At 48.0% G+C, this 119,930-nt stretch overlaps 1 protein-coding gene and 1 pseudogene across 6 annotated transcripts; both read right to left on the bottom strand.

The window, feature by feature from the left end:
• Positions 1-9,687: 9,687 nt before the first annotated feature.
• aak1b (AP2 associated kinase 1b) lies at positions 9,688-118,275 on the bottom strand. 6 transcript variants are annotated; one of them, XM_038785563.1, is made up of 20 exons: positions 117,866-118,272; positions 90,085-90,203; positions 88,468-88,576; positions 83,483-83,625; positions 81,636-81,757; positions 73,616-73,697; positions 72,089-72,221; positions 71,027-71,130; positions 69,760-69,839; positions 67,527-67,681; positions 62,899-63,161; positions 53,468-53,706; positions 52,814-52,971; positions 47,452-47,565; positions 45,662-45,754; positions 41,653-41,754; positions 40,302-40,418; positions 36,627-36,737; positions 31,751-31,852; positions 24,509-25,654 (listed from the first exon to the last, which is right to left on the bottom strand). In XM_038785563.1, exons 1-20 carry the CDS (start codon positions 118,044-118,046, stop codon positions 25,560-25,562), a joined length of 2,622 nt encoding a protein of 873 aa, XP_038641491.1. In that variant the 5' UTR covers positions 118,047-118,272; the 3' UTR covers positions 24,509-25,559. The 6 variants fall into 6 exon arrangements, with proteins under 6 accessions (XP_038641485.1, XP_038641486.1, XP_038641488.1 ...); XM_038785557.1 differs by lacking the exons at positions 24,509-25,654; positions 31,751-31,852 and adding an exon at positions 9,688-12,160 and having other exon boundaries at positions 117,866-118,275; XM_038785558.1 differs by lacking the exons at positions 24,509-25,654; positions 31,751-31,852; positions 41,653-41,754 and adding an exon at positions 9,688-12,160 and having other exon boundaries at positions 117,866-118,275.
• Positions 60,264-60,960, bottom strand: LOC119957474 (annotated as a pseudogene).
• Positions 118,276-119,930: the final 1,655 nt, after the last annotated feature.

Below are 119,930 nucleotides of genomic sequence, written 5' to 3'. Positions count from 1 at the left end.
GGCACAAGTGTGATGGAACACTGTCCACTTGCCTGGATGAAAGCAGCTCCAACAACACTCAAGAAGCTCAACAGCATCAGGGACAAAGCAGCCCTTTAGTGGCATCCCTTCCACAAACATTCACTTCCTCCAACATTGCACACAGTGGCAGCAGTGTGTACCATCTACAAGATGTACTGCAGGATGGCATTTTGCGCCCCCCCCCCCCCCCCCCAGGTACAAGGGTCAAGGATGTCTTGGAGTGGCTGTTTCTGAAGGGGTAGGATGAACTGTCAGCTGTCATGGTGCATATGGGCATTAACGATATAGGTTAAACAAAACATGATGAGGTCCTACAAGCTGAATTTACAGAGTTAGGAGTTAGACTAAAAAGTAGGACCTGAAAGATAGTCATCTTAGGATTACTATCAGTGCCACGAGCTAGTCAGAGTAGGAATGTCAGGATAGGATGAATGTGTGGCTTGCGAGATGGTGCAAGAGGGAGGGATTCAAATTCTTGAGGCATTGGAACCGGTTCTGGGGGAGGGGGCCAGTACAAACTGGACGGTCTGCACCTGGGCAGAACAGGAACCGATGTCCAAGGTGGGGGGGGGTTGTTTGAGAGTGCTGTTGGGGAGAGTTTTACTAATGTGGCAGGGGGAAGGGAACCAATGCAGGAAGTCAGACAGGAGTAAATTGGGGACAGAAACAAAAGGCAGTGAGGGGAAAAGTGAAAGGCAGAGAAACCAGAGTAAAAAAACATAAAGGGCCATAGTACAGACCGTTGAGAACTCAGTGAATGGGTCCAGGAAGGCTTAGAGAAATAAAAATGGAGATTGTACAAAACATGACCGGTCAGATGGTCTGAGAAAGCAGGGCGGAGAGCAAAAGAAGTCTAGCTTAAACTGCATTTATTTCAATGCAAGAGGTCTGACAGGCAAGGCAGATGAACTCAGGGCATGAATTGGTACTTGGGGCTGGGATATCATAGCTATTACTGAAAAATGGGCAAGGGAGGGGCAGCACTGGGAGATCAATGTTCCAGGGTACAGATACTAAAGGAAAGATAAAACAAGAGGTAAGAGAGATGGGGGAGTTGCGTTATGATTAGAGAGAATATCACAGCAGTACTGAGAGGGGCATATCCATGGGTTCGTCCACTGTCTATATGGGTTGAACTGATAAATAGGTAGAGATCACTTGGATAGGCTTGTACTAGAGGCACCCAAATCGTCAGTGGGAAATTGAGCAAATATGTGACGAGATTACAAATAGCTGCAAGAAATAAATAGGATGGTAATAGCTGGAACTTTAACCATTCATAGAATTTAGTGCAGGAGGCCATTCGGCCCATCGAGTCTGCACCAGCCCTTGGAAAGAGCACCCCACACCTCCACCCCACCCAACCTGTTGGACACTAAGGGCAATTTATCATGGCCATTCTACCTAATCTGCACATCTTTGGACTGTGGGAGGAAAGCCACACAGACACGGGGAGAACGTGCAGGCTCCACACAGTTACCCAAGCCGTGAATTGAACCTGGGACCCTGGAGCTGTGAAGTGACAGTGCTAACCACTGTGCTGCCCCATGGTGGAGATTTGTGTGTGAAGTTGGATCAAAGAAATTAAGGTGTTTGTGGGGCAGAACTCCTGACTCCTTTACACGAACCCGGAAGCTTAAACACAAGTGAACCCTTCCTCCGACCCCCGCAAAACGAACTTGACCTTCTCCAAGCACAGGAATTCTGCCAGGTCACTTACCTATAGCCCCTCCTTCAGCAGCTCCGAGTCCCGCCAACGCAACAAAATCTGTCTGCAGGCTATCAGGCAGGCAAAGGCCAACACATGGGCCTCTCTTCCCACTTGGACTCCCGGATCTTCCGACATAACGAATATTGACACCTCTGTACTCGGGGCCACCCCCACACCCAGAATCTTTCCAACATTCCAACTGGGGCAGCAGGGTAGCATGGTGGTTAGCATAAATGCTTCACAGCTCCAGGGTCCCAGGTTCGATTCCCGGCTGGGTCACTGTCTGTGTGGAGTCTGCACGTTCTCCCCCTGTGTGCGTGGGTTTCCTCCGGGTGCTCCGGTTTCCTCCCACAGTCCAAAGATGTGCGGGTTAGGTGGATTGGCCATGCTAAATTGCCCGTAGTGTCCTAATAAAAGTAAGGTTAAGGGGGAGGTTGTTGGGTTACGGGTATAGGGTGGATACGTGGGTTTGAGTAGGGTGATCATGGCTCGGCACAACATTGAGGGCCGAAGGGCCTGTTCTGTGCTGTACTGTTCTATGTTCTATGTATTCAGGAGGAATTTCTCAGTCTGTGGATAGCCCAACTAGAGAGGGGGCAACATTTGACCTCCTCTTGAGAAATAAGGAAGGGCAGGTGACAGAAGAGTTAGTGAGGGATCACTTTGGGACCAGTGACCATAATTCCATTAGTTTTAAGGTGGCTGTGGGGAATGCTAAATTCTAAATTGGGGCAAGGCAAATTTTGATGGTATTAGGACAGGAACTTTCAAAAGTTGTTTGGGGGAATCTGTTGCCAGGCAAAGGGACAGCTGATAAGTGGGAGGCTTTCAAAATTGTGTTAACCAGGGTCCTCTCGGGTCCAGGGTGAGCACATTCCTTTTCGAGTGAAGGGCAAGGTTGGTAGGAGTAGGGAACCCGGGCTGACTCGGAATATTGAGGTCCTGGTCAAAAAGAAAAAGGAGGCATATGAAATGCATAGGCAGCCGTGATCAATTGGATCCCTTGAAGCGTGTAGAGGTTGTTGGAGTAGAGTTGAGAAAAATTCAGAGGGCAAAAAGAGGACATGAGATTGCTTTGGTAGATAAGGCAAAGGAGAATCCAAAGAGCTTCAACAAATTACATAAAGGACAAAAGAGTAACTAGAGAGTAGGGCCTCTTCAGGATCTACAAATTCACCTACATGCGGATCCACGAGATTTGGGTGAAGTCCTAAATGAATAATTCTCTTCGGTGTTTACGATTGAGAAAGGCATGGATGTCAGGGAACTGGGAGAAATAAACAATGATGTCTTCAGGAGTGTACATGTTACTGAGAAGGAGGTGCTGGAAGTCTGAAAGCTCATCAAGGTAGGTAAATCCCCAGGACCTGATAAAAATGTATCCCAGCGGTGGGATGCCAGGGAGGAAATTGCAGGTCCCCTAGCAGAGGTATTTGAATCATCGACAGCCACAGGTGAGGTGCCTGAAGATTAGAGGGTGGCAAATGCTCCCTTGTTTAAGAAGGGCTGCAGGTAAAAGCCTGGGAACTGCAGACCGGTGAGGCCAACGTCTGTAGTGGGTAAGTTGTTGTCAGGTATTCTGAGAGACAGGATCGACAGGCATTTTGAGAGGCAAGGACTGATTAGAGGGGGCAGTCAGCGTGGCTTTGTGAGGGGAAAATCACGTCTCATGAATTTGACTGAGGTTTTTGAAGGGGCGACCAAGAAGATAGATGAGGGCAGGACAGTTGAAGTTGTCGACATGGACTTTCGCAAGGCCTTTGACAAGGTACCGCATGGTATGTTGTTGCTAAGGTGAAATCTCAGGGGATTCAGGGTGAGGTGTCAAATTGGATACAAAATTGGCTTGGCGACTGAAGCCAAAGGGTGGTTGTTGAGGGTTGTTTTTCAAACTGGAGGCCTGTGACCAGTGGTGTGCCTCAGGGATCAGTGCTGGCCCCAACGTTATTTATATTAAGGATTTGGATGAGAATTTAGGCGGCATGGTTAGTAAGTTTACAGATGACAAAAAGATTGGTGGCACAATGGATAGTGAAGGTTATCTGGGATTGCAACACGATCTAGATCAATTGGGCCAGTGAATGGCAGATGGAGTCTAATTTAGATAAATGTAAGGTGATGCATTTTGGTAGATCGAACTGGGGCACAACCTACTCAGTTAATGGTGTAAGGGTGTTGGGGAGAGTTACAGAACAAAGATCTCAGAGTACAGGTTCGTAGCTCCTTGAAAGTGCAGTGACAGGTGGACAGGGTGCTGAAGGAGGCATTCGGCATGCTTGTTTCATTGGTCAGAACATTGAATACAGGAGTTGGGACGTCTTGCTGAAATTGTTCAAGACATTAGTTTGGCCACACTTGGAATACTGTGTATAGTTCTGGTCACCCCATTACAGAAAGGATATTATTAAATTGGAAAGAGTGCAGAAACGATTTACTAGGATGCTAACGGGACTTGATAGTTTGAGTTATAAGGAGATGCTGGACAGACGCTGACACTTAGGGTTGGTCTTATTGAGGTATATAAAATAATGAGGGGCATAGATAAGGTAGATAGTCAACATCTTTTCCCAAAGGTAGGGAAGTCGAGGTTTAAGTTGAAAGGGGAGAGATACAAAAGGGTCCAGAGGGGCAATTTCTTCACACAGAGGGTGGTGAGTGTCTGGTACGAGCTGCCAGAGGCAGTGGTAGAGGCGGGTACAATTGTAGTCGTTTAAAAAGCATTTAGACAGTTACATGGGCAGAGTGGTTATAGAGGGGTATGAGCCAAATGTGGGCAATTGGACTAGCCTAGTGGCAGAAACCAGGCGGCATGGACAAGCTGGGACAAAGGACCTGTTTGTATGCTGTAAACATTTGACTCCAGTAACTCACCAAGGCTCCTTGGGCAACACCTTCCAAGCCCACAACCACTGCCATTTAGAAGGACAAGGGCAGCAGGTACCTGAAGGGTAACTAGGGATGGGGAATGCTGGCCGAGCCAGCCAAGTCCACATCCGGAAAAATGAATTAAAAAACCTCTGATTTTGAGGCCACATTGATATCAAACGAGCCAAACTACCAACCATCAAAATAAGCAAATATATTTACACAAGAATGATTGACGGACTGAGTGTTCTCTGACCATGCAAACGTTAGGTTATAGTAGATACTGAAAGGGAACAATTTTCCACTTCATTGATAAGTAAAGCACCACACATTTTATTTTCAACAAGACCATTTTAATACAGATACTTTAAAGTGTGTATAATTTCTTCATAAAACTAGAGGTATACAGTACTATTGAACACCAGAATACAATAAAAATTGGCTACAGTGGGGGAAAAAAAATCAATAATCTCTGAAGAGAGACACACTAACAACCACGGGGGACGGGTGGGGGGTAAAAAGTCTACATTTAAAACCCAGTTCAGGTCCAGAAACACAAGAATGATAATCAGCTTTTAGATTCCAACAGGTTTATCTTTGGGTAATCTCTCCAATGCATGATTGCTGTGTATTATATTAATGGAATCAATAGCAGAACATGAGGGTCAGTAAAACAGGAACACTGAAAAGGAAAATTGCTTCACCCTCTGATCAAGGATACAAAAATCTCCATCGATTTATCACTCCACATTTTTGTGTATTGATTAGTTCCTTCAACTCAGCCACCCCATATCTTCAGTTGTGTACTACTCTCATTATTGCTTATTTGTCTTGCTTTCGTAACTTGGTTGATTTTCCCCAAAGTGGCCTAAGGTCACTGCTTGGCATCGCGTGGAAGTCGAATCAGTCTAACGGTCACCTCGCTCAGCCTGCGCTGAATTTGCTCACCTGGGGCTTGGTCAGGCAGTGGGCCTGGAGCGAAGGTTGACCTCGAATGTCCATGGGCCGGAGCTGGGAGAAGCCAGGGTTCCTGCTCTTGCTTCGCCCCTCCCCAATGATTCTCGGAGTAAAGTCTGGGGTTCAGCTGTGCTGACAAAGGCCCTCAGCTCCTATACCATCACGAAAGAGGCTGCCAATACTCACCCAATGGTACCCGAGCAACAGGCACAGTCAGATTGGGAAGATGGGTGTAAATAAGAAGTGCAAACACCACGCTGATCCGATGCTGACGGCATTGCAAATTTATTTTGCTACAACACCGAGTCTCGGCCATACAGGTGCAGGGTCAGTAAACAATGCACTGAGATTGCGGATGGAGATACCCTGCTGCCAGTCATGGGCTTTAAGGAAGATGAATCCACACATGGAAGAAACAATAAGCCACCTTGTGAAAGCAGAACAGTAAACAGCTTCTTTAACTGCTATCACAAGGCCACGTCATCCACATACAGATCAATTTGAGGTGTTGCTCACAACATTTAGTTACTCACCCTGCCATTTCGCACTCATCAACCACATGCTTAACTTGTCCCCCCTTGAAATTATCTGGTCCAAAATTTGCACAAATCTTTAATCCATCCACATTAAATTCACCTGTCTAATTTACTGGGTGATTGTTCCCAAATAAAATGAAACATCTCCATAAAAATAGCAAAAGATTATCATGCAAATGTCTGAGGTCCTGTACGATAATATTCCAATGTAATCTGAGTGACAGGGTGGTGATCGATGTAGGGAGGAAATCTGGAGCCATAGAAAAGGTTCCGGGGGGGGGGGCGCGCGCGAAGAACACAATCTCACTGTAAACATGGAAAAGATTTGGGCAACGTCGGGAATTTGGGTGCGTGGCTCCGGATGTGGGAACATCGATCCAAGGGTGCATCGACTGGTTTAAACGGGCAGATGAAGCATGAGCAAGTCTTGATCACATTTTCAAATCATAGCTGACACAGTCGAGGGTATTCCAATAAGAATGTGGATCTAAACAGTCCACGGTTCATTACCTTGGTTCAACATTTGGGTTTAACATTTGGCTTCCAGTGCTTTTGGTGGTGGATTTAATGAAATTGACACTGGCCGCCTTCTTGTAGAGCTGGGTTTCTGTTGCTTGTCCAAGGTAAAGAGACCTTGCACTAACTTTCCTGCCTCTCCAATGTCCCCTCCCTCCCTTCCCAATCCCACGCCCCCCCCCCCCCCCCCCCCCCCCCTTCAGTCCCAGCATCAGCACAGGCAGATCAACAACAATTCCCCATGATGTCAATTAATCTGCAGAGAGAGGGGAATGCAGTTAGGAGGGCCAATCTGCCCTCAGGGTTTCGATGGCAGTACATAATTTGGAAACTGAGGGTTGTAGCAGCAACTGATGCGTGATGTTGGGGGGTGGGGGGGTCAAACTAACTTCAGAAACACCCAAAGACCAATTTTACAGCTGCTCTCAAGCCTCCCCCTTCCTTGCGGCTTGTGGGCCTGCTCCCATCCCTTCTCAATTGTCATAATGCCACAAAAAGCCAATTCCAATACCCCGCCAAACAATGCCTGCTGTACCAAAGAGTTTACAAAAAGTTAGACATCGCCAACGCGACAAGCACCCATCCAGTGCCTTCTCTCTGCTCGGAAACTGAGCTTCAAACGAGCATTTGACGAGGGCTCCTTTCTATCCCATCAGCAAACACGGCTCAGAATGTACAGAATGCACCTTTAATCTCAATTCGGGGCAATGCATATACTGGATTCCTCCCAATGACTTATCGCCAGAACAGATCAGTGCTCTTCGATACAATCATTCAGGTATCAACACATTCATAGAACTGTCCACTGAAAATGCAGCAGCTTTGTAATTGAGAGAGCAATAACATACAATTCGACAAATATCGACTCAACTTCACAATTTTTGATCTTTGTTTTGGGAGTGTTTCCAAGAATCTGTGAATATTTTTTTTTGCAGGAAGGATGCTTAAAAGACTTCTCAAGCAATCGAAAATGTGATTGGGGGGGGGGGGGGAGAAGTGCATGAACAGGAGACACAGAATTGTTCAATGGAAATTGTCTTCGTGCAACGTTTGCTCAGATCTCTTGTCGTCTTGGACCTTCGGGAAACATAATTCAAGGTTCAGATGACTCGAGTCTTTTCAGTTTCATTAAAAAGGCAAGAAGCAAAACGGGGAAATGGGGGGGGAAAGCTCATTCTCAGAACAAAGGGGGGGGGGGGAAGACAGCGTGCTGGATTGTTGGGAGGATGGCCTGCATTGTAAAAAATACAAATTCCTGACTGCAACCCCCCCCCCCCCCCCCCCCTCTCCCCCCGCAGCTGGCTCTGCTTCAAGACTGCTGCTCACAGCGGTTTGAGACTTCTCTCAAGGATGCTGGCGGCAGAGGATCTTAACGGACTGGCAATCGCTCACTGGTGTAGAGGAAAATGAAAACAAAACGGAAGCTGTCAATGCTGGGAACACGCACACATCAGAGCAGTCAGCAGGCTGCAGAGTGAAGAGGTTGCCACACTCTGAAGAGGCGGCCTCTCTCAGAACCAAGGGGGGGACACACAACTCTCAACATCAGAACCCGGATCACTGTAAGCCAGTGATGAAAAACATGTAGTGTGGCAGGGAAACCATGAATCTGGCCCGTCTGCAGCACTGGGCTGCCGGCAGGGTTCAATTGTGCCAACAGATTGTGTAGAGGAGGAGTTATATACTGCATGGTGCACAGGAGCTTAAATGGAGTGATGGAAAGGAGCTGTTGGAAGGAGTTATTAAGGCGGCTAAGATGGAAACTCATTCTGTGCTCTGCATCGTCTCGAGAGTAGAGTCAAGTCATTCGAAGGTGGCATTGGATACCACTTCCCCACACACAGGGGAGCGGAAATCTGGTTCCCTCTTGCCCCCCATTAAGGCATCGAGGCTTGGGGCGAATTAAAAATTCAAAACGGAGCTGCCGAGATTCGTTAGCTGAGGGTTATATAATCAAAGCGGAAAATCAAGACAAGACATAGATTAGCCACGAGTGAACTGAAGGGCAAGGTCAAGGGGCTGAGTGGACTGTTTGTGTTCCTTCTGGACGCTGACTGGCAATGACCGACATGTTCTGTTTGCATCGCTGCGTTTCCAGCTGACTAGTGCTCCGGGATCACATTGGTGACAGTCCAGGTTTTCTTTCTTCATTAAACATTGCCGATCAAGTCAGAAAAAACGGGCCAAAGAGGCGGAGATTCTCTCGGGGTAAGTCAAAGACCATTATATTTAACTTCAAAAAACACAGAAAAGGCATTATTCAGCACACAATAGAGCATCAGTAAGGTGCAGTTTGGGGAGTGTGAACACAAGACACTGGGGCAAAGGGAGACACTGACCTCTCATCATTAGAGCTGAGAGACCATTTCATGGGAACGATTAGGGCTACAATCCATAGGATTTAGTACAGATGCCAAGTCCAAGATATCTAGCGTCACTAGGGAACGCGTGGAATACACCCCCCCCCCCCTTCCCCCCCCCCCCCCCCCCCCCCCCCCACCAAAGAACCAACTCTCTGGCTTACCGCTGCAATCGCCGGTGTCCAGTGAACTGAAGCCGCAGAGAAAAACAGTAAACTTTTCCTTTCGAAATTAGGCATCTTAAGAGTTTGGGACATGAAGAATTGATTGACTACCCAATGACTGTGATTTTAAACACTAAGGAAGAGGAGTGTCAGGTACGAATGTGCCACCACCTTATTTGGAAAACACTTTTAGCAGCATTTCAACAATTATTGCCAATTCACTCTTCGCCCCTTCTTCCCCCGTCAGTCACAACATAATTCAAGACCCAGCTTGGTGAGGCATCAACTACCCCCCCCAGAACTGGCACCAAGCTTAAAGGGCAGGAGGGCATGACTGGCACAAGATTTAGAATAGAACCATAGAATCCCTACAGTGCAGAAGGGGGCCACCTGGCCCATGAGGTCTACACCGACCCTCTGAAACAGCACCCGACCTAGGCCCACTCCCTCGCACTATCCCTGTAACCCCACGGAACCTTTGGGCACACTTAAGGGACAATTTATCACGGCCAATCCACCTAACCTGCACATCTTTGAACTGTGGGAGGAAACCGGAGCACCCGGAGGAAACCCACGCACACACGGGGAGAACGTGCAGACTCCGCACAGACAGTCGCCCAAATTCGAAACTGAACCCGAGTCCCTGGCCCTGTGAGGCAGCACTGCTAACCACTGTTGCCACAGCGACGCCCCGTTTCATGAACACTTGCAGAACAACTTGGAATACCAATTTCAAATGTGGTTTGATGGCTGTGTTTGGTGACGCCTGTTGACGTTTCGGACACCGAAAGGTGAACGGAGAGGTCGCGTGTTTTATCTGCCACGATATTTCCCCATCTCAGCCTGTTTCGGTGAATCTCAAGAATCGATGAAAACCCACCGGTGGAAAATAATTAAATTCAAATCTCCTCAGTGGAGTTTTCTGCTCAGTGCGAGGTTGAGAGAGCTCTCGCAGAGTCACTCAAACAAAGACATTCGCTAACTTTTGGTCACCTGCTTTTGTTAGCCTGAGCTTCACGGTCTGAAACCCCAGGGCAAGCGTGGAAAGGTATCGATGATTGTGTTGCTTGCGTCTTGTGTTCACTGTGCGACAAGACAGGGTTAACACTGCACACAGTGTCACTCTAAACCACACTCCACACTTTGGGGGGACAGCGCTATCAGGGCAGCAAGTGGATTGTGTCACTATGAACGTCCGGAGGTTTGCAATATCCTAATTCACACACACGCACTCGACCTCTGGGAATAAACTACTCTCGTTTCAAAAGGCACTATTAAATTGCTTTTTCCGTTCAATTTACAATTAGGCAGTTGACTCAAATTTGGTTGCGTGGTAGTGTTTAATATTTACACCTTCGATGGGGTGTATGAAAGATAAACCTCATCTGCAATGAGGCTAGAATTATCGAACACTGTGCAATGTGAAACACTTGTCTGGTGCGTTTTTTGTTTAGTCACCCCAGTATTTAAAGTGAAGTCCGAGGTTCGATCCAGCACGTTAAAAACTTAAATAAAGCTGGGCTCTGCTCACAGCCAGCGAAAGCATCAATGCGACTCCCCAAGGCGAAACACCTCATAGTCTACTTCCCTTCTCCTGGAACGGTGGACCCCACTGTGAGCCAGGCGGCCTGGGGTCCGGGAGACAGACGGCCTGGAACCGTCAACCCTTCGCCGCCTTGGCCAGGATGACGGAGGTGGTCATTCTGTCAGACTGGGCCTCGTTCAAACGTGAAGGCACGAGAGAGAGAGAGAGAGAGAGAAAAAAGAATATTATTTGCACAATACCATGGCCTGAGATTTGACAAACTAACAAGTTTGATACAGCACCCCCCCTCCCCCCTTGTTCAGGTGGTGAGGGGAAAAAGGGTGCATTGTTTCCTCAGCCCAGCTAAGTGTTCTAAGTGAGATACCGCGATCTGAACCAATGCCCCCCCCCTCCCCCGGCCGAACCTCGGGTCGCACGTTAAGGTTTCTGATTTCGGGATCTGGTGGAAAAGGGAGCTGCTGCAAACGGGTCCGCCCCGGGCACTTGTGAAGTCCTTGGGTGCAGAGAGGCAGGGCTTTCGTCGGCTCCTCGCGTTTTGTCGGCCGCGTACTCAGCGGAGGGTGGCCGATTCTGCCACTCCTCCCCCTCCTCCTCTTTGCAGTGGCGCGAGTATTTGGCCAGTGCCCTAGGGCGGAAGGGCTTCGGGCTCACTGCCGCCAGCAACACCTCCTGACCCAGCAAGGTGCCGGCAGGGTGCTTTTGGTGGTTCGCAAAGTCGGAGGAATTTTTCAACGGATCCACTTCCCTGGACTGTCGCTGGGTGGGGGCTTTGAAAGCTGCGGCCGGATGCTGAACACCCCCCCCAGGCAAGCCGACACATGGGTCTTGGAAAGCTGCAAACATGCTTTGGCCCAACTGATGGGTAGCCTGGCCACTGCTCGCAAACCGTGACTGCTCAGGCACAAACTCTTCACTGGCCGTGGAGGCGGCTGGGTACGAAACCGCCTCTTCCAGAGTTGCCAGCGGTTTCTTTTTGGAGAACGGCGCCCTTGTGAAGACGTCGATTTCCTCGGTTTGATTGGGGGCAGCACTGATTTTCGTCTTGAAGGGGGCCTTGGCGAAAACGTCGAGAGCACCCTGCACCGTTTCGGTGCCCCTGGGGTTCCTGAAAGGAGCGGCGGAAAACACGTCCACCTCCTTGGTGGGTTCAGCAAGCGTTCCCTTGGCTGGCGGCCCCAGCAGGTCTGCCACACCTGGGAGGGAAATCTCAGGCTCCCCTTCCACCGGGTTCTGGGCTTTCCCAGCCTCCTCATCCTCTTCCGAGTCCATCAGGAGGGGTCTATGGCCGCTGCTGTCCAACAGGTCACCCCCATCTTCGATACACTCTTGGTCACTGCTGTGCGTGGAGCTGCTGGATAGTCGGGCTTGGCCGGGCCAGTCCACGTCCAAGCCATGAGCCCCCTCAGAGTTGCCAACCTCGGGAGTGTTTTTAGCAATCGACAGGAACTGATCCTCGGGATAGCCAGCTGGATCCGTTGGGAAACCTGGAACAGAACAAGAGATGGTTAGTTCACTGTGACTACAGCACTATTGCTCCCTGAACATCGTGGGATCGACATTGATTCATTAGAGGAATTAATTTGCAGTGAGTCACTTACTGCATAATTACTTCATAACATTTACTGCATAACTCCCACTTATCCTCCAACAACTGTAAGCAGAAATCTAGCCGCTGCCACTACATCACCAGTACATAGTTACCCAAGGGCTTGAGACATCCTTTTCACAACCCAGTTGAAAGGCCATTCTCAGGTTGTAAAACAGAAACTCCTGTCGCAGCACAGATCCCTTTTCAATTGGAGAGCTTTGGCTGGACATTGTTCATGGCATTTAAATGACCATGAAAGCAATGGGCTGCCGCAGCCAGAGTCAGCTCACTGTGAAGCCTCGAAACCTCTGCACAAACAAAATAGTTGTGTGCATGTAATACCCCCACATTTACAGAGAGGGAGAGACAGACAGGCAAAGGGGGTGTATGAGCGAGACGGAAGCTGGATTGTGTTTGAAGGAAGTAACACATACAGTGGTTCTGAAATCCGTGATACTACACTGTGCCCTGGTAGTTTAGGATTACTCCTTATCCCCCTGCTGCTTCATCAGCTGCTCTGAACTTGCAACAAAAATCAGTTTTCATAAGAGTCTGGACTCTTGTTAACGTTATGTTAATTGTCCTGTTCACATTAAGGGTAAGTGATGGGTGCTGCTTGATCAAGGAGGACATCGACAAAGGGACTGCTGCGGGGGCTGGGGTACATCATCACCCACAGAAATAATATTTTGGTTGAGTTTGTTAAATTTCCTTTGACGTTTTGTTTTGGGTACAGTGCCCCACACGGGGCTGTTACCTCTGCTATCCTTGTTCAATTCATTGATTATTGGTTTTATTACAACTCTTTAAAAAGGGGGACTAGTCCTCGGTGCCTCCGAGGAGGGAGCGCGTGGCGTCCACCGGTACTTTTGAGGCCCTCCGTGACCGGTGGGCCCCATGGGGGCTGCAGTGCATCATCGGCCACCAAAACAAGGTTTTAATTTAACTCGCTTCGTTTCCTTTGGCAGTTTTGTCTTTTTTTGTTCGAGTGGCCCCTTCAAGGGTCTGCCACTGGATTAATTGGGTTATGTGTTTATTTTTGCATCGGCATTCGGGAAGGGAACAAAAAAAAAATCCTTAAGTTCTTGTGATACGGTCGTTCCTTTGTACCAAAGGTTCTGGGTTCGAGTCCCAGGCCTGGACCTGTTCGACATGGAAGACGTGCTCACGATGTTCAATCGGATGATCACCAGGCAGGGGTTACTTCCATCACCTCTCCGCTATTACCCAAAGGGAACAAAGTTCGTCCTACGATAATGTGACAGAGCATAGAACACACACTGCAGAAGGAGGCCATTCGGCCCATCGAGTCTGCAACGACCCACTTCCACCCTATCCCCGTGACCCAATAACCCCTCCTAATCTTTTTGATCACTAAGGGCAATTGATCATGGCCAATCCACCTAACCTGCACGTCTTTGGACTGTGGGAGGAAACCGGAGCACCCGGAGGAAACCCACGCAGACACGGGGAGAACGTGCAGACTCTGCACAGACAGTGACCCAAGCCGGGAATCGAACCTGGCGCTGTGAAGCCACAGTGCTATCCACTTGTGCTACCGTGCTGATGAATGTAGGAAATTGTTATATTTTATATTTGTTGCAGTAATGCTATTAAGAAACGGGTTTAAGATGCACACAACCAGTAGCTTTGCAAAAGCTGTAATTGAGGGTTGTAAAAGTGAGGTTTGATTGATTTTAACTTGTTTCTTGATAGCGAATGGGATATTGTCTCGAGTTTGGGAGGACTTCTTGTGGGAGGAGACAGTAGAATGTCTTCTGCTTAGGGTCGAGATGTCATTGAAAATAAAAATTCCAATGAAGGGGCAATTTAGCGTAGCCAGTCGACCTATCCTGCATATCTTTGGGATGTGGGGAGTGAGATCCAAGCAGACACAGGAGAATGTGAAAACTCCACACGAACCATGACCCAGGGCCGGGATCGAACCCAGGTCCTCGGCGCCGTGAGGCAGCAGTGCTGTCCAGCCCACAGAGCTAACCCAGCCCCCACTTAACCACGCTGGACACATTTGTAAAACGTCCAGTCGTAATATTGCGTGTGGTACCAGGTTAACTGATCGGCCGGTTGCTGTTTAGTGCAACGTGATTCCCAAAGGAGTGCCAAACATTCTCCTCCAATACTTTTTAATAAAGGCTACATCTGAATATTGTCACCATTCAGTCACAATAATGGTAGCACAGTGGTAAGCACTGTTGTTTCACAGCTCCAGGATCCCAGGTTCGATTCCTGGTTTGGGTCACTGTCTGTGCGGAGTCTGCACGTTCTCCCTGTGTCTGCGTGGGTTTCCTCCCACAAGTCCCGAAAGGCGCGCTGTTAGGTGAATTGGACATTCTGAATTCTCCCTCTGAGCAGGTGCCCGAATGTGGCGACTCGGGGCTTTTCACAGTAACTTCTTTGCGGCGTTAATGTAAGCCTACTTCTGACAATATAAAGATTATTAAATTAAATCAGCATCAAGTCAATCGGGGGGGGGTTCAGAATTTCAGTAAACAAGCCAAGTTAAAGGTGGTCCCTACAGTCACATGCTCGAGAAAGGGTGAACCTGCCGGGGGAATAGGCAATTCTCCAGCCACGGTTGTGTTCCGCCCTCTCTGTCACCCACACCCAACCCCCCACAAAAAAGAGATAGCTGCTTTCCTACTTCACACAGTTGGAACAGAAGGACCTCTTGCGACTCCCCCCCCCCCCCCCCCCCACCAAATGTCGCTTTCTAAAAAAACAAACAGCATCTGTTAGGGAACTGAGTGGGAATGGGTTTGGAATTGGAACCGAGAACCATCAATTCAATTCGAAACCATTCGCGGACGGGAATTGTCCATGGCTGGGCAGATTTTCTGCAGGGCATGTGGCCAACTGTGGCAGTCCAGCATTGAACGTTTTCAACTGCATCTGGTCAGCGCGAGCAGGTGCTGAAAACCACGGTTTCCTTTTTCTTTTTTCACCACGGAATGATGACGGTGAATCTCACCAATCTCGGAATTTTTATCCTGTGTTCTCCTTTCAAAAAAACACGCAAAAGCATTTGGTCTCCTCAGCTCTGCACCTCTCCCCCTCAGTTTACACCCAGAATATGTAAACCAGAACAGAAATTCATGACCCATTTGGACACAATTTTATTCCTTCTGCAGTTAAGTTCTGAAAACACGCGAGCAACTTGATGAGAGTACATAAATGGAAATGGTTTCAACATCGTCACACACACACACACACACACACACACACACACACACACACACACACACACACACACACACAGAGAGCCAGTTGACAAAACATGCAGTTCGATGCTGCAAAGACATGAAAGAGGTTTCGGGGCAATATACATGGAGTCCGTTGCTCCGTGAAGTGACATTCTGCTCATGAATAACACATTTGAAAATATGCATACAGAGCTTTTAATCCTCGGTGCAAAACCCTTCATTTTATGGGATTTAAATCGAGAGCCTAGATTGTAGACTTAAATCCGCGAGATGACTTTGAAAACTAAATCTCACCAAACGCAGGCGCATTCTGCTTCAACTGCACCAGATAAAAACGGCTGGGATTCTCTCGAAAAGCTCATTATCCAGGGCACAAAAAAAATGACGGGTTTTACAGGATTCGGAATCGTCAAACTATCCTTCTGCGAGTGGCATCAATCTTTGACTTTCAGGAACGCATCTGTAAAAACTTCTTACCTGAACAGGAGCAGCTTTCAAACGCCACTTCTGCCAACTTCTGGCTGCTTTTACAGGAAAGCTCAGCGAGAGTTTAGTGCCCTTCAGCAACAGATTAATTCGTCCTCAATTTTATTCCTCTCCCCCCCCCTCCCCCATCCAGTCACATACTTCTTTTCCCCTGGCATTTTCCCTTCCATAGCCTCCGCTGCGCTCCGAATTCCCTCATCGGTCTGTGACGGCACGATTCAGAAACGCAGCTCCTTTCATTTGCAACCCTACCAGGTTCCAGGGCCGAGGGAGCAAGCACTCTTTTCACCCTTCCTCTGCCCGTGTCTCCCACCCCCCCCCCCCCCCCCCCGCGCCCAGTCAGCATCAACAACTCCTCGTCAACACTGGTAGGATTTGACAAAGCTGCCTCTTCTGTGTCCAGGTAATCTTCCGCCCGCACCTCAAGGAGGGCACGTGTAACTGTACCAGTGCCACATTTCTACCTACCCAATGCCAAGGTGGACCCACAAATTAACGCTAAGAGGTTCCCCCGTTTAAGACAGCGGGGACGAGAACTATTTTCTCTCAGTTGGTCGTTAGTCTGGGGGACTCTCGTCACTAGAAAGCGGTGTAGGCTGGATGGTTGTATATATTGAAGACCGAGTTAGATAGATTCTTCATTGTCAAGGGGTCAGGAAAGAAAGCAGATATGAGACCACAATCAGATCTTATTGGATGGCAGAGACAGCTGAGGGGCCGAATGGCCTTCATCTGATCCTAATTTCTATCACTGCATTAGGAACCAGGCTTTGATGCCCAATTCCTTCTTTTTGTGACACAATTGTAAATGGATGGATGAAGTGTTTAATCAATCTGCCCGGGCTGGCTTTAAGGACTGGTCTGAGAGGACTGTGAACCGGGCTGCCCCAGTCTTTCTCTGCTCACTCTATCTTCAGGGTGGGAGCAATAGTTCCAAGTGATTTAATTTCCTGCTGAATTCGTACTTCTGGAAACCTTTAATGGCACAGTGTCAGCTGGAGGTGGTGCTGTCTGTGTTAAACTGGAGGTGCTGTTCGGGACTCTGTCAGGGAGGGAGCTTTGTGCTGGAGGTCTGGGCCAAATTTCAAACAAAACCTCTCGCACGATACCTTTCTCATCTGGAGGAGAAGGGCTAGGCGATTTTGAGGGGGGGGGGGGGGGAGGCTGTGAACTGTCGACCGACAACCCCCAAGGGTGGGAAGAAGGGGAGCTGCAGAGCCGATAGCCACATGCCCACTTTCTCTGCATTCATTCCCCAGATGTCCAGTAGGTTGAAGGTGTGGACACAGGATTGGGGGGCAGGAGGGTGGAGATAGTCAGCAAAGGAGACTAAGACACGATACAAATCTCATTTTAAGATATATGCATCAAAACATTATTTATTGGGGAAATGATCACTTGGATACATTACAATCTAAAGTATAGATACAACGTCGTCATCGGCAAGACCCCCTTTCGACACTAGAATCTGTACAAAAATACTCTGCTTTGATTTGATTCGCAGCTTCACTCTCTGCTCAGCAATGCTTTAAACGTTCACTCTTCTGTACCACTTGATGCAAACCAGCATCCCAGTAAATATTGTGATGTCAGAGAAGAGGCCGGCGCCTCTCTCCTTTATCGGGAGTTACAGAGGGTTTCAGGTTTTACAATCCATCTTTGGCAAGTGGGCCATGACGGTAGGGGAAGACGGGGGGGGGCCTGGAGGTCGCATGTCTCACAGCTGCGCCTCTGCCACTTTGGGTAATACACTTGATGCAGAAGAGGGGCTTTTGGCTGCCAGTGCTACATGAAGGGTGATCGCTTACACATTTACCAAGCGCTGAACCGGGAACACAACCCTACAGGAGAGAGGGAAACCAAACAACCAGGGTGCATTCTAAAAAGCCCGATCTGGAGGAGAGCACAGAAGCAGCGTCGGTGTGAGAGAAACAGAAGGAAAACACGTCATCGACACACAGTCTGTGTAAGCCAGAGAGAGAGAGAAAGAGAAAGAGAGAGATATTGGAGATTTGAAATCTCACAGCAAAGTCAAAGCTTATCAAAGCCTCCCAGAGAGGCTTTCCCAACTGCTTTCCTAGTTCTGGTCACAAACATGTTTCTTGCACTGATCGTGATCGACCTTTTGCTTTCAGTAATACCCAATGGTGTTTATTTTTTGTAATCCAGGGCACCTCCCTTGGTTGAGGTTTTGAAGAGTGCATGTACAACAGACATCACATTATACTAGAATTGCACAATACTGCAGCTGGAATAACTACGAGTCACAATAGTGTAGCCTTATTGATATGATATAAAAGCAAAGGGAAATAAGACTGACCTTCGAGAGATCTACTTGCTAACCCACAATGATTTGAAACTACAGTAGCAGAAGTTGCATAGCTTTGCAACACATGAACCTCCAATAAAACTTCAGATTGGAAAGAGGGCATTTTACAGGCAGTTCAAATGTACATTATTTCAATTGACGGAGTTATGAAAATAAACATTAGTTCCGTAGGAAGCAAAACAAATAAGGGAGTGGGTGCAGGTTACAAAGATGCGATTCCAGGTTACAACAGTAAAGACATGAAGAGGAGGAAGGAAAATGCAACCGAGTGCAGTATTAGAAACAACATAAATAAATCACAATGGGAAATCTCATTAATTATTGAAGCAAAATAAGTGAACATAGATTGGCTTCAAATGGCTTAAACCTGGATGCTGAACAATGATAAAATGGGAGTTGCATTAACAGCTACAGAATGAAGCTGACTGGATACTGTTACATTATTCATTCATTTTGCGGCGAAGGTTGATTGATGTCACATTTGTACAGCCTTTCCACCACGGTTGATATATTTGAGACCCCCCCCCACCACGTGTCGGTTCTTTCTGCAGACTGGTGTGCCAGCTACGAGCAACCGAACAGAATACTCTGCCGTCAGCACTGCTCTTCTCACGCAAGCCACGAGCTTTCACATATAACCCTGGCTCCACTTTTCAGCCTGTGCCCTGTGGCTGGGTGAGGGAGTTTACGTTGCACAAGAGGAAGGGTGTCGACAGTGGCTTCCAACCTGAGGCACCCCACCTGCAGCTCACACCCCCAAGAGGCAGAGGGTTTTACCACGCGCCATTCCGGGAAAGACGGCGGCCAAATGGCATCGCGAAACTGCTCGCTCCACCGTGGCCTCTGCTGCCGGGGTGAAGCCAGGGGCACGGCTCTTGTGCACCTACCTCACGGCAGCGACGAGGTCACCGCAGCACTGAAATCTTCACCTGAAATAGCCTCGGCACCTTGGTATCGATCCTCGAGCCCCAATATTTTCACTCGCTAAGTTAAGACGGCCACTGCATGGGACAGCAAGTGGTGCCCAATTCTGATCAAGCTGCCGGGGCCTCATTAATCTTTCCTGTCCAGGACAATTTTACCTGACTGAATTTTGTCGGACCGAAATGAAGCCTTACAGTTTTGACATGAATAAATCAGTGCTGCTGAAATGAATGCTGACCTGTCTGGAACAGCAAAACAACAGAACGCAAGGCATATTAACCCCATCACTGGAAAAGTTAATGTCGCACAGAACTGACATTCAGGTTAAAAAGACACATTTTATGATGTCTGACGACAGGATGCTGAAACATCACTCACATTTGGTGGTTTACAGCCGAGGCCTATCTCCGTGCCATGAGTCAGAAAGATGGATGTGGGGGCGGGGGCGGGGGGGGGGAAGAGGAGAGAGAGAGAGAGAGGGAGAGGGAGAGAGAGAGAGAGAGAGAGAGAGAAGTGAGGGCGAGAGATTTAAGTGCAGTGTACACAAGTGTAACTTTAAAAGCAGTGTGCCCGAACAGGCGCCAGAATGTGGCGACTCGGGGATTTTCACACTCACTGCATTGTAGTGTCAATGTAAGCCTACTTGTGACAATAATAAAGATTCTTATTGTTAGAAAGTTGAACACAGAACTGAAGCATTGAGAAGTAAAGTCAGACAGGTTACTCTATATTAAATTTACCCAGTATTTCAAAATGACACCAATAATGTTGGAGGATGCCCATCATGCACACAGACCGTTTATCCAAGCCTCTCTGAAAATACATCAATCTTTATTCACACGTGGGTTGCGTGCGGTGTACTTGGACTTCATTGCCTTTGGGCAGATGAGAACGTCAGAAGTAATAATAATAATCTTTAGTGTCACAAGTAGGCTTACATTAACACTGCAATGAAGTTACTGTGAAAAGCCCCTCGTTGCCACATTCCGGCGCCTGTTCGGGTACACGGAGGGAGAATTCAGAATGTCCAATTCACCCAACAGCACGTCTTTCGGGACTTGTGGGAGGAAACCGGGGCACCCGGAGGAAACCCACGCAGACATGGGGAGAAAGTGCAGACTCTGCACAGAGTGACCCAAGCCGGGAATCGAACCTGGGACCCTGCCTCTGTGAAACAACAGTGCTAACCGCTGCGTTACCTTACCGCCCACACACACACACATACACAGACGTCTTTCACCATCCCCAGACTCTCTACCCAAATTCCGTGACACCACAGGATCCAGCAGGCAGATTTAAGAGGTGCCGCTGACGATCATTGGCGAAGGGGGAAAAGGGGTTCAGGTAACATGCAACATGGTCCCCAGAACAGAAGGACGATCAAGTCTTTTAAAGATGCCGCTGGATGAGAGAAATCCGTCGGCACTGCGTCCTTGAGAATTGCAGCACGGCTTCGATAAAGTATCTTCACAAATTGGATTTCTGCCACAATTTAGTCACCGGGGATTGATCCAAATCAAAACATTTCCAGTTTATAGATTCATGTTGCTGGTGGTGTCCCCCAGGGATCAGTCCTCAGCTTGCTACTGAAGAACACTTTTTATTCATGAACTGGACAGTGGACAATTAAGGTTGTCCATTGTATGATAAATCTGAACATGACTGAAAGACATTCGAACAATGTAATCTAACAGAAATAGATTTAGGTTTCGATCGCCATAATATATCGAATGACATTTAACCTGGATAACTGCAGTGGCATGCATGTTGGAAGCACCAACTCAGAATAACATAATAACAATCATTTATAGGGACTGATGGCCAAAGCGGTTGTGAGTGAGAAAAGGATCGATCTGTTCATAAGTTCACAAGGTACAACAGCAGAATTAGGCTATTCGGCCCATCGGGTCTGCTCCGCCATTCGATCGTGGCTGATCCCATCTGGGTCTTTACTCCACCGTCCTGCCCATTTCTCCATGACCCTTCAACCCATTACCAATTAAAAATCTGCCTGACCTCCTTAAATTTAATCACTGTCCCAGCATCCACGGCACTCTGGGGTAGCGAATTCCAGATTCATAACCCTTCACAAGTCGTTTCTCCTCAACTTTGTTTTAAATTTGCTCCCTCTTATCCCAAGTCTATGACCTCTCGTTCCAGAATGCCCCACAAGAGGAAGCATCCGCTCGACGTCTACTTTAGCCATACCTTTTATCATCTTGCAGATGTCAATTTGATCTGCCCTCACTCTTCTAAACTCTCGAGTGTTTTGGCAAAGTTGCAGAGCCAACAGAGAAGCCAGAGCCAAAGCAAACAAGTTTTGGGGTTCCTGGCAGAAGCAAATAGTCCAAATTAAAGGAGACTGTTGTGATAATTGTGCAGGTCTTTGCTCAGACTGCATCAATTTATCAAGGTTTGCTTGCTTCAAATGCTGGGTGGCCTTGAAGAGAGCTGAGGAGAATGACTCCAAGCATTAAAAAAAAATTACCGAGATAGGCTTTAAAAAACTGCGTGCATTTTCTGTTGAGCAGCAGAGGCTTAAGAGGCAACTTGACCAAGGTTTACAAGACTGTAAAAAGACTGGCTTGCGTGCCGATTGACAGATTTTTCCAATTATCAGAATACTAACACATGGTCCATGTCATCTCGTGGACTACTCCCATTCAGCTCAGGAAGTTGGGTTCAAGGGAGTGGGAGTGAGGATGCGCAATGAGAGTCACAGCTGCACGCATCATGTGTGGGGCAGGCTTGACAGAGGAGTTGCAGTGAAGTCTGATCCCCATCTCACTACCTCGATGTGACATATCCAATCATCCCCGATTACACCATCCCTGCTCCACTTTTCAGCAGCCTCGGTGCTTTGGGCATTGACTCCTGAGCTAAAGTTGCTCAGTGAAAAGGATACTGTGGGCAACGTGAGCCAACATAGCGACAAGAATACAGGACAGGCCACATGCCCAACGGCATGCATTATTCAGAGCCCTTCTCGTTGTTTCAAAAGGATCCGATTGAATGACGATCATTGCTGCTGTTCGCGCTGGGCTGAACCAATTCAAAATGGGGTCAACAGGAACAGAGGAAAGATGAGGACAGCAGTTTCTTTATGCTCACAAAGAAAACAGAAGATTTCTACTTTGCCAGAACAATCTGGGGAATGTGGCAACTGGCAGAGAACAGCGACCTTTACACAACAGGCAGAAAATTCCCACTTGGTGGAGTTACAAGAAATTTTCACGATCCAGTAGGGAATTATTGCAGCAGTATCTCAATGAATAAGCAGCCGGAATGATGGGAGTGTAACCCCAAACAGTGCCCACAGCTGAAGGTTTGCACTGATCGGGAGATTAACACCTGCAAATTGAGCATTTTGACTCCTGGTTTATGCACCGATGCAGTCTGGGATTTTTGTGTGGGGGGGGGGGGGGGGGGGGGGGAGACTGGTTGACACATGCTGCAAGATGGCTCAATTAAACCATTCATCTTGGAAACATCCATCCATGAGGCTTCCCTGTGGTTGAGCCACACCCTGAACATCCGACAACTCAAACTTATATTTTCCAGTCAGCTTAACTGAAAGCAGGAGAGTCACACTGACTGAAAGACGACAGCGAGAAATAACAACCTGGTTATTTCTCTGGCTCTTTGCCATTATTTCCCGATATTCAACAACAACAAAAAAAATCAGACACTCAAGCGAAGAACGATGGTGAGAAAATGGGCCTGCTCAGGTTCACACAGGAGGTTAATGTAAAAATGCCCTCTCCTGGAGACCATGCAATTTCATAGATGAGTAATTTAAACACAAATTGCACCTCTCATTGAACTTTTGGCCACGGTTTAGTGTAAAACAGACTCCTCTCTCTTCAACACAAAGTGCTTGTCTGAGAAAGAGGAAGCCAAAATAAACGCACCAACACTTCCCGTCTCCCTCAGGATGCTAAATTGAAAAAAATTTCAACGTCCAAGGCAACAGAACTTTCCTTCCATGGAGTCAACCTCCCTCTCATGTCTTGACCATTACTGATGGCTCCAAGTAGGCACATCATGAACCGAGCACCAAGTTCCACTCCGTCGAGTCACTTCTAACCCTCAATTCGCAATCAAATGTCACGCTGAATGCTGAAAAATGGACTTGCCGCCGACATTCCCATTATTCAATTTCCTGGATTTGCTGAGATCCAGCTGGACAATTGCTTCCTGCATATCAATGTCAGCTTCTCAGGGATCACATTCCTGCTCAAAGGTACAACAAAAATAGCCATTCCAGCTAATTTAATCGAGACAGAGCCGTTGCTTTAGAGTGGCCTATCCCACTGTCACCGTGTGGGCTTGAAGCACACACCTGAATCGCGACGCTTTAACAAGAAATTAAGGTCGGGACGCCCGTCGCTTTTAGATTATAATGTACTTGGTGTGCCACAGCCTACAGAATGCCTTTCACAACATAACGTTATGGGGATAAGGCAGGAAAGTGAAGTTGAGGATGATCATGCCAGATCGGCCACAATCCCATCGAATGATGGAACAGACTCGATGGGCCGATTGGCCTACTTCTGCTCCTACATCTTAGGGTCTATAATTGAGGACATGCTTATTTTGTGACCGTGCTTCATCTGAAAGCACAAAAAATTACAGAAAATACTGAACGGCATTCTTTTCAAAAGCTTTTCTTATATAAAAGGTCCATTTGATCTGAAATCAATCCCACTTCAATGGAGGCCAGAAATCTCATCTTCACTACAAAACAGGGAGAAGACAACAGACGCCACAATTGCTGTGAATTGTTTCTGTAGATAGGATTACCCCATACAACGCTATACACGCACCATCAGAGATAAGAGTGGAAGGGAGGAGAGGAGGGTGAAGAGTCTCCAAAATCACTTGAGTCCTGTCAGTCAGTTCAAAATTCTCTCTCTTTTTGAAGTTCCAATTTATGTCAGAAATAGGCTTAAATGGAGAGAAATTTGCATCCAACAATCACGACATTGCAATGCACTGCAGTTATCCACCTCCATAACTGTGCTGTCAAATCACATTTTGGTAACTCTGAACTATCATAAAAACTGCTCGGGGAACACTTTTTAATTTGCTCATAGTGAGACGATGTTGTGAAATGCTGACTGTAATCTTTTTCAGATGTGCAAGGATGGGTATTTTTGACTTTGGGAGGGTTGACTCCCAGATTACCTGTCGTAAATACCCCATCATTGTCATTGAGATAGACACACACACACACACACATAGGGAGAAAAAGAGGGAGAGAAAGAGGTAGACAGAGAGAGAGTGCGCGAGACAATGATTTATCAGTGATCTGTACAAGTCATTGAATATTAGACCCTCACGATAACACGGAGTAGAATTTTCAACATATATTGCTTAGAACTTCCTGCCAATGCAGATACCATGCACACTACATTGCTGTATCCAATAATTCACCAATCTGACTTGCTTGACTTCTGAAGACAGTCTTGTAATGGCTGGATACAAAGATCGCATTATCTTTCTCAGTCTCATACATTCCTTGGTTCCTTTTTTATGAACAAAAGTGATTTTCTTTGAAACTTAAGAGGCCAGTCATGATTATATTTTTATCCACTGATGCCAAGCCAATCTCGTCAGGTTATAGAATTCCCTTTGAAAAGACAATAGTCACACAGATTACAGTTGTTCTCCTTCCTCCTCCCACCCACTCCCCACCACCCACTCCCCCACCCGATACAGGCACACACTGAAACAGGTCCTAAATCCAACACATGGTTTGGTCCAAGTCTCAAGTGATACCAATTTCAAATGTTTTTTTTTAAACAAACAGAAGATACCATTTCCTTGTTAATGCATTCAGGGGCAATGCAAACAGCTGTGTTTGACATGCAAACCTGCAAGTCTTCAATGTCACATTGCCCAAAACTCTACAGACCCTCCATTAAAGTCACCCCATTTCGAGAGATAAGCAGCCTTTGCTCCTGCAGTAAACCACCACCATAAAACTGCTGACTTTGTCAGTTCCACAGTAACCTGGACCTTCCCGATGTGACAATCTGGCCTCCAAATAAGTGTAACAGTTTCCTTCCCCGTCCCACCCCTCCGCTCATTGCATTTTTTGCTGAAAATGCCACAAATAAAAAAAATCAATTTGAACGATGTTGAACGATGGAAAAATGTCAAAAAGGACATGCTGGTTAGATAGGACACAACAGCAAAGACAAGGAAACGGAAATGTAGCTCAGTTCCTCAGTTTAGTAAAGCCCCTCATCACAGGTAGCAAGGAAAATCCAGAGGGAGGTGGAAAAGCTGACGCAGAGGACTGCTGAACTCAACGTGCTGGCTGGGCCATCCTACAGGTCTATCAGTTGATCCACAAGCAGTAAAGACCTAGCTAAGTTGGGAAGACTGGATTCAGAGCTCCCACTGTTGTTTCTAGAATGGCCACCTGGAAGGGTAAGACAAATTGATTTACCATCAGGCAGCAAAGAGTTAAAATCATGAGATTAAACAAGACGCCAGAAAATACACAGGGGGGGGGGGGGGGGGGGTGAAGAGAGAGGCCAAGCAAATCTCGAACATGATCTCATGCCGGGCTATACAAGGGGTGTTAAGGCCAAAAGAAAACTACTGGTGGGGTAACAATTGGGACCAAGCAACCGCAGAAGCCCAGGCAAGGGTGTTTACACTGGTTCAAATCCCACCATGGCAGCTGGTGGAATTTAAACTCAGTTGATAATATAAATTGGGAACATCAAGCTAGTCTCAGTCACGATGACCATGAAGCTCCAATCGACTGCCATACAATCGCCGTCTGGTTGACGAATGTTCTCGGCCGACATGTGGTTCCAGGCCTACAGCAATACGGCTGACTCTTTACCAGCCCCCTCGAAATGGTGTGGCAAGCCACTCAATTCAAGGGCAGTTCGGGAAGGGGGCAACGAACGCTGGCCTTGCCGGGGACGCTCACACCCGGTGAAAATAATTGGGGGGGGGGGTCTCCTTACAGGGTGGGTGCTTCAATGTAACAAGTTTACGTGGGCAGAGGAATTTCAAACAGAAAAAGTTGACAGGAGATCCACATAGGCATAAAAGCAGTACGGATATAAATGCTGGTGTCACTCAATCCTGGCTCCATTCTTCAATCGACAAGATTTTCAACCACATTGCAAATGTGCAACGTCCTGTGCAGTACATTTTTTTTAAACCCTGGAAGGTTTTGATTAAAAGGGAAAGGTTTAGCGAGGCAAAAATTACATAAGCAGTGACAATTCCACACACGGATTATTTTTCAAGCGATTTTGACTGCTGAATAGGTCGAGGTTTAATTTACAGGCAACAGCAACAGATGGGCAGCAAAACTGCTGTCAGCCGAAGAGAGTGAACGGGAAATGCAGATTGCTGTGACATTGAGCTCGACTGCAGCATGGTTATTACAGACACAAAAGAAAATAAATTGTACTTTTCAAGTAACCAGGCATCGACCGCAGACTTCAGGACGATGGTGGGTTTGATCCCCAGTTACTGCTCCGCTAGAAGGAACTCCAGCCAGAATTCCAGCTCACGTTTTGCTGGGACAAGGGGGTCAATGGGCAGAGATGGGGTTGCGCTTCACGGTGATGGCTCTCCTCGAGGAAGGAAACTTCCCACAACAGCCAATGCAAAGCTCAGGTCGCTGCTGCAACGTCGCAAACCGAGGCATTCAATTTGCAGGGAGCGGCTGTCACAAAAAACAAATCAGTGGGATAAATGACGAGACAACTCATTTCAGACGTTGGAGGAACAAAAGTTGGTTGGGGCACTGGGTGACCTTCACTGCTTTTCTTCCGATGGTACTGTCTAACCTTGCGACAGTCATCGATGAGGGCAGATGGGTCTCGATTTAATGGCCCATCTGCAAGATGGCAGCTTCCACAGTGCTGTGCTCCCTCAGTGCTGCACCAAAGTGTCAGCCTGGATCATGTGCCAACACCTCGGCAGTGCAACCACTTTGCCCAGGTTGACACCAAAGGGTGGCCAGTGCCCTTGCAATCAAACCCCAGGCTGAAATCCCGTCGCGAGGCGGCACTGGTTTTCAAATTGCTGTACGTTGTACAATCCAGGCAGCAAATCCTCATCCTTTCAACATCAAACATCCTTGGCCCCAATATTCCTCCCCCCCCACCCCACGAATATTTCATCTTTCCTCTGAAGTTGCTCAGCTCCTTCGCCTTACTTATTTTCTCACGCTGAGTGCTTTCGGGAGGCAGAAAAATCAAAGGTGTCGAGGGTCGAGCCCTTTAAAGGGCTGGAACATCCATCAATGTACGGAACCAGATCCCAATGCAGGTTGCTGCTTTCCGGAGAAATATCCAGTTAACATTTCAGAAACGGAAGTCAGCTGAATACTGAAGAATTAACTTGGAGCAAGTTGGCTGGCCTCCTCTTGCTCTGCTCAATTTCACCAGTCCTTTGAGACGATGCATACCAAATTATCGTGGAATAAGAATAGTCCACAATAGTGGCAATTTCAGGCAATTGTGTGATTGGGAAAACACAAATGCGTGAAAACTGTGTGTAGACAGAAGTTACACCTCGAGTTTAAATAAGTGTGATATGTCTGGTGAAAAGAAAGGGAATGCACTCGTTTTTTTTCTTCTGCTGCCTAACTAATGAAGTGGGACAAATTTTGCCCTTTCAAGATTGAGAAATAGTTCAGAATTTCATTCCACTGGTGATTTATATTCTGCATTGCATCTTTGACTGCTTTATCAGTTTAAAATTCCCGACATTTAAAGACTGATGGATTCTTAATGGCCGGCTGGCAGCGTTCACATTTAGCTTTGATTGATCAGTCCAGAACCTCTATATACCTGTTTCGGTGGCGTGCTTCTCTTTGGACCATGGAGCCCCGCAAGCTGCAATGATTTGAAACCATAAGGCGTGAGAATAAAGACAGGCTGGGAGAAGCCAGCACAAGTCAGAGCTCCGGACGACAACATGCATGTAGCCATGGCAACTCGGGACCCCCTCAGGGCGAGGGGCTCAGTTGGCTGGTGTGGATCAGAGCGGTGCCAACCGTACCAAGTCCGATCCCATTCCAGCTGGGATGGATCCGCGACCTACTTCCTTGTCCGGCCTGTGGTGGAGATCGCGGCGCTGTGGGCCAGGCCTGCCTTCAAGCCGAGAACTCAAGTAGATGTAATAATATTGCCCTCTCTGTCTGCAAGCAGCCAGCAGGAGGGTGAACTCACCGGAAGCCAACTTCTGTGATGAAGCATCCTTTCGAACCTTGGTGTTATGCCACAAGGATCGACGTGGCATTCAATGTTTAAGCGTGTTTGAACTCATTGACACATTCAGAAGCACACTCGCTGTCGCTGCACTGTATCCACTGAATGCACAGGCTGAGGATGACAGTACATTGCAGTTCTGAAAAAGTCTGGCACTGTGGGTTGCACCATTGTTTTTTGGAATGAGAGGTCATGTTTGCCTGTTTCAGGGGGCATAATGAATCCTTAGCACGATTCAAGCAGCAGACAAGTCCTCCCAAGACCCTGGGCAAAGTCCGTCAACCAGCACCGTCAACAACGACTTAACCTGCTAATTTATCCCGGATAGAAACAGGACTGGAGGAATTCAATGGCTGCCGAGCACTTTCGGACATCCTGACGCTCTGGGTGATGCTGGGCAAAGTTGGTTCTTCTTCGCTCGTGTTCTGCAGCTTTGGCAAAAACAGCACTCGGGCGCTTCAAAAGATAGGTTTCAAAAGGGGAATCCACAATTTATGTTCTTCAAGATGGAGCCCACAAAACCTCGGCTGCATCAACAGAAGATGCAGGTTCATATGTCTCCCGCATGCGGCAATATACACACACACACATACACAGACAGATTGAAGCAGTGAAATAAAATCCCACTGCCCAGGGCTTGACTGCCCCGGTCAGACCAAAACAAATAACATCTTCTCCCGGAGGGTATACGTAGCAGTCCAGTGGGAAACAGAACGATAGGACATTGTTGGGGTCCACAGGTAAGTCGCGTGCAGAAAACGTGAACAGCAGTTAAGATTGTCCATTCATATTAATGCACATGAAACATAAACTACTTCAAAAATGACAAACAAAAGAAATCCCCAAAGCCGTCGAGTTATTAACATCGAAAGACAGTAAATTCCCATGCTTTTGGATTTCTGTCCAAATTTGGATGGACCATCAGCAGTCGGCACAATCCCAATTGGAGGTGTAGTGAGTGGTAATGCCACCGAACGAGCAATCTCGTAGCCCAGTCTCATGCTCTGGGACATGAGCTCGAAATTTAATTTCCATCAATAAATTCCAGGTCAAGGGCTCTTAGGGATGGGCAACAAATGCTGGCATTGCCAGAGGCACCCACATCCCATGAAACAAATAAAGGTACAAGACTGCCAAGCAGCTCAATGTACAGCCAGCCAGCGTCAGGGAGAGGGTCAGTTCGCTCAGTCAGCCAGAACGACACTAACGACACAAATTCAACTCCCATTCCAGCTGTGGTCCTTCATCGAGGCTGGACTCCTCACCTTGCCCAACGCTTATAGAGTGGTGCCCCTCGAGCAAAAATTGTCTCTTTCTGTTCATTGAATGGAGAAATGCTGCCAGTGGTCCTTTGTGGGCATTGGCTGAATTACTGAGTTAAGGGCAGAACACCTGAAGAAAAGGCAAGGTTTCTGCTCGATAAGCGAAGTTTCACGAAGTTCCAGATCTTCAATCAATGAAGTTCCGCAGTTTGACTTTTGGAATGAACTTCTCCCCTACCAAATAGTACGTTGGAGTGAAGTTCGAGGGAAACGTTCAAAGGGAAGTTATTTCACCATGGTTTTCGTAAGGGAATAATCAACATTCAAACAAGCCCCAGAGTGACTTGGTCTCCATGTAATCGAGGAAAGTTGTTTTAAACGGGTGCGGCATCACAAAGATGCAGATTCAACCTCACCCAATGTTTCCAGCTAATCAACTTCAGACACGCTGACAACTCGAGAGCCCACTCCGAAACACAGCAGAGGCTGATGCAAAACAACGTTGTGCTCTCAGGAGTTTAATTTTAAAAATGGGAAGGCCAGCACTTTTTTTCCTCATTGCCCTCCATAACTTGAACTCCAGCAGTCCACCTGGTGCAGTAGAGGGTTTTGACCCATTAAGAGAATAAATCGTGATATAGTTCCAAGTCAGGATGGTGTGTGGCTTGGAGGGGAACTTGCAGGTGAAGGTGGCAGAGCTTTCAGCTTTGGAGGGTGCTGTCAAAGGAGCCTTGCTGTGATACATCCCGTAGATGGCACACACTGCATCACTGGTAGTGAGAGTGCTTGCTGATGGGGTGCCACTCAAACGGGTCGCTTCATCCCGGATGGCAGAGGTTCTTCTGTTGCCAGAGCTGTCCTCATCCAAACAAGTGGAGAGTATTCCATCACACCCGACTTGTGCCCTGTAGAGGTGGACAGGCTTTGGGGAGTTTCTGCAGAATTCCCAGCCTTTGACCTGCTCTTGTAGCCAAATTATTTATCTGGCTGTGTCCGGTGTCAGTGTCTGGTGAATGGAAATCGCCATAATGGGGGAATTCAGCAAAGTGCCATTTAATGTCATGGGGCGATGGTTACAGTCTCTCTTGTTGGAGATGTTATTTCCTGTCATTTGTGTGGCATGAATGCTGCATTGACAGTGTCTTGATGTCAAGGAAACTTTTTATTTTGCCGGAACTGGACTGAACCACCAGCAATCTGGCCTGAAGTTATTGGATATTTGCAAGGAGGACTTCAAGACCAATGCTGCACCACCATCTAAAACTGCCATCACACGAGTTTCGGGTACAGCTGCAACAAGATACGAAGATAACCGCGTTTCCACTACCACCTCGAAAGGAAATGGTGGCATGGTTGAATGATTACAAATGGCATTTAAACCCTCTCAGAAGCATTTCTAAAACGTGACATGAACTCATAAGAAACCAAGGTCTTCCCAACACGATTCACCATGCAAGGAGCAACTCCGCATGTCTGAACAGACAAAACTGTTTAGCTCCCTGTGACCTTTCACATTCCGATCACAGAACCCATTCCAAGCCTGGCTGCTCAAGTGTGGAGATATGTGTTGTGAGAAACCCCATTGCACTGGAGATCAAGTCCCGTGAAGGTGACATGCCGTATTCGGATGCCACACTTGGCAGGCGGTCAACGACGTCACGGAGGTTCTACCCAACCACCCAGCTGGAGATCAGAGCATTTCTCCCAACAAGTCGGAGTGAGGATTCAATGAAAGCTTTGCAAGTCTGTCTTGGCATGGCCCACACCATGGTATGGTAAGAGCTCGAGACACAATTTAAAAAAAAAGGAAAAACACAGAGTTAAGACCAGGGCGTTGATTTTGTCTGGATATGGAAGGTCCTCTCCAGGAATTAATGAATGGTCAGGATTGAATGACACTTGCATTGTTTATTTCCTGGCCCAAGATGGCTCAGTGAAAGGTATATCAAAGGCAAACAAAGAGGGACGAGGACACAGACAATACTCAACATGTTTCAACTCGAACCTTACCTTGGGAATTTTTTGATAACACAGGAATGGGGTCAAATTCGTCGTCCTCCACTTTGTCATTTTTAATAGAGAGATTGAAGTCTGAGATGAGGTTAGTATCCTCTGCAGCATGTAAAATGGAGGAGGCACGGACAGTAAGATGCAAGATTAATCAGAAAGTCAACATTAAACAGGAAGAAAAGGGTTGAGGATAAAACAGAAAATAGCGGAAATACTCGGCAGCCTCTGCAGAGGGAAACCATCACCAGACTGCGAGTCTCTGCTCCAACTTTGTTTTTCACTTCTGAAGGTGCCAGTCTGACAAACATGGTGGCTGAAAACAGGGCAGTTCCCAACTTGTAAGGCAAGTCTCAAGGTTTTGCAAGCTTAAGCCGAGCGCGCGGTGGGCACTGCACAAGGCAAAATAGAGTCCACCCAAAATTGCTCTCTGCATCACCCAAGTTCTCACCCTCAATTTTCTAGACATGAGAACAGCACGCCAATGATATGATTACATATTTTTTCTGCCGTCATTGATCTGACAAGGCATTCCCCAAAGTTTATTATTCTTTCCTCTGAGCACTGCCTTCACCAAACCACATCCCCTGGACAAAAGTAACGACTTTTCGTCCCCCTCGCCTTCCTTGGAAAAGCGGCAGCTCTTCCAAGGGGCAGAACTCTCCACCTGGGCCCATCACAAGCACAACCCTCCACTCCCGAGTATTGCCTGGGCTGTATCACCCCTTAACGCTGTGAATACCTCAGGGTTTTTTATTTCAAGCGCACATTTTGCTCATGCAACATTTGCGTGTCATGTTGAATCACACGGCATGGTTTCGCTGAAGCACCGTGAATCACAATACAAGGAGTCAGTACCTCTTTAGAAATGCTTCTGAAAGGGTTAAAAACCATCTTCAATCATTCAATAATGCCATATTTCTCCCCCACCCCAGACACACACCGAATATCTAAATCCAATTGTGCTGTGTCATGTGAGAGTGCCTTTAAGAAATGGGTGTTTATCAAATAGCTGTAGTGATGTCATTGTGTGGGTGGAGCTGGGCTGTGATTCTGCTTTTACTTTCACTTTGAGGAAAAAACGCTGGTGTGTCTCTGTGTGTTTGAGTTTTTTTTTGGAGTTAAAGAAGCTGCAGTCACAGAAAGAAGGTGCATTGATCTCGCTCTGCAAACTAAAGACTGTCTCCAGATCGTTTGAGGAAATACAAAGTAATACCTGTTTCTGTAGAGAATTTAAACCTGCTGTCTTTCTATAAAAAGGGTCTTTTAGTCTTATGGATCTTGTTAGGAAAGTTATGAGGGGTTACTTATAGAATATTGTATCTGTGGGGATTTATTGGTGTTGATAGTTAAGATGTTTACTGTATAAAGTGTAAACTGGATTCATAAATAAACCTTGTTTTAATTTAAAAGTACTTTAGATCTGTGTTGCATCACACCTGTCGAGTGGGCCCTTGTGCTCCCCATAACCACAATCTATTAAAAGTCGTGGGTCAGATTAACTCCATGATACACTTTGGGGTTCTCTAAACCCTGGCCGTAACAGCTGTCAAACTCGATCATTTTAAGCTATGAATTCATGGTTGCCAAATTCAGGGCTCCCATTCCTGTCGGCTGTCCATTTACCTCGGAAAACAGATCCCGATGAAGCCTAAAATTCTGAAATAGAGATTTCCCGATCTGCCTTTCTGGTGGCCTTCCTTGCCCAACATAATAATAATAATAATAATAATATGATGGGGCTTGCACCAACGTTCACTCAATTCCTCGTGGGTGCAGTCCAGAATTATTAAGACAAGCCACGAGTCAACACAAGCTGGAAGAACACATTGACTTGCAAGCAGCAGAATCTATGCATCTCGAAATATGTAAAACTGCCTGCCTTCCAGAGCCTCACTTATTCGCACAGAGGCAAAACATTGTGGATGCGGGAAATCTGAAATATAAACAGGAGTTACTGGAAAGTTTAGCAGTTTGGCAACATTTGCGGAGACAGAGAGAGTCAGCATTTCAGGTCGGTGACTCTTTTGTCAGAACTGTAAAGATCATCGCCCTGAAATGTTAACTCTTGTTTCTCTGCACACAGATGTTGGCAGGCTTGCTGAGTTCTCCAGCATTTTCTCTCTCGCTCACGGCTGGTTGCAGTGAAGCCCGTCATGGCAACGTTCACACATCAGCGCAGCAGTGAAAATCAATGCGTGCAATTCTGTAACCCGGGGTTAAGCCAGGTTGCGGACATTGCAAAGGGGGCCAGGGCAGCTGCTAACCCTCACAAACACCTCCCAGCTGCAGTCCCGAATCGCACTTGATCGCCATTTCCGTAAATGTTAAACAGTGCCTCAGACGGGATGCAGCACTGATCATCTCTTCAACAGGTGATGGGAGGAGAGTCTAGCCAGCAGAGAGGAGAGGAGAGAAAGGAAACGTAGACCCCTGGCTTTAAATGGGAGGGGATTAATGGACGGGTGTTCACATTTACGACACTTGCATGGAAGCCCAAAGATGTGCAGGTTAGGCGGATTGGTCATGGCAATTGGCTAAATTGCCCCTTAGTGTCCAACGATTATGTAGGGGGGTTCCAGGGATAGGGTGGGGGAGTGGGCCCTAGGTAGGGTAATCTTTCAGAGGTTTGGTGCAGACTCGATGGGTCGAATGGCCTCATTCCGCACTGTAGAGATTCTATGAGGCAGAAGCCTCTGTGTGCACATTGAGCTGATGCTCTTGGTCAGAGTCTTGTGTAAAATTCTGATATGTTTTTAGATTCACCTGTGTTCCGGGAGATGAAACTGAAGCCGAGACACCTGAGAGATGAGCAATTCATGCAAGAGGCCATTTGGCCCCTCATGCCTCTGCTACTTTGGGGAAGCACGGTAGCATTGTGGATAGCACAATTGCTTCACAGCTCCAGGGTCCAGGTTCGATTCTCGGCTTGGGTCACTGTCTGTGCGGAGTCTGCACATCCTCCCCGTGTGTGCGTGGGTTTCCTCCGGGTGCTCCGGTTTCCTCCCACAGTCCAAAGATGTGCAGGTTAGGTGAATTAGCCATGATAAATTGCCCTTAGTGTCCAAAATTGCTTTTAGTGTTGGGTGGGGTTACTGGGTTATGGGGATGGGGTGGAGGTGTTAACCTTGGGTAGGGTGCTCTTTCCAAGAGCCGGTGCAGACTCGATGGGCCGAATGGCCTCCTTCTGCACTGTAAATTCTATGAAAGAGCACACCAATTAGTCCCATTTGCCTGCTCTCTCCCCAAGCTCTGACAATTATTTTACATTTGAATTAGCGGTCCAATTTCCATTCAAATGTAGTAATCAAATTTGCTTCCGCTGTCCTTTCAGGCCTCACGTTTCTGATCGCAACACCTCGTTGCATTAAAAAATCTCAGCTCTCCTCGGGTTCCTTTACCCTCTACCTTATGTGGCTATACTCTAAATATCGATCCTCCTGCCGGTTGTCTCCAATTACAAAATCCTTCAGCGCTTTAAACAAGTCCATTCGATCTTCCCTCAACCGTTTCTGCTCTGACAACAAACCCTGCATCTTTGCTACCTTCAGGTCAATTATTACTGGCGACGAGGCCACAGATCTTATTCGATCCACAGCGGGACTGATGGAGATGATGGGCAGCAAGTTAGGAGATGAAAATCTGAGGGCTGAATGTTTCTGGAGACGTGACGTTCACCTCCTGAACGGCACTAGGTGATGTACAACCCAGTATTATTATTGTGTATTATTGACAACAGTGTATTATTGATGCTAGAATCACTGCCAAGACTGGAAGACAAACAGAGAGTGAAGACCATGCTGTCTTAGAGAGATCGGCACCAGTCTTTTGCACTCTCTCATGTCACCACCAATGTCCCAGATCGGAAGATCCAATCAAGCAACAGAAAGGCCGGTAGAGAAAGGCAGATTCGAGAATTTGATTGGTAACCTTTCCCTACTCCCAGACGTGTACTTGCACAGCTTTCAGGTCAAGCGAGAGGAGAAGAACACACCGCACTATGTCACCTACAGATCAGGCAGACTCATTGTCACAAGAATATTAATGGATGCTTCTCCTCCCCCTCACAGCCAGGAAGGAGCCTATGTTCCTCAATAGGCATTTTTTTATACCTTGGTTGAAATTGTAAAATCTTTGACATCTGTTAAACACAGGTGGGAGGAAGTGGAGGAGAGTGTAGAGGGAAGGAGGAACAGAATGATTATGTACCACGTTCTTCTTGCTCTTCAGCTAACGCAATTACAACTGCGGTCAAACATCACAAAGTTTAGCACAGAGACTCCACGGAGCTGTCAGTACACAGATCCATGGAGAAGTGCACCTACAATGAGCACCTCTCCTTTGGGAAAACTGCCCCTTGGAACTAAATCGTTTCACTTGAAGTAAAAAGGCAGAATATATAAAGGGAAGGAAAACGCCATCGGCTAGTCAATTCTACCGACAAGGAGAGCACAGAATTCAAGCCCATCCAATAATACATTCAGGACAGTTTGCAGCTGTCAGCTGGGAGACAGATACAAATCACAAAGACTTACAGCAGTCTCACAAAGAAATTACCAAAGACCTGGTAACCACGGACACCTGGTAACCACGGAAATATCACAAACCCCTCTCCCAGACCAGTCCTACACATTAGATTCCACTTTGCCTCAAGTTTTCTCCTCCGCAAAACTAAGCGATTTGCTCAAAGACCCGGGAAAAGATTTCTCCGAAAACTTCAAGGCGCGGGGTGCGCCTTTCTTGAAAACAGAAAGGACTCGGAAGAGACCCAAACCAGAGATGGGGGGAAACAAAAAAAGGTGCTGGGAATAAGAAGTGTCAAAGCAGCAGCGAGAGAGTTAGAATTTTAAACAAAAACAAAGGAGTGGATGGCCCTTACCTGGCTTAACCTGGCCAGCGGAAACTACAGGAGTGAATTCGTCAATAATTTCAGTCACTGGGTTAGAGAGGAGAGTGTAGTCGAGAATGGAGTCCTCGCCGGTGAGACAGTCTAAGCAAGGTTCAGCAGGTGCAAGGCAGAGAAGCGGGGTGGAAAAGTGGGGGAAAAGAAACAGCAAATGGTTAGCGAGAGACTCCACAAACTACAGTGTTATTTTCCAAAATTCACTTTGCCAAATCAACGCAGGGGAAATTTTCTAATTAGCATTAAAATACTTCTTCCACATGCTATCAATTGGGGAGAGGGTTTCTTCAACTTTCTGGAAAATACTTGACAAAAGATAAAAAACGCACATCGCTTCTTGTCACCCTGGCCCGCTCACACCCACATTCAGTAACTCCTTCCGTCCAAACAGTTCTGCTTGAAGATATATTTTACAATTTTCACAAAATGATGTGCGGCAAACATCGACATTTGGATCAGCATTAAACTCAGAGCCTTCCCAGATCACTGACAGCTGCCCTTTCATTTCTCTCCTTTCTGAAACTAATTTGTCTTAAATGACTCAATATCGAGACTTGGAGCCTCCCCCCCTCATATCTTTCTCGCGCTAGTGGAACCAACACACACTGCAAGCATGGAACCAGCTCAACAGCCCAAGCTGCTGCTTAAGAGGAAGTTATCACCCCAGCAAAGGCCAGAATTGGACACTGCTCCAGTTTAACGTCACTGCAAGGCGCAATGAAGAGAGCAGTGCCTAGGTGAGATGGCAGTGCCCTGCTGCATGTTTAGTTCTAAAACAAATTCATTACTGTCGATTCAAATGTTTCGTCAGTGCAGACACTCCGCCTTGCTGCCTCAGCGTTTAAATTACCACCACACGTGTGCCCAATGCTCATTAGTTACCCTCTCTTTGTACTGCCTGGCTGGAACCCGTACTGTGGCACTGGACCGTGAACTTGACAGCTACAGCGCAAATGCGGCGTTTAACGTGTGCTCGTGTTTGTGAGACTGACTTTGCCACAGGTTCTACTCATCTGGTGCCGGGTACAGGCAACAACAACCCCGCCTGCAAGACTGGCGACTCACAATAGCACCGACGGCCCAGAGATGCTGTTAAAAATCAACATCAATTGAATTTCCTTTTTTCTCTTCAGCGCAAACCACACGGGAGATGGTCATCCTGGCTGCTGACAAGTAGATTTTTATACAACATGCCTGAATCCTATTGGCTGGGGACTATCCTATGCCTCTTGGGGAATCTAAGCTCCCCCAATGATTTGGGAGGGGGGGGGTTAGGGAAGTCTGTATAAATAGAGCTGGCCAGTGTGGTACTAGCTGGAGTAAGAAGCAGTGGTGAGTTACTGCCGCTGCTTATATATTAGTGTAAATAAAGTTATTTTGACCCTTCAAACTCCTGCTGGATTCTTCGTAGCCCTCACAAAACCTTTGAAGCCTGTCCTGCCTGACCAAAGCAGTCTTCTCCAGCTACATGTCCCCCACATACCAACTTGGCTCCTCTAGCATCAGTGTCCGCCAACCAGATACAGCACAGGAAGAGGTCATACGGCCCGCTGGAGTCTACACAAGCTCTTTTGAAGAGAATCCCGCTTGTCCTAGTCCCCCCCCCCCCCCCTCTCCCGCCAACTCTTTGCCCATGTCCCTGCAATGTTTTCTTTCGCAAGCATTTATCTAAATTCCCTCCGAGGGCTGCTGTTGAACCTGTACCCATGACCCTCTCGGGCAATGCAGTCCAAATCCTAACCAGGGCTGTTTAATCGCGGTCATCTCTCGGGTCTCTGGCCTTCCCAAATCCCACCAACCTGCCGCCTCTCTGCCCCAGTTTCAACGTCTCCTGACGCCTTCACTTGGATCACACTTCAGGTGCTCCATTCCCATTCCTGTAGCACTGAGGCTGCAGTTTTAATGGGAAAATTCACCCCTGAACCTGAGTGTCGGAGAGGATCAAATGTATTTCCCACACCATGTCTTCCCCTTACTTCACTCAATATGAGAGCATGGAGTACGGGTGGGACCATCATATGAACATCTGCTTCCTGTTGCTGCTCCTCTCTCCCTCTCCTTTCTTTTGCATTGCGGTTGTGCCATGGGCCTGTGTTTGGGGTTTTGTTGCGTTATGTACTACGCACGTAACACCCTGTAGGTCTGGGGTTTCTGCGTATTTGCACATTCAAACTGCGGCCTCCAGTGCTACAGGGGGTCTCTGCACCTTTCGTTTTGTTTTTGCAAGGGTGGGGGTATCACAAATCCGTTCTTGGCTCCTGCATGGGTGCAGGTGATCTGGAGTCCAGAAAGAGGGGGCTGCGTTGGGTCATTGGTGACGGTGGCGCTGCTGGAGCCAAGGGGAAGCGGGGGGCGTGCGCGGGAGTGGATAGGCTGGCGCGCACTCGATTATGGCGGGGGAAATCTTATCCTGATCTCCCGTGATGATTGCGGGGCTGTGCGGCGCGAGAGGATGCACAGCATTACATTATGCAGTCATGTTTTCATCCTCGATCTCTGGTGGGGTTACGGGGTCTTTCTGTCTATTGATGGTATTACGCCAGGTGTGATGTCGTTCTCCTGTCCCATCCTCTGCTCATGTAGTTTAGACGTTTCTGTTTATCCCTTCCTTGCTTTTGGAGCTGTATTATTTTGTTACTTTATAAAATCTCAATAAACATATTTTAAAGATAAGTATGGGTGGAATCTTCCAGCTCCTCCCACAAGCAGGATATTCCTGTCCAGCTGTAGTCAATGGGGATTTAAATGGCTCGCCCAGGAAATCCTGCCCCAGCGGGGCTGGAACACCTCAGCGTACCTCTTAATATACCATCTTCTGTCTTTCCAGTGACCGAAAGTACAAGCCCACATAAACTCCCATCGTAGGAACAGCAGGCAACAAAAAAATACAGACAAGAGGGAGACTTGGTCGCAAGTTAGAAGAGGAAGCTCAAATGATATGCACAAGTAATTCTGCATGTTAATATGTTGGACTGCCAACCAGCAGGTGGCAGTACAACTACACCACGTGACACTGCGATCTCGGGGAGTCTGAGTGAGGAGTCGTCGTGGATAGCCGTGTTTAGTATTAGCTCTCGTATTCTAGTTAACAGTTTACAGTTCGTTAGTAGCGTTAGTATAGTTTTCTACCCATGTTGTTGTAATTTAATAAATCTTAACTGGCCATGAACTGGACGTTCTTTGGTGAACTGACTCAATCATTGCAACGTAACAGAAGGGACAAAAGGGAAGGTTGTACAAGATTTTTCCTTGCCAGGTATTGGTTTGGCTTATTGCATTTGTTCTTGTGTTGTCTTCTGGCTGGATGAGGTTTCTCCTGCTCTATCAGTGACTTTGACAGAGACTGCATTACACCTTTGTGAAATTCTTTACTTACTATTTTCATCCGAAGCTGCATGGTGAGTATATCATTCTCTAGACTTAGTGTTCTGTGTCTTTCTCCCCTGGAATCTCTTGAACCACTGACCCTGGTCACGTACACATCATCAGTAACATCATTATCCAACTGACATAAATACTAACCCTTCACTCTCCTGTCACTGCTTTTAAAATATTGACTTGATAACTGGAAAATATTCCAGCGAAACATTCATCATTTTTAGCTGTGGCGACAGTAGATGCTGAGATTTAACTGCAATGTTTTGTACCAACCTGAAGTGTTTTTTGCAGCCACAGCACCTACAGATTCCACCTGCAGTGGAGGCAGTGGCTGAGGCGTTGAGGTCTCAAATCCAGCTATGAGATTTCCCACCGCTATCTCAGCCTTTCCTTTTTTAACCAGAGCACAAACAGGCAATTAAAGGCAAGCACACAGAAAAATAAATGTGAAGGTGCATCAAGAACATTGCCAAGCTGCCACAGAGCGCAAGGCTGGCTAATTACAGATCGTCTGCACTGTTCAACAACAGGCCCTCAAATCTTTGCGCTATTAATAAAAATGCAGACAGGGCAATTACATTTTTTGGGATAATTCTCCAAGGACAATTAACACTGGAAATAAAAGTACTCCGATAAAACTTAAAACTGAACTTGATCGGTATCATTAGGATTGTACATTCTCTAAATCTCTATAAAAAGAATACTTGGTTCATAAACCCATCGTTCAACGTTTAAACTGGGGCTGCAGATTCTGCAATGTTCCACAACCTTGCGGTGGATTTTTAAAGTGAGTGCTGAATAAACATACGAATCGGAATATGGGAGGCAATGAGATAATCACATAACGTGGAGAGTCACGGGGCTGGGGCTCAAACACGTTGATCTACCATTATATTCCCTTCAGGATTCTGTTAAATAACTTGCGTCACCTTGTTGGCGAATGGTATCGAGAAAAGGAACAGCTTAACCCATCAGCGCACACAGGGCTCAGGAGCAAAGAGGAGAGAGTCACAGTTTTTTACTCAGCTTGAAAATACGTCAAAGTGGCCATGTCACACTATGACACGTCCCGGCATGCGTGCTACTGCTGCAGCTGGGCGTTGCTCGAAAAACTTTAGACGGATTAATCCGGTACAATACAGACTGACAGACCACAATCAGCGCCCTTTACAGGAAAGAGCTGCACAATGGAAATGGAGGACAGGGCAAGAAGCTCACGAGAACCACAATACACACACACACACACTGTAGCAGAGATGAGAGCACAAACAGATTCAGTGGATGTGTGAAGAATAGGACCCAAGAGAATTTTCAACCGTAACCCCACAAATAGGAATGTATCGAAACAACTGACTGGGACAAATCCACTGAGCCGCCAGCAGTTTTGCAGCTGCATTGGCCATTTCGTGGCAGCAGCGGTAAGGTACACATCATTGGGCACAGGTCAGGAATGTTGCTGAAACTCAAATCAGGCACACTCAATTTTAATACCCTTACCCATCGGCAACACACACACACTCCCTCTTGGCACTCAAGTTGAAGGGGGTCCAAATTTAACTGGCTGAAAATACTCCCGATTCCTGCGGGATGATCATGCACGTCAGAAAAAACTGGAGATTTTTACCATTGATATTATCCTCAGTACTCCCAAAAGGGTCACCCAGAGGTAAACGGTCAGGGAGGAGAAATGAAGTCTCGGGAGACTTCAAACCTTCAATGAGTTTTTCTGTGTGAAGAGGCGAGGAAGATAAAGACATTGAGAGAAGAGGTACAAGTTGAAACATAGCGACGCAGCAAACACACTATTATTGGCAGCATGGAAAATTTACAAATCAGTGGCTGATTTGGGGGGAATGGAGGCAACATCGGGACCACAGTTCTAAAATCATGAGCAATCGGAACTCGTCACTGATTCCTAAAATCTCAAACTGTGGCAGCGATTGAGAGCCCTGTTCATCTTACAATCTCTCGACGTGCAGCTCCACACCGGTTCTTCAATTGGCAATGCACTATCGAGTCATGGTCGAGGTTTCAAGTTCCTGAGGGGTATGGACGGAGTACAAAAAGTGATACGAGGGAAGATTGAATCATTGGTCTGAAACCTCGGGGGTGGTTGGAATCTGGAAGCAGCCTTCAGAGAGGGTGGTGGTGGCTGGTTCACCTAGGTTTCCAAAAGGGAACCGGATTGCTGTCCGAAAAGGAAGAATGCTCACGGTTACGGAGATTCGGCTGGGGGGGGGGGGGGGGGGGGGGAACCAGGAAGAGGTAGATGCTCTGAGAGCTCGTACAGAGATGATGGGCAGAATGGCTGCCTCCTGCACTGTAAAGGTTCCGTGATCCACTCAGACTCCTTGGTCTTCACAGCATTCACAGTTTTCAGAAAACAATGGAGGGAAGGGTTATTATGAGATTATTCGCAGCGTGTCGTGAAGAGGATCCGACGTCGGCGACAAGGGAACCGATGCTTTTCACTGTGCATGGAGAGCTACTGAAGGCGATCCCAAAGGCGGGGTTAAACATCCTGAAACCCGAACGTGCGGGAGAGAAAAAATTATCTTCTTCAGTCCCGGCAAAGCAGTAGCTTCAACACTCTTCTGGATGGAATTTACAGTGCAGAAGGAGGCCACTCGGTCCTTCAAGTCTGCACTGGCCCCTGGGCCAAACCTCGACCCCATCCCCGCAACCCAACCTAACTTTTGGACACTAAGGGGCAATTCAGCATGACCAATCGACCTAACCCGCACATCTTTGGACTGTGGGAGGAAATCGGAGCACCCGGAGGAAACCCACGCCAACACGGGGAGAGCGTGCAGACTTCGCACAGACAGTCACCCAAGCCAAGGAGTCGAACTTGGGTCCCTGTCGCCGAGAAGCAACATCGCTAACCACTGTGCTACCGTGCCGCCCTAAATAGGCTCTTAAATATGTGAGACATCAATGAGAGTAGAAACACAATGGTGTAGCTTCTAGAAATGATGCGACCTCCAAATCAAGGGAGAATGGGAGAAATTGGGGATAGTTCCTCATCATTTTAAGTTCATTAAAATCATCTCTGTCAAACATTGGAGTCTGACAATCTACTTCAGTTCCATTCAGCTGTTCCGGACACACACGCATGTCCAATCCTCACGCTGGACTGCGGGTTTCCATCCTGATCACTATTCGGTGTTTGCTGCTGGAAAGTGCACAGGGGCTTTTGAATCATCAGTGTCATCAACTCCTGAGGCATTGGTCTTCCGCAATCACACTTCCCCGCACAAATCACCCAACTAGTGGAACACAAGCTAGGGATTGTAGCAGAGACCTCTGGTCTGCCTTCCTGAGTGCATGGGAATGCGTACTTCTTAAACTGAGCTCCCATCCATATTTTTATTATTTAGGGTCCAGAAAAGGAAAAAGGTCCCAAGATATTTACGAAAAAGATTTATCCAACTCAATATTACTTCAAATGAATTCAACCAAGTGTTTGAACATGCTTGTTCTGGGCCTTCTGTCACAGGATCAAAACCGTACAGCCTAAAATAACAAACCCATCCAGTGACTGGGGTCACTGAATAATAAAGATTGATGATGCAATCCTGAACTTTGCCTGATTCAATCATAACACAACTTCACCATTCTCTAAGCTTCTGGAGAGGAGCAGTGGGCCGTGAGAGGCATTGCCCATTCATGCCGTGACAGAAGCAGGACTTAATATTCCCATGCCATGAGCCAGTTTGCCATCATGGATTTATCCCTGTTCCTTGCACATTGCTGTTCATCCAGAGGTCATGGTAAATCAACGAGCTTTCACTCGGAGAGGGATCAGCAACGCCAGGATTCTGCACAAACGGCAGAGGCATAATCTGTCCGTCATGCCCATTTATCACATCACTGGAACAAAACTTTGCAAGGTCAAATCAAGGGGAACGAAAGCTGCCTTTAACTCACGGTTTAACGGGCTATGGCAGAAAGAGACGGAGCTTCAACCTCCTTTTTGCAATTGTGATGGAAAAGCAGAATACAATAGCCCTTTTAAACAAGTTAGCTCAGTAGAATTAGAACCAAAATCAAACGATACCAACACAAGAGGTCTCTTGCTGTTTAATCAGGTAATGAGGGGAAACAGAAGCAAGCGAGCAGCTTAAATTAGCACCAGTTGCCAAAAAAGAGTCACAACGAACATCAACTGATGTCTAACATTCTGACAATGCTAAAGACAATATTAGTTCAAGCCGCAGGGGAATTGATTTTCCACGGCTGATGTGGCTCCAACATGATGAACTGTTTGCTCAATAGCAAAGCATAATTTCTGGCCAACAAAATTCTAAAACAGAGGTTACAGAGTAGAGGGCAGCTAGGAATCTGTGTGCAGCACAAGTTTAGAAATGATTACAGATTTGGCACTTCAATGTGCAATTTTCTGTCTCCAATTTACAGTTTCCAAGCCGATTTTACATGGGTTTCCCGTACACTGTACCAGCTTGTGAAGATGGCTCAAGTGCAAACCCACAGGCTATCAGCTACAAGTGCCTTTTGCCGAGCAAAAGTCTGCACGAAATATCACGTCTCTCACTCAAACACGTTTGGAGGTCCAAGCTCCTTCCTTGCTCCCCTGGGCAAAAACTACGGAGGGTCTACAACTGTGCGGCCAGAGCATTTTCCCACTGCCACTCCCAAAGTGAGCCTTCGGGAGGGAAGGTGGAGGTCGACACTCGAGGCATTGTGAGGAAAAAGGGTTACTGATGCCACAGAAAGAAGAGTGAAAATTTACACCATTATTGCCTGGAACTATGGGCACAAGCTCAGACGGCAGAGGCATAGGCAAAAGCTCAGCTTTCTGTGATGCTTCAGATGCTGCAATCTTGTACGACACGCTGTTCCGAGACAGCAGCAACTTCTGAAGCACATTTTGTTTGATGGGAAGAGTGGGCCTGCAGCAGCTGCTTTTAGCACTGTGGAACGTGCTTGTAACAGCAGGTATAATCACACTGCCTCCAATAAAACAGACCAGATAAAAGAAGACACACAAACACTTGAAACGCCCACTGAGGTAGCTCAAGCTGTTTGATAAAAAAAGGACTTGTGGAGGATGAAAATGTTAAAATTACTGCAGGGGCTGAAGGTAATTCACCCAGCTATGAGCCACAGTGCGTCAGCATAAACCTCTCCAGGAATGTTTTCAGATACACAGCACATCACAGCATTTAATCATTCCCGATTCCGGTAAGGTGACGTATCAAAATGCTTCCTCCTCACCTCAATATAATATATGAAAAAAAGATATATATCTTATGTATTTGTTACAAGTTGGGGGAAACCTTTCACAGGTGTGGTGGAACAAGGGAGAGCATTCAGACGTTGGGAGGTTATGGGGTCTCTCTGACATATTCCTGCCAAGCATTCTCACCTCTACAAAAGATAAAAGTGACATATGTTGCATTTGGAAAAACGTCATGAGAGGTTCGGCACCAACTCGGGCGAAGCATAGCTGCTAAATATGTTTCACAATCACAGATTTGTTCGGATGTGACAACCTGGCAAAGGGGAGATCTGATTAATTCCCTCAAGGGGGGGTGGGGGGGAGGGGGGGGCTCCCAATTGACTTGCCCCGTGCGGCGAAGGGATCGAAAGGTACAGACAGCGCTCGTTACCTGGTTGCTCTGATGTCGGAAGAGGAGCGAAAGGATCAGGTACGCTGATTGTCGGGATGGCAGCATCCGGAGCAAACAGTTCCGCAGACATTTCTGCCGAGCCAACCGAGGCGACAAGAGTAGGCAAGGGAGAAGCAGAAGGCAACACAGAGGAGCAAGCAGCGATGAAAGGAAACAGAAAGCATGTCACCATCTTACTTCATATCCACTACATAGCATTGTATTCGTAGCACAGAAATAAGACCGTTTAGCCCTGGCTACACCACACAAACCTGTGGCAGGAGCGGTTCAGCCCCGCCAGCCCAGAAACAATCAGCAGGTTGAAGTTTGAGTTACGATCAGCCAGCACAATTTTACCATTTCACAAGAGGAAATTATTCCCACTAAGTTCCGCCAGAAGGCCTCAGACTCACAGGAAAGGCAGGAAAATCATCTGGCGCTCTGGGTAATACGAGGGATCTCTCTCTTCATGACTTCGCTGACAGGACCAACCGGATAAAGCTATTTCCTAATCCAACCTCGGTCAAAAGAAGAAAAGACATTTTTTGCCACGAGATGGCTCGGGCTCCCAGTTTGAAAAAGGTGTCGCTCAACGATTGCCGAGGCTGCTGGGAAAAGGAATACTTTGCCCTGGCAACTTGCCGTTGACATGACAGCACAGAGCCCTGCGAGAAGAGACTCAGCAAAGAACATGATCCTAACTGGCAGCCTGTACCTTGTGCAATTGACCTCGGCTTAGGTTTGTCTGACATCAGTAGGAGGGGTTTGATTGGCTAACAGCCTGGAGTTTTCTAGCACAGTGGGCTAAACAGTTGGCTTGTAATGCAGAATAAAGCCAGCAGCGCGGGTTCAATTCCCATACCAGCCTCCCCGAACAGGCGCCGGAATGTGGCGACTATCGGCTTTTCACAGTAACTTCATTGAAGCCTACATGTGACAATAAGCGATTATTATTCCTATTTCCTTAAACTCCTAAAAGCACACCACAGGTCCTCAGCCTCGTAACAGCCACTGACACTCAATTATGGTGGGTTGGGGGGGGGGGGGCACAAATTACCTCGGAACTTCCACATTCTGTTGCACAAAGCCTTTTCACTTGAGAAATTACGTCCATGTTTTTTTAAAATAAGTATCTGTTTTTGCCTGAGCTACATTTCTCCCGTGACTCCAACTGAAAACAGCCCGACTCGCTCTCAACTTCATTGCTGAAAAGAAAAGACATCCCGTCGAAGCTTTCCATTTTGTACTCATCAGGGCAAATGCAAGAATACCAAATTTCAAAGTGGAATAGCAATTTACACTGCACAAGGAGTGCTGACTGTTTGACCAATCAGCTCCAACTAAAGTGTTGCCATGGAGAATGCACCAAGCAGCAATTGTCCCCCTGCTTTCGCTTAATTTAAAGAAGGCACAATGACTAGCCATGTTCCCTTTTCCTCCTTCAGAGGACAGGTCCTGGCAGACGATTATGTCGCAGTATACCTTGTTGTCCCCTTTCAAATTCGACGATTCTTGTGACAGTCCTGGGGTGAGTGTAGGACACAAAGTTTGGACAGCATGTCTCATTGTTCAGCAATACCCAAGTTCTGCACTGCTCAGTGACTCTCCGGTTCATGTTCTTTGCCACTTCCCTTGGGTCAGGTCAACGAAACAAAAAAAAAAACACATTTCCTTCCCCGACATTCACCCGTCTCCCACCTTTGGACATGTATCGTGAAGGGCAGCGCACGTCTGGATTTCAAAAGCTACAGTCCTGATAGGAATCAACGGGATTGGTTTTGTGCACTAACCTGTGCCGCTGGCAAAGGGATCGACCCCAAAAGCATCCGCTTGCGACTGCACCTGAGCTGGTGCAAGTCCTGGTATTAGACTCTCAGATGATAGGTTGGTGTTCTCAACCTTGCCTGCAAAATCCAGAAACAACGTTAAGCTTTTCCAATCATTCGTCAATGTTTTTGTGTCAGAGGGAACATAATGTCACCAAAATGATAAAAGACTTGCTTGTCAACAGAGGGCTCACGTACCATAATTTAACCCATCATTGATACAGGTTTCAAATGCTGATTTTGAACATTTAAAAGGGGGCTGCCTTCAGGAATAAACTTCCCCTTAACTTTCTAACTTTCCTCCGTAAGAAGTCTTACAACACCAGGTTAAAGTCCAACACTAAAGTTGACCTCAGGAAGGAGCAGTGCTCCGAAATCTAGTGTTTGAAACAAACATGTTGGACTTCAACCTGGTGTTGTAAGACTTCTTACTGTGCTCACCCCAGTCCAACACCGGCATCTCCACATCATAACTTTCCTCCAACAGTATCTCCCCCCCCATTCTGAGAATGTGTTGGATATCTTGTGACTGTGAGTGGCAGCTTGCTGTATGAAGTTTCGAGATCTTTCCCAGAATACGGCAGTGACTACATTTCAAGATTCACCCCACGGTGTCTCAGGACATGCTGAGGTTATGGAACATCAGGATGAAAATGTGGCACAAATCTTATGACCTTGATGCTGAGTGACTGTTTTATCCAGCTGGAGTCCACAGCATGGTGCTGCAGCCTCCAAAACATGGATTCATCAAGGTTGGATTGGACTGAGAAGACACTTCCACACTCAAAAAACTGTGAATCTTTCCAATTCTCTACTTGTGAGTGAGTGTTCACTGAGAGATGGATTTCTAAAGAGGGAAATTATTAGATTGAGGATCAATTCTGATGTGAAAAGGTTCGAGGGATGGTTTAGTCTACAATTGCTCTGTCATAGAAATCATAGAATTTACAGAAGAAGGGCATTCGGCCCATCAAGTCTGCACTGGCCCTTGGAAAGAGCACCCTAAGGAAGCTCACCGCTCCAACCTATCCCTGTAATCCAGTAACCCCACCGTACCCTTTTGGACACCAAGGGCAATTTAGCACATCTTTGGACTGTGGGAGGAAACCGGAGCACCCGGAGGAAACCCACGCAGACACGGGGAGAGAGTGCAAACTCCACACAGAGAGTGACCCAAGCTGGGAATCAAACCTGGGACCCTGGAGATGTGAAGCAACAGTGCTAACCACTGTGCTACCGTGCCGCCCTCTGATGCCATTAAATCAAGTTGCAGACAATATTTATTTTAAAATCTTCTTGGTGATTTTTTTTTCATTTGATCAAAAGATTTAATACATAGAACATAGAACAGTACAGTGCAGAACAGGCCCTTCGACCCTCGACGTTGTGCCGGGCAATGATCAGCCTACTCAAACCCACGTATCCACCCTATACCCGTAACCCAATAACCCCCCCCTTAACCTTACAGATGCTTCAAGTATCAATATAAAAAGAGCACAAGCAAGAAACAAGGGCACATCCAATCCTCAAGCTCCACCCCCCACAACAATAAAAACGAAGAAACTAGAGCTGACATTAATTAACTCTTTAAAAAAGGAAATTAATGGCTGTCATCTTCGGTAGAACCCCTCTCCCAACCACCTCATGGTGCACTTGACTGTTTCCAAATACAGAAACTCCATGAGGTCACCCAACGTAGCCGAGGTACTGAGAGGAGTTAGGTGACCTCCACCAAACAGGACTCAGCTCCAAGCTATTAACGAGTCGAAGGCGAGAACTTCCGCCTTCAGTACCAGCGAGTCCTGTACCCTGAAAACGGCCACCAAGGTTCAAGTTCGACATTTAAGAATGTCTGACGTGGTGTTGAAGGAGACCCAAAAGCTCAACAACTTGGGACAAGAGCAGAACATCCGAGTGTGGTTAGCCGGCCTCCGGAGATCACCGCTCACACCTGTTGTCCATCCTTGAAAAAAAAACACTCATTCTCTATGAGGAGGTGCGGAATGAGGCTCTTTGCAGGCGAGGATAGGACCCAATTCGCTCTCCCGTTTCTCCTTCACCTCACTCAATGGAGCCAATTGCGCTGACAAGGTCTGGCCATAAATGCCCGAAATCCTTCCCCCACCAGAGCCGGCGAAAGATAAAATCCTGTTCAACAGGGAGGGCGGTGGTGCGACTGGAAATGAAGGCATGGCCTTCCGCAGAACAGCGCGAATGTGGAAATACCTAAAGAAACTGGTTTGAGGGAGCTGCAAGCTTTCCCGCAGCTTCTCAAAGGTGGCAGACCGTCCCCCCACAAACCTCTCTTCACCCTTCCCTTCCCATGACCTAAACGTCGAGTCTACGTCCGTCAGCACAAAGAGATGACTGCTACCGATCGGGCCAACAGCGACATGGAGCTAAATTTAAAGTGCTGGCTGAACTGCTTCCAGATCCTCAGGGTGGACACCAGCACCGGATTCGGAGAACACCTTGCAGGAGAGAGCGAGATGGAGGCAGTTACTAAACTGGAGCTCCGACAAAAACCCGCAAGCAAAGAGGATACTAATTTGTTAACTAGAATAAAAACGGATTCAGGGAGAAAAATGGGGAGAAATTTTGGGAGAGAAATGGATTCCCAGATAACGAAAGCTCTGGAGCCGCCCGAAGCGGCGATGTGGGGGAGTTACTTGGTGGAATTCCTGCATCTGTAGAAGATAATCTGATAATAATCATCTTTATTAGTGTCACAAGTAGGCTTACATTAACACTGCAATGAAGTTACTGTGAAAATCCCCTAGTCGCCACACTCCGGCGCCTGTTCGGTTACATTAGATTGGATTGGATTGGATTTGTTTATTGTCACGTGTACCGAGGTACAGTGAAAAGTATTTTTCTGCGAGCAGCTCAACAGATCATTAAGTACATGGGAAGAAAAGGGAATAAAAGAAAATACATAATAGAGCAACACAAGATATACAATGTAATTACATAAGCACCGGCATGGGATGAAGCATACAGGGTGTAGTGTTAATGAGGTCAGTTCGTAAGAGGGTCATTTAGGAGTCTGGTGACAGCGGGGAAGAAACTGTTTTTGAGTCTGTTCGTGCGTGTTCTCAGACTTCTGTATCTCCTGCCCGATGGAATAAGTTGGAAGAGTGAGTAAGCCGGGTGGGAGGGGTCTTTGACGGGAGGTGTAGATGGAGTCAATGGATGGGAGGCAGGTTCGTGTGATGGACTGGGCGGTGTTCACGACTCTCTGAAGTTTCTGGGCCGAGCAGTTGCCATACCAGGCCATGATGCAGCCCGATAGGATGCTTTCTATGGTGCATCTGTAAAAGTTGGTAAGGGTTAATGTGGACATGCCAAATTTCCTTAGTTTCAGCTGTTGTGCTTTCTTGGTGATAGCGTCGACGTGGGTGGAGCAGGACAGATTTTTGGTGATGTGCACCCCTAGGAATTTGAAACTGCTAACCATCTCCACCTCGGCCTTGTTGATGCTGACAGGGGTGTGTACAGTACTTTGCTTCCTGAAGTCACGGAGGGAGAATTTAGAATGTCCAAATCACCTAACAAGCATGTCTTTCGGGACCAGTGAGAGGAAACCGGAGCGCCCGGAGGAAACCCACACAGACGCAGGGAGAACGTACAGACTCCACACAAGCCAGGAATCGAACCCGGGACCCTGGCGCTGTGGAGCAACAGTGTTACCCACTGTGCTACGTGCCGCCCATAAAGTTCTCCATTCGTGGGTGAGATGGGGGCTTCCTCTCTAGGTGGATTTTGTTCATATCCTGCTTACAGGATCTGTGAACCTTAGCCGGGGGGGGTTGTTACCGTTTTGTGTGATAGCCATTACTGTTTTACTGGTTAGCCATAAAACGATCCGTGTCGAGTGTTTAGGGGAGTGGGGTGGCACGGTTATTTGATAGTTATATAAAGGTGGATGTGTTTTTCTGTTTTGTATAAAAATTTAAACGCCTTGAATCAAAATACTTTGGGGGAAAAAGGCTTTCCTCGCAGCGACGTTCAGACATTTGCGATGAACACTTTCTGACCAAATTAACCAATTTGCCAAGCCCATCTCGGATAGTTGCTGCCACACGGTGTGAAAGGTGAACGGCACACACGCTCTCGTGACAAATTGCATCAGGATCCCCAGCAGTCGGCATGCCAGACCATTCACAATTTTGCTTTTCTTCACATTAAGCTCAATTCTGCTGTGCTGCAGGGCTCGAATTAACAGGACGGACCAGTTGCTCAGTTACCAGAGCTTCAAATGACTGCAGTGGTCTGACTTAATTAGCAAGACAACAGCAGAAAGGTAAGAACCTCTTGCCCTTTTCCATTGCTGCTGCATGTCTGGGACAGCAGCAGCAGCGGCAACACTGGCTGAACATAGAACATTACAGCACAGAACAGGCCCTTCGGCCCTCAATGTTGTGCCGAGCCATGATCACCCTACTCAAACTCACGTATCCACCCTATACCCGTAACCCAACAACCCCCCCCCTTAACCTTACTTTTATTAGGACACTACGGGCAATTTAGCATGGCCAATCCACCTAACCGGCACATCTTTGGACTGTGGGAGGAAACCGGAGCACCCGGAGGAAACCCACGCACACAGGGGGGAGGACGTGCAGACTCCACACAGACAATGACCCAGCCGGGAATCGAACCTGGGACCCTGGAGCTGTGAAGCATTTATGCTAACCACCATGCTACCCTGCTGCCCCGAACAAACGTCAACGGCCCTTCGTCAGTGCGAGGAAACACCAGTGCCAGGTACATCCCAATATTTGGTGTTCTCATGCTACTTGTATTTCCAACACTGCAAAGTGGGACTGCTGTCCAGACCGGGTTTGCTGTACACCCCCGCCCGATGTCTAAACTATTATAGAACCGGATACAAACTGCAGCACATCTGCATGCAGGTAAATGCCAGTGAAATATAAATCATTGTTTTGTCCAAATATCAGGCGGCAGACTGACACTCTCCGATTTTTTCTCCGATGGATACTACTCCAATAGTTAAGATACACTCTTGCCTGCTGCGTTAAAATAAGGACCTCCTAGTGCTGAACTGGGTCATGTGAAATTTCTTTGTCCGCTTTGTGAAAAGGTGCCAACTAGTTTGTTGTATTTGGAACAGGTTTGTGCCTGTTTAAATAGACAAAGTGCACGCATTCAAAGGCTGATTGTTTCGACTATAACTCAGCCTTCCCCCGGCCTCTCGAGTGGAGAATGTTTCAGCTCCTTCCGTCTGTTCCTCCTATCAAAACCGACCGCTTGCGTTCACCTTCAAGCTCGCCGCGTCGCAACAGCTGCTCGAGGTCGAGCTTACCGTCTTTGAGCTTCTCAAAGTCCTTGTTGAGCAGCTCTTCGGCGGTGAGCTTGGAGAAATTGTCGTCGGCGAAGGGGTTCCACGTCGACACATCGGGAGGATTGTAGACGTTCTGCTGGGAGGTCCGTGGCGACCCCGAGGGAGTGGTGGTAGCAGACCTGAGCGGAACAGAATCACATGTTAAATATCCAGCGTGGATGCGATGAGCCAAGTGACCTCGTTCAGTGGTTCTGTGTTAAATGTCTTACATTAGTTGGTGGAGAATAAAAGCTCCTCCAGCATATTCAGAAATTCGGTCAAGAGGAAGCCCATGGCTTTAACGGGGAAATGTTCTGCCCCACACAGCGTGTGGAAGACCAGGCAGTCCCAGGGTGGCTTTCTGACCGCCACTCAATTTACTGCCCTCGGCTGGGTCAGCGTGGGCATTTAGCATTGAGGGAAAGCGGGTGAAAAAGTTCAATGATGTTTTCTAATATTAAACACTAGCCATGACTTACACATGTCAGACGGAGAATGGGGGCAGAGTTGGGACTCAAATGGCCAACGGTCCGCCCTGTTCCTGCACTGTGAAATTGAATTATCAGTGAGACAGGAAGTCATTGAGGCCGGGCATTCAAACGTCGACCCCTCTTGAGCAAATAGAAGTGAACCTACTTGGATTTGTTCAAACCAGCCTCGGCGGCTGCTGCTGCCAGGAGCTGGGTCGATTTACTGACTGGAACGCCAAAGACTGCGCTGTACGTGACGTCACTCAGGATCCTCCGGTGGCCGGAACGCTGAGTCCTGGGAGACGACGGAGGGGTCAGTGACACCGGCACCATTTTCGGAGACTGGTTTGGTGCCACTTGCGGCTGCTGCTGCTGTTGTTGTTGTTGTTGTTGTTGAATCTGGCTCTGCAATACATCAGTAAAAAGAGAAGTCAGCAAATTCTGCCACCAACATCCAGGTCAAAAATATCAGGATCAAATTTGGGCACCACAATATTTCTAAATGTTTGTGTTATCTCACATGTTTTCATGGGTATCACCACTTACTTCCCGTACCAGCCTCCCCGGACAGGCGCCGGAATGTGGCGACTAGGGGCTTTTCACAGTAACTTCATTGAAGCCTACTCGTGACAATAAGCGATTTTCATTTCATTTTTTCATTACTTGTGCTTATAACTTGCAAATATTCAACTCCCATCACAGGCACCCAAAAATCAACTTCAATCTCAGTCGCCGCTCAGCTGGCTTTGTTTCCGAACGGAAAAAATGACGGTCTGGAACCCACAAGGATCTGCGTTGTGCCTCAACGTGGAATTTGCTGGTAACATGCAAACAGGGCAGGAAAGGAAGGTGCCAAGAGGGCGGAAGGGGATTTGGATAGGCCAGGTGAGTGGGCACAAATGTGGCAGGTGCAATGTCATGTGGGAAAATGGGAACTTCTCCACTTTGCTCTGAGATACAGAGGGATCTGGGTGCCCCTGTGCACGTATCGCAAAAGTTAGTATGCAGGCACAACAAGCAATTAGGAAAGCTAAAGAATGCTATCCTTTACGGGGAAGAGAATTGAATACAAAAGGAGAGAGTTTTACGACGAGCAATCTCCCATTTATGACTGTACTTAACATTTCACCAAAAGATCCCACTTGAAAATCAATTTCCTCTTGCAGCTTGTTTCTTTGGAATGATAGTCACACAGGTCTCCAGCACAGAAAAGGCCTTGGGCCCACCGCCTCTGCGCTGGTTCAAAACAACCGGCTAACTATTCTGATCCTATTTACCAGGTCCACAGCCTTGTCATCGCAAGCGCACGTCTAAATACTTGTGAAACGTTATGAGGGTCTCTCCCTCCCAGCCCTTTCCAGCAGTGAGCTTTTCCATTCATTCATGGCCCGTGCCAGCTGCTGGTAAGGTTGGCAAGATTCTCAATCATCCTGGAGAAGGTGGAGGTGAGCTGCCTTCTTGAACTGAAGGCCATGCAGTGTAGGTGCACCCACCGTGCAGTCAGGTAGGGAGTTCCAGGAATTTGACTCAATGACGATTTGTTTCCAAGTCAGGCTGGTGTGTGACTGGGAGAGGAACCTGCAGGTGTTGGCGTTCCATCGTGTCTGCCGCCCTTGTCCTTCCAGGCGGCAGAAGTCACAGGTTTGGAAGGTGCCAGCAAAGGGAGTTTTGATGAATTTCTGGAATGCACTTGATGGATGTTGCGCACAGCTGTCACTGTACACTGATGGTGGAGGGAGTGGATGGGATACCAATCAAGTGGCTGCTTTGTCTTAGGTGGTGTTGAGCTCCTGGAGTGCTTCTGGAGCTGCAGTCACCCACGCAAGTGTAGAGTGTTCAATCACATTCCTGACTTGGGTCTTGGAGATAAATCAACATGCTTTGGGGAGTCAGGAGCTGAGCTATTTGCTGCAGACTTCCCAGCGTCTGAAACAGCTCTGCATTTAAATGGCATGTTGATGGTTGACCATTCAGCAATGGCAATGTCATTGAATGTCACGGGGGGGTGGTTAGATTCTCTCTTGTTGGACATGGTCATTTTCTGGCAAGTAACGTTCGTGCCAATCATCTGACCAAGCCTGAATGCTGTGCAGGTCTTGCTGCACGCGGACAGGGGTTGTTTCAGCATCTGAGGAGTTGCAAACGGAACAATTATTACTGAACGCCCCACATTGGCTGGGGCTGTTTAGCACAAGGCTAAATCGCTGGCTTTGAAAGCAGACCAAGGCAGGCCAGCAGCACGGTTCGATTCCCGTAACAGCCTCCCCGAACAGGCGCCGGAGTGTGGCGACTAGGGGCTTTTCACAGTAACTTCATTTGAAGCACACTCGTGACAATAAGCGATTTTCATTTTCATTCATTCATTCACATCGACCTCACCATGGAAGGTAGGTCATTGATGAAGCAGCTGAAGATGGTTGGGTCAGGACGCCAGCCTGAGGAAGTGCTGCAGGCATGCCCTGGGACTGAGATGACAGACCTCCATCCACCACAATCAACTTTCTTTGTGCAAAGTGTGACTCAAAACTGTGGAGAGGTTCCACCTGCTTCCATTGGCTTAAATTTTGCCATGGCTTTTTGACACTATTTTGGTCCAAATGCTGCCTCGATGTCAAGGGCAGTTACTCTGGTCAGTTCACCGAATTCGGTTCAAGGCTGTAGTGAGGTGAGGAGCGGAGTGGACCTGGTGTAACCCAAACTGAGTATTTCTCAGCACGTCATTGTTGCCTAAGTGCTGCTTGGCAGCAGGGTCGATGATACTTTCTATCGCTTTGCTTGTGACAGAGAGGAGGCTGATGGGTACTTGACCAGATTGGGCTTGTCCTGCAGTTCCTCACACTACTGAGGAGTGCGGACTCTGCAGGTGTAATCAGGCGGCCTGAATTAGACAAGAAGGGATGCAAGTTTAAACAAACCTCAATGGTGATGAAAGGTGGTAACTTTTCCTTCTCCACAGCCACAGATGTCCCTTCAAAGGTTTTCTGGATATCCATTCGGTTGTGAGCAGGGTTGGAGATTTATAAGGTTAGATATGGCTGGATATCATTAAATATTCTGTGGGATGTAACGAAATTGGAAACTGGGACGGGGTGAAAGTAATAAGTTGTTATTAAGATAAATTTACAGGGCCCGATTCATTTCTTCCAATTAAGGAGCGATTTAACATGGCCAATCCACCTACCCTGCACAACGTTTAGATTGTGGGGGTGAGACCCACACAAACACGGGGAGAATGTGAAAACTCCACACAGACAGTGACCCGGGGGCCAGGATCGAATCCGGGTCCTTGGTGCTGTGAGGCAGCAATGCTAACCACTGCGCCACCGTCCCTGCCCAGGGGGCAAGAGTAATACATTTCAGGAAATTGTAAAGACGGAAGTAAGGACAAACTAAGTTTTGGTTGAGAACCTCTCGAGATAAGGATGTACAAATTCAGAATTTCAAACTGGCACAGTGACACATGATTTGGGGTTGAAGCAGGTTTAGCAGGTACAGTTGTCCCTCACTCAATACCTTTCCTCTTTGAGAGGAAAGATCCTCTGTTTAAGTATAAAGAGCACATGTTCTCTCAAAGTGAAAACGCTTCATTTCTGAACTCTGACCATTGCCTGTTGCTGAGGGGCTGCTTGTGCTTCTGCAGCGTGTTGCTGCTGTGGGGGCAACGGTGTGCGCTGGGGGACTGCGGAGGTCAGCGGTGGCTGGGTAGCGGCAGGCTGGCTTACGTACTGCATCTGCTGCGCGGCTGTGGCAAGCTGCTGCTGCTGGAAGGAGTGATTCTGCGTCATCGAAGCGCATTGCATGGCTTGCTGCATGATGCGATACCAGCGCAGGCACATGCAAATGAGGAAAAAAAAAGACTCAAAAATAATGACAAAATAAAATATCTGCAAAGAACGGTAAAGTGGAATGGTCAGAAATTAAAACGGTGGAACGGATTTGGCGAGACTGGATTTTTACCATGGTTTACAAAAGCATGACTGACCAGTAAGCACGCAGGGTCTGCGTTCTGCGTCACATCATATCACCCAAAAACTGAGGCTGTAAACAGAGAAGCACACCTTTGCAGCAAGTGGATCAAGTTCAAACTGACTGGGAATCACATACCATGTGGTAACATATTTGGAATGCGGTGTGTCATCAAGACTTGCATTTCGCCCGCATCCTTCACAACCACAATCCGGCCCAAAACGCTTCACAGCCAAGGAAATGCCTTTGATATCTGGTCACTATTGCAGGGCAGGAAATGTGTCATCCAGTTTGCACACATCCAGCCCCCACCAATAGCCATGAGGCTACGACTAGCTAATGGTAACTAGGAACACTGAATGCCAGCACACCGGGGGGGACAGCTCAATGGGTGCTGGACAGAATTACACTGAAAAAGCTAAAGACTGATGTTAAATATAGTTCGGAAACCTCAGATGATTTTGAGTCTACAGGAACGTTTTACCCTGCTGCACAGGCTATCTTTGCTCACTTTCACTGCCAGAACTCTCCATGAGCACCACCAACAGCTTCAACTCAAATCTCAGCTTCAACCAATAAAGTCTCCGTTATAATCCTACAGGAGGGCCCCACCACCCCCTTAATCCCAGGACTCCGGCCCAAGTGTGGGCCAGGCGCGGGAGATCCTTCGGGGAGTAGGAGGTGTAAATAGCAAGGAGAATAAATCGGAGCTTTTCCACGGTCAACGATTCAGAGTAGTCCCTCGCCTGAGTCGTTACAGTCTCAAAACACACACAAACCATTTGACTGGTGGAAGTTTGACTTGAGGACAACACTGTTGATATAAGTTGGAGAATTCACCTGATAACACTCCCAACAACAATTTGAGAGGGATCCTGGAGCAGGCCAGTCAGGCGGGATAGGGTAACAGGCAGAGGCATGTCAGTGTGGACAAGTGTAAAAGTGATACACTTTGAGTGGACAGTATACCGGACAGTATAGCATAAACTGCACTGTTTTTAAAACTCTAAATAAGCAGAGAGACCTTGGTGTCCATATCCACAAATTCCTAAAAGGTGGCAGGACAAGTGGTTTGTAAAAACATACGGATTGCTTGAATCTATAAACAGGGGAACAGAATATAAAAGCAGATATCAGGCTCAAACTTCAGAAATCAGTGGTGAGGCTTCAGCTGGAATGTTGCAGACAATTCCAGGCACCAGACTTCAGGCAGATGTAAAAGCCAGAAAAGGGCACCGGAGGGTGGGGGGGAACGTTAGTTAATAATAATCTTTATTGTCACAAGTAGGCTTACATTAACACTGCAATGAAGTGACTGTGAAAATCCCCTAGTCGCCACATTCTGGCGCCTGTTCAGGTACACAGAGGGAGAATTCAGAATGTCCAAATTCCCTAACAGCAGGTCTTTTGGGACTTGTGGGAGGAAACCGGAGAAACCCATTTATGGGGAGGTTGATAAAGTTCAGACTGTTCTGCCCAGGAACAGAGAAGTGCGGGACCTAAACGACGAGATATGGATTTTTGGGGTCTCGAATGGTCCACCTGATAGAAGTGGTGGAAGTGGATTCCACACATGGTCTTCAAAAGGACGTACGGAATTGCGGATGTGGAATTTAGCAGCGTCACTGCCTCAAAGAGCCAGCATAGGCACGGTGGGCCAAATGGCCTCCCCTCCTGTGCTGTAGGTTTCTATCGTTCCTTTGATCTCAGCTGACGGACGCAGCCCACATACATCTGCACAGCAGTGGAGTTCATTGAACTCACAGTGCTGACATGGCAAGGCAGTTCCCTCCTACCAGGAAGATGTGCATGTGCAGATTTAGCAGGACTGAGCCCAGGAAGTCAGTGAGAAACCACAAGGATTAAATTGGTCTGATCATTTTGAGCTGCGTGCCTGACAAATGAACCTGAATAAATCAAAAAGCACCATCACTGCTTGGAAAAAAAGATCTGGTTTCTTTCTCACCGGTCTGGGACACTGCTCCTGGACAGGTTTTGGTGCCAGTTAATGAAGATGTGGGTTTATATCAAATGGTGATTTTAATTCACTGGCTGGAAACTTGGGGACTCGAACTTTTAAAAGCAGACTTGTTAAAACAACATGTCAAACAGGATGACAGAGAATCAGAGCCAAAAAGTAGCTGCCCCCAATTTGTATGATGATGCAATCCACATGCCAATTCACTGGGATGGAGACTTCGGGTCTGCAGAGACCCGAGCAGAAAGTCAACTCCCGAGGAATGTGAAAAGTCCCTGTTTCCTGTGCCATTACCAAGGCATGAGAGCAAGTAACGGAGGTACAACTGTTGGGAGATGGGGGCATTGAATCGAATAACGTGAGCCAGGAGACAATGTGAAGCTGACTTTCGAGACATCGTGCTACCTTTCGGAATACATGAACAGCTTTTGTTAGATTTCCTCCCCCAGCCCCTCAGGATGGAGAGCGCAAGTCACATGACCAGCAGAGCCTTTGCGGGTGTTAAAAAAGATACATTTTGCAAAGGTTTGATGCTGATGAACTGCGGACAAGCAGAAGAAGCTATTGAGACTTCTTTCTCTCTCCCTCTCCACCTTTCCGAACAAGCTGCGATGAGCTACCTCCAGCAGAGACCTTATAAAACCCGACATTCTGCTCAACACCACCATCTCCAGGGCAATGAGCAACTGAGAGCAACGCAGTGGTTGGCGCTTCTGCCTCACAGCGCCAGGGACCCGGGTTCGACTCTGGCTTTTGTGGCTGTGTGGAGTTTGCAGCTTCTCCTCCCACAGTCCATAGATGTGCTGGCTAGGTTGGGTTTCAGGGCAGTGGGCCGAGGCAGGGTGCTCTTTCAGAGGGTCAGTGCAGACCCGATGGGCCAAAGGGCTTCGTTCTGCGCTGTAGGTATTTCATGGATTCAACCTGAACTCAAGACATCCATTGAGGACCACCGTATCAGTGTCTGCCTAGCAGGGTTACGGAGCAGACTGTACATAGCGTTTGGACTTTATTTATTTACTTTATTCTGAGTAATCAGATTTATTCTGTTGAGGGAGTGTTGGCAGTACAGTCAGCCTGCTTCAGTGATACAGATAGTCAGCCTGGATATTGGCTCCAATCTCAGCTTCCCACTTATCCCCATTGTCCAGCGGTTTTTCCTTCTTGTACAGCAATTCCTCATGTGTTTCAGAGGAGAACCCTCTACAATGGCATCAACCGGACAAGCTTCCTGACAGAAACTACAGTAAATGCACTTTGTCATATCGATATCATATCGTCTTGTTCTCCCGACTCCCATCAGCCCTTGGCTCAGCCTCAATTGTGCTTGCCTGAGCTGGACAGGCAGCCTCACACAGTTTACAAGCGATGCAACGTTCCTCGCCTGAAGGATATCTTCGGAGCGCATGCTGGCCTCTGAACCGAGGGCTAAGTGGCCCCTTCTCAAACGGGGAGTGAATGGTCGCAGGCTCACGAAACAAGTAGCTCACGATCATTGCAAGCCCTCGAAATAACTCTGTCCAGAACAAAGTCTGAGCAGCATTGTCAGTGATGGTACGCACATCAGTGGGATCCTCCTTCAACTAAACATACTTGAAACTTCTCAAAGGGGCAGCTGTGCCAAACCGGCAGGCAGACCCTGGGAACAGCGTATTCCCGTTTGCTGCCAATTTGTGCATCAGCCGGAGCGCCCAAACCGTCATCCTTCAGCTGCTGGACTTTATTTTAATCAAACTATCCTCACTCACTCTGTGATCGGTACTTGTGTGCACTGGGGCCCTCAGTTTTTTTAAATTCGTTTACGGGACATGGTCACCGTTGGCCCATCCCTAATTGCCCTTGAACTGAGTGGTTTGCTCGTCCATTTTAGAGGGCATTTCAGAGTCAACCACAATGCTGTGGACCTGGAGTCACATCTCGGCCAGACCAGGTACGGGTGACAGATTTCCTTCCCTAAAGGACATTAACGAACCATGTGGGTTTTCACGACAGTCCAGAATAATTTCACGATCATCGTTGAGATTTTCAATTCCAGATTTTTTTTTTTTTATAAATTAAATTCAAATTTCAACATCTGCCGCGGTGGGATTTAAACCCAGCCCCCCCCCCCCCTCCAGAAGCTACGTCCTGGTTTCTGGATCCAATCCGGTGAAAATACCATAACGCCACAGCCTGTCCTCATGCTGGAACTTGTTTTACCCAGATTGGTCGAAAAACGAGAAAACTTACCTCTTGCTGGACTAAACTCAAGGAAACCTGGCCCGTTGTTTTACAGTTTATGGTCAGTGTGTAGACAGTCAAACACTGAACAGAATTGGCAAGGACACTCTTTGAAATGCAAAACCATATGATCAGATGTGGAGTGGGAAAAATGGGGAGTCACTTGAGCCCTCCTCACCTGGTGCTCTCAGCCTTTTAACTAGTTCATGGCTGAACTTCAACCCCATTCACCCTCACCGTATCCCTCAATGCCCAAGGAAACTCTCCTCGAATGCACTCGACGGCTCATCACAGTCCTGGGTTCTAGTTTCCCCAGCCAGGGTGGTGGTCACCACTCATTCTCCTAAACTCCGGGGAGTACAAGCCCAACCTACTCGGTCTCTCTTCACTTCCAACAAGGAGATCTGTTGGGGCCATGTTGGTCTCCAACACAATTTGTGGCTATTTCCTGCCAAGGTGACAGAGGAACCCAGAGAAAAGCTATCTTTTTGGACCATCTTTACCCAAAACAAGAAGGTGATGATTTTAAGCCAGGGAGGGAGTGCAGTGCAAAAAACACGACTGCTCACTTGCAAGGATAATCCAGGGAACTACAGGCCGGTGAGCCTTGCGCCAATGGTAAGGAAATTACTGGAGAGAATTCTTTGAGACAGGATCTACTCCCATTTGGAAGCAAGTGGACGTATTAGCGAGCGGCAGCACCGTTTTGTGAAGGGGAGGTCGTGTCTCACTAACTTGATAAGAGTTTTTCGAGGAGGTCACAAACATGGTTGATGGAGGTAGGGCAGTGGATGTTGTCCAGATTTACCAGGATGTTGCCTGGTATGGAGGGCATTAGCTATGAGGAGAGGTTGAATAAACACGTTTGTTTCTCACTGGAACGAAGAAGGTTGAGGGGCGACCTGATAGAGGTCTACAAAATTGTGAGTGGCACAGGCAGAGTGGGTAGTCAGAGGCTTTTTCCCCAGAGTAGAGGGGTCAATTACTAGGGGGCATAGGTTCAAGGGGCAAGGTTTCGAGGAGATGTACGAGGCAACTTCTTTTTTTTTATACACAGAGGGTAGTGGGTAACTGGAACTCGCTGCTGGAGGAGGTGATGGAAGCAGGGACGATAGTGACGTCTAAGGGGCGTCTTGACAAATCCACGAATAGGGAATAGAGGGATACGGACCACAGAAGTGTAGAAGATTTTAGTTTAGACGGGCAGCATGGTCGGCGCAGGCTTGGAGGGCCAAAGGGCCTGTTCCTGTGCTGTACTTTTCTTTGTTCAAAATTCATTGTTCCACCATGAACAAGAGGTTAATTTCCAGTTAATGTCTGGACACCACATTAGTTACCTTCAGTAACATTCATCAGTAACATTCCAGTTTGCACCCTGGACACCACATCAGTAACATTCCAGTTTGCACCCTGGACACCACATCAGTAACATTCACCTGCTGAGCAATCATCTGTTGCTGCTGATTCAGTAGCTGCGGTTGCTGCACAAAGAGTTGCGGCTGCACGGGTGTTTGCGGCGGGGCAGGCGGAGGCTGCACTGCTGCCGGCAGCTGGGGTTGAGACGGCTTCTGTTGCACCGGCGCCTGGGGCTGTTTCTGTGGCAGCACCCGCTGCGGCTGCTGCAGCTGGGATTTTGGTTGCTGCGGAGGCTGCTGCAGGACCTGGGGCTGAGTGTTGTGAACGCCACCAAGAACAACACCTGGAGAGAAAACACACAGGGAGAGGTGAGGGAAAGACGGAGTTACCGCAAACAGGTTTGACTGAATGAAACCTTCGGCCGAGCGACATTTCTATTTCAAACGGGTATCTCACAGAGGTAACTCGACCGAAAATCAGGAACTGGAAATCAAAACTGAACTTGCTGCACTCCCATGCTTTGTGAAATTTCAAAAAGCAGGCGCACAATTACTGACATTTTTGGGTTGAGCAAAGCGAGGGGGAAACTGTTTCCTCTGGCAAAGGAACAAGAGGGGAGTGGAGAAGCAATTTCTTCACACAGAGGATTGCTGAGATCTGGAACCCTTTCTCTCTCTCTCTCTCTCTCTCTTTCGCCGCCCCCCCCCCCCCCCCCAAAGTGGCTGGTGGTAGAAGATGCTATGGGAACTCGCCAAAGACCGGTGGCTCGTGAGCTGGAATGTGACTCTCAGAATCCCTGCAGTGCACAAGGAGGCCATTCAGTCCATCGAGTCAGCACCGACCCTTAGAAAGATCACCCTAACCTCGGAGCCCCACCTAACTGTTTGGACACGAAGGGTCAATTTAGCATTGGCCAATCTGCCTGACCTGCACATCTTCGGACTGTGGGAGGAAACTGGAGCACCCGGAGGAAACCCACGCAGACACGGGGAGAACGTGCAGACTCCGCACAGACAGTCACCCGAGGTCGGAATTGAACCCGGGTCCCTGGCGCCGCGAGGCAGCAGTGCTAACCACTGTCGCCCGTTGCGGGGGCTAACTTGCGGTGTCACGGAGAAAAAGCAGAGGGGTGGGGAGGAACTGGGCAGCCCTTTCCAAGAAGCCGACGGGTTGAAAGGGCTCGTCCTGCAATGCAAGGTTTAATAATTTTTTTGACGAGGGCCACTTAGACAAGAGGATTGTTTCCGAAGTGGAGACACCTGAACAGTCTACGTTTGCTTTCTATCCCACTCCCTGACAACTGAAGGATTTCTTAATCAGCTGCTTTCTCACTGCAGCAGTAAAAATAACGTATTCAGTGCTATTCAGCGAACACCAAATACGTGCCACTGCTCAGGAGACAACCCAGCACAAGCCAGGGTAGCTCAGCAAAAAGGCAAATTCAGGAGTGGGCTGGGGAGAGGGGGATTGGATCGGAAGGGTGTGGAATGAAACTTCAGCAAATACAAGTGAAATCCTCCCAACTTCTTTTCAACAGATCCAGGCAAGAGACAGCAGCACTTGCACATTTTTCATGACTTGAGAGAACAAGATGCAGGGCGAGGGGACCGAAGGACGTGACACCGAAAATCCTTTGTGCAGCCATCGTGACTATTCACTGTGGCACAAGAAACACAACAAAACGTGCAGTTGGCAGGAAACTCCCCAAATTGGGGATCAGAGATGTTGGGGGGGGGAATCTGAGGAAAAACCTTTTTACCCAGAGGGTGGTGCACTGGTGCCTCGGAGGGTAGTGGAGCTGGGTTTGCCTCACATCCTTTAAAAAGTACCTGGATGAGCACCTGGCACCTCATGACATTCGAGATTATGGTCCCAAGTGCTGGCAGATGGGATTAGGTCAGCATGCCAGGCGTTTTTCACGCGTCGGTGCAGACTCGAATGGGCTGAAGGATCTCTTCTGTGCTGTATGATTCTGTTACATTGGTGTCAATAAACAGGGACACGGAAAAACATAATGGGAGTGTGAATTTGGGAATGGGAAACGGAGTCATTTTCCCTTGAATATGTCATGAAAGATTTCTACTTGCCAAGATGTCCACAGGTCTTTAAAAGGTGACAGGGCAGCTGGATAAATTGGCACTTTATTGGGCGCGGTATTGAATACAAAAGCAGGGATGTAATGCTGGAACTGTATAAAATGCTGGTTCGGCCACAGCTCAAATTCTGTGAGAAGTTCTGGTCGACGCATTACAGGTAGGACATAATTGCTCTGGGGAAGAGTGCCGAGGAGATTGCGAGGGCTTGAAAATTGCAGCTCTTGAGGAAAGATTGGAGAGGTTTGTGTTCTTTTCCTTGCAACAGAGGAGGCTACGGGGTGACTGAACTGAGGTGTACCAAATTATGAGCGGCCCAGATAGGGTAGACAGGAAAGACCTGCTTCCCTCCAGCTGATGGGTCAAGTACCAGCCGACATTGGTTTCAGGTGGTTGGTAGAAGGATCAGAGGGGACGTGGGGGAAAACCTTTCCACCCGGAGGCTGATGGGTGTCTAGAATTCACTACCAGAATTGATGGTCGAGACAGAGACGCTCAACTCATGGAAAACAAGACCGCCAAATTATCTAAAATGTACCTGGACCTGCAGCCGACAAAGTGGGATATCAGGCAGCAGCTCCTTTCTTTTCTCTCTCTATTTTATGGCTGGCGCAGAGCTGATGGGCCCAATTGGACTCTTTCTGTGCCGTAACTATTCTATTGCTTCTAAGATGTCTGAACAGTAAGAAGTCTTACAACACCAGGTTAAAGTCCAACAGGTTTGTTTCAAACACGAGCTTTCGGAGCACGGCTCCTTCTTCAGGTGAATGGAAAGGCTTGTTCCAGAAATGTTTATATAGACACAGTCAGAGATGCCCCGGAATGCGAGCACCTGCAGGCACTCAAATCATCAAAGATGCAGAGAGAGAGGTAACTCCAGGTTAAAGAGGTGTGCATCTTTGATGATTTGATTGCCTGCAGGTGCTCGCATTCCGGGGCATCTCTGACTGTGTCTATATAAACATTTCTGGAACAAGCCTTTCCATTCACCTGAAGAAGGAGCCGTGCTCCGAAAGCTCGTGTTTGAAACAAACCTGTTGGACTTTAACCTGGTGTTGTAAGACTTCTTACTGTGCTCACCCCAGTCCAACGCCGGCATCTCCACATCAAAGATGTCTGAAAGCCTTAGTTTGTTGTGTTCACTTTTCATTAATTAGACACCCAAATGATAAAGAAAGACTGGATCCAAGACAAGCCATCAGATATCACGGTGACATCCAGTTATCTGCGGATATGCTCATCAATCCAAGGGTTGAGCAACCTCAGAAATTAGTGGAACGAAATGAGAAAAGGAAGTTGTCAATTATCCCACTGTCTTTAACACACTGAGTTCTGACACCCAAGGCAGGGACGACATGAAGAGAGGCAAATTGCTTCTGAGAGTTTAATTAAATAACGTCACATGCCAATGACATATTAAGTGGGAAAGAATTGTTTTGGCAGCAAGATAAAAGTGCATTTTCTTTGGAAAATGCTGAAGACAAACTGGTGATTTTGAAGTTTGTTGTTGCAAACACACAAACTCACTGGTGGACTGAAAGTTAGTGCTGGCCAAGTTAGTTGGGCAGGTGCTTTGATACAATTCATCTCTTCAAACCAGCCGTGTTGTTTCTAGAAGAAATATAGCCTCCTGGTTGGCAGACACTGCGATTTGATTAAGCACATCTGTCCCTCCGCTCCTCAACTGCCTCATTCACATTCTGCTGTTGGCAGACATTTTGCCTCCAGACACTTGGCAACGTCACCCCGAACACAATAACAAGGCTTTGACCAACAATGAACCCAATGGGGGCAACTCATGTTGATGCCTGATGTCAGCATGTGGACTCCTCCCAGATGTGTAGATGCAGCCAGTCCTTGCCTTGCCCACCCTGGGCAGGACGCTGAATACTCAACTGCGAACGTCTCAACCAAAAGGGGGTATAATCCAGCGGACAGTTGTCTCCGCTCCCTCCTCAAATGCACTAAACCGTTGCCAATGATTGAGGGATGTTAAGAAGATCTTTGTGCAATGAGACCCACCAAGAGAATGGATTTGAAGGTGGAGGAGTCGGCGGGGAAACTAATTTATGGATGGAGAAACTCCTGAGGCTCCCTGGCTGAACGACAACAGCCTCCTGTGTCTGTACTCATCTTGTAATCCCCCGCAGAGTTCATTTCAAACAGACGTCATCTGCAACAAATGGATGTCGATGTGAAATGGTGACTGGAGCCTCTCTCCCCAAACTCTAGCCAGCATTTGCCAGGAGAGAGAGCAGCTCACTGCGGGGATTTCCGAGAAAGCACTCGGAGGGGGAACACAGAGGAAGTCACTCTGTGCTCCTTACTTCCCGTCTCACAACCAAATACAACTGTCTTCAAGTCTGACCTGAAAACCCACATTTCTCCTCAATCATAAAAGCATTTGCAGCTGGACCTCAAGTTGCAATTTTTGACCAGTCACACTGTGTGGGTCAAAAACAATAAACAAATCACGTTTCGATTAAATTCTCACCCTCTTGCATGTCAGCTTTCTATGATCAAGGCAAATACATTGGAGGGAAAAAATTACAACATTCTTGTGAAAGCAACACGACAACAAACGGCTACAAGTGACTGTGTCCTCTCTCTCATACCTGCTGGCGGCACAACTGCCTGGTTCGATGGCCTCTTGCGTGGCGTGAGAGAAGGTTGAATTGGGAGCATCCCTGCATTGGCTGGAGCCTGCCCAGCTTTGGGCCTTTGGCGAGGAGCTATCGAGGTCTCAGTGGGAGGAGTTGGGTCTGTGAGCCTGAGAAATGAGGAGAACATGTGGGTAAAGATATCAAACATTACAGCACTGTAACCCTGTCCCCTGTTCCTCAATTTGCAACATTTTAAAGCTGCAGCCTCATTCAGGATAAGTGCATTCCTCACAACCTTTAATCTTCCGACTCATCAAGCAATTAATTTCTGCTGAAAGAGGATTCACAGGCAGGTGCAGCTTCGGCAGTGCGACAGAGAATTGTAAATTATATGTTAAGAATGGTTCTCATCACAATTTTGTGCCTTTGGGTCGCATCTCAGTGATTCGCAGAAGCAACTTCAATTGCTTCACTGTCTGCGAGGCGGCAAACATTTCACCTCAACCTTTTCAGTGCTCATCAAAATGGCTTCGTCTCCCGCCAGAACACCACATTGGCGCTGTCAAACAATTAAAGAAAAAGACTTACACACGCAAAGGATTTATTTAAATACTGTGAACACAACCCGGAGAGATCTCACGCAGACATTATAAGTGAGGCAAGTGGGTGCCCCTTCCTGGCAGATGGCTTAAAGAGGAGGAAGTAATAACTATAATAATCTTCAGTGTCACATGTAGGCTTACATTTAACCCTGCAATGAAGTTACTGTGAAAAGCCCCAGGTCATCCATTCCTGCATCTGTTTGGGTAAATGGAGGGAGAATTCAGAATGTCCAGTTCACTGAATATGCACATCTTTCGGGACTTGTGGGAGAAAACCGGAGCCCCCGGAGGAAACCCACGCAGACACGGTGAGAACGTGCAGACTCCGCACAGACAGTGGCTCAAGCCGGGAATTGAATCTGGGACTCCTGGCGCTGTGAAGCGATAGTGCTAACCACTGAGCTAGCGTGCCGCCCACTGTAGGCCATTAAACCATATCAAAAGGTTAGTGCTGAGAGAAACCATTCAGCCCAACGTGCCGGCTCCGGCCAAAAAAAATGGAAGAGAAAAATAAACTGGCCATCCGCTCATTTTAATTGCACTTTTCAGCACCTCGTCCCGGGGGAGCCTTGCAGGTCCCGCAGATCCAGGTACCTTTTAAGAGAGTTGAGCAAGAGTACAAAAAAGGTCACTCCTGGCCTGGGTGGCACCTGGTTCGATTACCGGGCTGTCCCCTGTTAGCTGGAGCATCAGAGTGGGTTCAGTGTTCAGGGAAAGGGGAGCCTCCTGGTACCGACGGCTGCCAGTATTAGTCAAGAAGGCTCGGCTGTGCAAGCACTCGCCTCGGCTCCCTGCCGCGCATCAAATGACACAGAATTTGAGAGGACGGAAACTTGCCATTTTGGCCCAAGTGGTCAGAGTCAGTGACCCTGGCCTTCTCCCACCTTATAGAACTTATAGAACAGTACAGCACAGAACAGGCCCTTCGGCCCTCAATGTTGTGCCGAGCCATGATCACCCTACTCAAACCCACGTATCCACCCTATACCCGTAACCCAACAACCTCCCCCTTAACCCTACTTTTATTAGGGCACTACGGGCAATTTAGCATGGCCAATCCACCTAACCTTGCTACATCTAACACAATATTCCTTTCTCTATCCTCTATTTGATGGCACCTTCCCTGAAGTTGACCCATGCTATTCCACTCCGGCAAGTTCCACATCCTCACCACTTTCTGCCCAAGTTCATTTCTTTGGACATCCCGCACTGGAATTGACGGTGGCCAACTCATGTCAGCGTGACTTGCAGATTCTCCTGAGCAACAGTCACTGCCATGCAATACACTGGACGTGTCGGTATAACATGGGGAATATCTATGTGGGTGCATTAGGTGCAGATCTGATTGTGCAGCCTGCCAGAGCTCACTGTGGGGGAAAGCACTTGGAGCTGAGCCACGTCTCTGATGCAGAGTCACTCCTTCGGCAGAGAAGGAAATCAAACTGCAGTCAGGGAAAAACGAGGCTAACCTAATCCTCACCCAAAATGTTTGGCAATGCTACATTTGTTGTCCCTGGGTTCGTGAGAGCCCCTCCCCCTCCCCAAAGAGGGCCAGGTGAACACTTCCGCCAAGAGTCTAACACTGCTGTTGCACAACTATTGAAGTGGTTCCAGGTAAATGCTTTCCTTGCTTCATCACTAACCTCGCCTTGGGCTGTGTCTTCTTTGCTGCAGCTTCACTGGCTCTTACCGGCTCAACAAGCTTGGTTGGAATGGGGGAGTTCTGTAAAACAAAGCTATTGTTACATCAACCGCACTGGAGTGATTTCCTGCTGGCAAACTGCTCACAGATCGGGACGCCAGCTTGTCAAGCAATCCTAATTTCCCCCTACTGCCCACCCCCTCCTTTCTGGACCCCCCCACCCACTGCTCCTTTCACCACCACCCCCTTTAGACACCTCAACCTTACCCCCCCATCAACCTTGGGGAGGCCCCCGGGTACCCAACCTCACCCCCCAGTCTACCTGGCAAAGCCCACCTCCCACCCAGGCTAGACCCAGTCCCAGGGTGGCACTGCTAGGGTGCCAGGCCGACAGTGCCAAGGGAGTGGCAGGATGCCACCCTGCACTGTCCCCGGCCACCCAGGGGAATGCAACGGCCTGAGAGATCACCCCCCCGCCCACCCATTTGTGTGGTCCAGTACTAGACAGTGCCCTGGCGAGGTCCCCAGGTGAATCCGCCGCCCGGGTATTTAAATATCCAGATCGCAGCACGTGGAGCGAGTCGGATGACTCGTGATTGACTCAGAGCCCAATCTGGGGCAGGTGCGCGATTCACCCATTGTGACCGGATCCACGCTGGGGGCAGAGGGGCTGCTGAATCATGCGCACGGCTCCACCGCAGCTCAATTAATCGCACAATCAAAGCGATTCCTCGCACATTCCTCTCCCACAAGTCGAACCACCGGGTCCAAGAATACCACTTGAGTGACAGAAAGTTGTTCCTCAAGACGGTGCGAGAGCTGAACATATTAATTTGGGCCCATTGAAGAATTAAAATTCTGCCTCAGTATCGCAATTCAATGCTTGGTGTATTTTTGCAGGTGTAGCGCGTCACTGAACAGTTCACGGAATTTGTCAAGCTTTCAGATATTCCACGGGCTGCTTGTACTGTGGCAGGGCCAATCACATCCACTGATCTAACTCAGTTCCTCATGCAGGGAGGTTTACAGTTAAAGTTCTGACTTGCAGTTGGTAATTTGCTTTTCTCCTTGATGGACAAGAACAGGAACCCATTATGTGAGACACACAAGGCAAACGGTGGTCTCAGAATCCCACAACAGGACACGAGTGGAAACAAGTTGCAGTTTAATATTTGTGCGATGCGAGTCTCAGTATATCATCCTATCAGCCTAGCGTAATGATTTATGTGACTTTGACGTGACAGACTTCGGATTATATTTAGACTTACACACATGTTCGGGACAGGACACTCCTTGCGGATTTGTTTAAATGCAAAGTGAGACACCTGGTAAATATCAGGTCGCTTATCTGGATCTGGCTCGAGCATGAATCCTGAAAAGTGAAATCACCATTGGTAGATTAAATTACACCAAAATCAGCTTCAATACAAAAGGTAACACCAAGTGCATTTTCCACGACAACTAAAGTGGTGCTGCATGTTCAGAGGCAGGTTTCATTTTCAGTTTTATTGCATGTTTATTCACACATCCTGATCCCCAATCATCCGGATATCCCTTTGGGCGTGTTAAAGGGAGCATTCTCACAAACAATCCAACGTGAAACCAATCGTGACTTCACAGAATCTCCAGAATACCGCCATTGTTTCACTTTGATATCCCGGTCGCATTGCTTTCTACGCCATTCCCACACTTGGGGCACCTCCTTCCTTGCTTCTGTCACACCTTTTGGATGTCCCACAGCGAAAGGAATGAGAGTGGCTCAGGTTTGGCACCATTTTAGGGTCACTGGGCATCACACACATGCTCACGCACACACACGCAGACACACACAAAGTGGTTCATTAACCTGCTTTACAGAAACTAGGGCAATCCTGCTGCCAGAAAGTGTCCCATTGACTTCTTTCACTGGACAGTAAAAGCAGGGAGCAGCAATGAAACCCAGCTCACAACACCGAGCAGACCACATGAACAAGGCACACGTAACGTCAAGCCTGCCAGCGGCAGTAGCTGTGGGTAAGTTAGGACCATGTAATCACAAGTAACGGTGTCCTCCACTTCCCACATCACAAGTGATTGAAAACTCAACGTCTTCCGCTGCTGGCAAACCTTTGCGGATTTCAACATTAACGTCCTTTTTAGCTTAAACTGGACAGAAATCTGCCAAATTAAGACTTCTGATGATGGTGCATTCGTAAGGTGTACAACCAAACAATGCACACAGGAAATCCATCCCAATCTAGTATTAATCTGACCATTTTATTGTTACCATGGACCTCAAAAGGAGCCGAGCAGGCAAATGAAGAAACAGAGGGAATCATGTGAGAGCTTACTTATGAGGCAGTGCATCTCGCTGGAATACTTAGAGTTGTCCGGGATGGTGAAGCTCCCATCGCAGATTGCAACTTGGCTTTCTCCAAACGGTAGTGTAAAAAAGCAGAGTTTGTACAGTAAGCATCCAAGAGCCTGTCGGAGAAAGCACAGGAATCATGACCGGACTCACAGATGTTTTTACGAAGTTAACGCCACCCTTAACACCAGTTGTCATCTTCGGTGATTGGATTCAATGACGGAGAAAGCCAAAGTCTTGCAACAAGAATTTTCACATCTAACATTTTGATTTGTTGATTATTTTTTAAAATGCGCGATTTGTTTGGCTCACAGTTTAAGAGATAAAAAACTGTTGAGGGTCGCAGGGGCTTCTGCTGAACAGTGGTTCACGCACCAATGTCCCAGGGTAGAGACGTTGTGACCACGCTGTGCGGGGTTTCAAGGCTAGCCCGTTCTCAGAGCGGGGCTGGGGGTGGCGGCCAGCAATTAGGCTGACTGAAAAAGTCAACAGCCTAATCTTGCCTTTGGCGATTGCTTTCTAAAGCAAAAGTTGTGCGAGAAATTCAAACCACAGTTCTTTCTAACATACAAAACTCGAAACCGAAACCTCACCCAACCCATCTGGATTAGCTGCAGGTAAAACACGGCCATCCTAATTACAATGCCAGTGCCTCCCATTGTACAAACAAACTCACTGCCCGTGTATCGTGCTGTAAATACTTCAGTTTTGGGAACCGGACCAACATTCAGGACAAAAGCCATTGGAACCAGACAATCTCATGACTGCCCACTGATTACCAGCAAATCGCTACCCCAGGGGAACGAAGCGCTGAAATGTGTCATGTCCGTCAATGTGAAGCAGCTTCGTCCTCTTGACACTCAGGTTTGACGGCATCAACGTCACGCTGTTTCCATTGAGCAGGCCTGCACTGGCACAGCTTCAACGCAAAAACAGAACCAGTGCAAAGGCTCTGACATTTTCAAGGCAATTTGGGATAATTTCAATAATGTGAGCAAGAGAGGCAATTCCTCCAATTAACAATTACATTGAATTGACAAAAATTGCAGCAGAGTGGAGCCTTCCATGGTACAGGTCAAACTGTCATAGAGATGTATCTTAAACGACAACCTTCTAAAATAAAGACACTGTCTGATCTTTCCTGTAAAAGAAGTCCTTCCTGCAGAAAACCTCCACCTGTACAGACAGGACTCTGCAATCTTTGCAACCAGCCAATCTCAGGAAATGTTAACGTTTATTGAAAAATGATGACCAGTAAAGTAGTAACGCAGGTGAAGGCAGTGTTCCAAAACGATGCCCAAAAAATGTGACATTTTTCTGAAGGGCAGCAGAGAGGTTGCAGAGTTATGACCCAGCCAACACCACGCGAGAGAACTCTGGTGATCTGCAATTGCCTTGCTGCCTGTGGGAACGACACACTGATCCTACATTACAACAAGGACTGCCCTGTAATTACATCCTGTCGAGTAAGTGCTCTCATTCATAACATAAAGGTTTCCTTTTTGCTCACCCATATATCGGCCTTGGTGGTTATTGTTTTGCCGCAGTAAAGGTTGACCATTTCAGGCGCTCGGTAGGACAGGGTTGTGTACCTGAAAAATAGAAAGACAGGGGAAGTGATATTTTGCAATGTTGACTTGACGTGGGGGGGGGGGGGGGGGGGGGGTGACGGGAACTCTTGGCTTTCGTTCTTCAGGGTATAGAGCGGTTTCCTCTCATTGTTGTCGCCTGGGTTCTCGGTTTATCATTGAAAAAAAATCAACTTTTATCGGAATAAATCTGTGTTTAATTCGAAAGTTGTTTCAGCACGTTGTCCAGGCAGGGCAGTTCCTGGCGTGGTGTGAAATGCTGGCCTTCAGGTCGTAGGGAGAGGGGAACATTTTCCCAGTGGTCATGTCATTGCTGCTTCAGTCAAAGCGCAATCAACATAGCATTCATCGCTCTTATGGTTTTGGCTGTGGTTTGCCAGTCAACAGCCGTGATTGCATTTCCCAATAACCCATGGTGTGTGAGCCAAGACATGTACAACCTTTATTTTTACATCACCTCTGAGGTAGCAAAACACATGGTGCTTCACAGGAATGTTAGGAAACAAAATCGGACTGCGACCCAAATACAGATATATTCAGGCAGATGACCAGAAGCTTTAGCAGACGTCTCAAAGAAGATAATTGTTTACAGAGGGAATTCCAGAGTTTAGGGCTGAAGCATCTGAAGACACAGCCGTCCATGGGGAAGAAATAAAAATTGAGAATGCACAAGAGGCCTCATTTGCACAAACTCAGAAATCTCAGAGGATTGCAGGGCTGGGAACAGCCATGAAGAAATCGAAGAACGGTACATTTTAAACTGAGGATTTGCATAACCGGCAATGTGGAAAATTGCCCAGGTGTGTCCTGCACACAATAAACAAGACAAATCCAACCCAGCCAATTACCACCCCATCAGTCTACTCTCCATCATCAGCAAAGTGATGGAAGGAGTCATCAGCAGTGCCATCAAGCGACACTTACTCAGTAACAACCTGTTCACGGTCGCTCAGTTTGGGTTTCGCCAGGTTACTTACTCAGCTCTTGGTTCAAACATGGACAAAAGAACGGAATGCCAGAGGTGAGGTGAGAGTGACTGCCTTTGACATCAAGGCAGCATTTGACCAAGTATGGCATCAAGGAGCCCTAGCTAAACTGGAGGCAATAGGAATCAGGGGGGAAACACTCCGCTGGTTGGAGTCATTCCTGGCACAAGGGAAGATGGTTGTGGTGGTTGGAGGTCAATCATCTCAGCTCCAGGACATCACTGCAGGAGTTCCTCAGGGTTGTGTCTTCGACCCCAACCATCTTCAGCTGCTTCATCAATGACCTGCCTTCCATCATGAGGTCAGAAGTGGAGATGTTTGTGGATGACTGCACAATGTTCAGCACCATTCACAACTCCTCAGATAATGGAGTAGTCCATGTCGAAATGCAGCAAGACCTGGACAATATCCAGGCTTGGGCTGCCAATTGGCAAGTTACATTCGCACCACACAAGTGCCAGGCAATGACCATCTCCTACAAGAAAGGATCAAACCACCGCCCCTTGTTGGTGGCACGGTAGCACAGTGGTTAACACTGTTGCTTCACAACACCAGGGTCCCAGGTTCGATTCCCGGCTTGGGTCACTGTCTGTGAAGAGTCTGCACGTTCTCCCCGTGTCTGCGTGGGTTTCCTCCGGGTGCTCCGGTTTCCTCCCACAAAGTCCCAAAAGACGTGCTTGTTCGGTGAATTGGACATTCTGAATTCTCCCCGTGCACCCGAACAGGCGCCAGAATGTGGCGACTAGTGGATGTTCACAGTAACTTCATTGCGGTGTTATTGTAAGCCTACATGTGACACTAATACAGATTATTGTTATTCAATTATATTACCATCACTGAATCCGCGCAATCAACATCCTGGGGGTTACAATTGACCAGAAACTGAACTTGACGAGCCATATTAATGCTGTGACTACCAGGGCAGGTCAGAGGCTGGGAATGCTACAGCGAGTAACCCGCCTCCTGACCCCTCCAAAGCCTGTCCACCATCTACAAGGCACAAGTCTGGAATGCAAGAGACTATTCTCCATTTGCCTGCTAAACCAGCGACACCTGCATCCCATAAATGAATTTTTTTTTAAATTGAGTCAACGTGGGCCAGGAATCCCAAGGGTGAACGGTGAAGAGGACTTAGTGCAAGTTAGGAAACGGGCAACAGAGCTTCAGGTGAGCTCAAGCTTATATCAGACGGAAGGTAGACCGGTCAGCCAGGCCAGCCAACCCTCGAATCGTCCAGTCTCAAAGGTCAGCAGCAGACAGGTTGCAGACAAGGATGGAGTCAGCGGTTACCGGCGTGGAGATAGGTGGTTTTAGCGGTGCAACGCACGAGTGGTCACAAGCGCAGGTCGGGGCGAACTACCATTCCAAGGTCGCAAACAGTTTGATCCAACCCTGGAGAGATGCCAGAAAGGCGGATGGCGGCAGCGGCTCAGGAAGAGAGTTTCTGTTTTAGCCGCCTCAATAGGGCAGGGCAGCAGGGTAGCATGGTGGTTAGCATAAATGCTTCACAGCTCCAGGGTCCCAGGTTCAATTCCCGGCTGGGTTACTGTCTGTGCGGAGTCTGCACGTCCTCCCCCTGTGTACGTGAGTTTCCTCCGGGTGCTCCGGTTTCCTCCCACAGTCCAAAGATGTGCGGGTTAGGTGGATTGGCCATGCTAAATTGCCCGTAGTGTCCTAAAAAGTAAGGTTAAGGGGGGGGTTGTTGGGTTACGGGTATAGGGTGGATACGTGGGTTTGAGTAGGGTGATCATGGCCTGGCACAACATTGAGGGCCGAAGGGCCTGTTCTGTGCTGTACTGTTCTATGTTCTAATATTTAGTTGGAGAAAAAGAAAGTGAGTTAATCATGCACTGGGTGGCGGGCAAGCACCGTAACTGATGGAGAGAAGAGTTGGTGAGGTAGAGTTGGCCACCGGCAGCGTACACGTGGAACCTGGCAATGTGCTTTCAGATCACGTCACTGAGGGGCGGTAAGCACAGGATACAAAATAAAGGCTGAACTGACTCATTTATATAGAAATAGATCAAACCTTTCGGTTGGCAAGGCAGGACGTGGAAACAAATGGTTTCACGCTACATGCTTCCTTTAACGCATGACCATATATAGTCATAAATCACAGTCCTTCAGAACAGAAAGCACAAGTCTGCAAAATGGTATTGACAAAGCTGAAGCGTTGAGCACATTTTTCTTTTTATTGTCACAGCTCTGAGTGCATCAGCCAAAAACATTCTTCTCTAAAGAAACATTTATGGAGAGCCTGTTGAGAATTATTCTTGACACCAAATCTTCCGCTCAACAAGTCTGGAGGTATTTCTGCAGTCCCGACAGCTATTAGATCATAATTGGCTGCAGGATCTGGTCCTTGTGTTCGATTAGGGGGCTTTTCTGTTTCACCAGAGTCTTGGCACAGCAAAATAAATCAGCCCGCTAGTGCTGTTCACCCTTGGCATCCACTTCTCGATTTCTGTTGGCAACCTTTTGAGGAAATGGCCACAGTGGTCGGAAGCCACTTCAGACCAAATCTGACAATTCCCTCCGTGCTTCATGATGGGTCACTCCTGAAACGCTTCTGCAAAAGTTAAAGCAAATCAAAGAGGGCAGCAACAGCCCTGGCCATAGCATACAATCAGCCTTCGTCCTGGTCAAGTATGAAATGAAAATTGCTTATTGTCACAAGTAGGCTTCAAATGAAGTTACTGTGAAAAGCCCCTAGTCACCACATTCCGGCGCCTGTTCAGGAAGGCTGGTCTGGGAATTGAACCGTGCTGCTGGCCTGCCTTGGTCTGCTTTCAAAGCCAGCGATTTAGCCCTGGTGCTGGAGGACGGGCTTAGGAAACAGCCTCCAAAAAATATATATATGTTTGAAAATGAACGCAACCAGCTTCAGAAGTGGCACTGAACCAATCCTGCGAGTCAGTCTCCCCGATGGCATTATTTCAGGTCATGGCAGATGTTAAACCAGCTTTCTGCTTCTCACACAGCAAAGCAAAAGGCTGTTGACCTGATGACAGCTGGATCGCACCCACAAAACGTGGGTCTGCTCCATCGTCAGCCCCGGGCAGGACAGTCTGTGCGGTCAGAACCCCAGTTGACAACAAAGTTTACGAGCTGCTAATGACAACAGATCGGCAAGCGCACATTTCAGAAAGCCCGAATAAGCGTTTAAGTCCACAGACCACGTTTAAAACCGAACCAGAACTTAATTTGAGACTGTCCCTCGGTTCTGTCACAAAACTGGTGCCAAACACTCTCCCAAGGGATGGGGAGCGGCTCCCAACACTATCAGCAAAACAACCACTATTTGCATCTCTTTACTCTTCCAGCTTCATAACGTGCTTATTAAAGGACTTCAGACATGCCACTGAAAAAGGGAAATAATATAAAAAGTGCTGTTGGCCGATTCCCAGATGTTGTGCGACTATGACAGGAAGATTTCACATGCCAGACTTTAACACGTGGCGGAAATCGGTGATGAATGCCGGTGATGAATGCTGTCCATATTCAAAGTATCAATGGAGGGGCCAAACTACTCGACGCACGGATTGGACTCCGGATATTCCTTCCAGCGGCTTCATTTCAAATGCTCACTGGTCAACCCGGGTGAGAGCAGAGATTCCACTTCGCAACACGATCCGTGAAAGTATCTCCAAGCTCCTTGTTGGCCTCATTAAAATCCAGAGAACTCTACAGCAGAAGCAATATATTCAGTGTGCTGGGAACAATACCCAAGAGGAATTTGGATAACGCGGTTATTTTTATTTTTTGCAAAGGGATTGGCATCCACACGTGGGAACATTTCCAGCTCCTGCCTGGTGTAATGAGCATGGATCAGAGACAGGTCTATCAGTGAAGACTGGCTCCCTACCACAGAGGAAGCTGGCTGGATGCATTTCCATTTTATTGACGCGACAAAAATGGGAGCAACACTTCTCAGACTGGATATGGTTGAAACCTCGTTTTGTATCAGCTGGCCTGCTGACTTATTCTCGCCGAATATACCAACTCTTGTCTTTGTGACATGGGGCTCCTGCCAGAGTTTCGGGAATCACATTCTGCTCTTCAGCTTTCAGGGAAAGGGACATGTAGTGGCCATATCTGTCATACCCCCTCACGGTAATGCTGAGTCCTACATGTCTTGTCAACCGTGATGCAATTGTTAACATTCCCAGCTTTGGGTTATAAGGTTCTGGGTTCCAATCCTGCTCCAGGACCAGAGCACAAAATTCGAGGCTGACACTCCAGTGCAGGACTGGGGGAACACTGCACGATCAAAGGCTGCTGCCTGCTGGGCAAGGATTTACCGGGACCACATCTGCCTGCTCAGGCAGACGTGAAAGATCTCATGGCATATTTTCAAGTAACAGCGGGGAAGTTTGGGCAGGTGTCCTGGCCAATTTCTATCCCTCAACGAAACCACAGAGAGACACAAATATCTGACGAATGTCACACGGCTGTCTGCGAGAGCTTGCTGTGCACAGATTGGCTGTCATGTTTCTGCAAATTGCAAAGACAACAGTCAAAAGAGTTTAATTGGTTGCTGATGTATATTCTCTTTCTGCACTATGTTAATGTTCACTAATTTGCTGTGTTAAGATGGGGATGGGACAATTGGGCGCGGCCGTTTTGGCGCGGCCGTTTGGGCGCCATGGGACAATTGGGCGCAGCCAATTTGGCGCGGCCGTTTGGGCGCAGACGACAGAAATTCTTTTAGTTTTTGTGGCTAGTAACTTGTTGCAAATTGTTGCAAGTATTGTGCCAATATATAACGCCAATATATAAACAGATGGTGATAGAACGCACCAGCACCCAACTCAACGCACCCGCACCAGCAGCCAACTCACCTGAGGCTAATTCACAAATAAAGAAATGTTATATTGGCGCCAAAACAGCCGGCGCCAAAACGGTTGGCGCCAAAACGGCCGCGCCAAAACGGCCGCGCCCAAACGTACCTAACCCGTTAAGATTACTATTTAATATGGAAAATTTTGCAAAACCTTAATTAAAAGTAAACAGCAGCAGCAACCGGGGGGGGGGGGGGGGGGGGGGGGGGGGGGGATGGATTTATTTTCCTTTTTGTAAGGGGGCGCATGCTTCTATCCATGTTTTGAATTGGGTGTTAATTTGCTAAACTGTTTATCGTTTTAGAGGGTTAAGTTGTTCTGTCTGTTGGCATGTTGCCCTTCTTTCTTTGTATTATTTTCCTTTTTGGAGGGTTTTGTAAACTTATTGAAAAACTTTGAATAAATACATTTCTTTTAAAAAAAGAGTTTAATTGGTATCAAGCACTTTGATATGTCCGTTGATCATCAGATGCAGATTATAAACCTATCTTCCCTTCTTTCTATGCACTATTTGCAGCACAGAAACAGAACAGACAGTAGATCAGGCAAGCTTTCTCCCACCATTCTTCATCCAGTAAACCAGCAAACCAGAGACCCAGAGTGATGCTCTGGGGTCCCACGTTCGAATCCCGCCAATAGCAATCTGGAATTACAAGTCTAACGATCACCATGAAACCATTGACGATTGTCTGTCTCCCCCCCCCCCAGTTTTAGAATCTTGGCCTTTCTGCGCATGTTGCGTTGCAGCGTTGGGATCGTGAAACTGCAATTGGAAACAACAATCCATCACCGACTCGTTCTACAGCACAGCCCAAGCTTTTAAAAATGTTTTGGACACAAGTGGGAATACCTATGTATTATAATTCACTCTCGATTATTACCAGTCAGTGAATTGTACAAGACTGGGAGGGCAATAGAAGGTCAAATTGAATCGAGGAGACGGAGTCAGGTGAGATTCCAGCCCCATTGTATCTATCGCGTAGTAATTTCAAGCTGGTTCAGTGTAAAACATGTATCATCGCCAGGATTGATTTTTCGCTCAGAGTGAAGCCATTCATCTCTTCAGCTGGAAGCATTTTGATGTGAACTTTCATATTTGGCTGGAGTTCAATAATTCATAGCTGCGACATTCCGTCAGGAGCACAACATCCTGAGGCACCCATGTTGCTGGCAAGGTTCCCCCAAGCTCGGAGCAGCTAACCCTGCTCCCTGGCCTGTGACTGCTGGAAACCGTCCATCCACAGGAGGGAAAGACTCCGCCGCAGGCATCCCCGGGGTGTATCAGAAACAAAGCCTTGGGGACGAGAAGGCCGCATCCTTCACCAGAAAGGGGGTCATGCTTAATTAGAGAAACGGCCAGAAATGGCTCAAATCGGTCACTTTTGGAAAGAAACAATTTGAGTGGAACTCGACCGTACCACCTTGTTTCCATACCTTTCTCTGTGGAACAACCTTTTTTTTTAAAAAAAGACAGAAACAAAAAGCTACTTTGAGGATTTGGCGATGCCACATTCAGTGCAGACCTCCAGTTGAGCTAAGGAGGTGGTCTAGTCCTTCGTACGTCGGCTGGACCAGATGACAACCCCAAGTCAGCAGAAGCATAGGCTGCTGGAAAGACACCGCGGATTTGGCATCATCACCCGTGAGGGCAGAGTCGGTGTTGCAGACCAGCGACTTTCACAAAAGCCACGGACCCGAAACGTTAACTCTTTGTTTCTTTTCTTTCTCCCCACTCTCTCAACCCTCTCTCCCTCCACAGATGCTGCTCGGTCTGCTGATTATTTCCACCATGCTCTGTTTTTAATTTCAGTTTGGCAGTGTTTTGATTCTGAGAGTGAGTCGGGTTCCCTTCTCCGAAAGTCCTGAAAGTAATCTCCTCGTTAAGTGCAACTTAACAAACTTGCCCTGATGGAATCATGGTTCGATTTGTGGGTTCCATGTCCAGTCCCGTTGTGCCACCCCTGCTGCCACGTTGCAGCTACGAATTTTCATTCAGTCTCTTTCATCACCACCCCCCCCCCCCCCACCCCCCCCCCCCCCCCCCCCCCCCCCCCCACCCACCATTGTGATACTTCATTACTGGGGAATCATGAAACGAAACACAAATTACTTACTTTTTAATTTCATCTTCAACAGCATTGACTCCTTCGACCTGAGGGTTCTGGGATTTATTCGTTGCGCTGCCGAAATCACAGAGGACATAATGTCCTTTGTCATGAAGCAGTATGTTTTCAACCTGAAGAGGAATATCACAAACACTCAGTAAACAGCACCACTGAGCTATTGGGACTTCAGCCCGCCACATGCAAGCAGCGCAGGTTTTTAAACACGAAATTTCCTGGCAGAAGCCTGACACAATATATTTAGTACATCAGATACCCAATAAATTCTGATCCTCTCCTTTCCTCGTGGGGCACATCCCTCTCGCTGCCTGAGGTTAGGCAGCGAGTGCCTGCAGGAATGCTGTTTGATGGAGGCAATCACAACCACATTCAGCCTGTCTGGTTGAATGAGTGGGTTGTCTTACGAGCAAAGGTTGGACACGCTCGGCGTGTAGTCACTGGATTTAGAAGAGGTGACTTGGCTGAAACATACAAGATCCTGAGGGATCTTGACAGGGTGGATGTGAAGAGGATCTAGAAATGGGGGTCACTATTTTAAAATAAAAGGTCAAGTATTTAAGGCAGAGAGGAGGGGAATTTCTTCTCAGGAAATCTCTCACTCAAAGCCAGCAGATGCAAGAGTTGTTGAATATTTTTAAGGCAGAGTTGGATAGATTCTTGATGAGGGAAAGTGGGGTAGGTGGGAACGTGCAGGTTACAATCAACCATGATCGTATTGACTGGCAGAGCAGGCTGGAGGGCCTCAGTGGCGAGCCCTGCTCCCAGTTCCTATGTTCGAGTAGGTGGGCCACAATCAGGAAAAAGAAAAAAAAACCCTGGCTGCTTTAATTTCTGAACCCAGGGAAACGGAGACCGATCACAGCTCTCTGGTGTTCAGATCAAACCTGCTGACATGGGCCAACACCCCACACGTCAGTGCAAAGATGTCCTGATCTGTACCCCTCAGGTTTGCAGTAGCCTCTGCCCTCAGATACCAGAGCAGCCAGCAAGGTCAATCCATTGGTTTTGCAAAATAAATGTACCCACATAATGACCGCACTACAGTGCTGTAAAAACATGCCCCCGTGCTATGTGGCAGGACACTGTTTTGTGCTCATAACATATCAAGGAGACAGGGAGAATAAGGTTCCACAGAGCAAGGCATTGCTTTGGACTCATGATTTATCACGCTGGGGAGTAAGAAGGACGTACAGCTTCATCTTCTCGTGTGAAGCACGCCCGTGGTTCAACACACTGGGGCAGCTTGGGGGAAGGGAAGGGGATGGAGAGAGAAACACGGTTGCATTACAAGACAAGTCACTGCTTCACACTCATGATTCATTCTGTTGGGTAGAGTGGGAGGAGGAGCCAACCTACATGAAGGACAGAACCTTGCTTTGCGTTCACAACTCACTATTTGTGGGCACTGGCAGTGGGAGAAGATTTCTGGCAGAACAACGATTTATGGCTTCGTTCATTCCACTGGGCGAGGGCGATTGGTCAAATATTGTACACCAGCATGTGTACAAGCACGACGTTATGACACTTGGCCAAATGCACAAATCTTTCAGGAACGTTTTAGCCATGAAAGAGGCTCCACATGGTGCGACCAGACCAAACGCCCTCTTTCTTGGTGAATTTGTTTTTAAATTCCAATTGAGGGGCAATTTAGCACAGCCAATCGACCAGCCCTGCAGATCTTTGGGTTGTAGGGGTGAGAACCATGCAGACACGGGGAGAATGTGCAAACTCCACACGGACAGTGACCCTGGGGTTCTTCCAGGGCAGGAAGGCTAGACTGACCAACAGCTTTTAAACTGCACGTTTCTTCCGACTCCGTGAGCAACGCTTTCAGTCACCTTCAAATCCCGGTGGATGATGGGCATCTTGCACTGGTGCAACCTCGCGACGGCTTCACAAGTGTCACAGAATATCTGCAATACTTCGTTCTCGGTGAAACCAGTCTGCAGCCGCTGGTTCATCAGGTTCACCACTTGGCCCCCTGCAGCAAGGGAATAAAAAAAAAAGAGATGAGATTATTTCAGCCCAACAGCCCCGGATTCACAAACAGAGCCCGCTTCACCACACAGCCCAGCCGGCTCCAACATCAGCTGAAGGAAAAGCACAAATCCTGGAGCTCCTTGACTGTGAGTGGGCCCAAGATATCAAACAACAGAGGAAGGGGGAATATGTAGCATTACTTTATCCTAAGCTGCGGTAACGTGGCAAACGGGAACGATGCTCCGACTCGCGAGCTGGTAGGTCGGTCAGAAGTCCTAAAAAATGTATCGATGAACTCTGGTATGCGGAATTATTTTCTGGTATATTTTCTTGCTTGGGGAAAGCAACAAAGAACAGGATCAGCACATCCACCTCTCTGCCTTAGCCAGGCTACTGGGATGGGAGGGATCAGTCTGACGGACAGTTTTCACACGAGTTGAATCATAGAATTTACAATGCAGAAGGAGGGCATTCGGCCCATCGAGTCTGCATCAGCCCTTGGAAAGAGCACCCTACTTAAGCCCATGTCTCCACCCTGTAATCTCACCTAACCTTTGGACACAAAGGGGCAATTTAGCATGGCCAATCCACCTAACCTGCACATCTTTGGACTATGGGAGGAAACCCACGCACACACGGGGAGAATGTGCAGACTCCGCACAGACAGTGACCCAAGCTGGGAATCGAACCTGGGACCCGGAGATGTGAAGCAACAGTGCTAGCCACTGTGCAACCATGCCATCCACAGGAGCTTTGGAATTCAACTGCAGCATTCGTTCGTTCCGCGCCGAACAATGAGCTTGGAGATAACGCGGAAGAGGTGCAGTTCACAAGTGAAGTTGTTGGACAGAGCCCTGGGACCTGGCCAGAGAAGGATGCACGTGTAGCACGAGCAGTGTTATCTCAGGCTGTCAAATCGAAGGTCCAGCAACCAACACCACCCCCCAATTAAAGTGGCACTGCATCTAACGGTGTGGACAGCGGGTTGTGCCTTTCAGGTAGATAGCTGATGGGTGCATTTTAGCCTCATCCAGCTGTTTGGCTATTTTGCAATAACTGTCCTTAAAAGTGAACAGTAGATACTGCCACTGCTAGCAAAAAAAGTTTAAAAAATATTTGAGGGGGGGGGGTTCAGGAGAGAGTTCACAGTCTGAAATAGTTCAACACAAATAGTCGAGCCCTGAAGACTGTACGGTGCTGTTCCTTGCGTTGAGTTTCACTGAAACAGTGCAGCATGGCTCAGGACAGAGATGAAAGCATCACATCAAGCTGGTGAACTGAAATGGCAAGCATCCAGCATGCTGGGATCATGCTGGCGGACTGAGTGGAGAGGTCCCGCAAGGCACCTCCCGGTCACCACGCCAAAATCCACAACTCAGAGCGCAGTGGAATGACTCAAGACGGGAGATTGACAAGACAGAAATTGACGTTAGCCTTGGGCGGAGGTACAAGTGGTCCAAAGTGTGGTCGGAGAGGTGGAATTTCAGGAGTACCTTTGAAGAGGAGGGAGAGGTAACGCTGGAGGATTGAGGGGCAAGCTCTGGAGCTGAGGCAACTGAAGGCGCATCTGCCGAATGGCTCGAAAAGGAAATGGGGGATGAACAAGAGGGCAGAGTTAAATCAAGGACCAATGGTCGGCAGGGTCCATCGTTCTCCAAAATCGGAGTTCCCAATCTGTTTTCCATGGGCAGATCAGCTGATGTGCCTCATCACAGGTGCTTTCATGCAAATACTTTCAAAGCAGCATTTACGAAGATACCAGGACAAATCCCTCTCCGTCAACATTATAAATCAATTCAAAGCAAGGGGTGAGGAAGAAATATTTTTTTTTTTTTTAAACAAACATTTTCTCATGTAAGCATTCCCAGGGGACACGAATGCAGTACTTTTGTGGTGTTGGAGAATGCAAAGACTAAATCAGATCGCAGGAACATACGGCTGTCGCCATGGAAACCTGGAAACACCATCCGCAGCTCACAGTTAGCCCAATGCGATTCGGTGACAATTGAGATAATGGCACCCACAATTTCGCATCACCCAGGGTTGGGGAATTGCAAAGTGCAAGCTAAGTGCGCATCAAGACAATGGAGGGAGGCAATCGCTGAAACCTGGGCGGGTTGCCCAAACCTGCTCTCCTGCAGAGTGGCCATTACTGTGATCAAGTGCAGCATTCTGCACTCAGCTTAGCAACATCCATTATTCATCTGCACAAGCGCTCGCACCTACATCGTCCCAGGTTTCCCTGCACACGCCAGACTTCCAAGGTGTTCAGAGACCAAACGGAAAACCACATTGCCTCTTATCGTATGGCAGGCTCGCCCCCTCCTCCAGCTGCACTCCATAATATAAACGCCCCTTCCCTGGAGCAACTGATGACGAGCGCACACTGGCAAGGGTCTTTGAACGTGCTGTCGGATAACGAGAGCTGAACTCAGTCCAGTTAATAAGCAGAGCCCAAATCCATCGCTTCCAGTGGTGCAGTAATTGCAGACTCTGCACAACACACAGAATCAGTCACGACCGAATTAGACAGGAAATAAAAGGAGGGGATAACAAAACACCAGGGCCTCTTTCCCAAGACAAACAGGCAGCATAAAAGCTTGGAAAGACGCGGTGACATTTTTATCGTCAAACACACACCCTCTGGAACCATGGTTTAATCTAATGACTGAACAAGTGACAATGCCCAGCTATCGCCTCACAAAGAGGAGGCAAAGCAAGAGACTGAAAAAGCTTTCACCATTGTATAAACATGCATCAAGTCAGAAGCACTTCTCTCCTGGTGACTGAATATTTTGGATCATTTACTTAACAGGGGAAGCTTTACAGATGTAAAGGGAGTAATCCAGAATTAGTATTTTCCGTAAGTGATGGTTGACAAAAATGAAGCCCAGAATTTCCTTCAGACACAATTGGCAGGAATCTACTTGCGCAACACTCAACAAAATACATAAATAATTATAATAATCTTCCTTAGTGTCACAAGTAGGCTGACATTAACACTGCAATGAAGTTACTGTGAAAATCCCCGAGTCTCCACATTCTGGCGCCTGTTCGGGTACACAAGAGGGAGAATTCAGAATGTTCAATTCACCATGCGAGCCTCCCCGAACAGGCGCCGGAATGTGGCGACTAGGGGCTTTTCACAGTAACTTCATTGAAGCCTACTCGTGACAATAAGCGATTATTACTATCTTTAAAAACTGTCGTTTTGGCTCCCAGTCAAGCAATGTGTTAACTTTGAGGTTTTCATCCATGTTTTCAAATCTCTGCCTGGCCTTGCCCCTCTATTCCTGTAATCACCTCCAGACCCACAGAACCCTTACCAGCGCTCCTCTATCTCCAGCCTCTTGCGCACTTCCAATTGTAAGGACTGCACCATTTGTGGCCAAGCCTTCAGCTGGCTAGACCTGGAATTCTCGGCCTGCAGCTCTGCGCCTCTCTTTCCCCCTTGAAGATATTTCTGAAAACACAATTCCTTGACCACGTTTTTGGCCATCTGATCTCATATTCTCCCTCTGTGGCGTTTCGAGTGTGATAACACTCCTTTGGATATTTCATTGCGTTAAAGGCACAATATAATTCAAGGTGTCTATTCATGATGGCTTGAGTTCAAAAGTGCAATTGATGTCTTCTGCGCACGCAAATGCATGCGTTTGGGAGTGGTGCGATGGTGATGGGGGTTGAAATCAGGAGCTAAAACACTTGAAGCTGAATAATGAATATATCTGTGTTCATCTCATATCCTTCCCTGGTAATGATTTAATGCGGCTTTATCTTTCACTTCAAAAGAAAAGTGGCAATCAAAAATGATTCCAAATTTAAATGAAAATTCCTCTGCTCAGGAGCATTAATGTCGGTGGTAGGTTCAGTCTGCTGATGGGTCACTGCCGATGAAAGCAACGGGAACTAGCACGGTTTTAAAAAAAAACTCTTGGGTTCACGAATAGCCAACAGGGAATGTATTTGACAAGCAGTCCATGACCGTCCAGTTGCAGCAGTCAGGGATGGGCAGCAAATGCCGGCCTTGCCAACGATGCCCACATCCCAATGCACGAGAGGAAATATGACAATGACAGGCATAAGGAGACGGCCAAAAGCTTGGGGAAAGTGGTGGGTTTTAAGAAATCATAGAATCATAGAATTTACAGTGCAGAAGGAGGCCATTCAGCCCATCGAGTCTGCACCGGCTCTTGGAAAGAGCACCCTACCCAAGGTCAACAACTCCACCCTATCCCCATAACCCAGTAACCCCACCCAACACTAAGGGCAATTTTGGACTCTAAGGGCAATTTATCATGACCAATCCACCTAACCTGCACATCTTTGGACTGTGGGAGGAAACCGGAGCACCCGGAGGAAACCCACGCACACACGGGGAGGATGTGCAGACTCCGCACAGACAGTGACCCAAGCCGGAATCGAACCTGGGACCCTGGAGCTGTGAAGCGATTGTGCTATCCACAATGCCCTGAGGGAGACTAATTCAACACAAACCCTGTGGTTACGTTCGCCAGCAACATCAGACTGGCTTGGAATTCTGGCCCCCCGCCCTGCCCATCAGATGAGAATCTGCCCCAGCTGACTGCGTTGAGATGAAATAAAAAAGGTTCTTGCTCTTTTCACAGCTCGCATTTGTCCTTTGCAGAGCAGCGTGGATAAATCCAGTCAAGCCCATGGGTTTCTGCGTCCATTGTGTCTCGGGATGGTGGTTTTGTTCCCCACTGATGCATTGACACTCGAGGAAGGAATCAAAATGACATCTCCCTAACAAATCAAGTCAGATACACAAACACATTGCACTGATGCAGATTCCTTTAAGTAATGAAATAAAAGTCCTCACCGCGACAAAAATCCATCAGGATCAGCACTTCCCAGACCTCTCCGGAGCCGACAGCTGTGGTGCTTGAATCAATATAGCCAACAATGTTCTTGTGCCCTGCCAGGTCCCTCTGGAAGAAAGATAATACTTGGTCACAAGCAGGTCACCGCTCTTTTTTTAATTGGCTTGGCCCTGTTGGCCAAATAATCATTTGCAAAGGACTCGTGCTGGATGACAAAGTCGCACTTGTGATTTTCAGCCACGCAGCAAGAGAATCATTACAACTGGCTACAATAATCTCAGGGCTTGGGAAGTCTGCCATCCAGCACCTGCTTTCTGGAAAGCCTGGGTGTGCGGGCTTCAGTGAAGAGTACGATTGGGCCGCTGGTGGTGCATCCTGAACGTAACACAGTCTGCCAATCTTCACTGTCTGCACCCACGTGAGAAAAACAGCCACCTGGACCGGACAGCAAGAACATAGAACAGTACAGCACAGAACAGGCCCTTCGGCCCTCAATGTTGTGCCGAGCCATGATCACCCTACTCAAACTCACATATCCACCCTATACCCGTAACCCAACAACCCCCCCCCTTAACCTTACATTTATTAGGGCACTACGGGCAATTTAGCATGGCCAATCCACCTAACCCGCACATCTTTGGACTGTGGGAGGAAACCGGAGCACCCGGAGGAAACCCACGCACACAGGGGGAGGACGTGCAGACTCCACACAGACAGTGACCCAGCCGGGAATCGAACCTGGGACCCTGGAGCTGTGAAGCATTTATGCTAACCACCATGCTACCCTGCTGCCCCTAGAGTTGACGCTGGTACAACAGTGCCTCAGCACCTTCAGTAGAGGACAGAAGACGAGGAAGGGGGAGGGGGAAAAAGAGAGAGAAGGGTCAAAACCATTAGCTGCCATTGATGCTGCACTTTCCAGATCAATGGCTACCAGTATCAAAGTCAAGTTACTTCCGTCACAGGAACCAAAAACGGTCATATACAAAACAAAAAAATCTACTGTATTTCAAAACTATTTTAGACACCAAGTAGCAATGTATTTATTTATTTTTTTAAAAATCTATTTACTTCTGCTGAAGCTTATTCTAGGTGCCTGATGGCTGACACCACAGACCAACAAGACGGTGCCACGAACCAAAAGCATTGTGATGGACAGCAGCTGGAAAGGTATCAGGCAAACAGCTGAATGGGAGAGCAGAGAGGAGACAAGCTCATGCAGGAGGGGATGGAGAATCAGAATGAAATGAATGTCTGGAGATAATGGCAATAGAGAGAGACAGACACAGACACACGCGCCACGTGCAGTTATCTCCTGTAAGAACATGAAACCTGAAGTGAGAAAAAGCTCTTCAGTCAAGGCAGATGATATTTCTTTTTGCCATTAATTTCTCCTCTGATCGCGACCTCATTATATTACCCTGAACTTTCATCCCATTCCCATCACCTCCCTTTTGAATCGCTACTTGGAAGTGGCACAGATGTCTCCCCTGCCTCCTTTGGCCCCACTATGTATAATCTCCGACGACAGACTGGGATGATATTCAGCACATGGTAGGTTCTAACCATCTCCAATGTCAGGACACTCTCTCTGCCTGCAAATATTTGCCACTCACCATGATTTGAATCTCTCGCTTGCACACCTGCAGATCGTGTTCATTGTTGACGTACATCCTCTTCAGCGCACTTTTAACGCCATTGTGAGTCTTCACCAGGAACACAATGGCAAAACCACCTGGGAAACATATAAACAAAAACTTTATCACGGCAAGTTCGAAAACAAGAGTCCCAAATTCTCAATTACACATGTTGGCAAATTCTGCAGCCGAGCTTTTTTTCAAACCAACACCCCCCCTTCCCCTCCCCTCACCCCGCATCTACCCACCCAACATCTCCAATTCCACTCCCAATGTGAGCTGGGAAACCATTGGGAATTTGTTTAGCCTGACAGGTGGACTGTGATGGTCTTTTGTATCTTTCTTCCTCAAACATTTTTGAAAACATTTTTCCAATTAAGGGGCAATTTAGTGTGGCCAGTCCACCTGTCGTGCACACCTTTGGGCTGTGGGGGTGAGACCCATGCGGACATGAGGAGAATGTGCAAACTCCATACGGCGAGCGACCCAGGGCCGGGATCGAACCAGAGTCCTCTGCGCCATGAGTCAGCAGTGCTAACCACTGAGCCGTCCTTCCTCAGACATAAGTAACAATAGTAGATTGAAACAATCGTTCACCTCCTTGCCAACTTAAATTGTCAGAATTCAGCACATTCGCCAGTAATCAGCAATGAGTGCTCAGAGTAGTTTCACTGTAATTGGCGTCATTTGGGACAATTCAGGGATGCACACATGCCAGCTGATTTCTCTTTTTGAAGCACCTGGAAGAGTTCACGAACCATTTAAGTACTTTGGGCTGAAGACACTGGCATCTCTGCCAGCCCTCGACCCAACTTTCACACTGCACACATGTGGTTCCTTCACCGACGAAAATCAATAACCTGATTGTACATCTGAATCGGCCAGTATCAGGCAAAGAAGTGTCCAGATTCCAAATTATCTGTCAAGTTCAATTACCCGAAAACAGAATACTTTCTGTTGAAAATCTAAAAGGAAATCAGAAAACGATGGAAACAGTCAGTGAAGAGAAAGAAAGAAAGGAGGACGGTGGAGTTGAGGCCATGGTGAGATCAGCCATGATCATTTTGAATGGCGGTGGAGCAGGCTCAAGAGGTTAAATTGCCGACTCCCGCTCCTTGTTCTCATGTTCTTCAAAATAACTATTCTGTCTAATTCCTCCTTCCAGCTCTTGGTCTGTAGCCCTGTGCGTAACAGCACCTCCAGCACAAATGTGGGTCTTGATTAATCAGGGAATTGGGGTTATGGGGAGAAGGCAAGAGAACGGGGATGTGAAACATATCAGCCATGATCGAATGGCAGAGCAGACTCGATGGGCCAAATAGTGTAATTCTGCTCCAATGTCTTGTGGTCTGATGGTTCAGGTCTCTGACCTCCAACTAGAACAATAGAAAAAATTAGCGATCTAACAAGTTCGAAGCAAGTACAGTGGTCAAGACAGAGAGAGGGGCGAAACAAAGAAAACACCGGCAGCAACAACTTGTATGCAGATAGTGCCGTTAACGTATCAAAATCAAAGATGACACATCGGTTCGGTCAGGTGACTAAAAGCTTGGGCAAAGAGGTGAGTTTGAGGAGAAAGTGAGGTCGAGAGGCTGGGAAGTGGAGGGAGTGGAATTTGAGAGCTTGGAGCCGAGGCAACTGGTGGCAGGGCCATCCATGGGGACTGCCATTGCAATTGTGAGTGCACAAGAGGCCAGAATAAGAGCAGTGCATGCATGCCTCCTTTGTGAAGTCTTTCATCACCTGTTCCAATGTCTTCTGTGGCTCAAAGTCAACTTTGGAGAGTGTCGTTGGAGACTGCTTCGGTGAAGCACCTCGGAAACTTTTATTTTTTATTGGTATTGAGTATCCCTCGGTTGTGAAAAGATTATTGAAAATGTGGCCCACTGCCTAAGGCTACCCAACTTGTCGCCACAGCAACACTGCGCAAAAGCCTCACGCTAAATAACAGGACAGTGTGCTAAAACTTTGGTTAGGCAGGTGGGACCCACGAGGCATAAGTTTAAGGAGCTGGAGTTATGTACTGCCCTGCCATTGCAATGCGAGCATCTGAAACCACTGAAAACGTGGTCACTCACCACCATTTAGCAGGTGCATAATAACATGAATATTTCTTTGAATACAATTAGGAAATATCTTTTGATAAAGAGCACCTGATTGACTGTAAAGTGATCTTGGGTTGGCCCAAGTTGCGAAAGGTGCCATTCTAAACTCAACTTTTTTTTCTGCTTCTTGGACTGTCGATATAATTTGTATCCAAACTGGACCAGCCTCGTAAATACTGCAGCTCAGAGACTGGGAATTGTGCGGAGAGTGACACACTTCCTGACTCCTCGTCGTCCCGCTACATGGCACACGTTAGGGGTGTGATGGAACATTTTCCACTTGCCTGGGTCAGTTCAGCCCCAACGACACTCGAGAAGCTCTACAGGATCCAGGCAAAGCAGCCCACTTGATTGACATGGCATCCGCGACCTGAAGGATTTGAGTGCCTGCACCACATCGGCAGTCGGGTGCACCATCGGCAAGATGCACTACCGGGACTCGCCCTTCAACAGCACCTCATGAACCCGTGGCTTCTCCCAGCTTGAAGGACAAGGGCAATAGATACTTTGGAACACCGCCACCCGGAAGCTCCCATCCAAGTCACAGGCAAGTCCTGACGTGGAAATATGTCGCTGTTCGTTCACTGTGGCTGGGTCAAAATCCTGAAACTCCCTCTCCAACAGCACCGTGGGTCTAAGATTATTATTATTACCGACACTACATGGTTCAAGAAGGCAGTGCGTCACCGTCTATTCAAGGGCAATAGGAGTGGGCAATTGGAGCTGGTCGAGCCAGCGATACACACAACTCATGAAAGAATGTATAAGTGTGTCAATTTGTTATAAATATCAGGAATTACAATTAAACTATAGGTTTGCAGCTGTTAATTAAGAACGGCCTGAGTTACCTTGCAGAATCCATTCATTTCCAAGGACATTTCCCACTGCAATTCCCAGCACTGATCCCCGACACAGTCATATTCAGATCAGACAACACCGCAGATGCTGCTTCCAACATTAGCCTGGGTTAGTGGCAGGAGCTGCACGGATGCCAAACTCAAACTGGCATAATGAATCACAAGGGCAGCATTGACAGCAGGCAGCAATTTGTTCTGCCACATGACAGGCTGCTCTGAATAACCCAGGCACCGCTGCCTGCCGGGAGGTAACAGCAGGAGAGCATCACTGCAGGACAAAAGGCTGCAACAGACGGCATGCTGGAACTCAGCAAGAAACACCACGAATCTCCAACACCTAAAGGTCACTTCGAATTCCACCTCAGAGCTTTGCTTCCTTGAGCGAACTGCGACGTTGCTGTGTGCTGAGAGCAGCTCAGCTCCTTCACACTGGCCTGGAGAGCCTCGAACCTGGGGAATCAGAGTCTCAGGATGTGGCGTCGACCCGGAAAACTCCAGAGGTTTGGAATATTTGGCCCAGGGAGCTGCCGGTGCTCAGTCCTCGAGTACGTTCAAGATCGAGATGGCTTGATTTTTTTTGGACACACGGGGATAATGGCAAGAAAGTGGGATTGAGGCGGATCGGCCATGACCTGATTGACTGGTAGAGCAGATTCGAGGGGCCGTAGGTTCGAGGGGCTGAATGGACAACTCCCGCTCCTGTGTTAATGTGCCATGACTCGTCTTATGTACATGCGCTCAGCAAAACGAACACACCCATGAACACAGCTTGGGAAGAATAAAATCACTTGAGAAAAATGTCAAGCCACTCTTTGCAGGTTCTGATTCTTTCTGGAATAGCGGTCCGGGGTCCATGCAAACAGGAGCTGTTGGACAGTTCTGGCTAACGTGGAACACATTTGGGATCGAGCTTGGGCCTTCAGTCTGCATTAGCACACATGATGCAAATATTCGCTCAGCCAACAAATGGGGAATCGTGAAATAAGGAAGAAAGAATCAGAAGCTGCGACAGTGGCCTGGGTGTGATCCAGTGTTCAACATTATTCTCTCAAGTGATTTTTTTTTTCCCCCCTCAAGCTGTGTTCAGAGGTGGGATGGGGAAAAACGGCTTGATGCAGTGAGTCGGTGTGGAATGGACTGCCTGCTTCAAAAAGGAATTGGATGACTATCGAAGGTCTCTGCCGAAAAGGCATGGGGGGGTGGGGGTTAGGGGCGTGGGAGTGGGACGAGCTCTTGTAAAAAGCCAAGATGGACACAGCAGGCCGAACAAACTGCTTCTGTGCTGCAACCACTCTATGATTGACTGACGTAAATGGTACAGCTTCAGGCAATAACCACTGGTTAATATTGACAAACCAGTCCAATGTGACACAGTGCTGTGATGACTGGAAAGCTGCAAGACTGTGCACAGTGCTGGTTTTACAGCCAGCCAATATCTGTCATGTATTTTCAGTGTCAATCACAGAAGTGAACTTTGGAGTGGCTCTCTTTTCGCCAGGGAGGAGGAGAGAAAACAAAACGTTTGCATTGCTTCCTTATGGGTTACTCAATATTCTGTGCTGGGGAGTTCAGGGGTGTGACCGCCCTCCTGACAATGACTTCAGCGATCCGTCACTTCACTTACACGTTCCCAGGGTCCTGATTTCATCGGCCCCAATTGAAGCAGGTCTCAGCTGCCAAGTCGGGACACAGGGGCACAAATGAGACTCTGTACGAGTCAGGCATACTCGGCATTGTGCTACCTGGAGCAGAAGCTGATACGGTCGAAAAGGCTAGCCGAGTCATTACTGTGGGTCAGCACTTTGTCTGCAGTGTTCAACCTGCATTATAAAAAAATGCTGAGAGGTTGCCGTGCTGACTCACTGCACAAATGATAATTCACGCCGACTCCCTCCCTATCCATCTATGGCTGCTACTTCTCTTTGTGTCACACGCACGAGAGCCAAGGCCAAACGTCTGTTGAGCCTAACAGCAACATATGTCCATCAATACCTGCGCTCTATCCATGCAGCACAGGACACCAGCCTTATAACATTAAAATTATTACCAGCCGTTCTACGTCAGCCAACATAGGTAGGCAGGAAGAAGGACTAAACATGGCTATAATCCTCTGGCTCACAGTCTGGTTTGTTTGGTTTTGTTGTCAGCAGAATAAAGCCAGTCACCAACCTAACATGAAAAATGAAATGAAAATCGCTTATTGTCACGAGTAGGCTTCAATGAAGTTACTGTGAAAAACCCCTAGTCGCCACATTCCGCCGCCTGTTCGGGGAGGCTGGTGTGGGAATCGAACCGTGCTGCTGGCCTGCTTGGTCTGCTTTAAAAGCCAGCGATTTAGCCTTGTGAGCTAAACCAGCCCCTCAGTGAGAGCTGCAGCCTTTCCCATCGATAAGGAGATTTAACCTCCAACTCAGCAATGACACTCGGAATCATTTACAGGCTGAAAGCAACCGGGGGGTGTGAAGATGGAATGAAGCGGTCAGAGCTTTCCAACATGTCCTTGCCTGTTTCAGAAACCCTGTAAACCTCCCGTCACTCAGTCCTGCGAAGGAGTGGCGGTCAGCAGGCGCCGAGTAGCAATGGCTGAGCAAATGCTTTTCAGAGATTTAGCTCAAATTCTGCCAGAAACCAAAATAACTGAGCTGCTGAAAATTCATGGAAGGGAAATCGGCTGAGTATTTGAAAAGGAAGGAGGTGAAATGAACTCTTGAATTCATAAAAGCGCCTTTCATGACCTCAGGACATCCCAAAGCTCTTTCCAGTCAAACAAGTACTTCACAAGTGCGGTCGCAGTTCTAACTTGGGAATCGAATCAGTCAATCAGAGCATGGTAAAGCCACACAAACAATGAGACAATGACCAGATTATCTGTTCTCATGTTGATTGACGGACAGATGACGATGACCCAGGACATTTACTCGGGTGTAATTGGTCAGAATTAAGGGTCGCCTCTTTATTTTCAAATCGTGCCCTGTTCTGTCATTCTGGCTTTGACTGAGTGGCAGCACAGTGATTAGCACCGCTGTCTCACAGCACCAGCGACCCAGGTTCGATACTGACCCTGGGTGAATGTCTGTGAAGTTTGCACTTTCTCCCCGTGTCTGCGTGGGTTTCCTCCGGGTGCTCCGGTTTCCTCCCACGGTCCAAAGGTGTGCTGGTTAGGTGGATTGGTCACGATCAATGCACGGGGTTGTGGCGACAGGGTGGGGGAAGTGGGCCTGGATGGAGTGTTCTTTCGGAGGGTCAGTACAGACCCGATGGGCCAAATGGCCTCCTTATGATCTGCAGTGATTTTATGGATTCTATAACATACAGCTTTTAAGTTTGACTGTAAACAGGAATGGTTGGTACGGTTAAGAACAGTGAATCGGGATAAAATGAAGTGAACAATATACTCCTCTCATGGTAAAAGTATGTTTGAATGTTGCTCCTCAAATGTATATTGCCTTTTACTGGTGATTCAATCCAGAAAGGGCCCTTGCTCTGCATGAATCAGATAATCACAATCTCTGCATACTGCTGCAAATGATTCACACAAAGTCACTTGAATGTTACACCCATTCCACATTGTTAACATGAGGAATAATTTCAACAGGAAAAAGAGTCACTTCAGCAATCTGGTCACGTGCGCTCACCAACCAGGCAACCTGCAACAAACCTAGCCGACAAGATCCTTTTCAGGGGCAGAATGTGCAACAACCTGCACTCGTGTAGCACCATTACCGTGGGGCTTCACAGGGGTATTATCAAACTGACCCCGACACCAAGCCACCCAAGGAGATAGCAGGAAAGAAGAGGGAGGTTTAAAGGAGTGCTTCAAGGGGAGAGAGGTGCAGAGAAACAGAGAACTCCAGGGCTCCGGGCCGAGGCAGCTGAAGGCGCCGCCACCAATGGTGCAACATTTAAACTGTGGATGGCGCAGGTGGTCAGATTTACAGGAGCACAGAGAGCTCCAGCACAGAGGGAGAGAGGGAGTGCTGTGGTCGCAGAGGGATTGGAAAACAAGACCGGCAACTGGGGCCAAGACTCAAGAAGCAGCAGCCAGAGTGGGTCCGCAGGGCAGAGGGTGCCGGGCGAACGGGGCATGGCGCGAGTTTGGAGGCGGGCAGCAGAGTTTTGGATGACCTTCCAGTTCACGCAGGGTGGCCAGGAGCAAGTCGGAATACCCAAGTTCAACGGTGACAAAAGCACGGAGGAAGGTTTCAGCAGCGGATGAGCAGGGGCTGACACAGGTTGGAGAGCAGACCGACCCGCAAGGAGAAAAGGTGACTGAAGCCTGGAAAGGTGACGTTCTAGGTGCATTCATTATTAGCTGGCACAGGTACAGCCAACGTCAAAACGTCACAAGACTCCTGCGGTCGCCTTGGTCGGCATTGATGCCGGCTGGAGCCAGGTTTCCCTGACAGCAGGCCTGCCATACACCGGTTACCGGATAGTTGCCAAGGGAAATGGCGGGGAGGGCTTTTCACTGAACGGGGGGGGGGGGGGGGGGGGGGGGGGGGGGGGGGGGGGGGGGGGGGGGAAGCAATCGGACAATGTAATATGGGCTGCTCCGGAGGAATGCCGGAATGGGAATCCAACACTCACTCAACGTCCTGATGGAAAACTCAAACTTCAGTGAAGCTTCCATCTCTGAGCAACAACAGCTTCTGTACAGATCATGGTTCAATGATTCCTGTGTGCCTCCCCTCATTATACCCTCTTCCCAGCTGTTTAATCAGGCAGAAAATACCTCTCGTGAAATTTCTGTTACTGTATCTCGTGAGAAAATGTACAGGACCGATTGGAAATGGCGGGCAAGGACTGACTGCAGAGATGGATCAGACTGAACAATCAGTGCTGCACACTGTGGGCAGTGTCCATTACAACTCTGGTGCAGCAGGTACAACTGGGGGCTGGTTTAGCTCACTGGGCTGGCCAGCTGATTTGCGAGGCAGAGCAAGGCCAGCCGCGTGGGTTCAATTCCCCATACCAATTGAGGTTATCCATGAAGACCCCCCCCCCTCCCCCCGCCTTCTCAAGCTTGCCCCTCGCCCAAGGTGTGGTGACCCTTAAATCAAACACCGGTCAGCTCTCCCCCTCAAAAGGGGAAAGCAGCCTCTGATCGTCTGGGACCATGGCGACTTTACCTTACCTTTACCAATCTCAGTAATGGTTAAATTAAAATCCTAAAAAACATATCTTTTCTTTATGCCGTTCTACAAACTAGCAGCACGGTGACACAGTGGTTAGCGCCGCTGCCTCACAGCGCCAAGGACCCGTGTTCACTTCCTGCCTTGGGTGACTGTCTGTGTGGAGTTCGCATTTTCTCCCTGTGTCTGCCTGGGTTTCCCCCGGTTTCCTCCCACAGTCCAAAGATGTGCAGGTTAGGTGGATTAGTCACGCTTAATTGCCCCTTTGTGTCCAAAGGTTAGGTGGGGTTCCGGGGATAGGGTGCTGCAGTGGGCCTGGGTAGCGTGCTCTTTCAGAGGGTCAGTGCAGACACGACTGGCCTGGAGTGATTGAATGAAAATATGACAAGAAGTTAAGCCAGGAAGGTCTGAGCAAAGGAACTGAGCTTGTGTGAAAAATAAATGAACACAGAAATTGGGAAGATGTTCCTTCTTCAGAGTCCTGATCAGTCACGCACGATATTGGAGACAAACACTGAGGACGTGTAAAATTCAGCATCGAACAGTCAGGAATGGAAAACCTCAGCAGCTTTTTCACCACCCCCACTCTTTACAGAACACACAGTTTGCCAACTTTTCTTCTCAAGGTGAACACTCCTTCCTCATTGCCATACTACTTTTCTGAAACTGTTGCCATTTCGCTCTTTTAATACCCTCTCAGGAAGTGTGCAAAGATTACTTGAGATCGACACAGTGAAATGATAAAGTGTAATGGTCAAGGGCCACCAGTCACAAGCAAGGATTGAACGCCAGGTGGAGAGGGCAGGAGGCAGACGTCTCAATGACTTGTCTGACTAGCCCCCCGCACAAAATGGAGCACGAGGAATCGGGTGTCATTCATTCTGCATCTTCTGTTTCAGTTGGGGCTGTTTACACAGGTTCCTTTCACAGCAGCAGAGCAAGTGGAGGGGGAAATATCACTTGCACTTCTTACAGCCGCTGCACAAATTGCCAAAGAAAATAGTGGAACTTTTTACGTGACCCCTGCCTTAACTTTTCCTGATTTGCAAACTTGGTGTTTCCATGCCTCGATAATAATGAGGAATTTTAAACACTAGCTTTCTTCAACACAGGATAATGGCAACAGACTGCCAGTAAACCACTTTCTTCAACTCCTTCCCGGGAATTGTAAACCCCGATGCTGCCAGGAGCAAATCACTGGGCTCCCAACAGTTGTCAGTCTGCAACAGCAGACATGGATCATTGGGCAGCTTTCTATAAAAAAATTTTTATTTTGTCCACAATTTCCATCCACAAAACTGGCAAACACGCTCGTGATTTTTTGTTTTGAAAAAAACAACTCTGAACAAGGGCACATTGGTCAGGAACCACATGTTAAGAACCTACCCTTATCAGGGAATCTGGAGGCCTTTTTCTTTATCCCCAATTACCCTTGAGAAGGTGCTGGTGGTCGTGAGCTGCCTTCTTGAACCGCAAGGGTCCACGTGGTGTAGGTGCACCCACAGTCCTGTTGGGAAGGGAGTTCCAGGATGTTGACCCAGCGACAGTGAACGAACAGCGATATATTTCCAAGTCAGGATGGTATGCAGCTGGGAGGGGAATCTCCAGGTGGTGGTGGCGTTCCCATGTTATCTGCCGCCCTTGTCTTTCGAGCTGATAAGAGGTCGCGGGTTTGTACGGTGCAGTTGAAGGAGCCTTGCTGAGTTCCTCCAGTGCATCTTGGAGACGGTATACAGGACTGCCGCTGTGCGACAGTGACGTGACGGGGCGGGAGGGGGGGGGGGGGGGGGGGGTACTGAATGTTTGTGGATGAGGTGCTGATCAAGCTGGCTGCTCTGTCCTGGATGGTGTCGAACTTTCCAGGTGTTGACGGAGCTGCACTCATCTGGGCAAATAGAGAGTATTCCCTCATCGCTGAGGATCCGGGTTCGATTCAGACCCCGGGTCACTGTCTTATGTGGAGTTTGCACACTCTCCCCACGTCTGAGTGGGTCTCACCCCCACAACACAAAGCGATGTAGAGGGTAGGTGGATTGCCAATGCTAAATTGCCCCTTAAATGGGAACAAATAATTGGATATCCTAAATTCTTTTGAAAAAAAGAGTATTCCATCACACTCCTGACTTGTGCTTTGTCGATGGTGGACAGGCTTCGAGGAGTCCCAAGGTGAGTTTCTCGCCACAGAATTCTCAGCCGATTACCTGCTTTTGTAGCCACAGTTATACGGGTAGTCTTGTTCAGTTTCTGGTCAATGGAAATCCCCAGGAGGTTTATCATGGGGGCTTCAGCGATGGTAATGTCATTGAATGTCATAGAATACCAGAAGTGCAGAAGGAGGCCACTTGGCCCATCCAGTTTGCACTGACCCTCTGAAAGATCACCCTCCCAAGGCCCACTCCCCAGCCCCATCACGCCACCAAACCTTTGGACACGAAGGGGCAATTGATCATGACCAATCACCTACTCTGCACATCTTTGGACACGCAGACACGGGAAGAATGTGCAAACTCCACACAGTCATCCCAGGTGCGAATTGAACCCGGGTCCCTGGCGATGAGGTAGTGGTGCTAACCACTGTGCCACCATGCCATCATGGGGCAATGGTTCGGTTCGGTCTTGCTGGAGATGGTCACTGCCTGGCACTTGTGTAACTCAAATGTTACTTGTCATGTATCTGCCCAAGACAAACGTTGTCCCGGTCTTTGCTGCATTTGGAATCATAAATGTTGCTGAACAGTGTGTAGTCATCAACAAACATTCCCACTGCTGACCTTACGACTGGGGCAGACGAAGATGGTCGGGCTAGGACACTCCCCTGAGGAACTCAGGGAACAAGAATTAAATGGTGGACAGAATCAAATTCAGAGCCAGTGCCAGAAGATCAACTGGACCAGACAGACCGACTCTCAAGCCTCTACAAAACTACACAATCTCAGTGACGTACTTCTGTCGAATCCCTGGGTCAAGGGGGTAGATAATCTATTGGATTTCATGTAGTGTTCACGTGTGGGATGTGAGGTAATGATAGGACTTGACGTGGCTATTCTGACAACTTCACTGACAGAAGAACAAAAGGCGCTCAGAGGAAAGAGGGAGCCCTCAAATCCCTCCAGCAGACAAGACTGAGGGAGAGGGAGAAAGAAAAAGGACAACAATCTAATTTGGAAACCAAGCTCAGCTTCCCATGTGAAGCAGATGCTCATGAGCCAACATGCACAACAGAATTTTCTCTGAGCCATGTGCCCCTGTGGGGCTAAGAAAGTCTTGCTAGCTGAATACTCAAGGCCTTGCCCTTCTTAACCAACTATCACTTCACCTCAGCGAGGTCTACAGGACTGATTGTCAACTCTTCACCCTTACGCCATCTGGTCCATTTCAGGGGCATGGCGACACGGGGTACATTATGGTATGGCAAATTAAGATGGGTCAGGCCAGCATGACGTAACCATCTCCACGAAAGGACAACGCTGACGGCTCAGAATGACAAAGTCACAGGTCGGCTGTGGTCACGGGAAGTAACTAAATAAATGTGCTTCTCTTTTGCTGAGCATCATCCTCTCTCAGATGAGCTGCTCCCACCTTGGGAGTGGCCCATCCATCCCCTCACACCATCGCGAGCCGGGAGCAGGCATGTGACCTTGAAACCAATGAGTGTGAGATGCAGCGGGCGAGCAATCACCCAGCCACCTCTCCCAGTAACAAAACGACTGGCTGCCACCAAGCAGTTAATGGTTTGGCTGAGAATATGAACTCAGTGTATCGGATTCTCAAGATAGGGCATGCTGATGATACGGGCACGTTTGAGACATTGATTTCAACTTGAATGCATCTTTATTTTGATCAGTAATTGGAGCTGCTTGATGATGTTGCTGTCACTGCAATGTGACAAGAAAGCAGAGCTTCATCATCTCTCTAGCAATTTCTCGGGTATTTTAAGCCTGGTTATGTTGGCACGATTACAGCTTTGCATTTATTGCATGATCGCACAGAACTAAACTGCAGACTTTCCATGATGGGAAGAGTCTCCCCCCCCCCCCCCCCCCCCCAACCCATCAATCCAGGATGCTCCAGCTTTGATTACGAACATGACTCGAAGAGGCCATTCCTGAATTCAGTGGGAGCGGGAGGGAACTCATTCAGTAATAGGCAACACAAATCTACATTTGTTTAATCAGAGGCACGATTCATGGTGTTGAGAGCTCACTTGTTTTTATTACATGGAATGACAGCATTTGAGCGTTTTCCATTCTGTCTGTCTACTTCTTCATCACGAGGGAAAGCCAGTGGCCAGCAATGGGAAAGCGAATATTATTTTCCCTAATTAGTGCCATTGGTTTATTAATAATAATAATCTGTTATTGTCACAAATGTGAAGTTACTGTGAAAAGCCCCTAGTCGCCACATTCCGGCACCTGTTTGAGTAAGCTGGTACGGGAATTGAACCCGCGCTTTGGCCTTGTTCTGTATCACAAACCAGCTGTCCAGCCCTGAGCCAATTTACAAATGACTGAACTGGAAATTTTCATTTTTGATAATGTGATTCAAAGTTTATTAACATTGGAGGACATTGCATGTCGTCCACTTTTCTTCTGCAGTGAACAATGATTGCTTGGACAATGAAAATGTGCTGCTCTCCAAAATCAGTCCTGGCACTTCCTCATTCACTCCCTTCGCTATCAATATCCCAGGGGTTACTACTCACCAGAAACTAAACTAGACCAGCCGTGTAGATACTGTGGCTACAAGAGCAGGTCAGAGGCTGGGAATCCTGCGGTGAGTAACTCACCTCCTGACTCCCCAAAGCCTGTCCACCATCTACACGGCACAAGTCAGCAGTGTGGTGCAATCGTTTCCAACAACACATGAGCGCAGCTGCAACAACACTCAAGAAGCTCGACACCATCCAGGACAAAGCAGCCATGCTTGATTGGCACCCATTCACCACCTTCAACATTCGCTCCCTGCATCACAGCCCCACAACAGCAGCCGTGTGTGCCATTTGCAAGATCTACTGCCGCAACTCATCAAGGCTCCTTTGACAGCACTTTCCACATCTGGGACCTCCACCACCGAGAAGAACGTGGGCAGCAGGTGCATGCGAATACCACCACCTGGAAGTTCTCTTTCTAAGTCACATCGCCATCCTGAGCTGGAACTGTGTCACTGGTGCTTCATCCCTGCTCAAACCTTTGTGGTCCATTCCGAACAGCACTGTAAGTGTACCTACACCACAGGGACAGCAGCGGTTCAAGGCAGCAGCTCACCACCATCAGCCCAGCCAGTGATGCCTGCATCCCATGAATGAATGAATGAAAGAAATAAAATGACATGGACCACCCAAATATTCTGAACATATGGGGGAACCAAATTCCCACAAGACCCATTTCTGACTCAGCTGTTGTTTCAATGATAATACAACGCTGCACTGGGGAAGTCTGCGGCTGTGATTAATGTTCTTACAAGGAGGTAGATTACATTGGTATTTGATCTCCCCACCTATTTTCCTCCCCTCTTCACCCTCTCCCAAAACAGAGCACAATGTGCATGTGCTCCATTGAAAGGCTTTGTCAGAGATTCACCAAAAGAGCATGCAACCAGGAGCACAATGCTCACATTGGGTGACATTTAAATTCAAAGCTTTTGATCATTTAGACTCTATTCCTCAAAAGGTTGAACTGCTAGTCTGCGCACGCACGCACACACACACATTTGGGAAAATATCAAATTTAAACCCAACCAATATAGCTTCAGCCAAACAATACTGCCAAATATATCACTCTCATCACACATTCGAGTAGATATTTTCTACAATCTGTCTCCATTTCATGAAGCAGTTTTAACAATTGGGCCATAGCAAAAATGTCGAAACTGCACTTTTAGCCTCCCAATGTCTGGAATACGATCCTTCACCCTGCCCTGCCCTGAGATTTTATCTGCTGTCTTATTGCATTCTACTATTCCCAATATCTAATCAGCCATGCCTCAAGATTGGCTGCTGCCTCCTGTTTCTCAACACTTGACAACAGTGGAATGACAATCCGCCCTCAGTTGGTATGTGCAACGCACTCGGGAGCAAAGATTCATCCAACGTCACTGCCTTCAGGAGGTCAGTGATTGAAAGCTCCCCAGTCCTTTCACTTTGAGATTTCTATTTTTATGCTGACAAGCGACATCCCAGAACTGCAAATCACATTGATCTTTCAGGGGGAGTGAGTGAGAAAAAGGTTTCATGAAGTTGAAGTGGAATATTGACCACATGGAAAGGTGAATCAAGAACAAAAAGAATGACAATGCCAGCACCTTCTGTATGGAACAATGGAAATGGCTTCATTTTCACCTGGCTCCTTTGGAAATATGACCAAAGTTGTTCAGTTTTCAAAATTTATTTACGGGATGCGAGTGTCGCTGGTTAGGCCAACTTTTATTACCTATCCCTAATTGCCCTTCAGAAGGTGGTGGTGAGTTGCCTTCTTGAACTGCTGCAGTCCTAGAGGTGAAGGTACACACACTGTGCTGTTAGGGAAGGAGTTTCAGGATTTTGACCCAGCGACAGTGAAGGAACGGACGAGAGATTTCCAAGTCAGGGTGGTGAGTGACTTGGAGGGGAACCTCCTGATGGTGGTATCCCTGGGTATCTGCTGCCCTTGTCCATCTAGATGGTAGTGGCTGTGGGTTTGGAAGGTGCTGTCTCAGGAACCTTGGCGAGTTCCTGCAGTGCATCTTGTAGATGGTACACACTTGCGGCACTGGTGGAGGGATTGAATGTTTGTGGAAGGGGGAGCAATCAAGCAGGGCTGCTTAGTCCTGGATGGTGCTGAGTTTCTTGAGTGTTGTTGGAGCTGCGCTCATCCAGGCAAGTGGAGAGTATTCCATCACACTCCTGACTTGTGCCTTGTAGATGGTGGACAGGCTTTGGTGAGTCTCAAGGCGAGTTATTCACTGCAGGATTCCCAGCCTCTGACCAGCTCTTGTAGCCACAATATTAATATGGCTAGTACCGTTTAGTTTCTGATCAATGGTAACCCCCAGGATGTTGACTGTGGGGGGATTCAGCGATGGTAATGCCAAGGGGCCAATGGTTAGATCCTCTCTTCTAGGAGATTGGTCATTGCCTGACACTTGTGTGGCACAAATGTAACTTGCCACTTGTCAGTCAAAGCCTGGATATTGTCCAGGCCTGGCTGCATTTGGACATGGACAGGTTCACCTGGTTTTTACACATCTCTGTTCAGCGTTCTCCAGGAAGCCACTCTCTCTGACCTGAAGTTCTGTTTCTGAATTCTTTTTTATTTGCATGTTAGTCATAACCATTGCACATCCAAAAACTGCTGCAGGCAATTGATGGAGCCTGTTAATCACCCCCCCCCCCCCCCCCCCCCCCCCCCCGGAAATGAAGGCCAGAACTTCCTGCTCTGACAACATCCTGAAACAGAGTCTGTATTTATATTGCGCCTTTCACAACCCTGCCCTGGGGGCAATGCAAAGTGCTCGAGAGCTAAGGAAGTACTTTTTGAAGCGTGGTCACCTTTAATAATTAAGCAAAAGTGGCAGCCGCCACTACAGCAACGTGACAATGAATGTTTGATGTTGGCTGTGGGGCAAATAATGGCCAGGACTCTGGGGAGAACTCACCTCTCCCTCAAAACACTGCCACGGGACCCTTCACATCTTCCTCGGAAGGCAGGTGGGACCTCTCATCCGAGAAATGGCACTGCACTGGGGTTGTTAGCCTAGGTTTTTTGCGCTCCAGTGCCTGGAGAGAGGCTTCACTCCACTACCCTCTCCTTCAGAGCAGGGAGTATTGCTGACTGCACCACAGCTGACAATGCTGCAGAACCAGGATGTGACAAGCTCGGGTGTGAGTAAATTGTCTGCAGCAATTGGCATTTGTTCAACACAACGCAATTCACCTCCAGCCAAGTTCAGACCAGCAGTCTCTGGAGGAAGCATCTCTCTCTCAGATGCTGTCATCTATTCCCAGACAATTTTTTTATCTTTTAAAACTGCCTTCATATAATGTCTTGCACATCATCAGCACATGCTGCTATCTTTATCAACACAGGAGCCGAAGGTGCTGGAAAACCTCACCAGGTCTGGCAGCATGTGTGAGGAGAGAACATAGAACATACAGTGCAGAAGGAGGCCATTCGGCCCATCGAGTCTGCGCCGACCCACTTAAGCCCTCACTTCCACCATTTCCCCGTATCCCAATATCCCCTCCTGACATTTTGGGACACGAAGGGCAATTTAGCATGTCCAATCCACCTAACCTGCACGTCTTTGGACTGTGGGAGGAAACCGGAGCACCCGGAGGAAACCCACGCAGACACGGGGAGAACGTGCAGACTCCACACAGACAGTGACCCAGCGGGGAAGCGAACCGGAGACCCTGGCGCTGTGAAGCCACAGTGCTAACCACTATGCTACCATGCTGCCCAAAGAAAGCAGAGAAAGCACAAGTGGAAGTCCTTTGGCTCTTCGTCAGAACTGAAGGGAGGGAGAATGACTAGAGCTGTGAGAGATTGCAACTAAAAGTAGCAACTTTTAGAACAAAAGACAGGTTATGGCCTGGTGTGGGGGGGCAGAGAGGGGTTCCATTGAGGCGAGACATGTATGGAATAGTTTTAAAATGGGTTTGAGATGAAGGAGAAAGGTCACAATCTAAAGCTGCTGAACTTAACGTCAAGTCCACAGCGCCCAATCTGCTGTCACTGCTATTTTGTATGTAAATACAAGAGCCAATTTGAGCACAGTCGGGTCCCACAACAGCAACGTGATAAATAAACAGCTAATCTGTTTCCCATTATGGTGTTTGACAGATGAAGATCTTTCATAAATTGTACCATGGAATCTTTTCTGCCCATTTGGATTTCCACATGGTGCCTTGGATTAATGTCTCGTCTGAAATCTCGACCAAAACATGGCAGAAGATTTAGCGCTCAAGTCCTGGAGGAAGGTTTCAACCCGCGACCTCTGGCATGGAGACAAGAGGATGATCAGAGTGTCAAACTGACAGTCTAAGCTCGTCATGTCCAGCACTACACTTTGGCGAGCCTGATGATCCTCACCCATGTGTCTCGCTTCCAAATTCTCTTCCGAGACATCAACTGGCCCCTTTCGGGACAGAATGATAACCCACACTCTGTAAACAAATTCCCTTGCAGCTGGTTTGGGTTGACCAAATCAAATCCGCTGGGCAGCACGGTGGCACAGCGGTTGGCAACGCTGCCTCACAACGCCAGGGACCCGGGTTCAATTCCAGCCTTGGCTGACTGCGTGGGTTTCCTCCGGCTGCACCAGTTTCCTCCCATAGTCCAAAGCTGTGCAGGTCAGGTGGACTGGCCATGCTAAAATTGGCCATTAGTGCCCAGGGATGTGGTTAGGTGGGATTACAGGAATAGGGCAGGCGAGTGGGCCTCCTTCAGGTTCTCTTTCAACAGGGTCGGTGCAGACTTGATGGCCTCCTTCCGTAGTATAGGGATTCCATGAAGCTGTCAAAAGATCCAGGTTTAGATGGGCAGCATAGTAACACAGTGGTTAGCACAGTTGCTTCACAGCTCCAGGGTCCCAGGTTCGATTCCCGGCTTGGGTCACTGTCTGTGCAGAGTCTGCATGTTCTCCCCGTGTCTGCGTGGGTTTCCTCCGGGGGCTCCGGTTTCCTCCCACAGTCCAAAGATGTGCAGGTTAGATGGATTGGCCATGCTAAATTGCCCTTAGTGTCCAAAAAAAAAGGTGAGATGGGGTTACTGGGATAGGGTGGATGCGTGGGCTTAAGTAGGGTGCTCTTTCCAAGAGCCGGTGCAGACTCTATGGGCCGAATGGCCTCCTTCTCCACTGTAAATTCTATGATGATATATGATGGTTTAGATCCTGACCATTTCCAATACCCTCCTACTAAATAAAAGCTCATGGCACAGTGTGCACATCTTTGTGATCAGTTCGTCAGACAATATTTTCCCCCACAGTGTTGTTCCCACTCTCCAGCGACCTCCCAGTGACTAGTCAATTCTTTACAGTCTTCAATGTTTTCACTGGACTTCACTGCATCCTGTACAAACTTAAAACAGACTTTCCAGTATCATTCACATTCATTCCAATTCACCCTCAGCGCAGATGCTGGCTGACAGAAGAGGGCTTTGGGTTAAAAGACACCTAGCAATATCTGGATGCAGAACAAGTTGAAGGATCAGAATAGACTGTGAGAAACAGGTCTGCACTGGGGGGTTGGGATGCTGTGCACTGTCCAGATAATGGCAACTGCAGGATAGGAGCTGGTTGCGTTGGTGTGAACTTGGCGAGAGACAAGCAATGGAAAACATTGCGGGAGAGAAGCTCCCTCAGCAACACTCAGCCAAAACTTCCCTCTCGCCAAATAAAAATCTGGCCACGTTGAGAGAGGCCAAAGTCAGAAACGTGGCCTTGGGAAATGGAAGAGTTTATAATGTGAAATAATTGCAAGCACTTCCATGTTGTAAATGGTTCTGGTAAATCAGGCACATATGCGACCAAAATATAGCTCACTTTCAGTTGCAATTTTTGCAAACATCAATAAACTGCTACCGAGCCGAATTATGAAGATTAGCTCAATTTCTTTTTGGAAGACAAATATGCGACTTGAAGGAAGAGCAATCCCTTGCTTATTCTTGGTCACAAGAGGTTTAAGCTAATGCCCAATCAAGGTAGTGGACAGCTTGTCCCCAAATCTGTTACCAAGACGTTGGCACCAATGGATCTGAACTTCCGAGCAGTCCACGGGGAATGTGACCTTGGCCCCCACTTTGCTCCCGACCTGCACACAACAGCACGGCCAGTGACAAGTCAAACGCGTGGCCGTGTTGGGGTAGCCCACCAGCTTGTATCGCTGCTCTGTTTCGGAATGCAATATACCAGTTCACAGACAGGCTATTTTGGCCAGTTGCCACACTTGCATTTTCTTTTTTAAAAAACTATAAATATCATTTTGTTCAAGGAAGGAGATTCATGAGCAAGAACTCCTGCTGCAGACAGAAACACACTGTGCTGTGAATCTCTTTTGCATGATTGGAGCAAGGTGTCAGTCTCACCTTAGCGGGGAGTCTTGCCTCGGAGTCAGAAAGTGGCCGGTTCAAGTCCCCCCTCCTCTCCAGGAACTCGAGTACATAATCTGCACTGACTCTAGAGGTGCTGTTGGAGTTTAACCTCTGCCATTTTAGGCGGATGGACTAGATCCCATGGCATTATTTCAAGGAAGGGTGGGTTGTTCTCCCCAGGTGTCCTGGGAAATATTCATCCCTCAACCCACGTCACTAAAACGCATGATCTGATCATCATCACACTGCTGCTTGGTGAGACCTCACTGCGCACAAATTACCGGCCGCGATTTTTACATTTCACAGCCTTTCGAAGTGCAGTCGCAGTTGAAGTACTTGGGAAAGTTTCGAAAGGTGGCGAAAAATTTTACACAAATGCAAGTGTTTTCTTTCTTCAACAGGATCTATTCACAATGAAACTGTTTGACTGATGCCAACTTCAGCATCATCATTTTCAAATCAAAGTCAAAGAGGAGCGAGAGAGGAGGGAGCAAAAGCACCAACCAGTGTGCATACTTTCTGAATCTCTTTACGGGGAGAAACTCTTGTGGGGGTGTTTGGTGAAAACATGGTAATTATGCCCCCTCCCATTCCCAAAACAGTCGAACAACCGCCAGTAATCACTACCTTTGCTGCAAGGAAGCCGATCCGAACATGACTCAATGTTATTCAGGAAAATAAAATTCCTGGCAGAACTGAACATTGAACACGGATCCCAATCACATTAAGGAGCAAATCATCTTGAAGGATCTTCTCATACATGACATGGATCCCTCACAATTCAGAGTCACGAGGGCAGAGAAGGTGGGTTATTCAGCTCACAATGGCTCTCCACAGAGCAATCCGATCAGTCCTATTCCTCAGGTTTATCACCCCCCCCCACCCTCCCCCCTCCCCCCCGCAAGCCTCAAGTGCCCATCCAATTTCCTTTTGAAATCATTGATCATCTCCACTCCCACCACCGTCCGAGGTAGCCAGCTCCCAGGGCTTTATCCCGCTCGCTGCGTGGAAAAGCTTCCCCGCCCCGCCCACCCCCCACTCTGTACCTCTTGCCCAAAATTGCAAATCTGCCCGCCGTCGTAAACGGAAACAGCTTTTCTTTGTCTATGCCTGCCATCGTGTTCAACACCTCAATCAAACCTCCTCAACCCGCTTTGCCACTTGATGAATCTGTATTCAAATTATCATTCCTCCTCCTGCAAAGATCTAGAATTGGCGGACGTGATAATTTCCCGGCTTGGGGTTGCAAGCCGGGAAATTATCACGCCCGCCAATTCTAGATCTTTGCAGGAGGAGGAATGATAATTTGAATACAGGTTCATCAAGTGGCAGTCTGTCGGTAATGATTGCTGCCTTTCCAACACAAAATGAGGATCTCAATAGCATCGTCAACATTTAAAAAAAAAACACATCTCAGCAATACTGAGACCGAAACAAAAACAGAAAATACTGGACGATCTCAGTAGGTCTGACAGCCTCTGTGGAGAGAAAAGGAGGCTAGGTTTTGAGTCTGGATGACTGTCATAATACTGAAACTGATGCAGGTTCATCTTTAATCATAGCCTTCAGGTCGATCAGCAATATTTGATTACATATGCTACTACAATTACTGCAGATCTCAGAAATCGCAGTTGCTGGGTCTATTAATAGTATGACCAACATTGGATAAGGACCAAGAATAATATTACTATGGTTGCTGGAGAACAATGAGTAATTATATACTTATTGAAGCTCTATGATCAATACAATTCCAGCTATCCAGGCAACGTTTCTAAGATCATAGCAGGCACTTCTGATTCAATATTGACATTACTGGAATTGCTGCAACATTACAGTAATATTGCTGGCTCCAGAGGTATTAACTGGATCCCTGGCTCTCAGTAATATTGCTGCTGAACCCAAGCTAACCGCGTGGTGTCTTGACTGCAGGATCAGTCAGCAATAATCTAACAGCCGCTGGATCTCAGCAGCAATATTGAGATTCCTACAGCAGTGACAAAGGGAATGCTGGATAGGTATTAACATTGCTGGGTCCGTCACCCTGAGATTGCTGGAGCAGTAGCACTGGAGACTGCACGCTAAGTACTGCAATTACTGGACCTATGACACTGGGGATGCTTAACGTTAGGATTGCTCGACAGATGGCACTGAAAATACTGGATCAGCATTCGGATTGCTGGATCAATAACGCGGAGAATGCAAGATTAACGTTGGGAATTCTGGATCAATGATATTGGGATTGTTGGAACGGTAACACTTGGATTGCTGTACCAGTATTAGGAATTCTGGATCAATGATATCCAGATTAGAGGATCAGTATTGGGAACGCTGTGCTAGCAATATTCAAAATGTTGGATCAACGATACCGGGAATGCTGGATCTGCACCAGGATTGCTGCTGGACCAGTGTTGGGGAAGCAGGAACTGTAATTTTGGAAATGCGGGTTCACTAGTGGGATTCCAGGATCAGTAATTTTTGAACTGCTGAATCAGTGTTGGGATTGCTGGTCGATCAACATTGGCAATGTTAAATTAATAATGTTGAGTATGTTGGACCAAGAATTGGCAATCTTGGAATTGCAGAATCAGTATTGGGATTCCAGGGTCTGAAATACCAGGAATGCAGGATAGATATTAGGAATGCAGAATCAGTTTTGGGATTGCAGGATCTGTATTGGTGGAATTGAAGGATCATTATTGGGATGCAGGATCAGAATTGGGATTACAGGATCAGAGACATTGGGAATGCAGGAATGGAGGATCAGAGACACTGGGATTGCAGGATCTGAGACACTGGGATTGCAGGATCTGAGACACTGGGAAAGCAGGATGTAAGACACTGGGAATGCAGAATCTGAGACACTGGGAATGCAGAATCTGAGACACTGGGAATGCAGAATCTGAGATATTAGGATTGCAGGATCTGCTCACTGGGAATAGAGGAATGGAGGATCAGAGACACTGGGATTGCAGGATCAGAGACACTGGGATTGCAGGATCTGAGACACTGGGATTGCAGGATCTGAGACACTGGGATTGCAGGATCTGAGACACTGGGAATACAGGATCTGAGACACTGGGAATACAGGATCTGAGACACTGGGAAAGCAGGATCTCAGACACTGGGAAAGCAGGATCTGATACACTGGGAATACAGGATCTGAGACACTGGGAATACAGGATCTGAGACACTGGGAATACAGGATCTAAGACACTTGGAATGCAGGATCTGACACTGGGAATGCAGGATCTGACACTGGGAATACAGGATCTAAGACACTGGGAATACAGGATCTGAGACACTGAATACAGGATCTGAGACACTGGGAATACAGGGTCTAAGACACTGGGAATGCAGGATCTGAGACACTGGGAATACAGGATCTAAGACACTTGGAATGCAGGATCTGACACTGGGAATGCAGGATCTGACACTGGGAATATAGGATCTAAGACACTGGGAATACAGGATCTGAGACACTGGGAATACAGGATCTGAGACACTGAATACAGGATCTGAGACACTGAGAATGCAGGATCTAAGACACTGGGAATACAGGATCTGAGACACTGGGAATGCAGGATCTGAGACACTGGGATTGCAGGATCTGAGACACTGGGAATGCAGGACCTGTGACACTGGGCTTGCAGGATCTGAGACACTGGGAATGCAGGACCTGAGACACTAGGAATGCAGGGTCTGAGACACTAGGAATGCAGGAATTGAGGATCTGAGACACCGGGATTGCAGGATCAGAGAAACTGGGAATGCAGGATCTGAGACACTGGGAATACAGGATCTGAGACACTGGGAATGCAGGAATTGAGGATCTGAGACACTGGGATTGCAGGATCTGAGACACTGGAATTGGCGGATTGGTATGCGGATTGCAGGATCTGAGACAATGAGATTGGAGGATCCGAGACAATGGGATTGGAGGATCCGAGACATTGGAATTGGAGTATTGGTATTGGGAATGCAGGATCTGAGACACTGGGAATGAAGGATCACTACTGGGAATGCAGGATCTGAGACATGGGATTGCAGGAACTGAGGCACTGGGAATACAGGATCACTATTGCGAATGCAGGATCTGAGACATTTGGATTGGAGGATCACTATTGGGAATGCAGGATCTGAGACATTGGGATTGGAGGATTGGTATTGGGAATGCAGGATCTGAGACATTGGGATTGGAGGATTGGTATTGGGAATGCAGGATCTGAGACATTGGGATTGGAGGATTGGTATTGGGAATGCAGGATCTGAGACATTGGGATTGGAGGATTGGTATTGGGAATGCAGGATCTGAGACACCGGGATTGCAGGATCTGAGACACTGGGAATGCAGGATCTGAGACATTGGGATTGCAGGATTGGTATTGGGAATGTAGGATCTGAGACATTGGGATTTCAGGATCTGAGACACTGAGATTGCAGGATCTGAGACACTGAGATTGCAGGATCTGAGACACTGGGAATGCAGGATCTGAGACACTGGGAATGCAGGATCTGAGACACTGGGAATGCAGGATCACTATTGGGAATGCAGGATCTGAGACATGGGATTGCAGGAACTGAGGCACTGGGAATACAGGATCACTATTGCGAATGCAGGATCTGAGACATTTGGATTGGAGGATCACTATTGGGAATGCAGGATCTGAGACATTGGGATTGGAGGATTGGTATTGGGAATGCAGGATCTGAGACATTGGGATTGGAGGATTGGTATTGGGAATGCAGGATCTGAGACATTGGGATTGGAGGATTGGTATTGGGAATGCAGGATCTGAGACATTGGGATTGGAGGATTGGTATTGGGAATGCAGGATCTGAGACACCGGGATTGCAGGATCTGAGACACTGGGAATGCAGGATCTGAGACATTGGGATTGCAGGATTGGTATTGGGAATGTAGGATCTGAGACATTGGGATTTCAGGATCTGAGACACTGAGATTGCAGGATCTGAGACACTGAGATTGCAGGATCTGAGACACTGGGAATGCAGGATCTGAGACACTGGGAATGCAGGATCTGAGACACTGGGAATGCAGGATCACTATTGGGAATGCAGGATCTGAGACATTGGGAATGCAGGATCCGAGACATTGGGAATGCAGGATCTGAGACATTGGGAATGCAGGATCTGAGACACAGATTGCAGGATCTGAGACACTGAGATTGCAGGATCTGAGACACTGGGAATGCAGGATCTGAGACACTGGGATTGCAGGATCTGAGACACTGGGATTGCAGGATCTGAGACACTGGGATTGCAGGATCTGAGACTGCAGGATCTGAGACACTGGGAATGCAGGATCTGAGACAGTCAGATTGCACGATCTGAGACAGTCAGATTGCACGATCTGAGACACTGGGAATGTAGGATCAGAGACACTGGGAATGTAGGATCAGAGACACTGGGAATGCAGGATCTGAGACAGTGGGAATGCAGGATCTGAGACACTGGGAATGCAGGATCACTACTGGGAATGCAGGATCTGAGACAGTGGGAATGCAGGATCACGATTGGGAATGCAGGATCACGATTGGGAATGCAGGATCTGAGACATTGGGAATGCAGGATCACTATTGGGAATGCAGGATCTGAGACACAGATTGCAGGATCAGAGACACTGGGAATACAGGATCACTAGTGGGAATGCAGGATCTGAGGCACTGGGAATGCAGGATCACTATTGGGAATGCAGGATCTGAGACACTGGGAATGCAGGATCACTAGTGGGAATGCAGGATATGAGGCACTGGGAATGCAGGATCACTATTGGGAATGCAGGATCTGAGACACTGGAAATTCAGGATCACTATTGGGAATGCAGGATCTGAGATACTGGGAATGCAGGATCTGAGACACTGGGAATGCAGGATCACTATTTGGAATGCAGGATCTGAGACATTGGGAATGCAGGATCTGATACACTGAGATTGCAAGATCTGAGGCAATGGAAATGCAGGATCTGAGACACTGGGAATGCAGGATCTGAGACACTGGAAATGCAGGATCTGAGACACTGGGAATGCAGGATCTGAGACACTGGGAATGCAGGATCTGAGACACTGGGAATGCAGGATCACTATTGGGAATGCAGGATCTGAGACATTAGAAATGCAGTATATGAGACACCAGGAATGCAGGATCTGAGACACGGGGAATGCAGGATCACTATTGGGAATGCAGGATCTGAGACATTAGAAATGCAGTATATGAGACACCAGGAATGCAGGATCTGAGACACGGGGAATGCAGGATCACTATTTGGAATGCAGGATCTGAGACACTGGGAATGCAGGATCTGAGACATTGGGAATGAAGGATTGGTATTGGGGTTGCAGGATCTGAGACACTGGGAATGCAGGATCTGAGACACTGGGAATGCAGGACCTGAGACACTGGGAATGCAGGATCTGAGACACTGGGAATGCAGGATCTGAGACAGTGAGATTGCACGATCTGAGACACTGGGAATGTAGGATCAGAGACACTGGGAATGCAGGATCTGAGACAGTGGGAATGCAGGATCTGAGACACTGGGAATGCAGGATCACTATTGGGAATGCAGGATCTGAGACAGTGGGAATGCAGGATCACGATTGGGAATGCAGGATCACTATTGGGAATGCAGGATCTGAGACACTGGGAATGCAGGATCACTATTGGGAATGCAGGATCTGAGAAATTGGGTATTCAGGATCTGAGACACTGGGAATGCAGGATCACTATTGGGAATGCAGGATCTGAGACACTGGGAATGCAGGATCACTATTGGGAATGCAGGATCTGAGACAGTGGGAATGCAGGATCACGATTGGGAATGCAGGATCACTATTGGGAATGCAGGATCTGAGACAGTGGGAATGCAGGATCACTATTGCGAATGCAGGATCTGAGACACTGGGAATGCAGGATCACTATTGCGAATGCAGGATTTGAGACACTGGGAATGCAGGATCGCTATTGGGAATGCCGGATCTGAGACACAGATTGCAGGATCTGAGACACTGGGAATGCAGGATCTGAGAAATTGGGAATGCAGGATCTGAGACACTGGGAATGCAGGATCACTATTGGGAATGCAGGATCTGAGACACTGGGAATGCAGGATCACTATTGGGAATGCAGGATCTGAAACACTGGCAATGCAGGATCACTATTGGGAATGCAGGATCTGAGACATTGGGAATGCAGGATCTGAGACACTGGAAATGCAGGATCTGAGACACGGAATGCAGGATCTGAGACACTGGGAATGCAGGATCTGAGGCACAGGGAATGCAGGATCTGAGACAGTGAGATTGCACGATCAGAGACACTGGGAATGCAGGATCAGAGACACTGGGAATGTAGGTTCTGAGACATTGGGAATGCAGGATCACTATTGGGAATGCAGGATCTGAGACAGTGGGAATGCAGGATCACGATTGGGAATGCAGGATCACTATTGGGAATGCAGGATCTGAGACAGTGGGAATGCAGGATCACTATTGCGAATGCAGGATCTGAGACACTGGGAATGCAGGATCAATATTGGGAATGCAGGATCTGAGACACAGATTGCAGGATCTGAGACACTGGGAATGCAGGATCACTATTGGGAATGCAGGATCTGAGAATTGGGAATGCAGGATCTGAGACACTGGGAATGCAGGATCACTATTGGGAATGCAGGATCTGAGACATTGGGAATGCAGGATCTGATACACTGAGATTGCAGGTGCAGGATCTGAGACACAAGAAATGCAGGATCTGAGACACTGGGAATGCAGGATCTGAGACACTGGGAATGCAGGGTCACTATTGGGAATGCAGGATCTGAGACATTAGAAATGCAGTATATGAGACACCAGGAATGCAGGATCTGAGACATTGGGAATGCAGGATCACTATTTGGAATACAGGATCTGAGACACTGGGAATGCAGGATCTGAGACACTGGGAATGCAGGATCACTATTGGGAATGCAGGATCACTGTTGGGAATGCAGGAACTGAGACACTGGGAATGCAGGATCTGAGACACTGGGAATGCAGGATCACTATTGGGAATGCAGGATCTGAGACACTGGGAATGCAGGATCACTGTTGGGAATGCAGGATCTGAGACACTGGGAATGCAGAATCTGAGACACTGGGAATGCAGGATCACTATTGGGAATGTAGGATATGAGACACTGGGAATGCAGGATCACTATTGCGAATGCATGATCTGAGACTTTAGAAATGCAGTATATGAGACACCTGGAATGCAGGATCTGAGACATTGGGAATGCAGGATCTGAGACACTGGGAATGCAGGACCTGAGACACTGGGAATGCAGGATCTGAGACACTGGGAATACAGGATCCGTATTGGGAATGCAGGATCTGAGACATTGGGAATGCAGGATCCGTATTGGGAATGCAGGATCTGAGACATTGGGAATGCAGGATCTGAGACACTGGGAATACAGGATCCGTATTGGGAATGCAGGATCTGAGACACTGGGAATGCAGGATGACTGGGAAGTGGGTGGCCGGGATCTCTGCGGCCCGGCCTGGCCCCTCTGCCCCGCGCTCAGTGACCGCATCCCTCACCTTCAGCCACCACCTCCTCCACGGTGACCTGCTGCCGGCCCAAGTTGAAGACCCGGCCGATGAAGCCGCTGCCGGGGCACAAGCCGCCGCCCCCGCCGCTGCCGCCTCCTCCTCCGCCGCCGCCGCCGCCTCCCGAGCCCGAGCCGGCCGCCTCCCGGCGCGAGTCGAAGAATTTCTTCATGGCTGGCTCGCTCGCTCCTGGGCCGGGGAGGGGGACGACGAGCCGTTCGGAAGCCGAGAGCGGGCTGCTGGCTTCGCTCCGCCGAGCCGGGCCCAGCCGGGACGGGGGAAAGGTTTGGGGAAGAGATGCGGGGCGGACCAGGCCGGCTTCCGCGCCGTTAATCCCGACATGAGACGCCGACGACGGGGGCCGGACCCAAAGAGCGGGGCATGGGCGCGCCGCGACCCGGATACGCAGCGCAACCGGAGGCTCGACGGGAGTTGTAGTTTCCGGGGCGGCCGGTTGCCAGCCGCCGAGCGGCCAGCGGACTACACGTCCCAGGGGCCATCGCGACTCGGCGCCTGCTCACTGGCCGCTCTGGACTACGGCTCCCGGCATGCATTGCCGGCTGTCAACTCTCAACGTCGACGTTTCTCCTCAGAGGGAGATTGAATGTGAGAGACGTGGGAGCTGTCTCGCAGCTACAATACACACATTTCTGCACACATAGATAGATAATACGGTAAAATGGCGCAAGTTTTCGAACGTCTTGGGTGGGATTCGAGACCTGAACCTCGGGGTTGGAGGGCTAGCCCTGAGCCTTCGGGCCGAAGGGTCTGAGTCCCGTCCCAAGGAGCTCGAGTGGTGACTGGCGGCCTAGCACAGTTACTGCAGGAGGGAAAACAGCAATTGCAATTAATTTCTTGTCCCTTCAGGACACCTCGGCAGCTTCCCTTCAACCCAAATGTCTGACCAAACCCGTGTGGTGTAAAATATGCTGGAGCGAAAGCCCCCCCCCCACCCCCCACCCCCAAAACGCATCGAACGACGAATAAAAAGAGCGAAGCCGACCCAGCCCAGGAGCTGGAGACTGCCGAAGAGGGAGACGGACTGCGCCCCTTCGGGACAAATCCAAGAATGCCAAATTTTAAATGGTCGCCACCATTTGTGCATCGCGAAGGAAGCGCGCAAGCTCTGACTGAGACGTCGCCGCGAGGAAAGCCCGGGGCACCCAGGTCAGTCAAAAAGGCGCAAGGTTTGAACGCATTCCTTTTGTTCGCAGAGAATAAATCTTGGCGTATGGAATCGGAGAATCCCGACTGTGTGGAAACAGGTCATTCAGCCCATCGAGTCTGCACCGAACTTCTGAAAGAGCACTCTACCCAGGCCCGCTTCCCCCGCCCCATCCCTGCAACTCTACCTAATCTGCACATCCCTGGGCACTAAGGGGCAATTTAGTGTGGCCATTCCACCGAACCTGCACATCTTTGGACGGAGCAAACTCACGCAGACACGGGGGAGAATATGCAAACTCCACACAGACAGTGACCCATGGTCGGAATTGGACCTGGATCCCTGGTGCTGTGAGGCAGCAGTGCTAATCACTGTTCGCCCCAATATGAATGCGTTCCACGACTTTAGCACACTGGACTAAGTAGCTATCTTGTAATACAAAACAAGGCAGCAGCTCGGGTTCAATTCCCGTACCAGCCTCCCCAAACAGGTGCTGGAATGTGGCGACTAGGGGCTTTTTACAGTAACTTCATTGAAGCCTACTTGTGACAATAAGTGATTATTATTAGTGGTTAGCACTGTGGCTTCACAGCACCTGGTTCGATTCCCGGCTTGGGTCACTGTCTGTGTGGAGTCTGCATGTTCTCCCCGTGTCTCTGTGGGTTTCCTCAGGGTGCTCCGGTTTCCTCCCACAGTCCAAAGACGTGCAGGATCGGTGGATTGGCCATGCTAAATTGCCCCTAGTGTCAAAAAAAAGGTTAGGAGGGGTTATTGGGTTGGAGGGATAGGGTGGAAGTGAGGGCTTAAGTGGGTCAGTGCAGACTCGATGGGCCAAATGGCCTCCTTCTGCACTGTCTGGTCTATGTCAAAAACCTGAAGAAAGATCCCAGG

This window comes from Scyliorhinus canicula, chromosome 26 (genome assembly GCF_902713615.1).
Source record: "Scyliorhinus canicula chromosome 26, sScyCan1.1, whole genome shotgun sequence".
Lineage (NCBI taxonomy): Eukaryota > Metazoa > Chordata > Chondrichthyes > Carcharhiniformes > Scyliorhinidae > Scyliorhinus > Scyliorhinus canicula.
This window is presented reverse-complemented; position numbering and strand designations above follow the sequence as displayed.

Bases quoted from the DNA above. Each gene is read 5' to 3' on its own strand.
- aak1b (XM_038785557.1), bottom strand. From the start codon at position 118,046: ATGAAGAAATTCTTCGACTCGCGCCGGGAGGCGGCCGGCTCGGGCTCG. The intron at 45,755-47,451 runs GTTAGTGCACAA...TTGGCTCGGCAG, and splicing joins TCCCTTTGCCAGCGGCACAG to AAATGTCTGCGGAACTGTTT. The intron at 12,161-36,626 runs GTAAGGGCCATC...GTTCTGTTCCAG, and splicing joins CGCTGGCCAGGTTAAGCCAG to GTTTCCCAACGGATCCAGCT.